Source organism: Balearica regulorum, chromosome 2, assembly GCF_011004875.1.
Source record: "Balearica regulorum gibbericeps isolate bBalReg1 chromosome 2, bBalReg1.pri, whole genome shotgun sequence".
Taxonomy (NCBI): Eukaryota; Metazoa; Chordata; class Aves; order Gruiformes; family Gruidae; genus Balearica; species Balearica regulorum.
This window is the reverse complement of record NC_046185.1, coordinates 60,157,615-60,301,793: the sequence shown is the minus strand read 5'-3', so window position 1 is coordinate 60,301,793 and position 144,179 is coordinate 60,157,615. Positions and strand designations below refer to the sequence as shown.

The 144,179-nt window shown below is 36.8% G+C and overlaps 1 protein-coding gene across 3 annotated transcripts; it reads left to right on the top strand.

Moving 5' to 3' along the window:
- Nucleotides 1-62,539: 62,539 nt before the first annotated feature.
- CDH19 (cadherin 19) lies at nucleotides 62,540-132,536 on the top strand. Of its 3 annotated transcripts, XM_075744524.1 has the most exons (13): nucleotides 62,540-62,711; nucleotides 73,443-73,534; nucleotides 89,836-90,062; nucleotides 93,361-93,655; nucleotides 100,466-100,585; nucleotides 101,232-101,396; nucleotides 102,153-102,337; nucleotides 103,539-103,792; nucleotides 106,856-106,992; nucleotides 115,477-115,598; nucleotides 123,183-123,300; nucleotides 125,410-125,661; nucleotides 129,774-132,536. In XM_075744524.1, the coding sequence occupies exons 3-13, from the start codon at nucleotides 89,865-89,867 to the stop codon at nucleotides 130,262-130,264; spliced, it is 2,337 nt and encodes a 778-aa protein (XP_075600639.1). In that variant the 5' UTR covers nucleotides 62,540-62,711; nucleotides 73,443-73,534; nucleotides 89,836-89,864; the 3' UTR covers nucleotides 130,265-132,536. The 3 variants fall into 3 exon arrangements, with proteins under 3 accessions (XP_075600639.1, XP_075600640.1, XP_075600641.1); XM_075744525.1 differs by lacking the exons at nucleotides 123,183-123,300; nucleotides 125,410-125,661; nucleotides 129,774-132,536 and adding an exon at nucleotides 122,635-123,126 and having other exon boundaries at nucleotides 62,578-62,711; XM_075744526.1 differs by lacking the exons at nucleotides 62,540-62,711; nucleotides 73,443-73,534; nucleotides 89,836-90,062; ... (6 more) ...; nucleotides 115,477-115,598; nucleotides 123,183-123,300 and adding an exon at nucleotides 123,366-124,347.
- Nucleotides 132,537-144,179: the final 11,643 nt, after the last annotated feature.

Here is a 144,179-nt window from a genome sequence, read left to right as displayed (position 1 = left end):
ACATTAACTCTATAAAATTACCACAGCATGCTATACTACACTTTTGTTTTATGACCATCTTTTTAAGCACATTTAGACAGTGGTTCTGTGGAACCCACATACCTGACTGGGGTGCCTAGGCAGTCTGACAGTATTATTTGTAAACAACAGCAACAGCTGAGGACCAAGCTATCTTGCTTTATATGTCTACATCTTCTACTGCTCTGAACTGTGAGTAATAACCAGGCTTACTGATGTTGTGAATGTATTACCATTAAGCAAGGGAAATGAGAAAGGGAAAGGCATACAAAAAACCAAACCAAACCAAACCAAAATGTGTTCTGTATATTGGAAAACCAGAGCATAGCACAATACGCTATGGCTATTTTCTCTGAACTCTCTGAGTACTGCATTTTCCATCCGAAATATTTATAACTTCAGAACCATGCTCCTTTCACCTTCATTAGGGGATTCTGCAAAGGTTTAGTATACATTGGGGACCATTTAATTTTTTTTTCAGAAAAATCCGTCTGGGATTTTCATCAAAGCAAGTTTGTGTCATTTCTCAACAGGATGTGTCTGTGGTCAAATTTGTGTTGCAAAATAAGGAAGCCTAAACATAAGAAGCAATGAAATTCCAAACCAGTATCAAAAATATTGCTTAGAGTTGTCAGTGGTTTGTCACTAGTTTCCTCCATTTGAATTTACAAGGAACAGGATAATCTAAAATAAAATAATCTTCCATCAGATAAACATCCCCTAAACTATAAATAAATAAATAAACCCCACTGTAAGAAAAACTTTAGGTAGTAAGGCGTATTTTACAGTGTCATATCTTTAGTGCTTGCAGAAACTTATCAAATGACTAAGATATTATTTTATGAAGAACACATTAATACATGTAGTCTAGTGGAACAGGAAAGGTCAGAGATTTTTTTCAATTATTTATTATTAGTCTCAAGGATTAACATGAGCAGACCTAGCAAAGTCATAGGAAAAACTCAGAATTGCAGGGTGACTGACAGGTGTTTGAATCACTATGAAGTTTGAATCTTAATATCTGTTTTTTCTAGCAGCTTTACCATGGTTCATATGCAGACAAGAAATCTGATGCCCTTTGAATGTGACATCAAGTATCACAGGAAGCAAGTTGTCGTTTCATCAGTTCTCTTCATATCTCTGTTGGATGTTTGGTAATGGACTGAGATCCCCACAACGACAGCAGTAGGGGAAGATGGCAATCTCCAGATCTCAATCCAGAGAATTTTTCAACTTATTTGAGCAGAGTTTGAAACACTTACTGTGCACAGTCTTCTGGAGACACTGGGGAAAGCAGATGTCTTCTGACAACTTCAGGCATTGAAGAACTTCACTAACAACAGTGATCCGCATGCTGAAGAAAAGCTTAAAAAAGTAGCAAGATAGAAAAATGAAGTAGAAGTTGATTGAAACCATGTTAAAAGCAAGTAAAGCACTTTTTAAGAAAAAAAAAAGTATAACTGTTAACTAGAAGCATGGCATTTTCTAGAATGGAGGCAGGAAGATTTTCTCAATTCTGTTAGAAATCTAACACTTATGCAGTGAAGTATCTTAGTCTAGATGTAGATTGCAAGGCAACTAGAAGTTATGTGCTCCATTCTCAAAGCTGAGATATTTAGTTGTTTTGGAAGACTAGTCTCGAAATACTTTTTGACTAAGATTCTTCCATCTATCTATATCAGAGTAATATATCCACCTTGACATATCCTGAGATGTTGGCTGAGAAGAGTAGTACTATTTCCTTTTTATAAATGATAAACAGGGTAGAGATTCATGTGATTTCTATCTATATATGTGTATATAGATATGTCTGTTGCTCAGTATATCTAGAAATTTAACTGAGTATTGAAGTGTCAGTTATTTAACACGGAAAAATCACATTTGAAAAATGGAATAATGGATTTTCAGAGACATCCATGAAATAAGTCACAGTCTTCACTGTCCTGACCATTAATTCTGTTACCATTACCACAAAATAAAATAAAATTCTCTGTCTTGAAAAATCAGTATTTTTCATCTTCTCTAATGTGTACAAAACAGATTTTTAAGCCCTCATATTGAAATTTCTATTATTTTTTTCTGAAGGAAAATTTTCAGTTTTAGTCTGAACATACTACTGTTTACAATAACTCTTCATAGTAAATGGATGCTCAAAAAGTCAAAGGTTAGGCATTTATTAAATCAGACTAAAATAAAAATGAACATTACTTGGTTTTGTTGGGGTTTTTTTGTTGTTTGTTTGTTTGTTTGCTTTTTCCCCCCCAATGTGTTGGCTGTGTTATATTTAAAGCTTAAAATGATTTTTTATACTTGGGATAAGCTAGGAAGAAGGAAAAATATGAAGAACCTGGTTAAAGTACTTACTGTGTAAGAAGCACTGCAGTAATACTAGCTTTGAATTTTAAGCATATGAGTAAACTTATCTACAGTGGCCAAATAGCATATCCCATTAATCACTACAAAAAGAGCAATAAACACCTTTAAAACGGTCTTTTCATATACATGTTTTGGATGGACAGATGCAGATGCTGCTGTGGTCTAGCTATTTTAACTTGTTTGCTACTTATTCATACACAATTACAGGTAATTTATAAAATTATTTGAGAGATTAAAAAGTAAATAATCAGAACTTTGTTAGGACTTGGCAATATTTCTGTAGATTTCCATGAATTTTAAGAGCCATCAGAGTGGCCACTTGGTGACAGAGTTGGAAAAGAGCTAGCCAGAATCAATGGGACATGAGGAGCTTAGGGTAGGAGTTTCCAAGAAGCCCTCACCTCGCGTTAGCATAGTGTGGCAGCAGCACCTGAGTACCCTGGGATCTCTGAAGGAGAGATCCAATAAAGGAGAACAATAATCTGTGAGCCATTAAATCCAGGCAAAATGCAGAAAGCTTAGAGCCAAACTACTCAGAATACAATCAGAATTACTCTCAAGACATCACGTGTATGTCCAAGGTAACATTAGCTACCATGACTATGAGATGTTGGCTGCTCCCTAGTTTGCCACCATATTTATACTGGCTGTAAGAGCATGTCTTACATACAATATGCTATATAAAATTGAAGACTGAGACAGTGTTTCATATAGGGACTAGTAAAGTAAATGGGATTGTGAAAAAATAAGGAGTGAGAAGTTTATAAACTGCACATGAAAATGAGTATTCAGTATTCACTCTGCCTTTAAATACAGCATACTCCCTGCTGAAACAGCTCCCATTTTGTGTTTCGGTTAGGAAGCAGCATGTTACAATTCTTCTTGTGCTCTTTTTTATGTTTGTTTTGTTTATTAGTTTCCCTCAATCTAGAATAAAAGTAGATCAGCGTAAAAAAAAAAAAAAAAAAATGAGGTTTGCTCTACAAGTATAGCAACAAAACCATGACAAAGAGATTGATGCTTCTATTAAAGAAATAAGTGAGGGAAATCATATCTTAGTTTTGCTAATGCTGTGCTTGCTGTTCTCATTCTAAATACTTCACAGTACAATTTTGGGTTTGAATCAAAAAAAGGAAAAAAACAATTAACCCCTTCATCTGGCAGTGGAAATTTAAAGCCACAAGCAGCCAAATAATCATGTAGATTTGAAGATCATAAAGAAAAGAGTAAAGTATTCATGTCAACACCCAGACTCCCAACAGACTATAGCTTCAAGGTTTAGACCCTTTCCATGCGATTACCTGACAGCCTCTTTGAGACACTGCAGAGGATAAAAATGGCTTGTGGGGTTTGTTTGGTTTTTTTTCAGTAAAGACAACCAACAAGCCATCTTCTTATACTGGTTGCCACACAGAGAACTGCAGCATCTGTCATAATGAACAAGTGGGAAGATTCTGGGTATCAAAAATTTTTAAAACTATTGATAAATACATAAGGAAAACATCAGTGGTACAGTTTAGATAGTTGGTTACAGATATTCCTCCTCTTCTTGCCACTGCTTCAGTTTTGCAACAGCCAGTCAAATGAAATCATTGAAACTAGCATTCACTTGCAGAAACACAGAGTAAAGCTCTCCAGTGAAAACCTTTTAACATTTACCTTTTGCTACTTAAACTCCTCTAAAACAATGTACTTTTAACAGATTCTGAATCTGAAATGAATGTGTCAAATGAGTCTGAAAAGTACAAGAAGAAAAAAACCAACCAAACAAAAAACCAAAACCCCACTCCTAACAAAAAGTAAACCTTGTTGCAATTTTACAAAATAAACCAGGGCTGAGGGTGAGTCATGAGAAGGGAAGCAAAACTAAATTAATGTGCAAGTAAGCATTCATTTGTTACTGTCAGTGTAGTCCCTCTACCCCTTAGAGTGTAGGAACCTGAGACTGAAGGTCAATGTAAGTGAACAAAGCTGCACCGTGCCCATGGTTTACAATTTGAGGATCAGTAAAACTGTTGGTCTGATCAGACTGCCTAACTGAGTAGTTTTCCAAGTTTATATATAGTCATGGTGCTCTTTTGAACTGATTCAGTGCTTAAGCACCAATACTGGTAAGGTCAGGCAAGCAGACAATGTTCAAACATATTTCTTGCTCTGCTGTGTCCCCTGTCAGTCTAAGAATGAGGAATTACAGGGCATGTGAATTAATTGCCTTATATCTGTAGAAAGCTTACATGAGTGCTGTGTGTTCATACAAGTGTCTCTCAATCATTTTGCTTTGCTCACGCGTCAAAGCCAGGTTTCCACTCTAGGCTCATGGACTCCAATCAAAATTACTTTCAGATAGGGTAGCACCTTATGGCTCAGGAATGTTATTTCCAAACCAAATTTAAAATACTGCAGCCTGGAGTTTTTTTACTTTTGGGATGTTCCTATGAATATTTATTCTAGGTTTTTGGAAAAATCTAAACTATATAAGATAAGGTGCAGGGCACTAGATGAGCATTTAAGGGACCTGTATCTGTTTCTGTCTTCATGGCTTGGCATCTGTAGAAAGTCTTCCCCCCCTCCTCCCACCCTCCGTCTTTTCTATTTTTTCTGCAAACTTCCAAAGGCTACAATGTGACTTCCTGTGTGTATGAGCATTCTTCATTATAATAGGAGTGCTGTTATGTTGTTTTAATTACTATTATATAAGCATGTTTTGGAGTACTGGTAAATAATACCAATAGAAAAAATGCTTAATAAATGATGACTGCTGAATAATATAAATATGAAGTATGTATACATCAGTCATACAAACATACAAGTTGATGTTTAGAAGAAACAAAACTCACGGGTTGGAACCAATAAAGGACGACAGTCATTTCTATCAGTCTTCAGAAAAAAAAGTATAGCCTCTAAAGCACTCTTCCAGGAAAAGTATCCAAGAGAATTTTCTCAGGGAGTGAATCCAGGTTCCTGATTCTTTATGAGCCATGGCCAAAGGCAGTAATTTTTAAAAGCAAACTGAACTGTGAATCTGCAATAAACCAGAGTAATCTGTAAACCATTTTATCATCAAAAAAGATAAATGGGGATAAACAAGTATTGCAATTATCATGTCTCAAAAGACTTGTCCCTTGTTGTTATTAACACTAATGTCTAAAGATTGGTATTAGATGGTAAATGACCAAGCTGAACCTGATCTGAACCATTTCACGTTTTTTTGTATTTTCCACATGCGGGTTATAGAAAGCACCTCCACCAGATGTTCTCAATTTCTGCTGCATTGTAATGATTTTAAAAGCCCATAAACCCATGAAAGAATTGCTGGAATTAAATTATTGTTCTTCACTGACAATAAAATCAGAATTTTCAACTTAATTAAACCTTTTTTTTTTCATTCTTTCTTCCCCCCCCCAGATTAGTCTTGTGGAATATCAAACACACGCATAAACTAAAACCCAGTAAACATTCAATACATATTTCATTTGGAAATAATGAATTGTAAAAATTTCTGGTCACAATATTTGCTAGATGTTGAAACATTGAATAGCATTTTTGTAAGAAAACACACCCACCCCCCAAAACTGTGTTTCTATCTGTCATGAATTATAGTAATGTCACTGGAAACACACTGGAAACTTGATGCTTGTCTATTCTCTCCATTACTATCAATATCCATCAAGTCAGAGAAGTTATTTTATTATGCAAAAATCAGTGTCTTATGAAGCAGCGTTAGGTCCACACAGGATTAAATGAGGTTGATGAACACCAATAAAACTTAGAAATAATACAGACAGGGGAAAGGGTATAGCCATTTTCACAACTGATTTAAGTTCTACGTCTTAATTGTACTTCTGGTCACCAAAATCCACTTCTGTGTAGTGGGTTTGGAACGTTCTAGATGGGAATCACTCCTTAATGCCTATGCTGACAGTGTGATTATAAGCATCTTATTTTAGGAATAGTTCCTCCTAGCCCTGCATAAATCCCTATCTGTTCGTCTGTCTTACTATCTATCTCATTTTATCACATAAGTGATAATCACAAGGCTTCCCACTGCACTTAGTATTAATAAACCCACTCGACAGTGTCTGAAATAAATGAGATGATAAATAGACCTGAAACCTTAACTAACCTGCCAGGACTTTAGAGTAAACATGTAGCTCAAAGGTGGGGGGCATGGAAACTGCACTGGATTGCAGAACTTGGTATCACTTCTCAGCTGTGCCCTGGCAACACCTCAGGGCAAGACTAAAGCATCTACTGCCATGGCCTTTCATCTGCATGCCTTGGAAAGAGAATAAAGGGGGGGCAATCCAGATCTAACAGCAAACTGGCACATGCCAGATGACTGATGGACCTATGTCTCAGCAAACATACAGAGATACAATGCAAGGATGAGAAATAGCCTGTACTTAAGCAGAAGATCAGTTCTCTTTGGCAACCTCTCTTTTGGTGATTGCAGAACAACTATTGAAATCCAAGGCAACAACAAAATCAACTATGGTGGGTTGACCCTGGCTGGATGTCAGGCGCCCACCAAAGCTGCTCTATCACTCCCCTCCTCAGCTGGACAAGGGAGAGAAAATGTTATGAAAAACTTGTGGGTCAGCATAAGGACAAGGAGAGATCACTCACTAATCACCTTCACAGGCAAAACAGACTCAACTTGAGAAAATTAATTTAATTTATTACCAATAAAATCAAAGCAGGATAATAAGAAATAAAACTAAATCTTAAAAACACCTTTCGGCCACCCCTCCCTTCTTCCTGGGCTCAACTTCACACCTGATTTCTCTGCCTCCTACCCCTGAGCGGTACAGGGAGACGGGCAATGACGGTTGTGGTCAGTTCATCACACCTTGTTGCTGCCACTCCTTCCTCCTCAGGGGGACGACTCCTCACATTCTTCCCCTGCTCCAGTGTGGGGTCCTCCATGGGTAACAGGTGGATGGATATCTGCTTCACCATCAACCTCCATGGGCTGCAGGGCGACAACCTGCTTCACCATGGTCTTCTCCACGGGCTGCAGGGGAAACTCTGCTCTGATCCTGGAGCACCTCCTGCCCCTCCTTCTGCACTGACCTTGGTGTCTGCAGAGTTGTTTCTCTCACATTTTTCTCACTCCTCTCTCTTGCTGCAATTGCTCCTGGTGTTTGTTTTTTTTTTCCTCTTCTTGACTATGTTATCTCAGAGGATCTACCACTGTTGCTGATTGGCTTGGCCTTGACCAGTGGCAGGTCCATCTTGGAGCCGGCTGGCATTGGCTCTGTCAGACACAGGGGAAGCTTCTAGCAGCTTCTCACAGAAGCCACCCCTGTTGCCCCCCCCCCCCCCCCCAAACTGTGCCATGCAAACCTGATATATCAGCTCTTAAGAACAAAATTGTAGCAAGTATTTTGTTGACATAATGAAAATGGAAACAAAGGAAAAAGGACTAACTTTCTTGGACCTGCAACAGTTAGCATTAAGTGTCTTCTCATCAATTTTTAAACTTTAAAACTAGCAGAAAGACTCAAGACCCATTTTTTGATAGATTCTTCTGCAGTGGAAGTGTCTTTGAGCAACTGTAAACCCAACCACTATGTCAGGTCCTAGTCATCTCATTTATGAAGATAATAATAAGCTCCACAAGTCAATGAGAAAAGGCAAGCTTCTTGAAAGAACAAGTCAGAGTGTAAAACTTTAAATTGGGTGCTTCAGCACCTATAATTTCTCTTATACCATCCTAGCTTGATTTAAATTCTAAGATTTTAGTCTTATTATCCAAATCATTCAAGTAAGCATGCATATTTGAGGAGTCATGGTATCCCACTAGCGAGTGCTGGTGTCTGTCCTTCACCACTGTCACTGAAAAGGTAAAGGTGAACACAACCCCTCTCTGACCTCGTCTACCGAAATATATGTTTGTAGTTTCCCATCTAGAAAGCCTCCAGAAACTCCCAATATCAAGGACAGAACAGAAATTGAGGCATTCCTCTGCCACCTTAGCTTTGGATGCATGTGACTCCCAAAGAGGGAACACAGAGATCCTTAGACAGTCTCCTTCTTACAGATCTGATCCATTTTTCTTGCTGTCACAGCAGCCACAGACAGCTTGCTTGGACAGCATGGTGAGAGATGAGTCAGACCCCTCTATGCATCGGGAAGTTTCCTCACGTCCAACACTTCTGAAGATTGAATGATGACGACAAAATAGCTTGTACCAGAGGACTTACCATTTTGTGACACAAAACTATGTAGGTAGCTTTTGAAGGAAAAAATTTTTTCTACCATAGTGCAGTGTGGATGGAATTGCTGTCAGCAATGTATCTACAATGTCAGACCCTCCTGCGTCTGAGATCTCAAGCCTGAATTCAAACTTGACCACTTAGTGAAGAAATATCTTGAATCAGAAATGCCTGAATCTTTTTCTTGACTGGAAAGTTCAGGACAATAATGGACTTTCCTTAGACACCTTCTGACAATTACTAAAGTAGTGTCCTAATTTAGACAATCATAAAGAATGTTAAAATTTTCCATATTATTCATAGTATAAAATACAAATTCATGTAAAGCTTATATATAGTATGTTTGCTGTCTGCCTAATATTTATTCAAACCCCTTTTTCACTGCAGCTGGGAATGCTGTTTCTAACTGCCAAAGACGAGTGCAGAACACTGGGGATTTAGAACAATTGGCATTGTTATAGGTAACAGGGAGAGCTTTCATCCAAAACATACTACGTATCCCACAGATGCTGGTGTAGCTCCCAGTGCTGGTAGTGATAAATGATGTACAAAAAGAGTGAAGGCTGAGACACAGCCACACATAGAAAAGGGAATCTATGAGGAATTCCTTGACAGCAAGAGACAACTGATTTTATGAAGAGAGCAGGTATGGCGTTTAATTTTCCCTTGCACATCTGTCTTCCTACTCTCTAAACTTTGGGACTTGTTTTTGATTCCCTTAGGGTGCTCTGTTCCAAGACGGAGTCTTGGTCACGACAGCAGCAAACCCCTAATTTCCTCATGTCTAGGGTGGGGTTATATAGGTATAGATGGTAATCAAGAGCATGTAACAGTACTCTTGTAAAGGTGTCCTGCACTTTCAAGACAGTGCTGTCCACATTCAGAAGGTAGGCATGATAATCAGAAGGGATCTGCGGTTCACTATGCCTTACTGTTACTCCATCATAATAGCTAGCATATTCCTTGTTTTCCTCCTTTCACTTTCATCTCTTCATGTATTTTCCCCAGTTTCAAATTGTCTAAGTTGTCCTAAAGAGCATCTCTGTTGTTTGAAAGGGTGTGCGGGTTTCCCAAACTAACCTGTTTCATATATTGAACTGTGTAAAGAACATTTGCAAGTAATTGAAAACATGCATACACTTCACAGACGAATGCCTCACTCATTATCTTTCAATTACAAATCTTGTCTCCCTCTGTTCTTCAATACCTGGTTTTGAAACCACCTTGAAACCCTGTCTGAGAAGCTCAATAGTTTGTGTAAGATCTGGAAGATGAAGAACACTTTGAATTTTGGCTCTGAATTATGTCAGATCTTAATTATGGGGAAAAATAAATATTATAGTCTACATTGACTAAAGTATGGCAAATATTTAATGAGAATAAACATAATCGCTTCAGAAGCACCAGGGTGTAAATGCAGGAATCAAAAAGTTTGTAATACCTTGTACCAGGCTCTGATCTAGCCGCAGCAAAAATAGGAAAGTTTCTAAGGGAAATCATAAACCTTTATCAACCCTATTCTTAGGTTCTGAACGACACAGTGCTGAGTATTAAAGTGACACTCACTGACATTGATCCAGGAGTCACTGAGGACATTTTAAACTCTTTTCAATACAGATTATAGTCGATCCACTATAAGTCAGAAGTGGTAGCCTTCAGCAAGCATGAGAATATACAGGTTACAAAACCTTCAAAAATTGCTTGTTTTAAAACTCTTACTATCAGTGTTAAAGTGTTTTTCTTTAAAAAAGTGCTTCTGTTTATATGATTGCTAAGAACTATCTGGGAATTTTCTAATGAAAACTTTTTTTTGGGTAAGGGGGAAGTTTTGTTGAAAGCAATACAAATCGTTGGAGAAATGTAAGTAAATTTGTTTGACTTAGAAAGAAAAAAAAAGACTTTTATATTATTAAAGTATTATGCTTTGACATTTTCAGATTTTAGTTACTTGTTCAAGTTTTAGTTATTTGATTAAATTGATCTTCCATTTGGGAATTTATTTAATTTTAGGGGAAAAAAAAGATACAAATTTTAGAATTAATTATGAATTGACTAGATAAAAAACATTTGAGATATTACCAACTCATGAATTCTTTTTATGTTTACTTTTTATTTTTGTAGAATTCAGGATTCTTCTGGACCAGGGAAACTCTCTCTCTCTCTCTCTCTATATATATATATATAAATGTTTTACAGCTAAGAATAGAAAAGTGAATAAATTAATCAGGACTTTTCCTATTTATTTTCATAGACTTTCTTTATTTCTCAGTTCAACTTTACAATAGAAACACATAAAATGTTACAAGTCATGTTATGCCTCCCATGATCATTATCATTATGTTTGGTTTAAAAGAAGATTAGGTAGGTACAAACTGGTCAAAAAGTAATTTGGCTGGTCACTGGAAGAACAATACCAATCCTCAGAAGATATAGGTTGTTCTTTTACCCCTATTCATTCTCCCAGAATTAGTACTAGAGCTTAGCATTATTCTATGGCCAAGACAGTCCTGCTTTGAGCAACAAAATCAATTAACCCAATTTATCATTGACCCATTTGATCAATGAAAGGTGTGATATAACAGCAGACTATGGTACTCAATGATTCATGTATTTTTTGCTCAGTCCTGGGAAACTGGAGATAGGAGTATGATACTTCTGTTCAATTTCTACCTATCATTATAGTCTTCTGTGCAAAATGTCACACTACTTTTATCATAATTGACACTTTTTGCTCTTCTAATGCTTGTTGAGAGGAAGAAGAGGCTTAGGTATTTACCCCTTCACTCCTTTCCCTTCAGAAGTAGTAAGGGTGACTACCCAAGTCCGCATGGTAGACATCCTAGTCCAATTATCTCTCCTATCCTGGCCTGCTGCAAGAAGGGAAATGTAAGGAGTAAAAAATCCTCTTAGTTCTTTTCCCCTGGAAAGGATCATGAAGACAACTGGGAAGACTAATCAGTATCTGTGTCTGCTCTTTCGCTTCCCTACTGTGGAATCACATTTATATCCTTGCATCATACAAAGCTTACAGGTTTGCAGAATTTTGTAAGTCTAGGTTGCATTTAACTCTTTCTTTCCACAATGGTGGTACAAAGTCCATCTCACCACAGTAATTGTTTATGATGTCCTAAAGAGAGTTAAGCAACAAAAATGGTTGAAATCTTTATGGCATCTGTGAATCATGAACTATTTCTATGCAGACAGCTGTGGGGTGGGGAGGGCTGTTTGCATGTTTTCCTAGGGACTATGTTATGAAATTGCAAATCACACAGAATAAGCAACAAAAAATTGTGATTCCCAGTCTAATCATTGGTTTTCCATAGCCTGAATCCAGTCTTATTCCTCTCATTGCAGCAAACTGAGTTGCATTTTCCTTTACAAAAGTGGTTTTCTTCACACTACCTGCCTAGCTGTCCTTAGTCTTCAGCTGGATTACTCCATTTATTTGCTTATGAGATATATACTAGCCACAACTATTCTTTCTTTGCTCCCTTTCAGGGATGTGAAGAAAGATCCACACTCCACTTTTTACCAATTTTTTAAAGTACAGGATGGCTCAGTTGCACTTCTGTAAAGTTTATCTATCTAGAAGCTTTAGTACATTACTGTACACAAAAATTGTACAATTGGTCCTACAAGGTGTTGTGGTTTAAACCCAGAAGAAAATTGACTCTATCCCAGCCAAAACCAGGACAAAGGACATTTATGAATAACGTATTCAACAACAGTGCACATAGTGGATATGATATAATTCCACTCTTCCTACAGAAGCAAAATATAGCCATCAGCAGAGTTCAATCTAATGCCTGTGTATACAAATCTGAACCCTTCGTCTATTTTCCTAGCAACAGATTGATGTGAGACACCAAAAGAAATGGAAGTCATTGCCTTTCCAGTCTGTCAGGCCAACGATCCACAAATAAAGAAGCATTCATGCCAAGAATTAGAATAGATTGGAGATCTGTTTCTTTTGTCACCAGCGTACTTGAAAAATGGAGCCCATTATGGAAATCTGTGTATGGATTGGGCTTCTCATTTTGTTTTGTTTTGGTTTGCTTTTTTCCTAGTAATAAATTCTTTTTTTTTTAAATGTTCATAAATGCAAACACAAAATTAATATACCAGTGCAGAATTAATATACCAGTGCAGGATAACCAAATGAGATTAAACAAGAGGAAAACTCTCAAGTAAGATAAAACCATCTGTCATAAAGTTCAACTGTGGTTGTCATTCTGCTATGCAGTAACAGATCCAGACCCCGAAGGTCAATTCCTAATAGGAGAAGTCAGTAAAATGAAGCCTGATATTTTCTTAGTGTAATTTGCTACATTTAAAAAACGTAGATGAGTACATCCGTGTCAGTGGTAGATAACAAGGAATACAGATAATTTCTTGTTGGGGATTTTGACTGAAGTATTAACGATAACTCCTTCAGAACTGAATTATATAAAAAATTACTCAAACAGAAAAAAACTTTTCAGACCTTTGTTACAAGTCCACCAAAACATTTTCAATGCAATATTGTCCTCCTTCTATTCTTGCACAACTATAATGCTGCTTGTGTGCTGCAAAAGAGAAATGACAAAAATGTTTATACAAACACAGTCTGTAGGCCTTTTGTGATGATATCTTTTCACATTTAAACAAATAACACCTGATCATTGACCTTTTATACAATAACAACAAATTTTAACTGATAATATTTACTATATTTAACTCTGTTAACTTCTAGGAGTCAATTTAAGCTTACCATAAAATCTCATTGCTGTATGTGACTTTCTTTGTGAGAAGAAAGTTTGCATGTTCCCCTCCCTCATCTGTATCTTATTCAGACCTTGCTGCTTCATTCTTAACTCACATAGACTGTGGAAGTAATGTCACAGATCCAACACAAAGCACAGAAGACCCAAATGAATTTGATGTAACAGAAATAAGTACCTTTTCCAAGGAAGCTAGCAGGCCTAGCAAAATACCAAATTTCTTAAAGGATCTCCTTTATTGACTTGGAATACATATTGCTTAGTCAATGAACAGTACTTTCATTGTGTTATATGAAGTAATATTTAGGGAATATTGGTTTTGTTTTATTTTTCTAAACAATGAATATAAATATATGTGAGTGTGTGTGCATACGTGTCTTACTTCTAGAAATATTTTACTCATACTCACACAGAGCAGTACTGTTTGGACTTGTGATGTTGCAGGGGAAAGAAAGGGCCTGTGGGGCCTCTCCCAGCTTGTTTGATTCTTTTAAGTTTTCATATTTGAGTCAACAATTTTGTCTAAGCATCTGTCTTATTAGGCTATAAGCAAAATAAATATAATCAACATGGGATTTGCTTTTTCATAAAATTAATGACGTTTCTGTCAGAAAATACAAAATCAAAATCACGATTAAAAAGTGAGATGTCAAGTCTTTGAATATCCAGTACAGGTATAGACAAAATGATAATGAATAAAGCAATTTGCAGTGAGAACTATTCCTTTTGAGCTTATCCAGATTCATCAGAGTGCTCACTGGAACCCTTCTAGATTCCAGGTTTCGAAGGTGCTCTTGGTTTGTGTTGTCTCTGCTACATTGGCTGGACAAATTGTCTCATCATGATGTAGTCACATGCCACTTACTTACCAAACCAGGGAATAGAATAGTCTTGAGGATACTTATATTTAACTATTTCAATAATGAAAAGAGGTTCTTTATACTCCCAATGTCCTCTCCTTTTAAGTCTCACATATAAAATGAATAACCAAAAGTGGTGACAGATGGAGTCCAAACATTCATGATGTTATTAAAGCTGTTAAAATCCAACTACAATTTCTTGTGAGTAGCCAAAAGCTAACCAACTTGTTCTTTCTGTGTTTAAGTCTTTGAAAAATTTAATATTCCTTTTAAAAACTTAACACCAATGAACCACAGAATATCTGATTGAATGCAAGGAGTATTACAGAAAGAGGAAAAAGTGGAGGAAAAAAGCTGGAGCGTGTAGGATAAATTGTCAATACTGTTTTATATTTGTGAAACACAGCGATCTTTATGGCAAAACCAGCATCAAGCTGCAGTAAAATAATGTTGATGACATGGCTTGGCTGTTGTAGGACATTTATTATCTGATTCCAAAGTCTGTTGTGGTAGACTCACTGGGATCTTAAAATTAATTACTCCTATTTCAGATAAAATTGAGAGAAAAAAAGGGTTAGGAAATAATAAAAATAATGCACAGAAGCAATAAGCAATTATGAGGCTGATGTTCAGTTTTAAATTGTAAAATGCATTTTAAGTGAATTGTATTCAATAGATTTTATCATGCTTTGAATGTTTCCGAATGTTTCTGGGTAGCTTTTTATACTAAAGATAACCAATATTATTTCATGTGTGTGTGTGTGTACCTAAACATATATATACATAAGAATAAAATATGCTTTATGAACTTGAGCTGCTTACCATAACTAGAAGTTAATAAACTGGACTGCCAACTGTAACTGGAAGATATGGTCAGATAAAAGGTATAAATGCAGTGCTTAAGTTAGTATACAACTTATAAAATTGTGGAATAATTCCACAGTATAAAAATTATATTTCATATACTTTTTGGGAAAAGATTTTATAGCAAAATAATGCATCAGTCTTTTAACCTTTTAATATTTAATATTTGATTTTTATAACTGTATGAAAAATAAAGTTTTGACATCACTGCTGTGATGTCAAAAGCCCAAATTTTATTTGGGTTCCCTATTGTCACTATTTATTCCACTTTAATTGCTGTTACCTTCATTCCTGAAGATCCCAAACTTTTGTGAATTTAGAAATCAGACTTTCACACCTGTCCCTAACCAGTTCATTGACTGAAGAAAGGATATGAAGTAAAATTTGAAACTTCTGTCTCCATGTTAGATTCACATGCTTGGGTATCGTAGATAACACATCTCCATTTTGGCAGGCTTTGCTTACAGAAAAATAACTTCAGATTTACTGACATGAAGTAAGAGAGCACTGAAACACCAAGCCCTAACAGTGAATGTTTTCAACAAGAATCTATAATGTTTCTTACAGACATTGATATCTGTAGGTTTAGCATCCAAAAGAGAAGAAAAATATCTATCACACCAATGCTATAAATGTAATGGACTAAGAACTCTTGATTTCCCTCAAGGAATCTCAAGTTTGACTTCTGTTGCAGATCATCAGACTTCAGTCTTGATCTTCAGCTTAAAAAAAGATATATAATATGTCAGGAACATAATCTTATTATGGAAAGAGCATTATGTCCTCTGGCACTTGTGAATCTGCCTAAAATCAAAAGTACAGACAAACTGGAAGGTGGAATCACTTGTGATGAACCACTACTAACATTGATAGCTACTTTCCCTTTTCACTCTTGCAGAAATACCTTAATTAGCAGTGCCTCAGCATAAGAACTCCCTCAAAAAATCTGATTTCATTTGCAGTTAACTAAGAACAATATTGAGAAAAAAGTAAAATAGTTGGAAAGTCTAACTGGCAGCATTTCACCACTGCTTATCAAGTCTTTTTGCCACGATGCCACAAAGTCAGTGCGCAGGCAAGGACTGGGTTGGAATTTCAAACACTTGCTTTTGGAAAAGCACCTCTGTGTCTCTGGGACAATCTAGAAGACTATGCCCATCTTTTTAGGTGATAATTTTGTGGAAGCCTGTATTGTAATGAAGATATGAAAGCAGGATGTGTAATTATTATTTGTCTACTTTTCACTATATAGCTTGAACATCAGATAAATTACCTAAACCAGCAAGCTCAGTGATAGCTATATAGGCCTCATAAGCAGAAACAGGTAGCTGTTTCCCAGGAATCTCAACGCTGTCAAAACTAAACTGCTACCAAGCCATACAGTTTAAAATTAATTTTGATATATCTGCGTGACCCATATCACAGTATATGATACAAATAATCATGAGCTACTGTGGTTATTTCTACGAATAGTATACTGATGCTAATTCATAGCTTGCTTGACTCAGGCTTTTTTATAAAGGTAGAAAAAGAAATAGAGGAAACAGAACAACTATGATTAGAACTTGAATAAGCAGAAGAGAAATATTTGCTTCATTGAAAACTTTGCCCAAATTTTGAATGAAGGCCTAGTTTATTATAGAAATCAAAACAAACTGTGTTGAGGTTTTAATTTAGTGTCATTTTACTTATTTGTTATGCATTTTTTCTTTTTTCTTTGTTTAGAATACAAAAACCTGAAGTGCTAGTATATAAAATGAGTATGGACGTATATATCTGTGTTTTGTAAGTGAAAGAAACAAAACATTTTCCATAGCTAATATTCCTAAGCTTCCCATTGCATAATTTCAGTTTCATAAAAGGGAGATTTTGTTTACTAAGTTTGCTTTGACATTTGAGTTCAGTTATTGCCATGGCAGAAGACAAGCCGATTAGGTCATTTGCATCATCTAAATGGAATTCTGAGTAATGTCATCATTCAGTGGGTCATTGAGAACAGAAAAGTGATTGTATCCCATCAAACCAGGCTTTATAATAGGGTAAATAATACTTAGAATGTATCATTAGTCTGTACAGATAAAAAGTCTGATTGGGTGATATTCAGATAAGGAATATGGACTTTAAATTTGAACAGGATACTTAAGAGGGAAAAAAAAAGGACGACATAAAGAAGGAGGAGGAGAAAACCACCTCTCAAGTGAATCCACGTTTACAGCCGAACTTATTCACACTAGACTGATTTGAGATCACCTTTAAATATTCTGTGATACAGCCAATAGGCATTATAGTTGGTTTAATCTGATGGAGACAGTGCATTTCGTACCTTTGACATATGTTTGAAAATTTAAAAAAAACCACACAAACACAAAAAAAACCCAATCCAACCCAAACCCAGATCCCTCAAGCACCCGGCTTTTGCACAAACTCTGAGCAGTTTTCTCCTTATCTAACTGAATTAATTTCATAACTCCTACAGCTATAGAATATTCCACATACTAAGTGTCTCACCAAGTAAATAACACACCTCAGCAAATGTTGACTATTATTTCTATATGTATTTTCTGATGTAGGAATGTTCAAGACATCCATATTTCAAGAGGAGCAACAGGCTTCACTATCCAAACCAGCTTTAAACAAAAGAGTACAGAAATATTTAACTTTGTCTGCCTGAAACACTTAACATTCAATCAGCCCCAAATGGCTCAAGTTAGTCCAAACTGTAAAACGCACTTTCATTTAAAATGTATAGCAGCACTGGAGATGTGTTGAATCACTTGCGTATTAAGTTAGCCTTTGTCAGCAGAACATTGCAGGGATTTAAACGTGTGTTAACAAATTACCTTCATTCAGAACACCAACTTGACCTGAATCTCCTGAGTTATAAAATTCAGCATGATCAAAAAAACAAAGGAGAGTGACAGTCTAGGTTAGACTCTTTTGGAATTGTAATGTCCTCGCTTTCAGTACAACTGGCAAGAGTTTTAAGAAACTGGAGAATTTCTTTTATTGAATAGAATATGAAGTAATCCTGAGAATAATACTGTATTTAACCTCTATACTCTTAAGAACATATATTCACACATCTCTGTATATCTTGCCTTAGGCCAGTGTCAAAGAAGAAAGGGAGTTCAATCCTGTAAGGTACTGAGTACTCTGGCTGTGATCCAGCAAAGCACTCAGCTACGAGTTTAAATTTAAGTACATGGATCATGCCAGTAGCTTCAATGGGATTATACTTAAAGATAAACTAACCTTAAACGCTTTGCTGGATCACAGCCACAGTGCTCAGCACTGGGTGAATGCAAATCCAACCTGAGAGGAACATTTTCCTCTCTATGTTTCCAGGGAGAGCTCACAAAATACATACAAAGTTCCTTTCAGGAAAGAGACTTCACGTGATAGCCAGATTGAATAGGCTTAGAAGGGTGGGATAATTTATAAATCTTGGGATGCTTGTGTTCAGCAAGCAAACAAATAAACAAACAAACAGGCAATGCTCTTTGACTTTCCCAGGTTCAGATATTCATTTATTCATTTAACATAATGACCGAGTCAGGACAGGCGTATAGATAAAGCAGAAGAAACCAAGTGAAAGAGTAGAGACACAGGCAAACAGTGTTCCCTATTTTTCTTTGCCAAATTTCTCTCTTGATTTTAGCTGTGGCCTTTGTTACTTCTGTAATTGAAAAGAACAAGAAGTCTCTAAGTTTAAGAGTGTATGAATACTCTCACAGAATACATGTCAATTGAAAACAGACAATACGGTCTATATAATTAGACATAAGTGACATTCTTACGGGCCTGCTGCTGTTCCAGCTGAAAACAACAGGAAAGTGAGCTTAGGAAACAAAATATATTTCAAAAAGCAAAAGCAAGGTTGCGCTTTTCAGCATTCTATATTAAGATTACTAACTTTGTTGCTTGGTATGCAAATTTTGAACTTTCCTTGGCTCCCACCAGTGTAGAGATGACCTGATTAGAGCACTGAGCTTGCTGAAGGAAGACAGAGGAACCATACTTGCCTTTAAAAAAGTGAAGGAAACAAGAAGAGAAAGAACAAATCATGTGTACACTTCCATCACTCTCCTATTCTTGATGGACAGCAAATAAGGTTTTGCACCAATTTTTCTTCTTAATTATTTTTAGGCCAGGTGGCCAACTCATTGGGCAAACCTGCAAGCTTTTCTTCAAACAGTAGCTGTCACAAAAACTACACACAGATGGTGAAAATGGGCTGTGCAACACTGTTTTACCAGGGTGACAATATGACTCGAACAAACAGGTAATAGTTGATACATCCTGGACATCTTGACTGCCAAAATGAAAAAGAAGTCACATTAAGCTTCCTGTAAAAAGAAAAAGAGAAAATGTCCCCTAAATAGCATACAAAAACCTAGGACTGCCTCAGCAAAACTTGGCCACATGGGGCTTTCTCGAAGGCTTGAATCTTATTTAAAAATAATACTCAATACACACAATAGGGCTCCATATTTCAAGGGAAATAATTAAAGAAAGTATCGCACTTTCTAGCTAACAGCTCTCATTGAAGCAATGGGCAGCTCTGGCAAAAGTCTGCCACAGTGCACCCTGCAGTACGATCAAATCAAACTGATAAAGAATTCTATCAGAGGTTAGTGAACATGAGACACTTTTGAAATACAAAGTGCCAAGCAGCTCAGCATGTGTACTTTTTTTTTTTTTCCCCCCTAGGTTTATCTTATTCCCACAATTCAACTTCTCACCTTTTCATCATATCCATCAATCTCTTCCTTGTTGAGAAACAATTGTATCCTAGGAATCTCTTGAACTCATTTATACTTCCCTTTATTCTTATTTCCTTGAACCTTGTTCTATTGCTTTATTACCTTTTGTATGAGCCATGCTCCAATTTTCTATTTACTCCTAGATCCTTAATGCTATAAAATGTTCTTCGGATTCAAAATCTGTCACCAACATGTATCAGTTCCTTTAATAAACTGGAAAGCTTGATTTTGATTCACCTCTTGAAATTTGAAGAACGTTCTGTAGTCATGCAGGTACATTTTATATTTTCATCAAATATTCATAACAATATTTTAAAGCAGGAATGTGTTTTCTCAACTATAACCCCATAGATCTACCTTTCGAACTGCATAATCAAGTCAGTTAAAACCATAAACAGGCAACTGCCTGATATCCAGTTCCCATTGTACACAGATTTTTATATTTCAACTTATGAAGCAAATAGAAAAGAGGCTACTAGTTGTATGTAACATAGGAACTCATTACCTAGTGTTTTGAAATGCATTTGCAGAATAAACCATGCTCTAAATATACTACCAATTTCAAACAAACAAACAAACAAACAAAAACCCCCAAAACTCAATATTGTTTGATTGAAAATTCCACTTGGCTCCAATACGTGCAGTATTTTATCTGCAGTTCTTTGATCCCTGTGTAACTCAGACCAAGAGATACTTACACTTTTCAAAGTGCTGTATCTCTTCCATAACTCGTGTAAGATTACTGCAGTAATTGTAACAGCTCATTTCCTGGGAGGCAGGTTTCCATCAGGAAATCCATTGCCAGAAAATTTTTTGGGAACTTCATCAAAGAGAGCGAGAACTAAATGCATTTGGAAAGACAGTTCTCTTCTGGGGTTAGACTTCGGTCTGGATTAAGGCATTTTGGTGAAGTTCTCCACTGATTTTTGACTATTGCGATGCCCTGCTGAGGCCCACTGCAGCTGGTACAGTTTAGGGTGATCTCAAGGTTAGTCCTTCATCCAAGCTCTTGATTTGTCTTCACAATGATATTAACTCAAGTTTTCAACACTGATGCAAACTCCTTTGCAAGTCACTGCAGAGTGTTCCCACTAGCAGCACACAACAACTGAGTTCTTGATTTCGAACTCAGAATATCACATGGGCCAGCTACCTCAAACTGAAGGCATTCACTAACTTTAGTGAGAAGTCTCCGGCTGTGAATAGGCATGAAGTTAAGATAAAAATGGATGTTAAAGCCTGAGTTCACACTTCAGTAGAAAAAGAGGCACTCAAATTTTTGTTTCAGTTTATCTTTTAGAGTCACGAGGGAAATGAACAAAACAAATCTCACACAGAGAATGGATGCATGTTTAGGCAGAGAAAAGTAGATTTTTTTCTATTTTATTGGTATATTAATACGTTTGCTACATATCTAGATAGATGCTTCTATCTGTGTCAGTCTTGGGTTAGATATCTGTTACTGTGAAAGCAAGGGGTCAGCAAACCTGTTCAACTTCCCATAACAACACAAAATTACTTGCTTCTCTCTTTTTTTTTTTTTTTTTTTCCCCTGCAGATATAGTTTCTTGAATTAATTTACTGCACAGACAATGACTGAGATGTCTCAAGGTTGGGCAGGTTTGTACAGAGAGAAATGTGGAAGCAGCATGGAAGCAACAGAGTTAGGAGAGTAGGATGTTGCTATATCCCTTTTGAAGGTAGCAAGCTATAAAGTCATCTCTGTTTCCTGTATCACTGCACCACTAGGATATGATAGTCTGGAAAGGATAACAGGGAAATTTGATGTGGCAGTGCCACATACTGACCTAACTTAAATTCTAACTTTATACATCTACCTTAAGTGCCTGAAAATGGAGCTTTGCCTCTAAATATGGTAATAGATTTCTGAGAGGTCGATTTAAGTTTCAGCAAAGAACCTTAGAGTTTGCTAACCTCTAAATCAGATACCCAAAGTCAAATGGGGTTAATACATGAATATTCATTCTAGCACAGCCCTGAAGGCCCAGTGCAGAAACAGGGATCTTGAAGTTTCTCACAGGGCCCATGTTTTGTAGTCTATGAGGAAGCTGAAGGGATTATTTTTGACCTTGCAGAACAGACAGCTGCAGAGGTAGGAGTCTCTTACAGAGAATACTACGCCAACAACTAAAATGGTTTTGCTGAGAGATGAACTCTTTTGCTGCAAACAAAATGTAATGCAGCCGGCTGGCTATCTGTACTCTGTGATAGTATAGGATTTTAATGGAGCTTTGCTGACACAAAACTGGAATAATGCAGTACAAATCAGTCCTGCACTGAAAATAAGGGTCAACTTATACTAACACACTTTCTTATATTATTCTCTACCCTCTTGTAATGGAATAAGAAAAAGATTAGCTTTTCTGACCACTTCTTTGCATTGAGAAACCAAATTCAACATGCTGTCTGTGTTGATAGGTCTTTTTCCTGCTAGGTTAAAACTATTTCTAAATCTATTAATTTATATGGATTTGTTTTCTTCCTTGTTAGGTGCATCACATTGTTCTAGACTACAATGACCTGGCGTGTATCTTCATTTTTGTTTTCACATAGTCCCCCTGCCTTTCATTAACATGCATATCTGCTAAGCTCATGACACTTTCTTTGACCTCAACTTACTCTTCTCAAATGTCCTAACTTTTTTTTCTTCTCTGCTTCATTTGTGAAGTACCTCAAAAACACTTCTGTCTTCTTTCCCCTATAGCAAAAAGAGAACCTCTCCATTCCCTTCAGCTTCGTCGGTGCAGTTGCTGGGTAGAGCTACTTGAGTTGCCTCTCAGCAAGGCCTTTTAAATTTTGTTTTGTGCACTCTTACATTTCCTTTTCTACAGGTTTCCCACTGTGCATTATGTGTCAGAGCTTAGTCTTTACACTCTTCTTTTTTTTTTTTTAACAGTCTTTACACTCTTACCACTTCTTACACTTGCTGTCTAAGGCCCAGTATAGATTTATAACTATCATAAATGTTGTATCTTGCAATTTCATCTACGAAGACAAGTCATTCTGGTATATATTTTGATACTGCATAATCTGAGGGTATGGCTGCATTAGTTCCAATTTGGAAATAGACTGGTGTTCACACCACCTTTTAAGAAGTAAATTGCTGTATTTCTTTGTAAGTAAAAGCTCAGATATTTATGGTTTGAGGGTACACAGCAGTTGATCTCTAGCTTGATCTAAAGCCTCCTGAATCAATGAAAAGACTTCCACTGGCAGCAGCTAGCTTTGTATCAGGTCCCTTGTGCAGTATCTGTCCTCCACTGATGACAGATGCCTTGTCCTGTGACTCTCTCAGCAAAGAAAAGGAAAGAGCATCTTACTTAACAGCTGATATACGATGCATCTCTGCACTTCAGCAGATGTAAATGTATTTATAAAAGCAAGAGTAAAATTACAGACCTTTACAATTAATTTATCACTGTTTGCAGTTTCCAGTCCATAGCAAAAGAAATAACAATAAATATTTAGCAAAAGAAAGTGAATCTGCATTTAGAGCATTTTAATAAATGTTTAAAAGAAAATCAGCATAGATCACTTGGCTCTGACTAACACTTTTTTTATCTTCCATCTGTCTGTCTTTGATGGATGTTGTTCATGCTCTTTAGTTTACAGTAACAAGCAGGTTTTTAATTTCTCTATCTTCCTTCTCTCTAGTGCCAGGCTGTGATGGATGATGTGACAAAAAGATTCATCAGTAAATTCTAAATCCTGAATACAAAATAAATTAGTAATATAAGAAGCAGATTTGCATTCTCCTTTGACAGCTTTGCAACTGCATCTGCTGCTCTCTCATTTTTCCCTTTTACTTGTTTAATCTTGATAATAATAATAACTCAGCATAGGGATATCTTGCATTTTTTAAAGTACATGAGTGTACAGTATTGTCCTAATACACTTTGTTTCATTATTTGAGCTGCAGTGTTTGGAGTCTGTATTAAAGCAGCAGGAGCTGAATGATAGGCAACAATCTCAGAATCAAGAATTGGATTTCAAACCAACAACGTTCTGCTCTCTGAACAGCATTTCTCAAACATTGTGATACCGATTTGCCAAGAACCATGTTGTTCCTAAAGACTAACCATTTGTAACATATGGATCATGTATATCCAATCATTTTTCTTTGACTCTCCTGAAGGGCAACATTCACCTTAACAATTACTTTTCTAAAGTTTAGGGATGTCTGAGGTCCTAAGTGTTCTGCTGCAGTTAAATGATTGGTTGGAATCCTTCTGGGGCCCTTCATGTGGAGAAAAGCCAAGGTTCCCTCGCTGCCAAAGTGAAGAGCAAAAGAGGTGATAGGGGAGCTGAGTAAAATTTTGATCTCTTCTTCCATTGTAGAGGTATTTTCTCTTACATACAATTTCACCTTTAGAAAGGAATTTCATAGTTACTCTTCCATGAGAACTCTGCTAGAACACACACACACGCATACACACACAGAGACTGTGATGCCTTCCTGAAGGAAGAAATAACTATTCAGGAACTTAAAAATTGATACTTATGGAAGTCAGGCAGGACTAAAATAAATTTATACAACCAAAAAAAGTAACTAGCTAAAAAATCAATAGTAAGAAGAAAGCTAGATGAATTTAAAATGTTCCTTCTTACATATACCATATTTTCAGTAATGATATCTCAGCATTGCAGTTATTCACTCTTGCTGAAAAGCTACTTTAAGGTCAATCTCGGTAGCAGCTCAGATTCTTTCCAAATAAAGGCTTATTTTTATGATGTGGAGGGCCTCTTCTGCAGTCTCTTTTACAGCTCTTTTCAAAGGTAAGACTGACCAGGTTAAAAAGAGATGACAAGGCATCCTTATTCTGTAATCAATTTCCAGCCGCTGGATTAGACTTTGGTCACTTAATCTAACCTTTTGAATTGCAAAGGTGACAGATTTTCTTCCATAATTCTTATATCTATCTTAAGGCTTTACGTTGTTACTTAGTATTGTAGTATGTAAGCATAGATAAGATCTGGTGGAGTTATAACATTTCCTTTAGAAAGGTTCTTAGTTTTAATTTAAAGACTTGCAGAGACAGAATTCAACAGCACACTGATTATAGGATTTCAGTGTTTAATTACTGTCAACATAAAAAATTAGACTCTAATTTCAAGCATACGTTTTCTTGTTCTGGCTAGTGGATTTTGTGATAAGCAGGAAAATATTGAAACTCCCTTAAACAAAACAAATCTAGCTGCATAATTTTTACTTTGAATGTCCAGAGATGAGAAGTGCCAGGAGGGCATATTTTGAAACATTGAATTCCGTGCAACCCAAACATCTAAGAGGATGAAGTACCCAGTGATCAAAACTTCAGCTCACCCCCTGTTCCCCCAGCAAACCAAACAAAACCAATACGCCAGCACGGTTTATGAGGTCAGATACAGGCTCTGAAGTCCCATACATTTTTTTTTTACATGTTGTATTACTGAATATTTCAGCAAATGTGGAAGCTCTTGTTGGCAAAGAGAAGCTGATACAAATCTCTCATGGGCCAGGAACAGAGAGATCACCATGCCTGTATTCTTATCAGGCAATGGTGATGCCCTTGGGAGTCAGTGTGCTCTCAAAGGGATTATTACAATATCTGTCTCAGCAGGAATATAACTTTTGTGGGGCTAGAACCTGAGCAGTGTAAAATTGTAAGAGACAGAATGGCAAAAACACATTACAGAGGAAATAAGACAAAATGGGTAAAATATGCAAACACACAAAGAAAGCTTTGTAAAGGAAAGGAAAATGATGGATTTCATGCATTTGGGAAATCATGGTCTTGCAGTAGAGAGGAAGTAGAATGCTACTCTGGCTTAATTATAGGACCAGGCATGACAAGAGAAAGGGTACAAGTACAGAAGATATTTGATTTTACAGAACCCTTGAAATGCGGAAGATACATAAGAGTATGCTCCCAGAACACTTCAGAGCAATGAGACCACTAAGGCAGCGAAGGGTGTTTTGTTGTTTATTGTTTTTGTCTGATACTTCTCATGTAGCCTGACAGCAATTTCCTTTCAAGTATGAGCAAAGTGCCCATATGTGTAATATTCACACCTACCACAAATTCTTGAAATCTTTTAATGTAAAGCTAAAAGAATTTCATCTTCAGCCAGAGCTGCTGGAGATGCCTGGGGAAGGCGAACCTAATTTCCAACACCTAGTCAGTCTGGGCATTTTGGTGCCAAAGGATTATCAGAGTTGCTGGGGGAAGGTCATATCTTATGTACCTCAGGTAACGACAGAGAATATCCATTTACAGCACCAGAAATACCACGACTTATGGGAGGCAAAGTCTATAAAAGCTCTTATAGCCGTCCTGCAGTGTTCAAGCAAGGATGCTCAATTAAATCTATGGCATATTTTGTTTTCCTTCCTGTGGCAAGTTTATCACATTCACAACTCAGAATTTAGCCTAATTTGAGGAAAACTTTCAGATAAAATGCATTCAAATCAAATTTATGTTCTGCTTGTAAATATAATTAAAACATATACATTCTTTATTTTTTCACTGTATGTATCATACAGGCGTAAAAAGGCACACCTACATGTATCTCTTCTTTTTCACTTTCCTTGGAATCTAATCTTTTTCCCTCTGAGATACACCACAGGCATGATTCCACAACTTTAAGGAGTGTTTCTCAGTCCATAAAGCGAATTAGCAAAGTTTTTGCCTTCCACTCTATATGTTCATCCCTGATGATAGTGTTTAATATGAATGAGGAAACTGGGACATCATATCTGAATATACTTAGATGTTCCATTTCAGTGGAAAATAGCCATTGTTCCAAGTAATATTTGAAAAACCCCCACAACCTTTTTGTTTCATAGTAATTCCAGAGGCTTAGCATGAACTATCACTATAAATAGCAGAAGTCATTGAAAATGCTGTGGATTATATTATAAATGTGTTTGAATTACTGTACCAGTGCTATGTAAAAGGCAATATGAATATGCAAAAACCATGCTGGATAATTCAAAGCAGAGGGAAACTTGTGGGATGCAAAACAAGTTATAATCACCAGTTCACCCATCCATTTCTGCCCCTTGAAGTTCAGATCTTCTCATTGGGGTGAAGCTAAACAAATACTAGAAATGGAGAACACAGAAAAAACAAGCAGCATGCTAAAAGGAAAACTTACAAAGGAAAACATAATGTGCTATGGAATTTTACTTTTTCCTTTCTCTAACTGAAAGATAAGGAAAAAGGGAAGGGAGAGTACACAAAACTCTCGAACTAAGCCTTACAGGTTACTTCTAAAAATCTGGGAAGGTAAAACATACCTGCTTATTAAGACTAATCTCAAATCTGTGTTAGGAATACATTTAAGATATCTAGTCATGGTTTCAGTTTTTCTTTGTCACCAAACCAGGCAGGAAACAATTTAGCTGTCACATGCTGGGACACAGTCCATTGCTAACTGTTCCTTTTTTTTTACAGATTTAGCCAATGAAATTGCATTGGGAAGAAAATAATTTCTATGAAATATTATTATAAGTATGATACCCTTATCTGCTAAAAACAGAACTATTTTGGGAGGCTGAAGTTGTCCCTTAAAGAGAAAGCTGTCACACTTCAGGATTTTCTAGGTTCATTGGAATAGGCAGATTAAAAAAACACAAATAAACTAAAGCAACCCAAAGCAAGCAAACAACCTCACAAGACCACAAAGTTTTGAAGAAAAGCTTTATTAGGTTCCTCTTGGATCTGATACCCAATCTTGAAAAAGTTTGCATTGCCCTCTTTTTCATCATTTGAAATTTTCACTTTACCATTAGCTGTGTAAAACATACATTGTGCACTACTTCTCCACTCCTGACACAGGAAATTCACACAGGTAAATGGATTTGCAAAGGATCATGATGGAAAAGGATTCTCCTTTTCCTTGAGAAGTCTTAACACACTACACATAGCGAGTAGCCGGCTGCATCCCAGCGATATCCATCAGAAGTTTGCCCTGGAGCCGTGACTCCAGCCAGGCAGTGCACAGCTCCTGGAGTTAGGGAGCGGTGAAAGAAGGGCTGTGTGACACAGGAAAGAGGCAGTTTCTATCAGGTAACACATTTTAATACCAAGTACCTTAACAGCTGGGAAATCTCACTTTTCATGTTACTTTTCTTGGAGTGAGGAAAGTAAGTTTCTTTCAGTTACACCCCCTGCTCAGGTCTGAGAAATGTGAGCTGTGTGACTCAGCACAGCATCGATGTTTGTGTGTTGTCAGGTGAGGACTAAAATTTTAGGGGGGTTCTTCATGGCTCCCAAGACCTTCACTACATTCACCTGAAATCCAGAGGCTAAACCTTGTTTAAAAGTAGTATGCCCTTGAACACAGAAAATTAATTTGTCCATCTTGAAGAAGCTACCATATTTTTATCCCATTTGGCAATGCACGGTATGTTGATTATGTCAGGTCTCAGAATTCCAATCTTTCATACTGAGGTTTAGCTATGTACTTAAAGACACTGGTAATCTGTTGGTTGCAAGCAAGAGAGAGCTTCATATAAATATCAAACTTAGTCAAGAAGGTTTGTGTTCTGGATGTCAATGAAGGGCACAAGGGGGAAAGGACGGAGTGGAACAGTGAGCTCGCGTGAATGACTTCAAGCCTCTGGGTGAGCTCAGGGCAGACCCTGTGCCTATGAAATCATTTTCTATTGTTAGCCTGCACAAAATGTTTGGCTGTAAGCCCATAGCGAAACTAGGCTGTTTTTGTGCCAGACTACTGTTGTGAGGACAGTGTATGACTGCTACTCTGCACACACAGAACAAAGAATTACAGATTTTTTTTTCTTTCTCTGTGAAATTCAGTTTAATAACCATTATTGTAATTTCCTACAACAAATCAGTAGAAAAACCTCATGTTCAGGCAGATGTGTTTCTCATGCACTACAGAAGGGAAACCTTGACTGTCTGTGTCCTGAGGGTGAGAGGAGAGTTATTCCTACCCTTGCATAGGTGACCTGCCCCTGAACATCTGAGCTGAGGTTTTCTGCCTTGGCTTTCTAGAAGCCTTTACCTTTACCTTTACCTGCACAATAATCCTGGCTATCCACCCTAGTGAATAAGAAAAATGTTTCTGCATGTGAAGGCAGCTTTGATTTTCCCTAAGAGAACCAATGTACTCTGAGTTTATAATGGAAAGGGAAAAAAAGGAGAAACACTGTATGAACATATCTAGTAATAAGCAATGAGAGTAATTATATACCTGTAAATGTCCTATGATCCCATGTCTCAGTAAACTTTGCAGTACAGTGTTCTAGCCGTAATGAGGGAATGAGTAAGAGATTAAAGTAAAAGTTCATTTAAAATAATTTTATTTTAATAAATTAAATTATTTCCATCAAACCCTGCATTTTATCATTAACATCTGAATGATTCATCTGTTGAACTGTATTCCTGCTTTACTGGTTGTAATAACCACACAGGTTGGTAATCTTAGTTTTGGATATTTTATTTATTTGGATATTTTGGCCATTTTGGTTTAGGTCCAGGTTACACTTTCTGCTCACTGTCTTTGGATCTGAAGGTGCAAGGCTATAAAAATAAAGAGTAGAAAGTACTTTTCACAGGTCACTTGATTCAGCTTTTAAAAAAAAAATTATTGTGATATCAATCATGTCAGGATCTCTTCCTCTGCTCTAACCAGACCAGTTTAACATTAATTACAGAACCTTTAAAAGGCAGCCCTTTAAAGAGGAACAGCTGGGAGGAAGGTTAGATGAAAAAACTTAATAAAGTACTATCTTGGTTGACACAAATTTTGAACAGTAAAGTGTGTTATTAGCCTTGAGTATGATTCACATTCTGTCAGCAGATTCAGGAAGTGGTAGGTTTCTTTGTAGCAAAAGTAAAATGAATGTCATTTTGAATATGAAGTAAATACGCAAAACAAATATCCTAAACCATCATTTCTCTAAGAAGGAAGTTGTCACTGTCAAAAGTCATGAAATGATTTATTGCAAAGGAGACCCTAGATAGTTTTGCTCTTCTCCTCAGGGCTCTCTGTCATTAATTATTTGCAGGAATCTGTATATTCCAATGAAACAATAAAGATGAGGAATATTGACTCTGAAATAAATAGTTCCATTGAGTAAATGCCTCTAGGTAAAAATACGTTCTGTGACATGTAGATCTCTTAAAGTCCTCTATACACTTGTGCTGCCACTGATCCTAAACTGAGGTTACATGAGTGCTGCCAAAGACGTAAGATATATGTTAATAAATTAGCATAGTATATCCACTATGTTAAGATGTTTTTTCGTAGAACGAGCTGACCATTAGAGGACGTAGCACTGACTTATAGATGTCATTTGAAATTAAGACTTTTGGTTATTATAAACAAGTTATGATACAACTTGTACTAAATAACATGTGAACTCAACTTGGTAACTGTTTTACCTAGCTGAAGCAATAGTGCCCTTTTAAAATCCATTAATCTATTGGTGCTTGACAAATTCTGAGTAAACAATATTCACAGACTTTTGTTGATAATTCAGATGGTTCACCATACTAATCCCACACGTGGCAAGGGCCAAATGCAGACATATATCAGCTTGTAAGTTATTCTTGGTAGCATGACCCTTTGCATCGGATGAATAGATAGATCATATTTGGGTAAACTCAGGTTTTTTCTCTGTATTTGCAAGTGTACGCTCAGCCTGACTTTTTCTGGCAAGTAAATATTAGATTATACTTAATGGTGGAAGTCTTAGTTTATCTTTACTGCTATTATTCTTGTGAGAAAAGAAGTGATGCAATCTCTGTTAACTAGGTTTCACATATCTGCTCTTGCAGTTTTATGGATTAAAACCAAAAATAGTGGTATAAAATGGCTGGATTTTCAGTCAAATTCCACCAGAATAGACTTGTATTCATCTTTCTAGAGATTATGCTCAGCTCCACAAAAAATAAACAAACAGATCAAACAAGTAGTTGTAGTGATTCAACTTGTAGGTTATACAAGCAATCTCTTCATAATGAGGTCTTAATCTTAAAGGGGTGTTTGAAGTTTTTTGGATAACCAATAATGAAAGATTGGGGTTTTTTTCCTAACAATCTAGATGATGGGGAAGCATTTACCAGTCTCCCAACAGCTTTTAAAAAATGCTGTTGATCTGTTTGATGACTGATGTCCTTCAGTATCAAGGGTTGTATTGAGAAAACAGCATCATGTCTGCTTGCAGATGATGTAATGAGAAAACACTGGCAGATAAGAGCTAATACATAGCAGGGTGAAAACTTTGCACCATGCCCCTATGAACTAAGTCAGTAATACATGTTATTTTCATGAGATCACTATTCTGGAAAATTAAAAATCACACTTGAGGATAATAAATAAAGAAAAAAAAGCCATCAAAAACAAAAACAAAAGGAGCTGCCATTATTGATAGAGTTAGGACAGTTACTCCATGATTAGTGATGGATTAATTTTACAGTGTCACTGAAACTCAAGTTTTAGGTCCTTCAATCCTACTCAATCTGCAGTAAGTGCAGTTCCTCCATAGCAAATCATGAACAAATGGCTCATCTCTGTTTAAAGGGTACCTGTGGTATTCTTAAAGATCTGTTTTCAAGCGCTTATTTTTTGTATTATAAATCTATCCAGGAGCCCTCTATAAGTGTATAGTAGTCAGTCAAACAATATATAGTTTTGGAGAAACAGTGAAATGGATTTGAAGACCATGTAACTCATCACTACAAGTGAAAGTCATCACGTGCCGGCCATCAGCCCCATAGCAAGGTGTCAGAGACGCGTCAGAATAGGCGCTCAGGATGAAGGTGAGTTTTATTCTTGAAGGGGATATTTTTACAAATGCTGAGTTAACAGAGAGCAGCATAATGTCTGTGATATTAAGATGATATTTCCTATTAATGGAGCAAGGACCTTGGTATTACGCATGCAATTCTGCTCAACCTCATCAAAACCCATTTTTCCTGCTTGAATGAAAGATCACAGCAAGGTATATTTTGTAAAGAAAGCTTATACAATGAAAATGAAAATTGAATTCTTATAGAGGAATGATTTTAACAATAAGAGCTATAAAAGTCCCCTGAAAGTGAGATTCAGCCCAATTTGACACAATAAATTGTTTTAGCGTTGAACAGAGTCCCACTAACAAGTATAAATTACATGTGTAAGACTGGGTTTGCCTGCAGCTAATGTACCTAGAAGATGTATTAACTGTGCAGCTCTCCTGTTTGCAGGCAGTAGAAAGAATTTGGTTCTATTTAAGTATAGGAGGAAATGGAGAAGAATCTGAAAACTAAAGCTTAAAAATGACCAAATATTCAAAAATGTTTAATATCGGTAACTAACTTAGTGTTCCAGATAGTCTAAGGAGGCTACACCCTTATCTATAAGTAAAATATGTGTTATTATTTACTGAAATACAGAATAAAAGGCAATTACATTAGCCACAGATATTAAAATGCCAGACGGGGGAAGGGGAGGCGTGCTATGTATTCTGCAGCGTGCCTCCTTGGAACCATTAGTGCTTCATGCTGTAACAGGCTGAAAATGAAGTGCAAACTCATCAGTGTAATTATTTCTTCTCTTCCTTTTGTGGAGGCTGTGCTGAAGGATGGACATCTTTAACTTAATCACTGATTACATTTGTTGCTGTATGAATCTGTAAAACAAGTGTAGCAAATCTATTGCTACGCTGAGTCGTCAGGAGCCCCAGTTCCTGTTCTCAAATTTGTAGCTCTGTTGTATGAAAAACAGAAAACCCACTTTCCCCTGCTGGTGGTTTGAATTGCTCTAATTTGTTCTGGTAATGGCGCCAGATGTCACAGTATAAAAGGAAGCCCGACCCGGCAAAAAAGATTGCCATTCTGACCTTCTATTGAATTCTAGAGCTCTTGCCCTTTTTTGTCTTCTGAACAAACCCAGCACTCACAAACATGCTGAATGGAGTGGAAAAAGCAGCTTGATCACTCTTGTGAAAGAAGTTACAAGCAGAGCTGAGATGGCCGCTTGCCACTTTCCCTGTCAGGGTGACATCTGCCATCGTTTGCTGAGCTGCTTTTTTTTTGGGGTGGGGGGGGATGAATCTTCACCCCAGCAGGGCTAGCCCTCTCCCCCCTGTCCGTGCACCTTTGTTGCTGCTTCTTTTTTTTCCAGAAACGTTTTTATTTTTCCTTCGGTCTTTGGAGTCTATCTTTAGGAGAAATGAAAGCTATATCTTATGGGGCTTCTACTTCTACAGCAAGATCCTGAAATAATTTCTTTTCTCATACAATGAGCATTTAGTTTATTATATTTACCACTCCATTTGTCTTGGTAAAATGGTTTTACATCTGTAAAAATGCCCAGCAGAGTAAATCAAAGTGAATGCAGCCAGATGCCTGCTTGCATTGATAACAGTCTACTTTCGTGATAAAGGCTGTCAACTTCCACAGGATTCATGCATCTTAGCCTGTAAACCATACTTTTGGTTAACTGAGCATTGCCATGTTCAAGATAATCTGTGTGAAATTCTGTTTTCCTGTTTGCAGGAAGGTGTAACAAAGCTCGACAGTGTTGATTTTGGATGCAAATAGGAGTGCATATGCATATGTACATGGGTGTGTATTTGTGTATGTCTATACATTTACAAGGTCTTGGTACTTATTTTATTTCCATAACTCTCATTTATGTAAGCCTAAACATGTCCCTGCCACAAACCTGAATGCAGAGCAGAATATAGTTGTAGCTCCCACAAGCAGAGAAAAGGTCATTAAAGAAAAATAAAAGATTCAAAACCTTCATCTGCTTGGTGAGTGTGTAAGTACTCTTGGCAACACAGCGAAAGCATAGATTTTGATCTGTTCTCCTAACTGGCTCAGATGCACTATTCAGCATCCTCCAGGGCAGAGACATGCTGCTTGGCAGAGGGCGTAATCCCCAGTGCTATATGAGGCTGCCTGTATCCAGTAAGTGCAGGAAAAGAAGGAATAACCACTAGAGAGAAGAGCAAGTGACAGTCAAAGATATAATGTGCATTCACCCATAAGAATATTTTAGAACCAGATTATAGCCCTTGCTCACACTAATTCGTATTTTCTCAATTAGAGAAACCCAACAAGCATGTACAGTGCTTTATGATTATATTCAGCAAGCAGAATTACATGGATAGGTATTTTGTTCAATATAAAGTGTTCAAGCGGGAAGCTTTTCTTTATGCTGAAATAAAATATTCTTTTTGTGCATCATGTTCAAAAGAGTAAAAAGCAAGACACACATTGGAGACTAAAGTTAAAGTGGACTGAAAATATAAAAGATTTTAGAATCTTAACATCAGAACCTGTCTTGGACATTAAAATATGGTTTAGCAGTGACTTGAGTTCTTCTGATCTGCCCCATGGGATTTCCTGTAGGTAAACATGGGAGGTAAAATTCTCTACTATAGAAGAAACGTGGAGTTTATTTTATATATTTGTATAATCATTATATCATTTTTATATCTTTATCTTTATATTTTATATCTATATTTATATCTTTATATCTATCTTCATATCTTTAATCTTTATGTCTATATCACTGCATCATTTTAACACATTTTATCATCATTTTATCATCTTCATTAAGCTAGATCGCTCATTTTGGGGTTGCTTTCAATTTACACAGAAGCAGCAATTAAATATTCACATCTTGAGTTGTTCTTTGGTTGCTGTTCTGGTTTTAAAATGGAATGCAGATAAAAATTATGTCAATTACATGGTTTCTAGTTTGGATCAAAATCACAACTGATAGATTAGACAATGAAGAAATCTGGGACAAAACTAGTTATTCACTCATCTCCCTGACAATATCGGAGTTCAAAAAAACCCGCAGTCTACTGAAAACCAGAATAAAACAGTTTGGCTATTTCATCTTGTATCTGATATGATCTTTAGTCAATTAGCAAAGCAAGTTTCCTTTTCTTTGCGGAGGATTGCTGTGCATTGCTAAGCTATTTCTCTGTTTGACTTCTGCATTAGAGACATTTAAGTGCTGAATTCATTATTCGTTCATCAGAATCATTCTTATTTTTACAATTCAGAAAGCATGGTAGGCTGTACTTAAATGTGAAATAGAGTTTTTAGCATGAGAACAAAGCTTCATGAAATTGCACATACTCACACACAACACCCCCACCCCTCCCACCCCACCACCCCACCCCCCCCCCAAAACTCAGCAAATATGACACTTGCTGGACCAACAGTTCTTCTCCAAGGATTCATACTGTATGGAGATTTCTATCCAATTGTCTTCCCTTTTTTCTCCCCTCCATTCTCTTCTGTTTATCATCAATCCACCTCCGCTTTTTATTCTTTACAGCAGTAACTGACACCCACCAGCAACAGCAAGTTGAGGTCACTAAGGCAAGTGCCTGTGTCCTGCTAGAATTGATCATTGATCTGCGAGTATGACACATATGACAGAGCAAGGTCACTCAACTTCTTTCCCTCCATTTTTCATTTCTGTGCAGGTAGTTACCACTTCAAGGTCCTTCCTCCCAGCCTGTCATGTTGTTTCTTATTATACTACTGCATGAAAAATAGAGCATACTCCAACCTTTCTAAGATATTATCTCCTAAGCATTGCTCTGCTAACAGTTCAGAAACACACTCTCTAGTACAAAATGTCACTGAGGTACACTATTTTAAAAATATGATTTTAACTAGTAACAAGTGCTACTATGGGAAAAAACTGCAAAGAAAGAAAGAAGCCAACTCATTAGGAATAAACTATTAAATCTTAATGAAAATATGTGGTAGAGGAGTCATATATCTGCAGGGATGACATAAATAATAATCCAATGTGAAGTAAAAATTCACTCAAATTCCTATGATAGTAACTTTTGTTGATGTAAAGCACTTTAGGATATTCCATAAGTGCCACTAGGCTATTTATCTTTGAGCAAAAAAACAGCATTTGGGAGTTGTGCAAGGTCTTTTATTTAAAATGGATAAACCTGCATATTAAAAATAAGCCTCATGCTCTGGCATCAGTACTCCAGTCTCAAAGATTTAATGTAAAAATACAGGTATTTATGTGAATATGTGAAACAAACTTCCTGGCTTATACTTTTGTTTGGTTGACTTGACATAGTTATTTAAAATTGTAGACTCATAGAATGGTTTGGGATGGAAGGAAACTCAAAGATCATCTAGTTCCAACCCCCCTGCTGTGCGCAGGGACACCGTCCACTAGACCAGGTTGCTCAAAGTCTCATCCAGCCTGGCCTTGAACACTTCCAGGGATGGGGCCTCTGCAATTGCTCTGGGCAACCTGTTCCAGTGCCTCGCTACCCTCACAGTAAAGAATTGCTTTCTAACATCTAATCTAAATCGACCCTCCTTCAGCTTAAAATCATTACCCCTTGTCCCATCACTACACTCCCTGATAAACAGTCCCTCACCAGCTTTCCTGTAGGCCCCTTCAGGTACTGGAAGGCTGCTAGAAGGTGTCCCCCAGAGCCTTCTTTTCTCCAGGCTGAACAACCCCAACTCTCTCAGCCTGTCCTCATAGGAGAGGTGCTCCAGCCCTCTAACCAGCTTTGTGACCCTCCTCTGGACTCGTTCCAACAGCTCCATATCCTACTTATACTGGGGCCTCCAGAGCTGGACGCAGTACTCCAGGTGGGGTCTCACAAGAGAGGAGTAGTGGGGCGGGATCACCTCCCTCGACCTGCTGGTCACACCTCTTTTGATGCAGCCCAGGACACGGTTGGCTTTCTGGGCTGCAAGCGCACACTGCTGGCTCATGTTGAGCTTCTCATCAACCAAAACTCCGGAGTCCTTCCCCTCAGGGCTGCTCTCAATCCATTCTCTGCCCAGCCTATAGTTGTGCTTGGGATTGCACCGACCCACGTGCAGGACCTTGCACTTGGCCTTGTTGAACTTCATGTGGTTCGCAGGGGCACACCTGTCCAACCTGTCAAGGTCCCTCTGGATGGCATCCCTTCCCTCCAGCATGTCGACCACACCACAGAGCTTGGTGTTGTCGACAAACTTGCTGAGGGTGCGCTCGATCCCACTGTCCATGTCACCGACAAAGATGCTGAACAGTGCGGGTCCCAGTACCGACCCCTGAAGAATGCCACTCGTCACCGTTCTCCACTTGGACATTGAGCCATTGACCACAGCTCTTTGAGTGCAACCATCCAGCCAATTCCTTATCCACCGAGTGGTCCATCTGTCAAATCCATGCCTCTCCAATTTAGAGACAAGGATGTCGTGAGGGACAGTGTCAAATGCCTTGCACAAGTCCAGGTAGATGGCGTCAGTTGCTCTTCCCTTATCCACCGATGCTGTAACCCCATCATAGAAGACCACCAAGTTTGTCAGGTGGCCTTAGTGAAGCCATGTTGTCACCAATCACCTCCTTATTTTCCATGTGCCTGAGCATAGTGTGTTGGGTTTGCGTGGCAAGGTTTTGGTAGTGGGGGGGCTAGAGGGGTGGCTTCTGTGAGAAGCTGCTAGAAGCTTCCCCTGTGTCTGACAGAGCCAATGCCAGCCGGCTCCAAGATGGACCCACCGCTGGCCAAGGCCAAGCCAATCAGCGCCTCTGTGATAACATATTTAAGAATGGGAAAAAAAACGAGTTAGAGGGAGCTTTGGCAGCCAGAGAGAGGAGTGAGAAGATGTAAGAAACTCTGCAGACACCAAGGTCAGTGCAGAAGGAGGGGGAGGAGGTGGTCCAGGCACCGGAGCAGAGATCCACCTGCAGCGCCTGGTGAAGACCATGGTGAGGCAGGCTGTCCCCCTGCAGCCCATGGAGGAAGGATGAGGGGGTGTAGAGATTCCACCTGCAGCCCGTGGAGGACCCCACGCCGGAGCAGGTGGAGGCACCTGAAGGAGGCCGTGGCCCCATGGGAAGCCCACGCTGGAGCAAGCTCCTGGCAGGACCTGTGGCCCTGTGGAGAGAGGAGCCCACGCCAGAGCAGGTTTGCTGGCAGGACTTGTGACCCTGTGGGGGACCCACGCTGGAGCAGTTTGCTCCTGAAGGTCTGCACCCCGTGGGAGATACCCACGTTGGAGAAGTTCGTGAAGGACTGTCTCCCGTGAGAAAGACTCCCTGTTGGAGCAGGGGAACGATGAGAGGAGTCCTCCCCCTGAGGATGAAGGAGCAGCAGAAACACCGTGTGATGAACTGACTGTAACCCCCACTCCCCGTCCCCCTGTGCCACTGAGGGGGGGCGGAGGTTGAAGCCGGGAGTGAAGTTGAGCCCGGAAAGATGGGAGGGGTGGGGGGAGGTGTTTTAAGATTTGATTTTATTTCTCATTCCTCTACTCTGTTTTGCTTGGTAATAAATTAGATGAATTCCCTCTCTAAGTTCAGTCTGTTTTGCTCATAATGACAAGTAGTGAGTGATCTCTCCCTGTCCTTATCTCGACCCATAAGCTTTTCATTGTACTTTTTCTCCCCTGTCTAATGAAGGAGGGGAGTGATAGAGCAGCTCTGGTGGGCACCTGGCCCCCAGCCAGGGTCAACCCACCTCACATAGTCTCCAGGAGGATCTGCTCCATGATCTTGCCAGGCAAGGAGGTGAGACTGATCGGTCTATAGTTCTCTAGGTCTTTCTTTTTTCCCTTTTTAAAAAATGGGTGTTATATTTCCCCTTTTCCAGTTGGTGGGAACTTCACCGGACTGTCAGGACTTCTAAAATATGATAGAGAGTGGCCTGGCCACTTCATCCACCAGTTCCCTCACGACCCGCGGATGCATCTCATCAGGTCCCATGGACTTGTGCACCTTCAGGTTCCTTAGATATTCTCGAACCTGATCTTCTCCTACAGTGGGCGGTTCTGCATTCTCCCAGTCCCTGCCTTCTGTGAGCTGGGCAGTGTGGCTCAAGCAATTGCCAGTGAAGTCTGAGGCAAAAAATTTGTTGAGTACCTCAGACTTCTCCATATCCTGGGTAACCAGGTTGCCTGTTTCATTCCGGAGGGGACCCACATTTTCCCTGGTCTTCCTTTTATCACTGACATTCCTATAGAAGCTTTTCTTGTTGTCCTTGACATCCCTGGCCAGATTTAATTCTATCTGGGCTTTGGCTTTCCTAGCCTGATCCCTGGCTGCTCGGATAGTTTCTCTTTATTCCTCACAGGCTACTTCTCCTTGCTTCCACTCTCTGTAGGCTTCCTTTTTGTGATTGAGTTTGTCCGAGAGCTCCTTGTTCATCCATGCAGGCCTCCTGGTGGTTTTGCCTGACTTCCTCTTTGTCAGGATGTATTGCTGCTGAGCTTGGGGGAGGTGACCCTTGAATACTAGCCAGCTGTCCTGGGCCCCTCTTTCCTCCAGGGTTTTGTCCCATGGCACTCTACAAGGGAGATCCCTGAAGAGGCCAAAGTCTGCTCTTCTGAAGCCCAGGGCAGTGAGCTTGCTGTGCTCCCTCCTTGCTGCCCTGAGGATGTTGAACTCCACTGTTTCATGGTCATTTCAACTAAGTTTGCCCTTGAGCTTCATATCCCCTACCAGGCCCTCCTTGTTGGTGAGAACAAGGTCCAGCATGGCACCTCTCCTCGTTGGCTCCTCTGTCACTTGGAGAAGGAAGTTATCATAAATACATTCCAGGAACTTTCTGGATTGCTTATGCCCTGCTTGTTGCCCCTCCAACAGATATCAAGGTGATTGAAATCCCCCATAAGGACCAGGGCTTGTGAACGTGAACAGATTTAATTCTGTGTAGGAGTGAATGGCACATTCATTGACAGGTTCCTAAAACTGTAATTTCTATCTGACCAGAGTCTGAAGCCTCAGAAACTTTTTTAAATTAATCCTATTCCAGAAGTGAAATAACTTCTCTGAAGGAAGAAAAAATATTGATTGTTCTATTTCACTGATTTTCAAAATAAAGTTTGGATGTAAACATAAAAGTTGAGGTCAGCCCTTGCTAGACTGTATTCATGATCTAGAAAGGACAGAAAGCATTATGTTTTTACAGATCTTTAATCAACTCAGAATGGGGCCAGAGTTTCAAATTAGGTCCAGCTGCTGTAGTCACTAATGCAAATCAAAATCACTGTCCTTACTAGTTTTGATACCAGGCTATCTGATGTTGATGAAAGCTTACGAAGGCATGAGAACCGGAATGGAAAAAAAAACATATTCTGAGGAGAATGAAATAGGAAGATTTAAAAGATTTCAGAGAAGTCTAGAGAGATAAAGTTTAACAAAAAAAGGGTGCTTCCTTCCACATTTCATTCAATGGGTTTAAAAACTACTGAAGACTGAAAATGTCTTCATCCATGCAGTATAAATCAATCTCTAAATGATGGATAATAGGTAGAAGGAGTGGCTAAGGACAATTATTACATTGTTGAAAACTCACTTTTGGAAGAAATTGTTCTGGCAACCTTCTGATATTAAAAGACATGATCTTAAGATGACCTCATTTCCCAGAACCCTAGAATGATAGGAAATAAAACTGGGATGGACCTTAAGACATCATTAGATTTTTTCCTTTACCCAAAGGCAGAATCAGCTGAACTTAAGACATCGCTGACAGATGTTTGAATAGTCTGATCTAAAAGCCAAATGTTATTACACACCTTCCCTCCTGCATCTGGACCTCCATCACCCTCAAACTTTTTCTTACTACATCACGTTGTAAACTCCTGTATGAATCACCCCATCTCAATGTCTATTATTTTTTATAATGAAGAAATAACACTTACCTATTCTCAATGTTAGCTTTTTCCCCCAATATCTATCCTCATGCTCTCTTGCTTAGAATAGTGTTCATTATTTTTTTGTCCTACCTATGATGATCACAGTGAATACATTACCCTATTACTTCATGTTTTTCTTTTCCTTTCTCCTATGTTCTTGACAGATTTCAGCATATAAAATGAAGTCATACACAGTAATATACTGCCCTATCATGACTAAGCTGTTTTTTATTAAACACCACAATAACTGGGTAGGTCTTTCAAAATATTCTGCCTGATGAGCTTTTCCTCAGTTCTGTGGAAAAGTTTTCCTATCTGTGACATGATCTTATTGCCTCAGTGGTTCATCAACTTTCAGATGTAATGTTCTTTATCTATTTCTGTCCATTTGCTTGAAACGTTACTCTCATCATGATATTTTACTTTCCTTTAAAACAGCTTGCTTTTCCTCTACATTCAAGAGTCTGACTCCAATATTTGCTCTCAATCACATTTCGCCACACTGCCAACTTATATCTAAATCATTGCACTGTTTATCCCCCGGATTGTGTGAATGACCAACTTAATATTGATATTATTTAGTTGCGTGAAGCTCCCAGAACAGAGAGAGAAATGCATCTTTGGTTTTTATTTAAAATTATTAAACTTTAACCAAAGTAAAATAACACAGTTAAACTGGTTATGATAAACTACAGATAGAAAGGTTCAGGCCTGTGAACATGTGCAATTATAAGAAAGTAGATATATTTAAGTGACCAGGTTTCTCAGTCTTTCCTCTGGAGAAAAAAAGGGGGGGGGGGGGGGTAGAAAACATGGATATCTATAGCGCATAGAAACAGTATGTACATATAAAGACCACCATATGTCCATGTTTCTCTAGGCTTATCATTAATTTCCAATCTGTCTCCAGATGATGATATATCCAAGAATGTTAGAACAGACTTATAATTTGCCATGTTTGTCTCTAAAAAACCAAGAGCATTCTAGCAACCTCAGAGACAGTGTTATAGTAAATGATATATAAAATGATAATCAGAAAGTAACAGGCACATGATAAGCATCAAGAAGGAAAAAAAAACCCCACCCTAGAAATGTAGCTATGGCAGAAATTGGATAAAATAAATAATAATACAAAAAGGTTCACTGAAGTCTAGGGCTCTGCTAAGAGTGGTAGAGCATTAGATGTATACTTGGCTAGATTGCCTTATAAGTAAATAAAAATACTGCAACAAGAAAAAATCTTCATACAAGTAGATTAAAGAACAGAGAGAAATAATATTAATATTTTGCATTATACATACCTGCATTAAAAAAAAAAAAAAAACACAGGAAAAAAAAGAAATCTGCTGTTCTTTGAGGAGCTAAATGGTAGTTCACTAATAAAAGATGAGATGGTAACTATCACATGTAGCTTTTGCACCATGTAAAGCAGAACTATACTTGGTTTGGGATGTTTAGCACTAAGTCACCATTCATAGCAGTAATATAAATAATCACACACCTCATCAGTTTTTCCTCTGTAAGCATGAAATAAAATTGATGAAGCCCGAAGTGAATTATTTATCTCACAAGATGGTAATAGCGGGAGCATCAACAGTTATAGGAAAGGAAATAAAACTTTCTGTTGTCTTAATCATCTTGCGGCTAAACACACAGCGACGTGTCCTGCTGCCTCGTGCCCCCCCTCCCTATCCATGGGGAAGACAAACTGTCACACCCGTGCAATTGTGGCAAAGACCTGCCCCTTCCCGCCTGTCCCTGCGCTTTTCCCCTTCCCGCGGGGCTGCCTGCTCTGGAATTGCTCTGCCATCCCTCTGCAGATCAGAGGAGCAACCTGGGAGGCAGGCAGGGCCTCCCTCGAGCAGGAGGAGGGACCAGAAGCCATCCCCTCACCTTGAGGGATCAAGAGCTTGCTGATAGATGCCTCTCTGTTACTTCAGAAGCAGGGAGCCATGCATGAACACATGGGACTGGAAGGATTAAGGGGTTTTTTTTTTATTCAAAGTCTCGCTTTACTTCTGTGTTGGCAATTTAAGAGACTTTCAATTATCCTCATCAGAGTGTTCACCCATGCAGCTTCAATAAGTAAAATAACTGGGTGTAAGCGTGTTTTTTTCTGATGGATGTTGTGGTTAAGAGGACATGACAGTGAGCTGCAAGAGTCATTATCTATTAATTTTGCTGGTTTATTTTAGTAAGCAATTGATAGCTTTTCCAGAATGTCTTTTACATTTTCCGCTCATTAATTGAGTCTCATTTATACTCTTTCTTTTGCATTAAAAGATGTATTGCACTATTTAAAGTCTTAATTTAGCCCATATGTCAAAACTAGATCTAAATGAGCCACTTACAGCACTTTTGTATGAATTACATTATGTAAGTCTTTCCCTTCCTGTCTTTTTTATCCTTGCAGATTAAATTTCTTTATTAGAAGGTAGGAAAGGAACAAATAAAATATAGGTATAATAAGCAGCACTATTAAAACACAAACTTGGGACTACCAAGTCAAGATCAAGCTGTAGAAGATATTTTTAGTGCCTGAAAAAAATGGTCCAAAACCTTGCACAAATGTGCAAGTAAGTGAGGTTCTCTCATGTAAACTGGGAAAACTCCAATGCCTTTATTCCAATTTACATGGATATGTTTGGGTTTTTTTCCAAACAGTAGCCTATAGTTTTAAAACTGGTAATCCCAGGCCTTTTATTTATCTGTCTTCCTAATCTGTGTACTTAATTTATTGCTGCTATCATCAAAAAGAAGGTTCATACCTTCTCAAAATATTGTCTTTGTAAACCGGGGAGGGGAGCAGAAGAGGGAGGATCAAGGTAGACCATTATCAGAACTTCTTTCTCAAAGCTCATCTAGTCTTTCATCTTCTGACAGTCCTTAACTCTAGGAAAAAAAGTAAAAAAAAACCCCAAAGCAAAACACCACCCCCCACCACCCCCCCCACCCCCCTTGGATCTACCCCAGACTTACTGAGGCTAGGAGACATTCCATCTTTAAATAGCTGGGGTTTTTTTCAGAAACTCTTCTGCAGGTTTTGTTTGTGTGTTTGTTTTCTGGCAAGTAATTTCTTGCTGTTTCATATATTAGCTGCCTACAATGTGAGCTAGATAGATACTTTATTGGTTTAAATTTTCATATCTTTCCTTTAATGTCTCCATTGAATGGCCCATTGATTCCAAAATAGTACATTCACAACAGGGCACAGGAACCATCCTTCTTTTCCTTGGTCGGCTAGCAGCAGGCAGTGACATCTCCCATTGGGAGTAGTACCTTTGCACTGTTCAAATGTGCGTATAACTTAGATGCTGATATTGATGTTCACAATAATGATGTTTGTCATCTGCTCCACTGCAGATGCGAGAAGCTCTTTCCCACTTAGCACTACATAATAAGGTGTCACTCTCATGGTTCTTTACGCTTCTTTCTTTATTCAGAGAGTTTAGTGAACTTTATATCTACTTTCTCTTTTTATGACCAAAGCATGACTTTGTTATATTATTTAAGGTATGTACTATATTTTTAAGATCTCAATTAACATTAATCAAGACAGTTTTTTGCCCAAAAACCTATGAATATTTTCAACATAGTTTTCCTTTTGCTTCTGCACTATTTTGTGCTAATATATTGCTTATTATAAGACACAATATTGCCAGCGGTTGTAATAATGATCTTTAACATCTGTTCTTTGCAAATACCAACTGTTCTTTAATTTGGTGCCATATTTAAAAATAATTACCCACTTTCAGTCTTCCAATTTAATATCAAGTTATATTTCATATCATTGTATTTTACTAGGCAGCTGATTTTGTTTCTTTTATTATATAGCTGATTCTTAGCTTATAACATTACTATTTATCTCACTCTGGATAAATTTGGTGGAATGAATAGTACTTATTATCTGCTTCCATCAACAACTTTCTTTCAAACCTGGCAAAAAAAAGAAACAAACAATCATGACATATTACCACGTTATCCTGAGCAAGAATTTGGATGTACTGGAATTTGGAGATATCTGTACTCCATATCTAGTGGTGTTGCTGTTTCCCAGTAACTACTTTTCCATGCAGACTATTTTTTTCTTTTTTTTTTTCTTTTTTCTTTTTTCTTTTTTTTTTGTTTTTTCTTTTTTGTTTTTTTTTCTTTTTTTTTTGTTTTTTTTTTTTTTTTTTTTTTTTTTGTAACTCCATTCACTACAGCTCTCTGGGCTCAGCCATCCACCCAGTTTTTTACCCAGCAAAGAGTGCACCTGTCTAAGCCATGAGCCGCCAGTTTCTCTAGGAGAATGCTGTGGGAGACAGTATCGAAGGCTTTACTGAAGTCCAGGTAGATAACATCCACAGCCTTTGCCTCATCCACTAGGCAGGTGACCAGGTCATAAAAGGAGACCAGGTTGGTCAAGCAGGACCTGTCTTTCATGAGCCTGTGCTAGCTGGGCCTGATCCCCTGGTTGTCCTGTACCTGCCTGGTGAGCGCACTCAAGATGAACCACTCCATAATCTTCCCTGGTACCGAGGTCAGGCTGACAGGCCTGTAGTTCCCCGGATCCTCCTTCCAGCCCTTCTTGTAGATGAGCGTCATGATGAAGAGTGGCTTGGAAAGCTCCTCCGCCAGCTCCCTCAGCACTCTTGGGTGGATCCCATCTGGCCCCATAGACTTGTGAGTGTCCAGGTGGTGTAGCAAGTGATTAACTGCTTCCTCCTGGATTATGGGGGGTTTATTCTGCTCTCTGTCCCTGTGTTCCAGCTCAGGGGGCTGAATGCCCTGGCGACAACTGGTCCAGCACCTCAATGTCCTTCTCGTAGTGAGGGGCCCAAAACTGAACACAGTGCTTGAGGTGCAACCTCACCCGTGCCGAGTACAGGGGAACAATCACTTCACTAGTCCTGCTGAATAATTCTGAACCTAAATCTTGAATGTTAATGGTCAGATAGTAAATTTTGAGTTATCATTTCTTTACATATTAGAACTTTGCTAGGATTTATTTGCTCAGATCCTAACTTACTCTCCATTTCTTCAAGAAATGCACCCTAACCAGTCCTTGTGCCCAAACAGAGTCTCTCACCCCCCCCCCCCCCACCCCACAGTAACTTTCATGACACATACTTTCAACTTACTCATTTTGTGGAAAGGCTTCAGCTATTGGAAAGGCACAGGCCAATGTGCAGCATTACCAAAATTTCAAAAATCTGAGCTCTCTTCCAGATCTACCCTACTCTGTAGGAATAATTTTTTACCTTTCTTTGTCTTCAAGATAAGGTCGGAGAAACCTGAAACCACCTAAGGATTTGATCAGGCTCTTGATATGTTTAGTTTACAAAAGTGAGAATCATGTTATCCCACAATCACTTACTACAGCATTTTTATAACTTCCTGGACCAGGTTAACATTGAATGGTTCTAGCTAGACCTTGGCCTCAGCCAGTATGGCTATTCCAATGTTTCTGCAATGACTTCTGTAATGATACTGGATCTATTCCAATTTTCTGCTGAACATAATTTAAGTAACCTTCAAAGTCATGAACACAAACATTCTTAGAGGAAGCCATGGTCATGCACAAATATCTTTAAAAATGGTTGTAAGTGGTTATCTCTGTCAAGTTTATTACAGTTTAGATAAAGAAGGCTGGAAATTACATTAAGTTATGAATAACATAGCTTGTAAGCCTGTATAAGTGACCAATATAGTAGAAATGCAGTCAAATACAGTCAAAATGCATGCTATGTGTATAAAAGACTTAGATAACTTTTAGTTTTTCTTACAAACAAGGAAAGTAATTTGAATTAGTCAAGAGCTGAATACAAAGTAAATAGATACACAATTTTTGACTTTTAAAAATATCTGTGAAAATCTAAATGTCTAGTTTTCATTTGTACTTATAGCTATACTTCGTTAATGGTAACACACAGAAGCTGAGATTTCAGAACTTTTTTTTTGCCTTTTTCTGATCTGCTGGAGTCACTGAGCAGAATATTCAAAATCTTATACAAATGTATGCTCTTGGAAAATCTCCAGCTTTTCAGACTCACAGATACTGGACAATTCAAAGAAGACAAGTTCATTGCACTGGAAGTGCTCTGATCTGAACATACAAACTTTTGCAAGCTTTATTTTTACTGTTGATAGAAAAATCCATTTTCTGATATTTACCTGATTATGCTTAAAATGAACAGATCATATACAGATGATGAATTATTCCTTTAATTTATGAATATCAGATTTAACCTTTAAAAAGAGCAGCAGAAACTCTCATTTTTCATTGAAATATTTAGATTACATGTGTTTTTGGATGAAGGAACTTACTCTTTTCTCTGTATGTACAGTACCTAACACAATGAAAATGCTATTTGTTAGATTCTCCTAGATGTTATTGTACATAATATGAAAAACTAATAATACTATTAACCTAGTGGGTTAGCACTTCGGAATAAATTTATTTCTTGAGCTGTGCTGTTAATTTTTACAGAATTACATTTCTAGTAGTTTGAAGGATTTATGAAACAAAATGAAGTGGTAAAGATGTAATATGAAAGGGTGAGTTGGTTTGTGACAATGTATTGGCCTTAGAAGCAAAAAGGGCAGAAAGTCAAATACAACGAAAAATGAAATGTCTTATTGTTGACCTCTAGAGAACGAATATTATTCCTTGTAATAGGAAATGTTAATTTTGTTACTTACAAATTATGTTTTGAAAAACTCTACATTCCCTTTCTATATTCCTTAAAAATGATTATAAAAATTTAGGTTGAAAAAAGTACTAAGCTATAATATGTAAATTCTGTGTTATGTATCATTAAAAACAGAAGATGAGAAAGCCTTACTATTTTGTTTGATGAATCTTAGGATATTATTCTGAATACTTTGTTTCTGCTTTTGTTGAAGATGATAGTCTTTTTGAACTAGTCCTACTGGCATATAATACTTTACATACCCACTGTAGCTTGTCAGTCAAATAAATTAATTGAGAAAAATTAATCTGTGAAGTTTGTATCAGATATTCTTTGGGCATTTAGGGATAAATATCATCTAACTTTCACTGGAAATATCATTACTAGACTACAAGCTGTGTTAAAGAAGAAATATTTGAATGTTAATGTTCCTACCGTATAGGTTCCAGAAAGTTTTAAGAACCAGGAGAAAATAACAAATTTTACTTCAATCAATTGACAGGATACATTATTTGCATACCATTTTTTGGAGAACTTAGTTTATTACTTATAATAATCAGATTAAAAGTTACTAAATTAATGAAGCTTACTTTTTATCTTCTAATAATTGAACATGCAGAGTATATGCTCTGACCTGCAAAACTAAGACTATTAATATCTTCTTAAATTTTCCACTTTAATCTCTTAACTGAAATGAGCAGGCAACATTCTGTTTTTCATTTAATATCTTGATTGTGTAAGCCTGTGTGTATACTAAATAATTTTTTGCTTTGTTCAGAATGCTGAGTAAAGTCATATAACTACTCCTAAGCATTTACTTTTTTGCTTGAAAATCTCAAAAACTTCATGCTATAGGCAAACACTAACTCATCTGATGAACAAAGAATCTCAAATTCCGAAACATTGTGGTACATGCATACTTGTGCTACCAGTTTGGTGCATCCAAGTTGTAGAGTAGGTTGCTTGGATTCCTCTGAATTAATTACTCCCAAATCTTGTTATGAACAAGGGGCAACAAATAGACGTTATCTTCAAAATCAAGAATTTATTACTTAAAGTCTTAAGAGTCTGATGAAATAGTTATTATTAGCCTAATTACCATCTTAATAAGTTGCAGTTCAAAATATATACAATTAAACTTAATACGCTCAAATTTCCTAGTATGGTCCTTTTTTCTTTAGTGAAGTACTGGTGAAGCACTTTGGTGCAGTATTGCTGGGCTCTGAGGTCAATAGCTTCAGTGTGGATTAAGGGTAATTGTACACTGAAACTTCAGCATCCCTAGCCCTTCACTGGAAGGTGCTAAATGTTGATATGGTTAGCATAAAATCATAGAATCATGGAATCTTTAAGACTGGAAAAGACCTGTAAGATCATCAAGTCCAACCGCCAACCCAACACCACCATGTCTACTAAACCATGTCCCGGAGTGCCATGTCTACACCTTTTTTTTGAACACCTCCAGGGATGGTGGCTCCACCACCTCTCTGGGGAGCCTGTTCCAATGTCTGACCACCCTTTCAGTGAAGAAATTTTTCCTAATATCTAACCTAAACCTCCCCTGGAGCAATTTGAGAGGGTTTCCTCTTGTCCTATCACTTGTTGCTCAGGAGAAGAGACCAACACCCACCTCACCACAACCTCCTTTCAGGCAGTTGTAGAGAGCGATAAGGTCTCCCCCCAGCCTCCTCTTCTCCAGGCTAAACAACCCCAGTTCCCTCAGCTGCTTCTCATAAGATTCATGCTCCAGACCCTTCACCAGCTTTGTTGCCCTTCTCTGTACATGCTCCAGCACCTCAATGTCCTTCTTGTAGTGAGGGCCCCAAAACTGAACACAGTATTCAAGGTGCGGCCTCACCAGTGCTGAGTACAGGGGGACACAATCACTTTCCTAGTCCTGCTGGCCACACTATTCCTGATACAAGCCAGGATGCTGTCGGCCTTCTTGGCCACCTGGACACACTGCTGGCTCATGTTCAGCCGGCTGTCAACCAATACCCCCAGGTCCTTTTCCACCGGGCAGCTTTCCAGCCACTCATCCCCAAGCCTGTAGCGTTGCATGGGGTTGTTGTAACCCAAGTGCAGGACCCGGCACTTAGCCTTGTTAAACTTCATACAGTTGGCCTAGGCCAACTTCCCCCTCACTGCCTGAGGAGATATTTTTACATTTGTAATACCTTGCTCTTTCTTCACTGGTCTGCAGAACCACGTCACATCCAAATGTATTATATATGGTGTGTTTTACATGTTTATATAGGTTATCAGGTTGCATTATTTTAATAAACAGTTGTGTTGGGTTTGTGTGGCAAGGTTTTGGTAGCGGAGGGGTCTACAGAGGTGGCTTCTGTGAGAAGCTGCTAGAAGCTTCCCCTGTGTCTGACAGAGCCAGTGCCAGCCGGCTCCAAGACGGACCCGCCACTGGCCAAGGCGAAGCCAATCAGCGCCTCTGTGATAACGTATTTAAGAAGGAAAAAAAACAGCTAGAGAGCGCTTTTGCAGCCGGAGAGCGGAGTGAGAAGATGCAAGAAACTCTGCAGACACCAAGGTCAGTGCAGAAGGAGGGGGAGGAGGTGCTCCAGGCACCGGAGCAGAGATCCACCTGCAGCCCCTGGTGAAGACCATGGTGAAGCAGGCTGTCCCCCTGCAGCCCATGGAGGGAGGATGAGGGGGTGTAGAGATTCCACCTGCAGCCCGTGGAGGACCCCACACCGGAGCAGGTGGAGGCGCCTGAAGGAGGCCGTGATCCCATGGGAAGCCCACGCTGGAGCAAGCTCCTGGCAGGACCTGTGGCCCCGTGGAGAGAGGAGCCCACGCCAGAGCAGGTTTGCTGGCAGGACTTGTGACCTTGTGGGGGACCCACGCTGGAGCAGTTTGCTCCTGAAGGTCTGCACCCCGTGGGAGATACCCATGTTGGAGAAGTTCGTGAAGGACTGTCTCCCGTGAGAAAGACTCCCTGTTGGAGCAGGGGAACGATGAGAGGAGTCCTCCCCCTGAGGATGAAGGAGCAGCAGAAACACCGTGTGATGAACTGACTGTAACCCCCACTCCCTGTCCCCCTGTGCCACTGAGGGGGGGTGGAGGTTGAAGCCGGGAGTGAAGTTGAGCCCGGGAAGATGGCAGGGGTTGGGGGAGGTGTTTTAAGATTTGATTTTATTTCTCATTCCTCTACTCTGTTTTGCTTGGTAATAAATTAGATGAATTCCCTCTCTAAGTTCAGTCTGTTTTGCTCATAATGACAATTAGTGAGTGATCTCTCCCTGTCCTTATCTCGACCCATAAGCTTTTTGTTGTACTTTTTCTCCCCTGTCTAATGAAGGAGGGGAGTGCTCTGGTGGGCACCTGGCCCCTAGCCAGGGTCAACCCACCACAACAGTCATGTCTCATCTCTGGTACCATCCCATGCCCACAACTTAAAGGCCTCTGCTTTTATCCTATGCCTTCTCTCCTCTGTGCTGCATTTCACTCCAGGGTCATAGGTAGTTCAATCTACATCAGAAAGATTCTGACTATGAATACCAAGCAGCTACCAAAATGTATATAGCTATACACACAAATACATATGCATGTGTATACATAATTACACAATTTTACAAAGCTAAAAAAAGATAAAATAAAATCAGATAATTATTAATCTGATCATTGGATAGTTATTTTTATGGTTAAACAACCTACAAAAGATCTTCAGAGATGAGTCCAGACAAAGTCTGATAAGTTTAAGAGTATGTGTTGTTTTCTCAACAAAAAGCCTGTAGCTCATTACAAGCAATGATGTCATTCTACTGAACTAGAAGGCTGTGCTTGCTTTCTTGAAGGAGATGGTCCTAAAAACATGCTTGAGGTCGATTTTTAGGATCACAGACTGACTGATTAATTTTTCCAAAGTCAGCCAATAGGTCATTGACAATAGAACTCTGATTAACTGATTGTATTTGTAGACTCCTGCATAACAGATATTTTTCAATTAATACAGAACTATGTGGGGGACTATGCAGAAATTATTGTCTCCAAGTAAAGCCTGGAGCATACTTGTAAGACAGATTTTACAATGTCATATGCCAGTTGATTTTGTTTTCTGTAACATAGTTTAAACTGACAAATTGTAAATCTTGAAATTGCTTCTTTCTTCATAACAAGTATAGTGCAGACTAATGGTAGAAAAGATCTGAAGCAATATTTGGATTTAGGGATTTACTTCACTGGGAAACTATGATTCTACAGAAATGGTAAACCAGACACAAATGCTGGAAGAAACCAAGCTGGCAAGTCCATATAATGTAGCGCGGAACTATATAGATATGAGTACACTGTTTATTAAGTTAATCTCTGATGTTCCTTTTCATACTAGTTTCAGTGATCTTCCATACTCCAACCAGGTAACCTCCATCACTATAGCATCCTCCATAGCATACCGGGGCCCAGCATACCAGAACGTGTTTAGCTTGGTGGCACATACAGCGCTCACCACTGAGATTAAGATGAGGGATAAGATAAAGAGCTATACTTATCACTACTCCAAAGTCTGCCATTTTATTGCAAAATTTTATGACATACAATCACATAAGCTCAGAATTGTAACCAGGCAGATAAACACCTTTTGGTACCTTTGGTACCTTGATACCTGTGAAAGAAACTACATATATATCTACTCTGGATCTTAGTTTCTAGACTTGCTAACTCAGATTTCCACTATATCATGCATCTTTGGACAGTTTTATGATGTAAACATTCAGATTTCAAATCTGCATTTGAATATAGACATGGCATTTCTGTTGAAGAGAAAGGAGGATTTGACCTTTACACCTATCCTGGTTTTGGCTGTGGTAGTTAATTTTCTTCCTAGCAGCAGGTGTAGAGGTGTGTTTTGGATTTAGTACGAGAATAGTGTTGATAACACACTGACGTTTCAGTTGTTGCTAAGTAGTGCTTACACTAAGTCAAGGACTTTTCAGCTTCTCATGCCCTGCCAGTGAGGAGACTGGGAGCACGCAAGAAGCTGGGAGGGGGCACAGCCGGGACAGGTGACCCAAACTGTCCAAAGGGATATTCCCTACCATATGATGTCATGCTCAGTATATAACTGGAGGCGGGGAATTGGCCAAACAGGGGATTGTTGCTCAGGAACAGGCTGGGCAGCAGTCAGTGGGTGGTGAGGAATTGCATTGTGCATCACCTGTTTGTATATTTTTATATTATTATTATTATTTCTCCTTTACTGTCCTATTAAATTGTCTTTATCTCGGTTCACAAGTTTTGCTTTTTTTCCTCAATTCTCTCCCCCATCCCACTAGGGGGTGGGAGTGAGTGAATGGCTGTGTGGTGTTTAGCTGCCTGCTGGGTTAAACCACAACAGCTTATAAAATATTCACATATAAAAAAAACCCCAAAACAAACAAGACATGGAGAAAAGTTTTGCTTAATGGTCATATGTACTATTTTGAGGCTGCAATTTAAGCATTATTTCAATTTGTCATATTGGAATTAAAACAACAGTAACACCAATAAATTAGAGTACCATACTAATGAAAGTTATGCCAGACTTTTTATTTTAAATGAACACTGAAAAATGTTGCATTTTTTTCCCTGTGAAATAAAGATCAAACATTTTAATTAATTTAATAGCAATAATAATATGAATGCTACTTTTATGTTCTCTAAGGAGCAGTCAAGTTTGAGACTGGGTCTATAATAAATGTTACCAGTGATCTTGAAAACATTGGGCAATTTGAGTAAATAACATTATATTTCTTTTGCACTTCAGGAGGCAACATATTTGGCCAAGGTCAAAAACAGACAGCAGAGCTTCAGTGTTTTGTACCAAACATCAGAATTCAGTGCCTCTGTCGCATCCTTTCTATATTTAGCTTCCTGAATCCCTAAACCCTTTCCACAGAGTACAGTCATCCAGTGGCAATGATAGTTCCTTCTCCTATGAGCCTCCATCCCTGTGTGAAGCCCCGCAGCCTGGATGTTTGCACAGGAGGTGGGATGGCTCCTGAAAGCAGTAGCCTGACCACTGCACGAGCCGTTCTCCATCTGGCTGTGGGTGAGCTGGCCAGCACTCAAGGCAAAGCTGACCTTGCTCCTGGGCTACCCACATCTTCATCTGTCTGGGATCTTGCTGTGCTTCTCGTAGGTTGCTCTCCCCTTTCTCTTGACTGCCAGAAAAAACTGGTCCTCCGTCTGGCTCTTGTCCAAGCTGATCCAGTCACAGTTTCTCCATCTGGTTTATTCTTGGAAAGATGAACTGGATGTTCTTAATTTAGAATAGTCAGTCTCTCCCTACCCTTTCTCCCCAGCCTACTTACTGCATCTACATATTTAATTTTGCCTAGATTTCTTCATAATCATGAGGAGGAGATCTGACTATTTCCTCTCTTTCTCTCTCTGAATCTCTCTCTCTTCTTTTTTTTTTTTTTTTTTTAGCTGGCAGAAAGTTTCCTAAATTCCTGTGAAATTGTCACTCACAAGATCGTTTCTCCATCTTTACACAGCTTTTCTGTTTATTCTCTGCTGTTTTGTAAAAACAATTTCCCCCCCCCCAAAAAAAAAGAACAGCTTAAAATCTTTATTTTATATTTTTACTGTACTTTCATTGTCCTTTTGATACACCACTATCAACTACACACATATATCCCTTTCTCTCTCTCTGGTGTGTAAATTCTTTAACGATACACATTCACAAAAATTAATTCCACATGAACATCTTACATCCTTGGTACCACATGGTAAAATGCATCAACAGATGATGGTTTTAAAAGAAAGAGTCTCTGTGAATATTTTTAGTTTACTATAAAATATCTCAGTGTAACTAGGCTGATTTTTCTCCTCAGATTTTATCACACAAGGTCTTGTTTGTTGGTTGACTGTGCCTCTGACTCTTAGAGGTCAATGCATTTCCATGCTGTTACTCATGTAGCATTCATGTCGGGGTCTTCAGCTGGTCTAACTGGCGTAGACTACACAGCAGTCAATGAAGCTAGATAAGTTTACATCTGCTCATCCTGCTCACAGATCAAACAGGAGCATTTTACAAGCAGCAGTTACTCAGTACTATCTCTCTGACCTGTCTTTGACATTTAAAGATAGGACAGACATAAGTTATACCAGCTATAAATCTGTATTAGGCAATGATATGTTAACCCTTTAATAACAACTATGGTAATATTTTAAGGGGAAAAAAACCCAAACCAACACAACCCACAAAAACCCCAAAACATAAAATTTGATATTGTTTATGAACAATTCAGGATTCTGATGTTTAGCTCACATAAACTAACCTGCTGGTTGCTTTAGAGTTTCCATTGGTTTTAGTGCAACTTCAAACAGTTTTTTAAACTGAACATGCTGTTACTATTTACAATTGTACACAGATATCAAATAGGAGAATCTGACTGGATATTATAGTGAGAAATGCAGAAAAATAAATCACACTTTAAACTTGATTTCAGATATTTTACAGAAGGTAGAGTGAATTATTTCATCTGAAGTTATTAATTTGGCCCTCTTTTGAGGAGGGTAAAATCCTTTAAACTCAGATTTTTTAATTTTCTTTTCAAAAATAATTATGTTATTTAATTAAACCAGCAATCCTTTCAGTCTGTGGTAGGTATTAATACGATGCAAGCAATTACATACTATCTAGGTAAAAACTAAAGGAAACAAGTTAGGATTAGTCTCATTATAATGACAACTTAGGTTGAATTGTGCCCTGAATGCAACTGTAAACTCTATATTAAATTATCTTGTGTCAAGTCTACCTCTGAACCTCAATACAAAATACATTTTGAAAAAACAAAACAAAAGGAAACAAAATCTTTTTTTCTCAACTTTTTTCCTTCTGAATTAGAACAACAAATGAAAAGAGAGGAATTCCTTAAAAAAAAAAAAAAAAAAAAAAAGAGAATGGGAGGGGAATTGGTGTCAAACAATGCAAGGTTCTTCTAATTTCATTTTTGCTGGCTGAAAGACTTAGGTTGTAACTGAAAAGCCTAAATTTTTCATTCTAGAAAAACAGAGAGCTAAAAAAAAAATTGCCTTACTGCTTTCCCCTATCCTGTATCTAGAAATCAAAAAAAATGTAGAGATGAAGGGTTGTCCATGGAGCATAGAGTGAGGGCACCTTGTCCTATGTCATCTCCCTCTTGGCAGGAGACATGAGATTTGGATCTTTTTCTTACCCAGCAGGTCATCTCAAAGGCTTTTCACTTTTCACAGTGGTCTTCCAAGCTATCATTTAGACTTTGCTGGTGGGACATGGGCTGAAATATTGACATTAAGAATTTCTTCAGACAGTAATCCTTCACTTTATTTTATTTTGCTCTATTTAATTTCATTTTTGGAAAGGAAATATCATGGGGATTAATTAAAAGAAAAGAAAAAGTTGACATTTCTGATATTGGAATATTTCATTTAGTTTTGTTGAACTAATCCAACAGGGTTATTTTTCTGCCACTGAAATTTGTGTGTAAATGTCTTTTCCCAGTTAGGCTGATCTGGCCATGTAATCTCTATACCAGTTCTCGTACTAAGCTCTACACTAGTTTTTATACTGGGAGGTTATAATGCAGCATTAAACTGGGCTGATCAGTCACAGCTATAGATTCAATCTTCATGAACTTGCATTTAATATTTCTAATATTTCTTCTACCTCCATGCTTCTTTTTTTTTTCTACATGTAAATGAGTATACTAATACTTACTTCGTTACCTACCAGAGAGGTAGAATAAACTTCTAACATTTGTAGCAGACTGATCATGTATGTGAAAAAGTATACACGGATTACATAGCTAACCAAATAGAAATAAATATTTGTCTTGTTATTCTTCAACATATTTTGTAATAATTCACAACTGAATTCTAACTTATGCTATATATGACCTGTATCTAATAGCAGCTGCTATCCCCTCTGAGGGAGACAGGTGGGAGAATATACGCTAGCTACTTACAGAAAACAGCTGAATTCAGGCTCTTAGGATGTGATCATTAGTGTGACACCTTGGGCTAAAGACAGAGATGAGATGACATCCCCAATTTTGTTCAATCTATATCTAAACAGTGTGTAACAGCAAAAGAATATGGGAGCTCCATTCCTTCAGGGGATCAGCTTGAAGATTTTCCTGCTCTAAATTTGCTCTTATTGGTTGTATATTGTGATGGGAACATAAACAAGAAAAGATAATAAGGTGTCTGTGTATTATTTTCCAAACACAATGTATTCTATCGTAATACTATTCACTGAGAAAAGGAAAGTGGAAAGTAAAGAAGGAAGGAATTATCTTTGGAAAGGTCTGATTACGGTGTGATACTCAGATTATTTCAATTAAGAAGGTTATGCATGATTTCCACAGACTTTTCAGAACATACTATTAAGTCCACACTTATTTTAAGGAATTATACTTTGTTGCAATTCATTAAACTTCTTTCCCCTAAAATAAAAAAAGAGAGAGAAAAAAAAAGAAAACCAAAGAAGGATTTCATAACACAGAAAGCACAGAATCATGTGGGGAAAAAGAGCAAAAACACAGAAGTTTATCATTAAATATTGAAACAAATAAGACACAAAGAGATTTTGAAACTGATTCCAAATAATTCCAGGAAAAGAGTCTCACTAGTATTGTAGATTAATCCATGCATTTTTGTATTTACATTGCCTTATGTGTAGCTTCTAACTTCTGTTCCAGCAGCTGTGATTTATAATATATTTTAATGGGAAATTAATTTTAGTTGCAGTGGAATTATTAAAGAAGAGGGGGAAAAAAAGAAATACATTTATTCAACAAAATGCTTTCATTGAGCGTAGTATATTTATTCTGTATAGTGACAAGATATTGCTCAGTAATGCAAAAAAAATATTCCAAGTAACTAGCAAAAGGACGAGAGGAAATGGTCTCAAGTTGCACCACGGGAGATTTAGATTATATATTAAGAAAAATTTCTTCACTGAAAGAGTGGTCAACCATTGGATCAGGCTGCCCAGAGTGGTGGTGGAGTCACCATCCCTGCAAGTGTTCAAAAAACGGGCAGACGTGACACTTCAGGACATGGTTTAGTAGCCATGGTGGTATTGGGTCAATGGTTGGACTTGATCATCTTAGAGGTCTTTTCCAACCTTGATTCTATGATTCTATGATTTCAGTCTCTGCAGCCCTCCAAGCCCCAATTCTCCTTCCTGTCTTGCTTCCAATTGGCTCCAATCAGAGTTGTGCCTCCTTAAGTGGTAGAAGGTAAGACTCATTTTGGGAAAAGCTGCATATCTGAATCTGCATAAAAAGTCCACCTAGAAATGCCAAAGATCCCAATAATAAATAATGATAAAAAAAACCCAACACAAATCCCCGAAATTCAGTATTGAGTCCCCAGAAGATATTATGAATGCTCTCACTGATCTTAACAGGCACTGCTGTTATTTTCACAGTGCCTTCTCCACCTTTTAGCAGTGTTGTGCTGGCTTCTTACCTAGCCTGGAATAATTCTGCTTAGCTTGATGCAAATTCCAAATGCCTATTCCAAGCACAAGAGCCATGATTTGGGTATAGGTGATTTGGGAGAATCATCCCCCTCGAAACTTTGAGTTCTGTCCCTCTCCCTCATTGTTCCTCATTGTGTAAATTCAACTTTGATATCAGATCAATGTTTGAATAACCTACCTTATTTTCTCCATGATATTTTTGCAAAGGTTATGAGCTATTACTTGGAAGTTGGAAATACCATATATTAAATAAAAATAATCAAAGAATAAAACTTCACTCTTCTCATATTTCATGCCAATGATATTCAGAGACCAAATACAGAGATGAATACTTCCTCTTCCCCTCAGTTTTAGTTCACAGGAGCAATGCATTCCCATGCAAAACAGGACAGGATTTATCTAGTAAGTTTTTATATATGTTGCTTTTATGTAGCAGCTTGCCATAAGAGTCGACAGACGTTTGACTAACTTCATTTAACTTTTTCCAAAATATGAAGCTTTTTAAACTGTTTTCTTTTTAAAATAATCACCTTTATTTGCAGATAAAACCATGGCTTCTTATTCTCTGCAAACTAATATATATACAATTTATTAATTCATTTTTCACCCTCTAGAGACAAATATCTTCAAAGGAAAAAAATCTAGTTCTGTTTTGGGCATAAAGTCTTTTTTGTCTTCCTTGTGTTTTATGACAGAAATCCCCTCTCAGGTGGGTAGAACTGAAATCCTATTACTGAATTTCCTCTAAACCCCTGCCTTGGGTAAATGAAGCCCACAAACACAGTAGAATAATTAAACAACAAATAAATGAAATAAGAAGAAACAAAATATGTCCTCTTTTTTGATCTTTTTTTACCTTGCTCGGTTTTTTTTTAATTTGTTTTGTTTGCTTCCCCTTTTGGTTTTCCAAGGTTTTTCAAGAAAAAATTTTGCCCTTGCCAAAGGAACTGTCTGTATTTTGAATTCTCATCATACTGGAAAATGACCTAAGAGAGTGAAATCTTCTGAGATCAGTCCAATTAGGCAAGTGTCAAAGATAAGGATACAATCTCATTCATCTCCTTGAATGAGAACTGACCCCTTTTTAATCTTTTTTTTTTTTTTTTCTTTTTTTTAAACAGTGTTCTTTATTCTTCTAAAAAATAAACAGTGCTCCTAGGGTTTCCCATCTTTATTTTTTCTTTAGTTTCTGGAAAATTGAATAGATTTTCCTTCAAAAAAAAGCTAATTAACTCTACTGACTTCTTAGGACTCTCTTTCTTCAAGTCATTATATCATATACATATATATCCACAAAATATGATTGGTCATTATATTTGAACAGAAATTTAACTTCAGAAAAAATTAACAGATATCATATTACAATCGACTAATCAATAACCAAGTTTTAAATTGTACAGACATTTTAATTCCAATTTTATTATCATGTTCTTGCCCCCAAGCAAACAATTTAAGCTATAGCTTTTGGATGGATAAAATTCCTATTTTTAATCATAGAAGATATAATGAAAAAGGAAAAGTTTTACCTGGAATTCTGAAGTTTCTTCCTCACTCTCCAGTGTCTGTATGACAACTCATTTATTTATTTAGATTAAATAAAGTTCACTCAAGTCTTCCAAACATCCAGTAAGCTTTTGCTTATGCAAAGAGTAGAGCTCATCACGTGTTCCCTCAGAACTGGGTTTCCCATTCATGTTGATTGTGCTACTAATTCTGCTGCCAGCAAGAAACGGGTCTCCCTGTGGAGCGAGATGATATTAAGCTTTTAGCACAACTTTCAGGGAAGCTGTGACAACAGTCAAGGTGACGGTTGCTGCTGAAAGCTACCATATCACTGAGATCCCTCTCTGCAGGAAATAGCATGGACTGTGAGATCAAGAAAGAGCTAACAGAGTAACTGCTTTCCTTCATATGTGACAGTCCAAATTATTTCCTTTCGATGTTACTATATAAAAGCCTACCTGTCATTAACAGGTGCCTAGGCAAAGGGAAGTGGAGACTGTTTATCACACGCGGAGAACACAGTACTGGGGATAAGTATGCGCTTTCTTTTCAGTTGAGAAATGTTTTCTCATAATTTTGTGAATTAACCTTCTTATTTGGCTTCTTTTTTTAAGGTGCAGACTACACAACTAATTTCTTTTTTTTTTTCCTTATTGCTGCATACTATCTGTACCTTGTGAAAAGTGTCTCCTATTCTGCCGAGTTCACCTCTTCAGTTCATCAACAAACATTTCCAAGAAACTTCCATTATTTGCTTCCAGCTGCTCATTTCTCTTCCCTTCACATGGCACAACTTACTAGATTAAATCCTGTGACAAGAATCAGCATTCTCAGTAAATGATCATATCTTGTTTGCCAACTGTCAACAATGTTTTTGCCCTTTTCTTACATCTATGTCTAGTTATTTCTGACTTGGCAAATGAAACATCACCTCTTCTGTATTGCTACAAGGCCAGTGAGAAACAGTGTTGGTAAAAAAGTTGTTTTTCCGGGTGGTAAATGGTATCATATCACTGAATTCCAGTTACACTTCTTCAGTCTCCATATATCTTAGGACAACATCATTCTCCTCTTGCCAATTTTCTATTTTGCATCCGCTGTACTTCACCCTGTGCAGAGCTGATGTCAGACCATGAACCAAAAGCAGGATGCAGCCATTCTTACTAAACAGCAATTCTCCCCAAACATTCCTATTATTTAATACAAACAAACAAACAAGTATGATAAAAAGTGCAGAAGATAAGAAAATATAACCTCAGTTTATGTCGATACCCTCACTCAAATCTAACATCAAGTTTTAGACAAAGAAATGAGGTTTTGCCTAGCACAGGTAAAAATGCTTGGGGTAAGAGCACCAGAAAGAAATCTTTGTCAGCATGTGTTTGATATCTAATTTCATAAATAATTCAATAACCATTAGCAAGAACACAGTGTTATCAAAGAATCTTAAGATGTAGAATGTTATCATGTTTGCTCTGATTTGAGAAAAAAAATATTAGGCATCTACTTCTTAAAGCTGAAAGTGTATATAATTTGATAAATTGTGTGTTCACTTCCAGTCTGATACAGAAACTACATTATACCTTCATTAAAATAGTTAGGAGGAGATAATCCTCAAGAAGGTATTCTCAAAAGACTGAGAAGTAATTCTGAATAATCTCACAAAAATCCAGCTGCTCAGATAGTATACACAATACTTTTCTATAGAGTATAAGGCTTTCTGACTGTGTCAAGATGGACATAATGAACGGACAGTTTTCCTGTGTTACTTCAAGCCCATTCATTTCAAGTTTTAAGGTGTGTGGTATTAGGGAGTTCTGTGTTTATTTGGAACCAGCCGATTTGCCCCTGACGTCTAGACATAAATACAGTAAACAGTGATTCAGTGTTAGCCAAGGTACCAGAGACCCCATATGCATCAGTCAGAACTGTTCCTTTTGCAGACCATGTTCTGCTCTGCTGTTGTTCTCTGACCTGGCAACACCATCTAGTTGTGTTTTCTTATAGTATTACGTATATTGATGAATCACATTTCCTCATTTGTCATCTTTTGTGTTCTGGCCAAGAGATTCCTGAGTGTCTGAGTAAGATCTGCAGGGCTGCTGAGAATTTATTTTCCTTCTTTTCCAGAAAAAAATATACATGACAAAAGTACAGACGAGAGTTTTTCAATTTCCACATAGGAACAGTTGCTAAATTTTCTTAGACTGGATGAGGAAAAAGAAAAGGAACGAGGTAACTTTTCTTGAAATGTCAAAATTTTCTGTTTAAAGGAGGCAATTTCAGGAAAAAAAAAAAAATCTGTCCACTGAAGGCATATTTATTCCTTAAGCTAGTAATTTCATAGTGGTAAATCTAAAATTGCTTTAGAAGTTTTGGGAGGTTTTTTTCTTGTTGTTGGTGGTGGGTTTTTTAGTTTTATCACTAACAGGATACATTAAGTCTGACAAAATGTCATATTTGTTGTTTTACCATTTAGGACTTCTCAGAAATCTTCTTGGCCTGCAGCTAATACTGATGCAGCACTGAGATCTAAATTATCTCAACATAAATATGTCTTCCATAATAATTACAGAAGTGTTACTGTAATACACAGTTCTTGTTTATTCACAGAATATCCTTATTTCTTTTGGAGAGCACAAGGAATGCACAATGAATATTAGAATTATTGTTTAAAATTTCGTAAATTGACAAGGTAAAAATTTCTACAAATATATATATATATATATATATATAAAAATATAATCTGTTGCATAATTATTCCACAAGATTTTGAGGGTCTTTTTCTTTTTTTTTTTCATATTGAGGATTATAATATTTTTATTATATTTTTCAGCTGACTATAAAAACCCAACACTAGCTAGTTGACAAAAATTAATATTTTGTAGACAGTTGCAAAAAAAAAGTAAAAGTTTTCATGTCTCAAAATATGTAAGGACATAAACCAATACCTTGGATATGTGTGAAGGTTTTATGATTCTTGAAACTAAATTATTTGGGAGAAAAAAAAAAGGCTGAGGGCAAAAACCAGACTGTAGAAACTCTTCTTTGACTAACTTTTGTGACTACTCTAAATTGATCTCTTGTTTCCCTGACTAATCTCTAAACAGAGGACATATCCTTTTCACTTGCAAAATACTCTCACACAAAATGAATTACCTTCCCACTACCTTGGTTACTTGCCAGGGAGTACTTTATTTTTCCACTTGGAAAAAGAAAATCAGCTTGTATTTTGCTTGCTAGAGCCTTCTGCATTTTAATTCTGAACTCTGAATGAACATCAGAGAGGCCTTATGATGTTTTGCACAAAAGTGCCTGTGTTCATAGTTTTACTCAGGGCACCCAAAATAGCATGCAGTAAGCAGTGTCATACTGTGAGTTTTCAAAACTAAAAGCAGAAGTGACTTATACTGGCAGGAAGCTGTAACTCCTAAAGCTTTCCGAGGATCTGTGAAGTAAAAGAGAACTGCTTACTTCTCTGCATCAGATGTCTAATTCAACTTTTGCAATATCCATTTCTTTAAACCTAGAAGGCCCCGAGGTTACACAGGTAAGATCTCTATCTTTTTTTCTTTATTATCTTCAAAATTCAAATTTAAAACATGGAGCTGGGTGTCTCCAGTGCAAAAATTGCAACAGGCAAAGACAAACCCAGAAGTCACTCAAAACCTCTAGAAGGAGAATTCTCCTTTTGTTGTTTCCTCAAAGTCCGCCAACTAGCTTCTATAGCTGTGGAAATCTAACTTTCTAAGTTGGATTTCCCAGAGAAAATACTTACTATGTCTGTTTTGTGTTCAGCTTGCACACTAAAATTTTCATGCTCTCAATCTGGTTTTGCAAGAACCCTTCCTCTGACAGACTGCTTGCAATTGCTTCATCTACACTCATGCAAATGATTGTCACTAAAATGTGCTTACAATTTCTGATGGTGACATCAAGAAGAGCGAAAAGTCTCTCGTTTTACAGGAACTCTCAGAAATACTCCCTGGCTTGCTACTCTCCATTCTACTGTAGAATAATTTTTTTCTTTTTTTTTTTCTTTTTTTTTTTCCCAAATTTTGTCTTAACTTCACATTCCCATTTCTCTTTATAAACCCACACCTAAAAACTGGAAAGTCTTTCAGACAACAAAAAAGCCTCTACCTTTGTTGGATCTCAAGTGTAAAATGGCAAACTCTTAATAAATAAGATGTTCAACGAGCAGTGCAGTATGTATACTGACAAAATATTTGCATTGCATGTTTCTTTTGTAAGCCTTCTATTAGGAAGTATAGCTACAATCTATTTTTTATGTTCATACTCTCTGATTTGACTGTAGTCAAGAAGCAGCCAGTAGAATATAGCCCAGAGATACTTAATAACTGTTGATTAGTTATTAAAATACTGAATGTCTGTCAGCTCGTTCTTTTCTACAAATTATTTTCACGTGAAACAGGTAGGAATTACATGGGGGTTTGATTATATAATTATTTTTTAGTAGATTGTAATTTATAATCAGTTGTGGTTGCAAAAGCACTCCAGATATAAACTATTTTTAATTTATACCAGGATAAATTTGCACTAAGGTGCAAAAATTGATCTGTGGACTCAGATTAACTATTAGGAGTTATAATGATACATTTCAATATGTTCGGCATTTTTCTGTTAGAAGTGTTAAACCAAGCCTTTACATAAAATGAATGTAGGGCTGTGTCTGGAGTTCAGACTTCCTGCATTTTTACAAACTAAAAAATGCATTTGTGTAAGAGCTAGCAGACAATGAAAGTCCATTCTTGGAAATATTTTTAGGTAAAGGAGGGAGGAAGAAAGAGGGACTTGCCCACAAAATACTCTAAGAAAAGTAGCTTAAAATTGAAGAACAAAATTACAAATCTACTATGGAAAGCCGTGCATTTTTAGAACCAAAATGTAACTATTTTAACCTAATGTTAGGTAATTTATGAAATTATAATGCAAATTTTACATTCAGAACTGCTATAAATGTAGAATATTTTTAAAATTAGCTCAATACATTACCTCACTCTTTCAGAATGCTTTATAATTATCAACCTGAAGTAAATATCAGACAGTATTAGCACCTTTTGATAATGAAATAAGAAAGCAATATGTGATATGCTATACAGGCAAATTTTAATGATGCCATGGTTTAAGCTACCTTTTGCTTTTCATCATTACCTTTTGTGTTATTTGTTTTGATACTTTATAACTCTTTGGGGTGAAGTTTCCATTGTGTAGTCTTTGCATCCCATTCACTATAAATATACTTGGAAACTCCTTGTTTGTCTTAATCAGAAAGATTTGGCTGTTTCTTAAATCAGTTTAATTTTAAACAGGTAATTTTGCCAGCAGATCTAAAAATATAATAGATAATACTGAATTAAAGTATTAGTTCTTTTGTAGATGAAAACCATTATTCTCATTTTACTTTGCAAGTCACAGAAAATCTTGAGTTCTACCACAGGCAGTAGAAATTATTCCACCGCAGTCCCTTATTTTTTTCTCTACTTCACGATGTTCCCATGCCCTTCTCAGTCTACATGATGCTAAAGAAAGAAAGGTTTAACAGAATGTCTTCTTTATCCATCCTTTCAATCTTTGCAACCCAGCAAAATACTTATTTCTGAAGATGAGTGAATCAAGAGGCCAGAGGGTGTAGCCCTCCCGGCTATTCTGAGTATTGTGGATGGTTTCATTCTGGACCCTGCTAAGTAGACAAGGTACATATCCATGACGGAGGAAGCTGATGAGGATGGAGCAATGTCAACCAGAGCACATGGGACAGACCCGGGAACATAATTGTGTTTTGGATACACAGATCCAAGTCTCCTCTCCTCAGTTGTATTGCCTGTAGCATAAAAGGAATTGCAATTGCTGCCGCTAACAAGCCGCAACTGTTAACAATGTTTGCAAAAGGACATTACTCCCAGGCTTTCTATCAGGGGCACAAACATAGCAAAGACCTTGTAAATGGAAGGTGATATTAAATTAGAATCCCTCATTCTCATGCCACTGACCTAACTGTTAAATCAAACTCCCTTTGAGACAACAACATTAGAAATATTCAAATAAACAACATAAAGGATATTCAGTTGGGAAAAAAGAAAAAAAAAGAGAAGTAAAACCTCAGTAAAATACTTGGTGTCTGCAAATATAGTACTGGAACTAAAAATACGATAACACCTGAAATAAGATTACTAAGACTATCTTAAGGGAGAACTTTAAAGTTTATATATTTTCATGCAATGTTAAATTTGTGGAGGACAAACTCTTTTTGTGTTGGCATTATTTTTTTTTTTTCCAACTTACGAGTGACAGTTGTTGCAACCTTAAAATTGCTATCTAAACATTAGAGGAAGTGTAACCTGTCAACATTTTTCTGTTTTACTTTTTGTATGGAATTATGACACATTGGAAGCCAAAACACATCCTAGTAGAGTAAATTATAAAATATAAATAACAAAACAATAACTGAATTCAGTGTGACTGAGCACTGTATGTACTTATTCTGATTCAAATCTAGCCAAGATAAAATCTCTCTGCAGAATAAACTCTTTTTCAGTATTTTCCAGATCTTTAAGATGGTCAGTGGTAAATAACATGGGTAAAATAAAATAGCAATTTAAAGTTCTTGAAGTTCTATTTTGCTTGACAATTTTCTGTTTAAAACTGTTTTTACAACTATATTAAGCAATATTATATATTTTTATTACATTAACAAATATTTTAAATGCCCTATGCTCATTCTCATGCAGCATAAAGAAGGTTTGTGGATTTTCATTTTCAGCAGTCTGATGATGTAGCCAAAGTGATGAGTTCTCCTTAAATACAAAGATTACAAAAATTAAAAGGGATTTAAAGTGACAATGCTTAGCAAAAGGTAAAGAGACTATGGTTACACACTCCTTTCCCTGTAGAGAACCTTTTCAGAATGGTGAACAGGATAGGTAGAATATGTGGGCAACAATTTACATGGCAACATGGTAAATTTTTCCCTCCTGAGGTTCATAAGTTGAAGTAGGGTAACGCCATCTGTCAAAACTGGTTGGAAAAAAACAGGATCAAAAGACTTTGCAAAGAAAACTGTTTTTATTTAGTGTCTCTTTAACAATTTGAAATTGTTAAATGCGATCTAGATATCCAAAATAGAATTTGTCACGAGATAGAACAAGGAGCTATGTCTTGTATTGCTTTTAAAGAGATTGTGGTTTGTTGGATGTGGTCACAAGTGAACAGACCTCATTTCCTAGGAGTTTTACCCACAGTGACAAAACACGGGAGCCAAAAACCAAAAAGATATGAATCTTTCTAAAATCATTAATCTATGATTTCTGGATGATTGGAAGCACTCTGAAAATTTCAAGAAAACTGCCAACAAACTTCATAAATAAAGCTGAGAGAATCATAACACAGCAGCATGCCAAAATTCTCTACATGTTCTCTACATATTTTTTGAAAATTACTGAAAACACTCATACAAGCATACATGGCCATACACAAACCCATGCTCTGTGTTGGCATGAGGAGCATGAATGTGCAAACTGCTACAGAAGCTCCCTAGTGCCCCGACGCATCTGCACATATTTTTGGGAAGATGGACAGAGACTAGGGATAGTCCTAACTTTGGTTGCCTTTTGACTTATGCATGACATTTGAGGTGATAATGAAACTGGATTTTTTCTCTCTAAATGGTACAAATTCTTTCTCTCTTTCATCCCTCAGACAAAGAACACACAAAAAAAAGATCATTGTCCAAGGTTCCATGAGCTGTGACAAGGGGTCCTACTCATGACGTCCTTCCCAGGCTCCTCAGCTTCCCATGGAGCCCACAGAAAACTTGAGGGAAAGAATGGAGAGGAGGACATGTGCCAATGCAGCGCAAACTATAACACCCCCATCTTTGCTAACAAATTGGAAGATAGTGCTAGTTTCAATTACTGCCCTGTTCATTTTCAAACAGCTGATCTCTCACTCTGTCTTTCTCCATGAGATGCAGATAGCTGTCAGAGAAGATTAAGGTCATAGCTGGTGCTCTTTTTATGTATCACTGTGATATATATTGGCTGGACAAAAATTTACCCTTAACAGTAATTCCCAATGGTAGATGAGCTAGAATGATTTACGCTGCTTTATATCCCATGAGGTACCCCTGGAAAATAAAAAGACGTTTCCAGACAAATTAAGATGACAACTAGACTTACAGAACGAAAATGTGGTAAGTGTATTGGTTTTCCCCTAACATCAAATTTAACATATAAATTGAATTGGTTTCAAATGCCAGATCATTAGATAGCTGGCATACACGGCTATTTTCATAAAAGACTGACCCATGAAATGTATAAATAGCATTTGGAAATGTCACATAGAGATAAACTGTGCTGATTGCTCAGCTTTTCATATGCGCGCTTTCAGGAGTGTGCAAATGTTATAAAATTAGACCCATTTTCTGGTGCCTTACATGTAATATTATTCTACTCAATTCTTTATTTCAGCTATTTTTCTAAATGATCATCTTAAAAGATTTTTTTCCCACTGAAAGATTATGGGAAAACAGAGCCTAGACTCAAAGACTGTCACAGTTTAAGACCAATTTGACAGTGCAGAGACTAAATGGCCTCAGTTACCTGAACATTTTAATCACAGCTTTACGAAAATTTAACAAGTGAAGTGACTCCCCTGACCTGCAGGGGAGGAGGTGGGAGATGGTCCCCTCCAGGAGGAAGATAAGGCAGGTCAGCAGAGCAGTCCCCACCAGGTGGTGCACACTGGGATGGGGCTGTGGAGGTCCCTGGGGTCTCTCTGGTTCCCTCTTAGAGTTCTCCCACGTGTACCCAAATACTTTCTCCTCTCACATACCCCTGAGGTCCCTGTCCCATGTACCTCCAGGGTCTGTCCCTGAGAAACCCCTACCCCATCAACTACTGGTTCCACAGGCAATATCTGACTGGGATCCCCCTTTTGAATCCCCTCAGCACCCCACACCAGCCTGTGGCTGTGGCTGTGGCCGTGGCCGTGGCCGTGGCCAGACCCCTCTGGGCTTTTCTCCTCTGCTGGCGGCTCCTGCAGCCACGGGGAAGCTGATGGTGCCCAAGATGCTTCGTTGTTCTGGTGACAGGCACAGTGGGGCTCACATCCTAGCACCGCCAGCCCCCACCATGCACATACCGAAAGGTAGCAAATTTCTCAAGAGATACATCAGCAGGAGCAGCTAACAGAGAGCAGCACTGCAAGCTGTGTGTAAGAAGGGGAGCCTGAGCCCCCCTCAGGTGCTAACCCAAGGCCAGATCCTGAAGCGTCCTCTGTTCATGGGCAGAGCTAGTAAGTTCCAACAACAACATCCGAACAAGCCCTGCTCTTAGCAAACCAGCATTCACAAAGCAAAAATTTCCTATTACCCTGGGTCCTTATAACCAAACCTAAGAATCAAGTTACATTAAAAAAAAAAAAAAGAAAAAAGTTTTTCTCAGTAGGTAATATTGTTTGTTTCCCACAAATGAAACTATTTTCTCAGAAGAAAAGAAAATTTAAATCAAGAACTTACCTCCAAATATAGTGTCTACAGGCATGGGTTTGTTGCATATATGAAGCATTCAAAGAAACTCTGAAATATAAATTTATAATCACATTTTCCAGATATATTGTAGAAACTGGAAATGTAAATAATTCAAAGATGTGAATAACTGGTTAGTTGTCACAAATCATAGATTTCTGTTTTTCTGTCCATTGGGTTTTTTGTTGTATGGTTTGTCTTTTGTTTTCTTTCTTTCTTTTTTTTTTTTTTTGATAGATAGCCTCTCCAGAATAATAGCTGATTTCCAACTGGAGAAATACTGCTTAAGTCTAAGCTACTATAACCTGATTCAGTCCATTTTCTTTCAAATGAAAACAAGGCAGCACAGCAAAAAGTGTTGCATCATAAAAATGATAGACTGTATTCCTGAGTATTACTAATCATAAATGTCAGAGAGACTAAAAAGTATACTATCTCAGTAGGATATCTGAAGATAAACTCTGCAGGAACAATTTCATTGGTCTTCTACACACAACAACTTTAGATTTCTAGGAATTTGTAATTGTTGTGTGTAGGCTTTCTTATTTCAAGTCTGAGTGCGTTGGAGCAATGCTCACTATACCTAAACCAGGGAAGTGAGATAGGCCTACACGCTCACATAGCAGAACCTGTTGGAGAATGAATTGATGTCAGAAAAAGGCTGAAATTATATCCAGCTGTAATGCATGAAAAATGTGAGAGTTTTAATATATATGTGACAAAATCACAGAAAACTACAAAGTGAGGAAATAAAGAAAACTCAGTTTTGCTTTGATGTTTTTTCACATCCAAAAGAAGCATGTTTCTTTTCTTCCTACATCCTGACATAGTCTTTATGATTTACATTTGATAGTATGATACCATAGTAGTGCGACATTATGATCGTAATTGTATTGGTCATAAAGCATGGTAATCATATTGAGGAAAAGCATTCTGGTAATCAGATAGGTTAAGTAGGGATTCAAAATATGTGAGAAAAAGTTTCCTGAAGGTTTGGTTGTTGTTTTTTTTTTTTTTAAATGTACTGGAAAACATGAAGAAATATCAACTCCTTTGGATAATATTATTGCTCTTGTCCAATCTACAGACAAATGTTTTCTAAAAAGTGCTTATATTATGATCCCAAGTAACTTGTATCAAGAAGATAAATAGTGTGTTTTATAAGAATTTCAAACATTATTTTAAGCTGTTTAATCTATGAAACATCTTTTTTCTGGTCTAATTTCCTTTACTGGAATCAGCTATCTCTATCCAAAATGCAAAACATATCTAAAAGAGGAACTGTGAGATATATTCCTAAATGTAAATTATGACTAATGTATTTAACAAGATGTACCTTGATCTTCACTAATATTAATATGAACTCAGAAGTGAAAGAACATACTCAAAAATAGAATATTTCTGTGGGGATGGCAATAAGATTAAGAATGCTGTTCCTCTGACCTGTTTGTATATGTCTTTGAGGTAATTTATTAGCTTAGTTTAATTGTCAAGATCCTCTCTAGATAGAAAGAGGGTGATTTAGACTTCATCTTAGCTACCTTTCTTGCAATGCAGTAAAACACAGACACCTTTCTCTTTCCATTGACTATTGAGGGAGCCTGCATAGCCACATTACACTAGGTCTTTAACTTTCACGTGCTTAAATTAATAAATGCAGTCTTAAAAAAACATGGGAGCCTCAGGCTTTGTATTATTAAAACCAGAAATGCTATCTATGCCATAAAGAATAATCATTCACAAGCATGGAGAAAAATTAGATAAACTCTTAGGTTATTAGCAGGACTATAATATCTATGAGTCCACAATAAACTTTGTAATATTTCATCTTGTAGTCACAATTTTTTCAGTAAAGAGGAACTTTATTCCATATTATGTTCTGTTCTTCTTGTAATAAAATTATTTTTTCTACCTCATTTAGCAGTTGTATTTAGCAGGCAATGATTCTAGGAGTAGAATTAATTCACACAAATAGTACTAATAAAGGTAATGTAATAAAATAGTAAAAAAGTAGGAAATTAAGGGGTTTTTTTTTAAAAAAAAAAGGAAAATTAAACATTTTGGACATTGTAATTTTGGCCAAGTCTCTGATATATCTTGTCAAAGTGACAGTGGGTACCTGTGGAGAAGCACTGGATGTTTTTTACTCAGCAGAAACTGTGAATAAGTTTGATTTAACTGAGGCAGAGAGGCTGCAAATTGATTTCTTGATTCATTTAGGACACAGTCAGAGGTAGCATATAGAAAACCCCAGAGAGAAGAGGACAGCATTATTGTTTCCTTCCTCAATAGGTGTAAAAGGTTGGAACTCTGTCAAGCGGCGGCAAGTTCATCGGTGTAAAAGGCGATGTAAGGTATTTGCCCACCAGACGCATCGATTGCTTGATGCAAGGGAGAACCTTAGGTGACAGCCTCAGCAGCTGCTGATGGCTCGCAGCTGGGGGAAGGAGATAACGGGGGGGATGCTGAGCCAGCCCAGCCCTGCTGCCAGTCACACCATCACGCTCAGTCACGCAGGCTTGCAGCTGCACTGCTGACAAATCACGGGAGGTTTGTTAGTCACAGCTTGCTCGGTCTTGCCCCATATTGCTTCGTGAAGTTAACGGTTAGTTAAAAATTGGTTCAAATTAGTTCACAATTAGTTAAAAGTCAGTGAAAAAAAGTCAAATTTAAAGTTATATATTCTCACATCCCTCTCTCAAGAGACGAAATGAATTTAGAGAAAACAAACAAACCTATCCAAGTTTTGAAAAACTAAAATGCTAAACTGTATGGTTTTCACATGCAAAAAACACATTTTAATTTTTAAACACCAATATTATTATAAGCAATGGCCCTAAAATATCATGGAAACAAGTTTTGTTGTTGTTGTTTTTTAAAACAAGTTTCATTCAAGCATCTTGCACTGAAGTCATAATGACTTAAAGATTTTTAGAGAGCATACCTCAACAGTAATTGCTTTAGATCTTCAGGACTTCTCCATTAGGTAGCTAGCTATAACAATAGATGTTGGTAAGTTTGCATACAGATCTGTGTATTTACCAGTATTTACCATATATTTTAAAAATAAACTACATATATAAAAAAGAAATCAATTTGATAGCATGTTCATTAAATCACATATAAGATCCTCGATTTGCAAATATAAGTTGGGGTTGGATTTTGATCATTTACAAGGCCACAACCTGGCTGTACAGCAACAGTCCACCAGTGATCCTAATGGTGCGTTAAGAAACCATCCTTTTTAGTGTTGGAAATTATTTTACGTTTTGAACTTCTGAAATACTTCTAAAAATGAAGTAACTATATATATATATATTTTTAGCTTATGTTTAGTTTTCCAATATTCATAATGCCCTCTAACTCTCCCATTTCTAAATCTGTAATAAAGAAAACAAAACCAATCATAATGTCTTTCTCTTCTAGCCTTCTTGTAGATTGCAATTATAGCAGGGGAATCTTTTACCACATTTTGAGATTAATTTGCCGTATAGAAAAACCTATAGAGTTCAATTTACTCCATTAAACTCAACCCAGTCAAAGACCTCTTTCTGTAAAGAATGAGAAAGCCGGGAAGAATCTTGGTTATCAGATGAGTAAAGTGATCAAGCTCCAAGTACTTTCTATTTTGCACTGGTTCTTGTATAGAGCCAATCTTTGTGATAGTTATGTATCAATTAGGAAATTGTGCTAAAATCTTATCAAAAGGAATTATCTTCAAATATTAATTTTTTTTCAGTTCTTTTCATTGCTCCACTTCCTACACAGAAAAAAGCCCCATTGTTTGGGGGATACTGTCTAAAGAGGAATGAGCATTTGAATTTAGATGTAGTGAGGTTGGAAGTAGTTCTTTGATACTGTATTAAGAAGCTCAACAAACTGAACACTATAAAACAAAGCCCTCTGATATAAAGAGATTAACATTAGCCTTGAAAAGGAACAGTACCATCTTTGCTAAGGAGCTGTAGCCATAAACATGCTGTAAGCATCCCAGTCACTCTCCTACTTTATCAGGCATTTTCTCTCTTCAAACCTTTTCCTCTATTGTTCTAGTAGAAAATAACCTGACCAAAAAAAAATAAAATCTTTTTTTCATTTGTTGAATTCATAACACATGATTTCTCCATTCAAGCAACAAACAACAAGAGGGGCTGACCAGGAGCAGCAAAAGTGGCTGGTGTTAGAAGAGGGGGAAAAGGCAGCCTAAAGTCATGATGCTACTGAAAAAGCTTATGTTAAACTATAATCTATAAAGTATCCTTTAAGAAGATTGCTTAAGAGCAAGGTAGTCCTCTGAGGAGGTAAAAAGGGGACTTCTCACAATTCATTTACCATTTAGCACAAAAAGAACTGAAATTTTATTACAGAACAATGTTCTGCTGAGAGCTGCTGGAGGAAGTGCTCTTCAAGGTGAAGTGCTTTCACTGCAGAAGAATTGTGACCCGTATACTGAATCAGTTGTTTCCACAAAGATAATGTTGTAAATCCAAATAGATTTAATTGCAAGAATCCTGATAATAGATCATATTTTGCTTTAAGACTGCCTTTTCACAAAGCCTGCTTGTTCTCTATTTGATCCTAGCTGCAAATAATTCAGCATCCAGTTTGATATCAGTACTTGAAAAAAATTCAAGTGGTATGATCCATGGATAAATATGCCCTCTTTTCCTGTTTATATGAACCAACTGGCTTTGTATGAGATAATTTTTTTTTCCTTCTGATTCTCTTTAACAGAGAAAGATATTCCCTTGATGCATTTCAGAGAATTTGATCAGCTTGGAATTTTTCAACATTGAAACAGCTCAGAGTTCAACCATTTCCTCAAGGTAAAATATTTTTTCCAAGCAAATTGCAATTCTAAGCAGTAGTACTGTTCTTTTTTTATTATTATTTTAAATATTGCTCTGTGCATTCTGTGACTCTCACATGATATCAAGTAGAGAAAATGGCAAGACATCCCAAAGGGAAAATTCAGAACATCTAAAATCCCTTATCTACTCCCTGTTTTAGCTGGCATGTTACCTCTTTACTGTTGAGGTTGTGTGTGAATGTTTCATACATTTGTTTCCTCTAGCTTTACCTAATCCTTCCTGACACTTGCAGCAATGAGTAGAGTCAAGACATTAGATTTATTGGTTACTCTACAGAGTAAAGCTTATTTTCATGTTCTACTAAGAAAGCTTGAAACCCTTGTATTTATTTGTTAGGAAAATTATACTTTCTATCCAGTGGGGATTTTTTGTTTTGTTTTCACATTGCTGTGCTAGAGCTTTTAGCATGGATAATAGCTCTGGCCCCTTCCCAGAGAGGGGGATTTCTGTGCCATGCTTAAGATTTCATAGGACCATGCCAATACCCTGTCCCTGTTTCTACTCCTTTGTTACTACACAGCTGCGAGGGTGAAATAGTACAATAACATAATCAGCATTAGCGACGTACATTTCAAGTCATATTTCAGTTAAGGGCAAAGAGATCACAAAAGTAATTTGAAGGAAAATGAGTGGGAAAATGTACAGAATTTACTTTCCTGGCTGACAGTTGTTGGTAATAACAACAAGAACTCGAACTAAAATATTTTTAGTGTTCTTTTGTACATCCTTCTCTATAGCAAAACCATGAGACCAGGGAGTAATCCCAGTTTATCTCTATACAAATTTTCAGCCAGTTGTCTAAATACTTTAATCTTAGTTTTTTTAAACAAAGCAGTAGTGAAATTATGATGCACTACTGAATTAAGTTTCAACCCAAGGTAATTGAGAACATCTCTGTATTTCATAAATACCCTGCAAAGGAAAATACCCTTTCATTCATTACACTGGCATATGATATCCTTTGTGAAAGCAGTTAAATTATTTCTGGGATTTAGGCACTGATTTTCAGAGTGGCCTTTTAAGTCTGAGTGTCCAGAGGACTGGTATTTTCTTTAAAATTAATGCTTATTTTTGAAGTCTAAATGGGTTGTAGCACGCACAATACAAAGTTCATATGCTCTGCAACAGCCTTTGAGGGGAAAAAAACCTAACCAAAAACACCCCATAAAAACTAGTTTTATGTCAGAAGTCCTGATTCATAGGACATCTTCTAATAAAAAACATTTTCTGTAAGATACCTCTAAAAAGTCAAAATGTGCTGAACAGTAGTGAAGATTGGAGAAGGGAGATGAGAGGAAACCTACCATTAAGGCAGCTGCCTATGTTATCTCACAGCTCATGAGAGCTTCCTTGACAAAGTAAAACTTACCTAAAGTCACAAAAACCCTCCAAACCTTCTATTATTATATGGGACAACAAAAGAAATTTAAGATAGTGGCGTATCTAACTGTTCCATTTTCTTTCACTTTTGTTAACAATCTTTTTATTTCTCTGAATAGTTTTCCACATCCTGTTGCTTCTCATGCCATTTATACACTATTTACAATTCCTGGCCAAGAATCTATAAAAGGACCCAAATCACCTGGAATGATAGAAAATAGTGACATGACACCAAATGTAAATCTGGTGATAAAGTCTGATAGCATGATGAGCAGTGGAATTCTACCCAGGGAGAAATATAGGTGTCAGTTGGCTCTTTGAATTAAAATGCAGGGGAAACTCAGGTTCAAAATCCTGTTGAAAGCTGGCACTAGAATTAAAATGCAAGAAAAGAAGGAAATAAAGCAACGTAAAATACAATAAAGCTGTAGTGGCAATTCCCATCTGAGCTGTTCCTTTCACACTTGTAGGATTAAAATGAATAACTGATGTACTCAGGAATTTCATGAAAACGAGCTACAATATTCATTAATCTAGGGAATTAAATTATATAGAATTGGTTCTCTAAGATATTGAAGTTATAGGTAGATTTGATGATTAAAATGTCCCAAGTTACAGGTAGATTCAATGATTAAAATGTCCCCTATCCATTTACTAGTGCAAAGCTCCCAAAGAATGTTTATATTTATATTTACCAATGCTATTTAGGAAAGTTGCAGTGCGGCAGGCCTGGTTTATGATTTTAATCTGCCCAATTGCTAAATGTTCCATAAAGCGGATGGTGTGAGGAAGAGGGCAAAATTAAGCAGACAGAAAAAGAAATCTCTTATTGTTCTCAGAGTTAGAAGGTGATCTCAAATCAATTCAAAATAAAAGATTTTCAGTTCGTGAACAAGAAGCTGAGAAGCAGGGAATTGTCTGAACTAAGAAAATATGTAATTATTTTTTATTACTTAATTTTGCCACATCCATCTTGACACCACCCAGCATAACTGTTGACTATGTTGCACTCTTATTTTAATCCAACAAAATGCAGTGCCCTTAAATAAATCACGCTGCCCATGACCAAATGATGTGATTCATAACATATTCTTCTAGAGACTTTCTTGTTACCTGAGCAGTGTCACTGCAAATTATATCTGTGGACTTGGAACTGACTCCAGTCCCATTGTTTTCACTAGATTGCAAAATTCAAAGTGTGCTGTCCTCTGTTACGTTAAATCCACATGGCTTTTATGGAGTTTAACAGCTCAGTTTGGAGAAATAAACTCTTAATAAATTAATAACATCACTCATAGACTCTCTTAATATGGAAAGCACTACTGTTACCATACCCTGGTTTCTCGTTCCTTTTCATTCCCCTTGACTTTTTGATTGGCTTACTATCCAACATACAACTACTTCTGAGATGACATGGGGCAATCAAAGCCTATTTTTCACTAACTAAGGAACCAACACCTATTTATTAAATATATATAAAATCTATTAACAGTGGACTTTATAGACCTAAATTATTTAAGACCGTTACTGTCTGCAGGATATGAGTTCTGGCTTATATAAACTAGTGAATTAAGTCTTTGTCCATTCAGTTACTATGGCAACTTTATGGACTTCCCAGTTTCAGCTGGCTTGCAGTGAATTAAACAGTCAGAAGCTCTAACAGACTCCTGAAAGAAGGAGAATTATGTGGATGAAACTAGCTTTAACGAAGTGAGATATCTTCAGCAATTTCTTTTGTAATAACTTATTTTGGGGGCAAATTTAACCAATCTGATCTAGGGAATCATGGCATCTTTGAGAACTCGTGCATATTCATATGTTTATATGCATCTAGTTATCCACTCTGCTGCATAGGAAGCAGAGAATGCTCTCAAGCCTGATGAAGGAAAGGAAATGTCTACAAAGCAGGCTTGCTGATGGCCAGGTCCAAGACCAAAAAGTGTCTTGAAAAGGATCCACTCATTTCAATGGACTTTGAAGTGCTATTTCTTCACTACAAATTTTCATGAGCTACTGTGAAGGGATCAATTTTGAAAGAAGTACCCGAAGTCTTACACATCAATTTCAAAAATATGCCTATCTACACAAAGAGGTCTCCTATCTCCTATCCTGGGATTTTCTTAAAATATGACTTCCTAGAGGAAACTCCCCCACTCCTCTCATGAACATTTTGGCAGTGAGGGATGGGAAGTACAATCCATGCTTTTTTTTTTCCTGCTCTTCTCCATGAGTTGCTAGCTGAATTTACAGAGACATATAAAAGTTAGCAATATAAATAGTAATAAAATTTACTGAAATGGTTATGACAGAAATAGTTCTGGTCATATTTTGCCAAATAACTACCGTAAGTCTCTAAGTTTTATAGGTGAGTTTCCGGAGTCAAACATTGGTTTATAACTATAACTATTGGTTATAGTTGCTTCTACTTAAGAAAATTAAGACAGATAGTGGTACAAAATTAGCTGTAGAAAGTCAATTTTATCCTTAACATGCTTTTAAGTTTCATTTAGTTTGGTGTTGGTTGATTTTGGGCTTTTTTTTAAACTTTACCTAGTTACTTTGTTTCTTTATTCAGAAAATTTATTCAGGAAATTAATATTTCACCTTTACACATCCTTCTTTAAAAGAAACACTGAAATCCTGGAGCTGTTAGCTCTTTGAACGTGTGTCATCTGTGGATAAGTTTGCTGTTTGCAAAGGCCTTATATTTCCTCCTTAGTTCAACTCCTTAGCCTTCTGTCTCCTGCTTTTCAATACAGTTCTTCACAGATCTTTGAAATCTTCTCAGACTACTTCTGCCTTCCATAAACTCTGCTCCTTTTCTTGACTGCAGAACGTCTTTTGGTAGTACATGCTGTGCCACTTCATCATCAAGGTCTGATAACAATAACTTTTATAATTTTCTTAATCCATTCTCTTACCTCCTTTGTTCTGGAGAAACTACTTTGACCCTGCAACGCACCACACTAATGTCACAGCACCAACACCAGCCTTTGGTGGTTTTAATATTCTTTTGAAACAACTGGGAGAGTACTTAACAGAGCGCTCTGCTGCTTTCTTCCAGACATGGGGCTCTTGTATTGAATTTCTGCAACTCCTACAGATTTCCGTTGAAAGGACACAAAACCATTCCAGAAGTAATATTTCTGAAAACTTCAATTGAGCTAAACTGGATATATCTATAGATTTTAGCTAAGTCTGACTTTTAAAGCTGAGGAGAAAATTGAAACATGCGAAGGACCTGCCTGCTGTTTCCACAGCCCTGCTCTACGGGAGTGCGCGCAGACCAGGAGGCAATTAATCCGGTGAATGTCTCCCGTGGACTGAAAGGCCCCTGGCCCAACACTCTTGGTGCTGCTTTCCAATGCAGGTCTGAGTCCATGCCTAGCTTCTTTCTTTCCTAATCACTGTGTGAAAATCAAGCCTTGCATTTTAAACACCAGACTCTTCTAGTCCCTTGCTTCTTGTCACTTACCACTCACGATGATTCCTACTGCATTAAAGTCATCCTAGCCGGGATTTACTTTTAGTGTGAATTCCTACTATTTCTGCTTCTCTCCTCCACTTGCTTCTTCACTTAAGAAGCTTCTTCGAGTGAAAGAAAAAGTAGGTGATGAAGTTTAAAAATGTTGAGTTTGATTGTGCATTTTAACACTCTAGTAATACATAAAGTACTGAGGATACCTGCTCAGTTGGAGATAGAAAAGCTAAGGCTACAAAGTACTATGCGCTCTTGAAATAGGCAAAATTACCCTCTGAATGACTCACAGGGACTCTGGCTCAACAATATAATACAGCACAATTTATTTTTTACAATAGGTTTCTATGAAATAGAATATCAAAAGAAATCTGTACAGAGAGGTCTGACTGAGCGATAACATTGAACACAGAAGAAACAGAGGTTCACACAGGTAACAAGGGGATAATGACACACAAAGATTAGAGACAGGTAAAAAATTTGGATAAAGATGCAATAAATTGTTATTGCAGATGAGTTACAGTGGTGGGGACAGAACTGACAGGTGAGTAGGTAGTTCATCAATCTTAGGTGCAAACAGATAAATAGTTTTTAAATGAAGAATGAGAAAAAAATGGGGAGGGACCCTCAGTGCCTCAGCTTCTCAGTGAGAAAAGAGAATTCAATGCAGGCGGGGAAGAGGAAGAATCATGCTGTAGTAAGACAAAAACTGGTTGGAAAAGGAAAGACATGAATGAAAATATTTTAAAAATAACCCAAAACCAAACAGAAAATGTGGAGAAATAAAATATTTTACCATCTTCAAAGAGAACTGGGTATCTGGCTTTCTTCTATCAAGAGTATTAGTCCAGAAGATAAGTACTCTTATCAGCTAACAACAATTAGCTGAAACAATATCAGTTGAATTTTGGGGGTTACTTTGAAGCATTTAGCCATATTGAATTTTTAATCAAATTTCCACTGCTTTCACAACTTCCCCCCTCACCCCAAATAATGTAATAGGCTTGAAGAATGACCAGAATTTAAGGACCTGAGATAAAAGTGTGTTCAAGAGGCAGCATTTTACCAGAAGTATGTGTGGTGTGAAGGCACCAAATAATAGCTAGGAACTTTTCAAAGGCTATTTCATACATAGATATAATACATTACAAAAACCACTCAACAACACAGTATGACCTGAACAGTCACTTTTAGAAAAGCAAGTTTCAACACAAATTCTCATGGTGTTCCTGACTTTCTGATTAACGGATTTTTAGTCAAAAGTGAAATTATAATTAATAAGAATGTCCCAAGATATCTTACTTCAATTTGTGGTAAGGACTGTGTTGAATGATAATGGCAGTCTAAACAGTATTTTTCCCTCTCATTTTGTAGGAAGAGACATGTTGCATGCACCAAGTAGCAAGATAATAGGAGAAAGTAGAATTTTATTTTGTGGATAAACATGAAAGTAATGGACAAAATTTATACTCTGAAATATTATAGGAAGAAAAGCCAACTTGACTATGAAGAGTGTTAAGACCTAGGTCCCAGATACTGTGCAACTTAGAATTTTTTTATTTTTTTATTTTTTTACCTGAAACTGTTCTCTGATGTTATGCTAGAATATAGGAATATTAGAGGGGTCTAAAGTAACTCATGTACTGTAAAAATAGCTTTAAAGTCAAGAATTTTTGGAGGATGCAATATCAATAGCTAGAAATAGCCATTTCAATAGCTATTTCAATAGCTAGAAATGGGTTTAAGCTGAAGGAGAGTCGATTTAGATTAGACGTAAGAAATAAATTCTTTACTGTGAGAGTGGTGAGGCACTGGAACAGGTTGCCCAGAGAGGTTGTGGATGCCCCCTCCCTGGAAGTGTTCAAGGCCAGGTTGGATGGGGCTTTGGGCAACCTGGTCTAGTGGAGGGTGTCCCTGCCCCTAGCAGGGGGGTTGGAACTAGATGATCTTTGAGGTCCCTTCCAACCCAAACCATTCTATGATTCTATGATTCTATGAAAAGGCCTTCTATTTTTAGGATTTTTTTTAATGGCTCTCATAAAATGTGATCGATTTTAAAAAAATTTAAAAATATCCACAATTTGCAAATCTGATGGGATTTGTTGGACTATAACTGGAATATTTTATTCCATGTCTTGAAACGGAAAAGAAAATACATTCTTTTTTGAAAATCTTTGACATGAAATTGATTATATATATAATATATATATTTGACTTGGGCTATGTAATGCTCTGTTCCTAACCTGTTCTGAATACCTCAGTGCTTGGAAGGTGCTTACAAAGTTTAATGGAATCAAATAAGAGCCATGTTGGGTTAATATATCTTTGATATATGAAACAGATTAAAAAAGGATACTAGCCATTAATGTAATTGATATAATGAGCGAAGAAAGAGGATAAGATAAGTTCCTGGTAGTGGAGCAGAACAGTGAAATATTAAAAAAAAAAGGAATAAGGGAGAGACAAGCTTCTGCTCATTCAGACCTAAGTAGAACTGGAATGGAGGTTACCACATTGCAAGAGATAATGGAAGCTTCATCAGCTTCATCAGACTAAGAGAATAAAAAGGCACGAAAAAATATTATATTTTTAAGTAAGTTTGTCAATTAAGTCTTTTCAATCTCTACTTCTCACTATTCTGAAAACTACAAATACTCTTCAGTTTGTTGTGCCTATTAAAAAGTAGGCAAATCTACCCTTTCCTGTCTGATATTATTTTTAGCCTTTCTGAGGGAGGTGCGTTCTTTCAGCATTTTTCCAACTGACTTCCACTGTAGTGGCGCACAGAGTGCACGTATGTATGTATGCAAGAGACATTGTCTGTTCATGAATTCAAATTGTATCTTTAAACTATATTATGTATCAGAGCAAATTTTCTAGCTCATAATGAAAACTCTTAATAATGTTAAAAGTAATTGTTCCCTGCTTTATTTATCACAACGTGTTTTATCAATAAACAGAGCACAAAGTGAGTTAATGAAAATAAAAAAAAAAAAATTACCTTTTTTCTTTCCTGACTTTTTTATATGAAGGTATGGTTTCTTTAACTGCTTGTAAGGGACTTTTTTAATGATTATTTATTTCCTTTGCAAATGAGTCCTAGTAAGTTTCCTCAAATATAAGCATTTGAATCTTATTCCAGTCCAGTTTCTGATTGACATAGACTGGATGATTTCATTTAAGGATGTTTCTGATTTATCTCATTTTATGTGGAAAATTGACTCTGAACCCAAAACCACCAGTTTAACAATAAATCAAATTATAGTAAAAAGCGTCTTTTTAACTGAAATGTTGAAGTTTCTTTTTATCCTTGGACATTTCATGTTGGGAGGAATAAGTCTCCTCAAAAACCATGGGAAAGGTGATTTGATTGTGCTATTAATTTTAATGTATGCAAAGAATAATTATGAATGAAAGCAAAAAAAAAGAACCTAAATCCTAAAGAGAGTTTTGGAGCATTTCATGAAGTGCCTTCCTGAAAATCATTTGGCAAACAGATTCAAGTGTGAATCACAGAATGTGGTCCTTTACGTCGTTATGCTGACAAGTGGTTCTTCAGTACTGAGTGGTATCCTGCAGAGCCGAAAATGTTCCAGTAGGATTTGCCCAGTGAATCAAACATCTTGTAATTGGATTTTCTACTTCTCTACAATAAAAATCAAATGCCAGAAGGCAAGAATTTCTGGTTTTACTGTGTACATGTGTTAGTCTTTTTAATCAGCAAAATATTTATGTTAAAAGACATGGGTTTAGTCATAATTTTATATACTGCAAACTATCCTAAAAATAAATAATAGTCATAGTTAAGGAAAGCTACAATTAAAACTAAACGTTTACATATTTTTAGCGTAGAGTGCAGTGTACCACAACTACTGGCGTAACTGAATCTTTTAGCATCTCAGCATCTGTTTACTAAATTGATTTTTTCATCAGAATAAAACTGCTGAAGCTATTGAATGACTGCAGAAAATGAACATAATTTTTCATAAAGTTAAGTCCTAAGGTAAGCATTTCAATTTTTCTTTAGCTAGGAAGCATCTGGACTGAAGTAGGATGTAGCTGTATGGCAGAATATTCTGTGAAAAGGAACTAAATATAATCATTAATTTACCAATGTTTAGACAAGAGACACAGAAATTCCTACTTATTTTTTCCTTTCTTTTTCTTCCTTACAAGAAAGTGAAATAGGAGTATCTGTGTCTCTTGTCTGTGAAATTATTCACCAAATAACTTCTTCAGTTAACAACAACAAATAAAGCTATACTTCCAAAATAAGAGAAGATGCCATACAAACCTGGGAGAAATCCTAAAGGTTTAATTACCTCCAGGAAATCTGCTGGAGGTCTGTGTGTGCGTCAGTGTGACAATCTTGGTGATACCTCCTGGTTCTTTTGGGATTTCAGTAGACTCCAAAAGAAACCTTTATTTTTTTTCTTTGTTATTTTCTGATATTCCAGATTTAATTTTAATATTGTCTTGGTTGCAGCTGAAAAACAGTAACACAAGCACTCACAGGGAAAGTTTACAGTAATATTGGATGGCCTTTGGCTCCACCCATACGCAGTGTTTGCCTTAACCAGCATCCCAAAGGTCACCATTGCAGAATGAAAGCAGTTTGCCAAAGTCCTGCCCACCAGAAGTTTATCCTTCCCCATACACTCTCTTCTGTTGATGGCAATGGTGTGGGTGACTTTTTCTTTGTGGGCCGGGTCATCTTTACCAAACTGTTTCTAAAGGAGCTCAAAGGATTGCTTGAGAAGGCTTGGATGTCCTTCAGCCTCAGGCATGACTGAAGTGTTTGAGACTGCACTTCCACCTCTGTGTAATATGATTGATAACAGTGAGTGGAGTAATGATTTCATGTCTCAAAATCATGCGAATCTTTGTCTATAGAGTCACAGCAGTGGCAGCAGTCACCTAAGGGAAGTCAAGGATAGGAATGCTGAACCAGGTCCAGGAATATTGAGCTGATCCCAGCTACACAGATCTCCAGCAAACTGCAGATCAGCAGACAACTGCTCAGTTCTAAAAATACCAATGGAACAGGGTTGAAAAAGGCAAGAGACTGGCTATTTCATGTATGCTCACATCCATTAGGAAATAGGTATTATGCAGCCAGTTTTATATGACAAATTTCAAACAGAATAGAATAGCACCAATAATTACTGGCTTTACTTCAGAAAAAGGCTATTTCTCCTTGTTGGTTTACTCATGCCTTTTGGTGATTAATATAATTCCATTAAGGAAATGAAAATGACCAAAGATACTGTAGCATGAGGTTGTAAAACATAGAAAATGTAACCCCATCCTCTATACTATCATCTCCTTTGGCTGGGCTGAACTCTACCACTTGTGTTTTTTAGTCTCTGCAGGAAATCTCATCCTTCACCTTTGATCCCTTTCCCCTCATTTAAAACAAATGTCTTCTCTTTCCCTACAGATCCTAGAGGGTTTTAATGGAAGACAGGATTGGAATAAATAAATATCATAATTTGATACTGTAAAGATGTTTTTAATCTCTAGTATGGATAGTTCTGGCTAATGCTTGTCATACTTTGAAGACAGGGTTTTGTCATCTGAAATGGCATCTGGGCTTTTTCTACAGTGTCACAGATATTCTAGTAAAATACTGGTGTCAGATAATATATGTTAATATGCTACCTGGAAAGATAATCAGTAAACCATTATAAAACAATAGGAATGACTGGATTTCTAGTCAGTCAGCTTGATTAAAATCCACAGACTTAAAGGCACCAACCAACTAACAAATTCTGTCTAACTGACAGATAATTACTCTGGCAATTCTATATAATAGTTTGAAGGCCTTCCCTAGTGGTACAATAGCATATGTACAAAATGAAGAAAATAATAATGTACCAATTAGAATGAAGTGAAATTTATATCACATTCATAACATCTAAGTAATTGATGTCCATGTAAGTGAAGTGCTGGCTGACTAGGGGAGACACATGCAGCCGTACTGTGTTAATATGCACTACCAGTCAATAGAATTTGGTCAAATGTCACATCAAGATGTGTATTAGAGAAGACACTTCTCAAGGTTAAGTAGTAGCTTTTAAAATAGCTAGTCGTGCAACAAACTAGAAAGACTATTGTTGATATAGCTCTAATTAACTGTCTGAAGACATTTTTACATTTTAGATGTTAGCCCCGTTATAATTAAATTCAGCATACTTGTTAGATGTAGCAGTCCAAATTTATTAAAAGAAAAAAAAAAAAAGTGTGTGAAAGACCAGAAACTCAAAAAAGACTAAATTAAAATATTTAGATTCAATACAAACAATAGCTAAAACTAAAAACAATATTAAATGTTAAACTAATCATAAAGAAAAGAAATCAGGCAGATAAACATAATCTGAGAGGCATTTTAGAAAGGGTGACCTCAGCTCCAGCAGGATTGGTATCAATTTTAACAAGTCACAAAAATCAATCAATCACAGAATAGGTATGTGTGGCATACAAAAACTGTGATATTGAGTAAAAAATGAAGTTCAAATAGCAAAATAGATTATTGTTAATTTTAGTCCTTTCTTCCCACTCTTGTTTTTTTATCAACTCAGTTGAACATTACTGTTACAATAGTGACTTCTCCTGTGCCACTCTACAATGGTAGTTATCAATGGAACCAGAGGGCAGATCCAGCATAGTTGGATCTAAATATGCCATATTTATTCCTTAGGGGTTTAATATGCCTTTTTCTAGTGTCTCCAAATAAAATACTTAAAATACCTGAAGAATGGAAAACTTACATAAAAAAAAAATCTTGGCATTGATTGCAAAAGATCAAATCACAGCTAAAAATCAATGAAAATGGTAATGAAGAGTTTCTAAAACATGAAACCTGTAAAAAATATTATCTACCTCTATGTGAAATTCAGCAACGGTAAGAAGCAGCAAGGATAAGATTAAGCCCACTACTTTGCACATTCTGGAAGATTTTATCATTGTTCTATACAGATATATATATTAAAAACAAAACAAAACAAAACACAAAATATATGCATTAATTAAACTAGTGGATATATATATATATATATATGATTAATTCTTTGGGAATTATAGTGGTAACATGGCCTAGGTGTCTACCATATTCTGTGAAATCTAAACTGGTCAATGAAAATTAGTCCATATACTGCCTGTTCTGGAAGGAAAATAGAGCAACAGCACTATAACACACTAGGATTACCAGTAATCAGACATATAAAATGCAACTACAACAAATAGCCAGTAGACATAGTACAAATGAACAAATGTATAGTTGAAAATATGAAGGTTTTTTTCTAACACAGTAATCTGTAGGTGTTAGTTACAAATACCCTTTCTTCTTTATCCTATTAAGTGAAAATTAAAGATAGTAACATACAAGGGAGACAAATTTCACTATAATCATAATAACACTGATGCACAAAACAGAATTTGCAACTGAAAAAACATCATGTTAGGCCTCTGCTTGAGATAAGAAATGTGTTTCAGTAGCTGCATATTAATGAATTAGATTAGCTTACATGAATTTTTCCAATTTGTTGTTGTTGTTGCTTGCTTGATGTTGTTAAAACAAGCAAAGACAACACCAAATTCCACAAAAGGAATGTCTTTCACACTGGCGTTTTTTGGTTCTGCTCAGTACTTTCAAGGACAGAGATTTATTTTTCTCAGGAGTCACTGCTTCAAAATCCTGCTGTAAAGTAGGATCAAGTACATATACGAGATGGTCCTAATGGTCTGTATTTAAGGAGTATCTACCACGTCCCTTGTTACCATGTTCCAGTGTTTTGTTACCTCCTAATTAAAAGGCCTTACTTATATCAAATTATGGGGAGGTTGTTAAAAAATTAAGCTGTTTTTTCCTTATTCTTCAGCTAACAGAACTGGAAGAGAATTTATCTTCACCTTCACTGTAATCTTTTGTTTGGGTGTTTTTAATGCTTTAGAAGATTGGATTTTTGTCTGCCCTGAGTCTTTTAATTTTTCTGTCAACAAATATATAACTTCACTATATCCCACAGGCTGTATTTTTTAAAACTCTTATTCTTCCTATTATTCTTGCAAACCTAGGCAGTAACAGGTATTATTTTGTAACGTAATGACATGGTCATAATTTAAAATAAATTACTATTATTAAAAAAAAAAAAAAAAGAAAGAAATTCAGAACCAGCACACCTAAAACTAATATCCAATTTCAAATGGTGACAGGATGTCATTTGGTGATGGTTCTAGAACAAACCTAAAAAAGGACTCTGCAACTTTGTGCCAAGCAGTTAAATCTGTTCCTAGTCTACAGGAAATTCATGATTTTCATTGGATATAAAAAGAAGATACTGCTTTAAAAGCTGTAGCCTGCTTATTACAACTGCAATTGATATTCTCATTACTCTGTTCTAAGTATCAGTCTTTATTGTTGCAATCCAATGCAAGTGAGAGAGAGTGGAGATGTACTTCCTGAAGAATAGGACAGGAGCAGAACAATGGTCCTTATTTCTTTTGTTCCCTTGGGAAATTATTAGTGATAGCTCATTTGCTCATCTCTGAAAATATATTTGTCTTTCTTTTTCAATGAGAGATTATTCTATTAAAACGTTATCTATTTGTGCATATTACTATAGCACCTAAAAGGTCTCTGCTTTTACTAATCCTCCCTTCTGCCACATATTATAATTGTAACACAGAGTACAAGGTCATTTCATTTACAAAGACCTTACAAATTGAGTGTAAAACAAGTGACAGCTGATGGAAAGGCAAAGATAGAGGAGTACAAGGGAATAACAGGACAATACTAGTCACTGTGGTAGGCAGCAGTGTCAGCACAGAATCGCCTTAAACACTACAAACACTTTTTTTCCTTTAAGTAAGTAACCATGAAATTTAGAATGATTTTTTTTTTATTATTATTATTTATTTATTTATTTATAAGGAAAGACTAGAAATAGAGGAGGGAATAAGAAATTAGTTTCTGGAAATTTTACAAGAGCTACTTCTGAGAGTGAGTTACAGTCTGTGGAACAGAAAGAAGGTGATTGTTTCACAAGGGAACAATTGGATTTATAAAGAATGGCAACATGTTCTCGCCAGAGGCTGGAGGCAGTGTCTCAATGCCAAATGAGTAGGAAGAGGTTGGAAGCAAATATGCTTTGAAAGGTCCTAAAAGTAAAGGCAAATTGAGTACGTCTGATATAGCAGAGAAAACCAGAAATACATGTAACTTTCAATTCCATTACATAGCTTTATGGTTTTTTTACAATAATTTGCCTACCATCTCTATATTCAAGTTAACATCTTTTTATAAACATGACAGTATGAAACACATCAAAATCTAAAAATGTTTACTCCCCCTTAATTTGTCCGAGACTTGATGCTTGAATCCATGTATCATAGGCTATTAACATAAATTAGTAAAGAGGAGACACTGAAACGGACAAAAATATTAATTATGCTCTTTAAGCTGTTCATTGCTGATGTCTAACTGCCAAGTGCCTTGCTAAAGGTGGCCAACAGTGGACCAGCCCAGCTGCATTCTGTACCCTCACTATGTTGATGTGTATACACGTTGTCTGTCAGATGAGTTATTATAAAACTCTTCCCCACAAGCCTAAAATACTTCTTTGAATAAGATGGGCAGTGTCAGAACAAGCGGCCAAAACAGCAGCTAACGGGTAGTCAGAAGCCTTTGCTATGACCCATACTGAACACCTGTCTCCTCATTTGAATTGTGATTGAAATAATTTTCTTTACGATTCCTCAGAAAGGTCTCTTTGACTATTCAGCTTTCATTTTTTTAGTTGTCTGTCTTTTGCTATGTACTGCAATAAAATGAATGTTCATTTTCAAGATTAGTTTCTGTGCAAATTGCTGCTTAGCATTAAATACACCTGTTGTACAGAGAGAATCTCCAAGGCCTTTAGGCCTTTTAAGTCTCACTCAAGCTTTACTTGAGAGCCAAGTTGAGTTTTGTTGGCCTTGTCTTCCATGCCACAAATTATTCTTGCAGCTTTAGGAAAACAAGCAATTTTCCACAGAAAAGTAAAACCAGAGAGTACCCAAGTCACATTCCTTCCATTCATGTCTCATCTTGCACTGTTACAGCTTTACCGCTGAAAACCAGAAAATGTTAAGAAATTGGAACCTGCACTTTGACACCTACAATCCTATATACTGTACTATTAGAACTCCTTTATTGTTTTCTCAGTAAATATACATACGCAGATTACATTTTAACAGAATAATGTTTAACAGCATGTAAAGTTGCTGGAAGGAAATAAATAGTTGTCTACATGACCTGTCTCTTTTTAAGCAATTATGGCATTTCCCTTTGTCTAAGGATGGGTATTTATAACATTATTGTTTAAACCATGATCTTAAAATACATAAATTCATATTTTACCCTGGACAGGTAAAAGGCTTATGGATTTTTCAGGCCTAAAGTAAATGCAGCCACACATTTTTTCCATTGTGTTGTACAAACTGACTGGCATATGATAAATTCATAAACCAGACTGCTCCTGCATAGGAAATGTTATTCTTCAAGGCTAAAGTCTTGAAAAGGATTTTCAAAATTTTGCTTTTTGCCTCATAGAAGATGGCCATTCTTAACTGAGCATTGCACTTTATTTAAAATTCATTTATTGTACCAAAAATCACTGAAAAGTCAATAATGGCATATAGTTTGTGCAAAGCCTTCATTTTCTGAAAGAATACTTTGTGTCAATGAAACTAGATGCAGAAATCTACAGCTTTCAAGAAGCATTTGCCCTTTGTTTAATTGAAGGCAAGAATATCAGAGGTGGTAAAATCCGTTAAGACAATGTCTATTGATCAGGAAGCAGAAAGGTTCACATTTTAGCTGCTTCTTCATGACACCCTCCAAACTTTGGCATTTTTGCAGACATTTTGCTGAGTTGGGAAAGAGGGAAAGAAGCGGTTAAAAAAAATATCTGCACGGCTCTGCTTCAGCTATCAGTCATCAGGGGCACCAAGGCTAGATGTTCACCCTTCAGGCAGTTCAGTGACTGCAGCTCAAAATGAGCCCTGTCTAAGCAGAAACATACAATTATTCCAATCAAATTATTCCTAGGCTACACAATACAATTACCCAGCTTAATTTGGAAGATGAATTAATTGAAGGATGATTTTCCTATTTTGCATAGAAAGTCCCTGTGTAGGATATTCATAAAGGAAAGTTGAACACTTTAATAACAGAGTCTCTAAGAGAATCTCTATTTTAATCAGAAACAGACTTTGTTTCAGCTCTTTCCTTTTAGGGAGAGGAGGAGGCTTTAACGCTGTAAATCAGCTCTTATATTAGCACAGAATCAGTATATAAAAGTGGAAAGACAGAAGTGATGCTTTGTCAAAATTTTTTCTCTTTCCTCCTTCTCCACAGATGAAAATTGATTGAAAGAAGAGTTCAGCATGAATTGCTCTGCATTGCTGTCTCTCATGCTGATGCTGGTACAACTTTGGCCTTGCTCTCCAAGCACGCAGAACCACAGCGCTCACAACACAGATCAGTCTTCCACAGCTGTTCGAAGAGTGAAGCGTGGCTGGGTATGGGAGCCACTTTTTGCAATCGAGGAGCAGACTTCAATGGTTCCTGTGTATGTTGGACAGGTATGATAAGTAATGATTCAAGGACACCACAAGGTCAGATTGAACGTGCTGATTAGCAGCTTCCTACCTTGACTTGGAAGACCAAGCATCTCCAGTGAACTGGAAATACCAAGAAAGGTAGAAAGAGGAGCACAAGGAGCTGTAATTAGGCAGCACAACATCTCTCCTTTCCTGTGACCTGACTTAGGGTCAGAGAACTCCAAGAGCTGGAGATCAGCATCAAGGACCTTCTTTCACCTAGGTCTGCTGTCAAGGAAACTCCACATTCCCTCCGTTACTAAAACTAGTTCCATACACAGAAGACGAAGGAATCAAGCTGAAAAGTTCCTTTCTGTCTTCTGAATGAAAGTTAAGGACTCATTTATCAACATCTGGCAATTTGCTTGTGCTATTTTTGGCACTGCATCAAAGCAGCCATACTGAGTGCAGTGTAGTTTACAAACAGTATTTAGCATGATTTTCTATTACACTAAGTAGCAGCTGATTTACCCCTCATTAATTTTTAATGAAGAGATTAATACTAAATCCTTTTACCACTGAGAAACTACAGGAATCTGCGTGGTTCATTAGATTAACGTAGGTTTAGCACAACGAGCAATTATTTTTCACCCTCCTTTAAAAATGTGCTTTAACATAATTGTCTTAATGAGACTTTATCTGCCCCTTTCTTCTTTCTCTGATTATTATTATTATTTATTTATTTATTTATTTATTTTTCCATGCTAGAAGTAATTGTAATCTTGAGGTCTAGTTTTCTTTTCTTTAAGGCACTTTCTAGATGAATGAACCAAAATAAGTTTAACTGCTAATTAACTAGCACTAAAATTTAATTGGGCCCAAAGGGTGAAGTGCTCAAAATTCATTAATTACTTTTTCACAGCCCCTTCAGAGTAACTACTATGGAAGTGTGATATCTCACTTCTGAAAGAACAAGTGTAGACATACTCATTTTTTAATTATTATTACTTTTCCCATAGCTGGAAAACAGTTTCCTTTAAAAGAAACTTCATAAATATAATGTATTTTCATATAGCTTTAGAAAAATTTCATAATCTTGCCTTTCTATTTCTCACAGGTAAACTATGGGAAATTTTTATTGAAGAATATGGTTAATTTATTGCAGTTTAACTGTTTTCTGATCAGACATATTTACTGTGTCTTTTTACTGAGTAGAATACGCTCTGCTTTCAGTAAATGAAGTGACAGTCTATGATCAACACATGAATTTTTAGTAAATAGGGCCCTGAAGGAAACTGCATCAATGAAAATACAAAGGTAGACAGGCTTTGTTTTTAAATCACTATTCCATATCAACTTATTTTCTCAGGCAGATTCAGAGCTCAATCTTCAAATTTCATACAACATCATAGACTCACGAATCCTTTTCCATTATCATGTTTAAGAAAAAGAAATGTGTCCATTAGCACTACAATGGCAGATATATGTTGACAAGTACATAAATTCTTGGTCCCAGTTCTCATTTACCGCAGTAAGACTGTTTATTCTTTTGTGTATAGCTTAATAAAACATGTAAACTGAGAACCTTCAGTATGCTTTCTCAGCAAATGTTATCTGTAAGAGACTTCTCATTTAACATGGTCAAGGTCATGAAAATCTTTTGGGGATAAAGATTCTGAGTGAAGTGGTTCAACACAGGTTATGTGTTAGCAGCCAGTCCAAGGCATGCTTCCAGTCTCCAAGGGTTTGATGCACTCTGTGATCAATTCTGAACCCCATCTTAGGTTAAAGATCTAGATATTCATCACCTTTCCCGTGCCCTGGGGTTCATGACAAGGAAACCAAGATTTATGGATGAAAAAGAATCTGCGGTGCCCCTTAGCCAGATGCCAAATTTGGATGGTGTTAAAATGAGTTCGACCAGACCACTCATAAAGGGGTGAACCTGCCCCATGTTTTGCACCCAATTACTTATGTTGAAAACATTTGATTTTAAGTTGTTTGTATTTTAAATGGCTCTAAACTCCCTAGCCTTGAAAATTCTCTCTCTTGTACTGGCAAGAGGGATTAACTCTGTATAATTTAGGGTTTAAATACCTACTGACAGAACTCAGAACAGGAACTCAAAAATGTTTCTCATATCTCAGAGCAGTGTCCCAGTCACATTCTGAATAAACTATCCATTTGATGCATACAGACAATTATGCATTATGAAAATCTTCAAAAGGCATCGGCATTGTTCCAAAGAAAAGAGAAAGTGATTTTTGGAACTTCAGAAGCCATTAGAAAATATGTGCCCTTTGCACCCCACAGTTACTTCTTTCCCACTCTGTGGCCTCATATGGTCAATAAGAATGAAGCAAAACAATGAGCTTATTGAAGTCAACAGGTAGACATATTATTTGCATTTAAAACCTGCTGCTTTCTATTGAAACAGGTTCAATAAAACTTTTTTTTTTTTTTTTTACATTGGATTTTTCAATGATTATCCAGGCTCTTAGAGATTTTGACATCTTTTGTTCTAAACCCAAAATAAAGAAAGAAAAAATTAGAGAATTAATGATACAAGAGAAATTGCTGTTCCCATAAAATTCAACTGTGGATCCTTGACATGTTAAGAAATTAAGTTATTGCTGTTAAAAATGTACTGTTACATATCGTTAACATTAACGGAACTACTTTGTTGACATGAACAAATGCATCTGGACCGCAATGGTCTCCAGGGCTCAGCTTCATCAGAGGAATCATCATCATAAAGTTCATCTTAGCAATACAACAGAGGATGCAGATCATCTTGGAAGGAAATGGAAAATGTCTATCAATTTATTTCAGAATAAATAATACAAGCTTATACCACAGAATGGCTTTTCATCTTTTTAATATTTCAACAGAAGTAGAACACCACTGTCTCTCCTATTTACACTTAGTATTGCTGAGTACAGAAAAATATATAAAACTTACAAAGTACACTTGTCATTCATAATAATAAAAAATTTAGATAATGTCTAATGACCTTTGCATTTTTTTCAGCAGAAGTTTATGGGAGCTGATAAAGCAATGATCTAAAGTAGGTACTCACATACATTCCTTTTACTTCAAAGTGGCTGAAGCATCTTTTTTCAGGTTTACCATGCAGTTATATATCTGTTATATCAATACTTTAAAACTGAACCATGACTGACTGAAAATGTGACAGTACCCTCTTTTAAACATTAGTATCCAAGAAGGCTCACTAGTGACAGGGTTCACTGTAGAATGAAAACAAACAATGCCTAAAATGAATATTCCCAAACTTTATTCCTCCCAAAATGTGACTTATTTTTCTGTTTTGTACTTGCAGCTGAAATCAGATTTAGACAAGCAGGATGGCAACCTAAAATATATTTTGACTGGGGAGGGAGCTGGAAGCATTTTTATCATTGATGAAAATAATGGCAAAATTTATGTGACACAAAAGCTGGATCGAGAAAAGAAACCCTTCTACACTCTAAGAGCACAAGCAATTAACAGGAGCACTCAGCTTCCTGTTGAACCTGAATCAGAATTTATTATCAAGGTTCGAGATGTCAATGATCATGAACCGCAATTCTTGGATGGACCTTATGTGGCCACTGTTCCAGAGATGTCCCCTGAAGGTACAACATGTTGTGAACCAAACTCTTTATTTCCTGATTTTTTTCTGGATAGCTATGTGGATATAAAATCTTAACAGCATATTTTATAGACTGTCTTTCAGTGAGAAGGAAGCAAACTATTTTACAAGCTTGGAAATTTGCAAAGGTATATGCTTAAACTGAAGGTTGTGCATACTTCTACTTAATATCCTTGCCTTTAAATATTTAGGTACCTATATGTATCCAAGTCCTTTTATAGAATCTGGATGCATGCTTGGATTGACTATAAAGTGTTGTCTTTTCCATCAGTGATTCAGCCTGGAAATTGGTACTTGTTTAAAAATATAACATTACCATTTGAAATAGGTAAAGTACTATAGCCAGTTGACACTGTAAAGGAGATTTGGGGGTGACAGATTTCACTATTTTTTCAATCAGTATAGCACCCTAGTCTCTAGAAAATTGTTCAGTGTATAATTATTGTTACAACCTGTCAGCTCTCCAGGCTTCTACCAATCTGAAAGAAAAGCAGCATGCATGTAAACTTTAAAGTCCTCTGACCTCAGTTAACTCTTTTATGGACATAAATATAACCTTGGTTGAATGGAAAAGTACTCAACAGCATCCTTTGGTTTACTCTGATTCTGCTTAATAATTAAACAGTATGTCTTTACTATACCCTATGTAGTATAAATTATATTGTACTGTAACTGGAAAAGAATCGCCTTCACATCAAAGGCACTGACAATTTCCCCCTCCCTAAAGACAGGGATAGTTTCCTTCCTGTAAGTAATCGGTGAAGAGGAGGAACGGTATGAAGCTGATGTGGGGCTGATGTGATGACCATCCTCACACCGTGTAGGATGCCTTCCTATTTACACTGCCGAGCCTCTTTCCCATCAGTCAGCTTCTCTTTGTTTGGATTAGATGGTGTGTAGCGAAGGACTATCTTCTGATTTCCTAAGCACGTGAATTGTAATTTTCCTGTCAAGAGAACAACTTAACCCCTACACGTCTTCTATCCCACCTACACAAGATCTAACAGTCTTGCAATAGGATCTGTCACGTATCTGGAAGCTTAATACAACAAATATGAAGCACAGTTAACATCTGACAAATATAGGTATATGTATACCTACATGTGTACATACACAGATACATACATAATGTGTATACATATACATTTAAATTCTTAAAAACCCCGAAGTATGAATGCAGCTGACATAAACAAGAATATTATAAATACTGCTGTTTCCAAATAACTATCTTCAAAATGAAAGGAAGACTGCATTCTTTAAATCTTACAGAAAGAATCCAAGTAATCTTTTAAATCCCTAACCCTAGCTCTTTTGGCTATTTCTATTGCAAATAATACTGAAAAGAAATTCAAATATTGTGCTATTTAAAACTGTATGAATTAATGAGGTCATTAACTCAATAGCATTAGTGATCATAAAAGGTACTAAAAACTATGTTTCATTCAGCATTACCCATTCAACTTTTAGGGCAGATTCAGTGAATCTTTCACAGGGAGCTGTAAACTTTATCATCTTCTGCCAGCCTGGATAGCAGTTGCAAGAAAAGGATATTCATGCCTGAGGTTTAATCAAAAGTGGTGTTAGTATCCTAGTTTCTGACAGGAAGGAGTAGCTCACCACCACTACCAGCAATAGCTACAGAAGACATCCATTTGATCAACTTATTTCATAGTCACCCTGCTTATACCACCTTCTACGAGGGAAATAATTTTTGGGTTGTTTTTTTTGCTGCGACTTTCTTCCATACAGACTTATTTGTCTTAAGACTTCTGCACTTCAGCTCTTAGTCAAATCACTTTTTCTAACATAACTTATTGCTTGTTCAGAGGGTACTTCTAGCCTTTGCATCTTGCTCATCCACTCAAGTTTGGAGAAGACAGGTGCCTTGTCAAGGACCTTTGCATTTCTTTTTATGTGCTCACCGTAATAATGGTCATAGATCATTCTCTAGAATTATCTGGGTATTTTTATCTGATATTACACAGATTTAGGACTTTGACAATGGCCTTTTTTCTTTTTTTTTCTTTCTTTCCCCCCCCCCCCCTCTGGTAAAGTACTGTTTATGAGGCAGTTGGTCTCATATAAAAATGGCTTTAATATAGCTGATAATTTAATGTAGCACACATATCTGTAACCATTCACAGAAGCATATCAAGAATTGACTTCTATTTTATCCCCTTGTCTTACTGAAGAGCTCCTGTATTAATGATGGCTATACAAAAAAAAAAAAAAAAAAAAAAGGAAAAAAATTAGGTAGGGTGGTACTTACGGCAAAATCAACAATAGTCATTTTTTCCCGTATACCTCTGTTTCTCACCTGAAACTATCAACAAGCAGTTCACAGAAGTTTCAAACTATATTGACTTGTGTTGGCTATACACTGACATCCTAAAAGTGAAAAGCTCAGCAGTCTTTATCCAATCTCTTGTGCCATCTATTTAATATTTAAATTCCTAAAGTACCATATCACTTCAACATAAGAGTGCAAAAAACTTAATTTACTTTGTGATATACCTGTAAGATTATTTAAAAAAAAAAAAATCCAGTAAAATGTAGAAATATATAAAATGGAAAAAAAACCCCAAACAACAAAAAACAATAAAACAATCAGAACACAACCTCCCATTTGTCAGAATGGATGAAAAATAAAACAAGATCCCTGTGTGCCTCCTCTCTTAGACACAGACTACCTGAAATAATAAACTCACAGATTTGCAATCATCCAGTGTATGATATGTAAATCTAAGTCAGTCCTATGGATCTGGAAATATTTTCTACACTGCTTCTTCTTTGTTTGACCTCTCTAGCACTAATACCATAGCTATTTCAGAGATCATTCTTTCACCTACTTCTTCCATGTAGGCCCTACTACACTACTGGCTTACTAATGTGTATGTCTGGCATACAGAATGTAAAAGTGGAGTGGTGTATAAGAGTATATACCTTAGCAATGGTCAGATCCAACACATGAAACAGCTGAGCCACACACCATGAGGACTCCTCCAGGCTCACTTACCCTGCTTCTCAAAGAGTAGGGATTGCCCTTCTGAGATGAAACCTATTTCCGTGTTTGTACATCCTAAAGCGTTAATCCTTACAAGGAAATTTCTAACCTGCAAGTAGAGAGAAATAGTAACGAACTAAAATTTGCAGCATTTATACCATCATGGTTCATTATATCAGTGCTTTTCTCCCAGTAAAATAGAACATCCTATTGCATAATAAGGGATGTAGACCAGAATTAGTTTAAATGATACAGTGCAATAGAGAGACTTGGCCTTTGCTCTATTTCAGTGCTCTCTGGCAGCAGTTCAGCTCACTGATGTTAGACCTGGGATCTCCTAGTAATTTCCTCACAGAAAACACGCTCAGGAAGTGTGGTCAGTACTTGGGAAAGCAGTTCACTGTTAGTGAACATTTTGGAACTAAGAAAGCAAGGAGAGAATAGTTCACAGATAGCCACTTGCCTCAGAGAACCACAGGAAAAAAAAAAAAAGGAACACATAATTTTACCTAAAGTTAGGTACAAATATCTATATATATACACTAATGTGCCAACAAATTAGAATACATTTTACTTCTTTCTTAGCTCTCTTTTATCTTCAGTACTAAATTTTATTAGGATTTTATATGCAAGTGTCACAGTAAATGAAAAGCATGTCAGCAAATGGACTCTCTTCTGAGAACACAGGACTGTGGTTTTCCCTCAGGCATTTGGTACAATTTTACATTAAATGTCTTCCATATTGTCGTTAATCTTGTACAAATGCAGTATATCTGATAGAATGGTTCAGAGTCAGACGCAATAATATATCAGTACTTAATGTTTCTGTAGATTTCAAGCTCTAGTTAGAAAAATGAATAACTATTTGCCATACGAGGGCCCTATAGTTTACCTAATGGGCTGCAATATATAAATGGCACTACTATGTTTTGCCCAAGAAGGGTAAAACCAAGGCTGCAGAAATTCGAAGAAAAATTTTATACAGCAATCAGCAAAATGTAGTTTGCCTTAAATAAAGCTAATAAAAAGAAAAAAGAAAAAAGTGTAAGTATGTTTACTATCCAGCTTAAGACATTACTGTGTAAATAAATCATATATTTGGAGTTAAACTTTATCTCAACATCACACAGTTTCCCATATTCAAAATGCATGTTTTAAAGTCCACAGACATATTCATTTAATTTGTCTCTGCTATGATAACCATTTCACTCCATAAATGTTGTGAAACTATATCATAGTTCAATTGTCAATTATGTTATGGCTCCAACATCAAGAGGGTTTTTGTGGGTTTTTGTGGTTTTGGGGTTTTTTTTGTGGGTTTTTTGTTTGTTTGGTTGGTTTGGGTTTTTTTTGTTTGTGTGGGGGTGGTTTTGTGCCAACTGATTGTTTTAAAAGATATTATTTGTATCTGATCAATTTTTCTTCTCCCAACCATGGAGTAACAAAAAAATGGCTTTTTGGAGTTTTCAAGTATATAATGTTAACATTGTAATTTCTATCACTCAAATACAACTGTCTAGGTAAACATGATTCCATTCAGCAAATGGCTTGCTTTTTTTGCTGCTGGTTGAATGTATAAAGAAATACAGGCTTCGTAGCAGTGAACAATTAAAAACTGAAAAAGTATTCTAAACCCGGGATAACATTTTTTCTTCTGCTTACTACATAGTCTATATTTAATGTAGAGGTTCATATAATGATCATGAAATCTTAGTCCTAAAAAAATGTGAGAAACCAGTCTCCTCTTTACATGGTCACCTGCCACCCCAGTTTAGAAATAGTCTTCCTCCTGAGGCTGCAGGAGATCTGTTAGGTCAGGTCCCTCTTTACCAGATGACCCTTGCCTGATCGCCTTTCCACTACATCTACCACCGGCATCTCAATGAGCCCAACTGGGCAAATTCCATGCTTCTGCCTTCTGCTATACTCTGGAAAAGTCAACAGGCAAGCAAGCAGAAAAGTTGGCTAGGGCTTGGAGAAGCAGCAAATGCTGGCTTAGATTCAACATTTCTTTCTAATTGTTAGAAATTGTGCAGAAAATAAATCTATCTTTAAATGAGTGAGATGCACAAAAGCTGTAATGATAACTGTGTATTCCTATATATTTTGGATTTTATTCCTAATTCATTAAATATGGTGCTGTAAACAAGTCCATTTCTAAACGTAGTTGTGGGCACGTGGATTTATTTAGTAGAAAATGGCTTTTATAACAGACTGTACCTGTTGGATTATCCATAGTTCTTGATCCTTTCCAAACTAGCACTCCATGCTTTTTTCAGAGCAGCTGCATTCTAGTTATGTTAAATTGTCTTAGAGGATGAATGTCCTGCATTAGTTAGAACAGTTTCCATAGGCCACAGAACATATGAAATTAGCAGTTTTGTAGCTGAAGATTTCCTTTACCCTTCAGTCTTGAATACTGTTATTTCTGAAGCATATATCTGCCCTGTTTAAATAATAAGCTGTCATTTTATCTTTAATGTTTTTCCAGAGCAACAGAGAGCAATATATGTATGTATACAGCTATACATACACTTAATACACACCTAAATGTCATAAGTTTGGTATTGTAGGTATATTTTGAAGGACATATAACTCTAAAAGTTGGTGGCAATTAATATCATTTTAGTGTACCTCCACTCTTAGAGAAGATGATAACATGTATTATGGAATCACTTGGAGTGCTGCTGAATAAATTGAACGAAAATGCAAAAAATATTTTTTTAAATAATAAAAATATTTTATTCAGCATATCCTTATGAGAGAAAGCCTTCTTCATTTCTATTTAAAAATAAAACTATTGAATTGGTAGAAAACTCAGAAATTAATGTTTTTGTTTTATTGGGGATAAATATTGGCTTTGAGTTTGACATACAAAAGGTATTTCTGGTCTAACTTCTTGCACTCCATCGTTTCTTCTTCTTTTATCCTCCAGCATAACTATACAGCTATATTGGTAAGCAAGTGCAACCATGTGAACATATGCCAGAAAGTTCTAGAAAGTAGCTTGATTTCCTGCTGTTCCTCATGAGAAGTGATATTTGTATTCTTATGCAGAACTTAGATGAGGAAAAAAGACAAAAATAATGATTACCTTACATAATGATGCTACTGTGAATATTTTCCTTTAAAAGGACAGTCATCACTGATGGTGTCATGAGATTGCTCTAAATCTCGTATCTAGGATATAACCAGCTTCCAGTCAGAGATGAAGTCAAGCTCTGCAGATTGATTCTGCTGTGGTTTTGCACTGGGGATTCTGCTGTCACTCTTGCACTGGGACAGGCTCATTAAAGACTCAAGGATAAAAAATGTTATCAGAGCCTTGTTATACTTCTTGGCTGCTTTGCTTGCTAACAATTAATTTCTTTATCACCAGTGGGCCTACTGCTGATAAAGTGGCTGTGTTTTCTTATTCTCATGGGAAACTTCCATAAAATTCTTTGAAGAATATACAAGGAAAGAAGAAAAAAATTTTCTGTACTCCATTCCCACATCAGAAATTAGGGAAAAAGACATAAGTGTAGTATTTTAAGCACCATAAATATAGTCCTGAAAAGCTATACACTTTTTTTTTTAATTGAAAATTTGAATGCAACAAGCACAATTACTGAGGAAATATTTTCCCTTTTTAAATTTTAGAATGTGCCTTTGCTCCTGTAAATTTTCAGCGCTGTTTGCTAATATAACTGCTATGTTAAAAGGTTTTAAAATAGTTTATGTTTTGTAATTATGAGATAATTTATACAAGAAGAAAATAAACATAATCTATTTTATTTTTTCCTTGAGGTACGTCGGTTACACAGGTAACAGCTACAGATGGTGATGATCCTTCTTATGGGAATAGTGCCCGTCTGCTTTACAGCCTCATTCAGGGACAGCCTTATTTCTCTGTGGAGCCGAAGACAGGTACTACAAATGATCCTGTAAACTTGAAGACATTCATAAACTAACATAAAATGGATGCAAGCAAAAATGTCTGTCTCCATTTCAACACAAAGATCAACTGATAACCCCCCTACACTTGTACATCTTTGCGTAGTTCCTAGTTCTAAAAAAAAAAAATCAATTCTTTCTTTCCCATAGGAAGCTGAAATTCTTTCTCCCTAGAGAATCAACAATATATTTAGCACATTATCTCTCTTAAAGAAAAGATTTGGATTCTGAGTACGTCATCCAACAAACGGACCTAGGAACACTTCTGGGTTAACAGTTCTACAACTCATCATGTGACATTCCTGTCTCTATGTTGGAGAAACCACAAATGTGTGACATCCCTCCAAAATCCTGATTTCCGGGGAAGAAAGATAGTTACACATGGTCAGGGAGATGTATGGTGTGTTCTGCTCCTCAGAACTATAAGTATGCAGAATGGATCTGTCATACAACATAGATGTTGCCATGAGTACAGTATTAGAAAAGTTGTGCTGTGCACAGTCTAGAATGTAAATTCATAACTGTGTCCAATGATGCATTTTATAGCCATATTATATGGTCAGATGTTGGGAAAAAATGGGACTATTATATGTTATTACACTCTACTTTTCATTTTTAGGGGTCATCAGAATGGCTGCCCAAATGGATAGAGAAACAAAAGATCAGTATCTGGTCATCATCCAAGCCAAAGATATGGTTGGGCAACCAGGGGCATTTTCAGCAACAGCTACTGTTACCATCAACCTCTCCGACATCAATGACAATCCACCTAAATTTCAACAGCGTGAGTATAGGCTACTTAGTAAGTGTTGAAGTCTTGAGCAAATTTAGATCTACTGTAGCTCTGTTAAGTTCATTGGTAGGTCTTTTCAGAACAGGTCTGTGCTTTGACTTCAGCATACAAATTTAAATAAAAATAAAATTTTAAAAAATCCCCCACAAAAGCTCAAAAACAAAGAGGAAAAGAAAACCTACCATTACAAAATACTTCAGGCCTGCTGTTTTTATTGCTAGCCTTTGGAGACAAATGACTTACTAAACTGCTTTCCATATAGTTTGCTCCTCCTAAGCCTAAAATCTGGGCAACGGGATATTTTCAGTCACCTTCTTTCTTTTTCTCCTTTCTTCATTCTTTACAGACAGATACTGTAAACGTTTTGGCAAATGATGTGACCTTCTCTGTCCAGGGAGTTGCTAGCAGACATGGGAGCTGCTAGCTGAGCTGGCAGGAAGAACTAGTGAAATGCAATTGGGGAAGTGCTGCTCTGCACTTCCCCCCCCCCCCCCCCCCCCCCCCTCCCCCCTTTTGGTTCTTCTTATCTCTTTACTTACTGCTAAAGTAAGGGGCTGAGAGAGGAGGACTCATGAGTGGAAAGGTTGTCATCCCTGCCCCTGAGATCTATTCATTACTGGATGAGAACCATTGCTCTAATAAAAGCTGGGGGCTTTCCCAAACTTTCTGGGAGCCTCATGCCATCATAGCTACAGCAGCTGTTAACCATGGCAGATCACTAAATTGTGCCAGTATTTCTTTCTCTAGGACTCTACTATATGAGTGTGTCTGAAGAGGCTCCTGTGGGCACTACTGTAGGCAAAGTCTTTGCAGAAGACAGCGACATAGGGGAGAACGCAGCCATGAACTATTTCATTGAAGGAGATAGCTCAGATGTTTTTGACATCATTACTAACAATGAGACTCAAGAAGGAATTATCATCTTAAAAAAGGTGAGATCTCTGAAATCTTCTAAAAATCACTAAATACTGGAAAGAACCTCCTAAAACAAACTGGATGTTTAAAAAAGGCCTATTGCTTTGTTTTCTATATTTTTTTTCTTTATTTACACTTTGTGATTTGATTGGGATATTAGGAGGATAAAAAGAAACATGCCTTTCTTTCTGTTTACTTTTTTTGACTCATTCATATTACTGCTGAATACAGTAGTGGCAGTCAAAGTATCTTAATGCTATTCCTAGCTGTGCAACAGAGTGTATCCCATTGTGAGAAAATGTTCCATCTCTTCTGTGAATCATCTGTAAAATCTTTATCAATAAATTGTACACAACATTTCTTCACTTCCAACACCTCCTGTTAAACTTAACTGAACCCAGAATGTATTACAGTATTAGATAAGCAGTGGAGTTGTTATGACTTAGCTTTCAAAAGACACTAAATACACTCAAAAAATACCAGTTTATTAATTAAGATATTTAAGAGGCTTTGATAGTGTGTGATTTATTTTGGAATCACCAGAATTTATTTGGGTCATCATCAGAAATGATGACAGAGTTTGATGGTCTAGTGAAATCCAGCAGCCTGAAGAATTGAAACCTATTTATTATTGTTATTATTATTATTATTATTATTATTATTATTATTATTATTATTATTTCTATTTGGATTTATTGCAGTTCAGGAAGGTATTTAATTAGTTGGTTTTTTTTTTTAATTACAGAAGATAATGACTTTCTAAAATAGTAATGTAACTATGCATTTATTAAACACTCATTGTTACCTTCTGGAACTTAACATGCTCAGCTTAACCCCTGCAGATTAACTGATTTGCATTGTTTATGTAAGAGTAAAGAACAGAGTTCACTAAAGTTACAACTATATGTTGGACACACAAGTACTAACAGAAGAAGTTGTTTTTCTCAGAGCTGACGTTCTACAGGAAGACTTCTTTTACAGTGTTGTTTAACTGTAACATTAAAGCCAGCTTGCATGAGAAAGCAAACAATGGCATAGCACAGTTTAATTTTAAAGTGTTTTTACATAAAAAAAGAAATCTTAGAAGTAACTGCTTTTGAAGCATCCTCAAAAGAAAGGTAGCATTATTTTGTCTTTAATCTCACACCACCTATTGAACTGTATTTCATTCACATGTGAAGAAAGAAGTATTCCACATCTCATTTTCTTTCTTAACAGAGAGTGGATTATGAGAGCAAGAGGAGATACAGTATTCGAGCAAAAGTTGTAAACAGGTACATTGATGACCGTTTTTTGAAAGAAGAACCATTTGAAGACAAAACCATTGTCAAAATCAATGTGGAAGATGCTGATGAACCTCCAGTTTTCACCTTGGAGAATTATGAGATGGAGATTCCTGAAGGGGCTGAGAGTGGCTCACTGGTCGGTGTTGTAACTGCTAGAGATCCAGACGATGATGACTGTCCAGTCAGGTACCTAACTTAAAATGTGAATGGGCCTCAAATATAAATGTAGTTGGGGTTTCCAAAGGGTATTTCTATTCCTTACCTTGCCTCATAATTACAGTTAATCATGCTTTCATTGTGATAACCTAGGTTATTTTAGGTGTCATAATTTAACCCCAGTAGGCAGCTGAGGACCAGACAAGCTCACTCCCCCACCCATTGGGGTGTGAAAACTTATGAGTTGAAATAAATACAGTCAAATAATAAAAAAGAAGAAACAAAGAAAGCAACAAAGGGGAAAAAAACCACAAACAAACAAATAAATAAACAAAAAAAAACCAAACACAAAAATCCACAACAAAACCCCAGGAAAAACAAGTGATACAAAAAACCCCCAAACAAACCCCCAAACAATTGCTCAACACCAGCCAGCTGATACCCAGCCAGTTCCCAAGCAACAGCAGCCCGTCTAAATTTTATCGATGAGCATGACGTCATATGGTATGGGATATCCCTTTGGTCAGTTGGGGTCAGCTGTCCCAGCTGTGTCCCCTCCCAGCTCCTTGTGCACCCCCAGCCTCCACGCTGGTGGGGTGGGATGAAAAGCCACAATGGCGTTGATGGTGTGTAAGCACTGCTCAGCAATTAGTAAAGCATCCCTGTGTTATCAGCACTGTTTCCATCACAAATCGAAGACACAGCCTCATCCAGGCTGTGAAGAAAATTAATTCTATCCCAGCCCAAACCAGTACAGTAGGTTAAATCCTGACCCCTAGCCCAAAGTCTAAATAAATGAGGGGGTTTTGTGCATCTTTGCATCACTTTGAGATGGGGTAATATTTTAAACAGTGGCCTGGAAGGGGCTGTGCATAGCAGCAGAGCGAGGGTACCACAGCCAAACCTGTAAGCGCCTGGAGGGGTTCCAGTCTGTTCCAAATAACTTCTGAGGATATGGAGAGATGGACTCATTGCTGGGAGGGAGACACAGAATAGCTCCATTGGCATCTGCTCAGCTCAGCATGACCAAAAATGTACCAATTTCCTACTTCTCCCCCAAATGCCCCACAGAGATATTATCTAAAAAGAGTCCCCCAGGCTTTTAATTTTGCAAAATAATTTTGCTGTCTCTTAAGGGAGAAAACAGGTAATTAATCTTTAACACGGCATTTATAATTATAATAGCTTCTTGAGTTACTTGATGTCACTATGTACTGTGCAATTTAGTCAAGCTAAGACACAGGGACAAATGGATGAGACACAAAATAATTTATGGTGTGCAGATTCCTCATACGTATATATATTTCTATCTGTAGTAACAGCTTCAGAAGTTTAGTAAATGCAAGGCCATTTGTCATAATTTTACATTCATTTCTTCTTATTTAGTAAGATAGTCATAGGTTAAAATAAATAAGGATAAATAAAAATTTACATGTACTTTCCCTTCCCTCCCCTAAAAAAGACTTGTTTGGTGGCTATTTATTATGACTGTAACATCTCCTGCAAAACGTTTAAACATAGTGCATATCTATGACTTCTTAGTTTGAAATATTTTGATGGAACTTGCTACAAAGTGAATATGTCTGAATAGTCCCAAAACAGTGATGCATATATTCCACCACTGAGTTTCTTTAAAATAGAGTATGTCACTTCTAATGTAAAGTTATGTTTATTGGGCTGTGCCATGCATATGAATATAATTTTGAAACTATTGCTATCATAAATGACAGCAGTTGCTTATAATATAGAAAACCAGCTGTATTGCCTTGGGGACCCCAGTTTTCAGACAAAGTAAAAGAAAGACATGTAAAAAAAGCCACACTACAGGAATAATAAAAAATAACTAAAAATATCCAACATAGATTCTGTGAAAATTATTTATCTAGATTCAGATTACCAAAAAAAAAACCCCAAACCCAAAACCTAAAACCAAACAACACACCAATGTCAGAAAACCCTAAAAAAACTTTGGATACAGAGGATGAGGAATACTCACATTAAAAAAAAAAAAAAAAAGAAGAAATTGAATTGTAAATCCCTGAAACAGCAGTTTATAAATGTCAAATCTTTGGCTCAAATGATAAGAACTTTCACTGACTGCGTTGTGCTGGTTCCTTGATTTATCCTCTTACTGATTTCTGAAACAGACGAAACGTAACTAGAAATAACAAGTTTGAGAGTTATCCAACCACTGGCACATAATCTGTGCTGGAGTCCTAAGTGCCAACAGGAGATAGAAAGACTTTGTCAAGCACAGTTAAAGGTACAATAAAAGAGGGGATAGTTGCCTGTGGGAATTCCATACTGCAGTGGTAAGAACCTTTCACTTCTTCAAACAGGTTTTATTTCCATGATATAGAATCCACTAGGAACTGTGACATATGGTCTTTTTTTTTTACATGTCATGAAAAATATTAGTAAATATCCTTTCCATTTGAACCAATATCTTTGGTGTCTTTTTCAGTCCATCTCTGGCCTGTGACCAGTGGTTAGACTAACAATTTGAATGGTATGTATGTATGTATGTGCGCATGTGGACATAGCGTCCGGAGCCTTTTCAGTGAAGACACAGGAACATTGGACTCATTTGTAATCATCTCCTGCATTAGGATTTTGTATCCTGCTTAGGTGTCACCTCATTACAGATAGTTGCCTGTCTTTCTTTATAATGTCCGTTCCCTTAACATCAGAGCATGTCAGCAATGATAAAATAGATTTGCCAATATACCTCCACTTAGCTGTTAGTGTTATTCATTTCACAAGTGGCACTTTTGCTGTTTCTTTTCAACGAAGTCATTCACCTGCTGTGAGCCTGACTTAGAACTAAGAATGAATAATGCATTTCAGATTCAGTTCACATTAATATAGATCTGAGACATATTTAGTTTTATAAAAAGAAGAGCTTTGATCTTGGCAGCAGTGAATTTTAAATGTTTATAAGTGTACATTTTTCATGATTTCTGAGTTGTTGCAGCACGCATTTATATGTATATATGCATAGCTCTGTTTTCTCAACTTACAATAGCTTTCTATGTCCTTGCTTCTGATGGAACATTTCAGTATTAGGGAATCTCTTTACTTTTTTTGGTGCAGGTACTCTATTGTCCATGGCATGCATTTAAAGAGATTGTTCAGCATCAATGAACACAATGGAACAATCATTACAACTAAACCTCTGGACCGAGAGATAGCTTCTTGGCACAACATAACTGTTACAGCCACAGAAACAAGTGAGTAAGAAATTTAAGGAACGCTGTGTTTTATATACTGTGAACTGTAATTATCCTCTGAATATGCCTTCTTTTAAGTGGAGAATACGTGCTTCTTTCTCATTATATTACGGTTGCTTGCTACATTAAGGAGCATTATTAAAATGATTAGTTAAATAGAAGCAGAATGTATTTGAGCTCCAAGGTCTTGTGCTCTTTCATAAAAGATGACCTTATAAAAAAAGAAAGGAAATTGTAATAGGATCGAGACTGTAACGCTTTCAAGTTACACTGAAGCATATGAATTGCTCCTGCAGTGCAAGATCTTATGTTAAATTAGACCCTGGTTAATTTCACACCAGATTTTTGAATACTGTGAAATTAGCCGGGGTCTAATTTAACACCAGTCAGAAACCTGTGGCTCAAATTAATTGTGAATGTAAGGCCTAAATCAGCTAGACTTCTCTTCAGTGACAATTAAATCTGTGAAGCATCCCTTATATAGATTTCACCTGTCAGTTTTGTTTGAAAGTCAAATGCAAATTGCCTCTGTTCGTGCTTTTGGTGATCTGGTTGCCCTAACTCTGGAACAACACTCTAGAAAATTAACAGCTACTGATTTATAAGACAGTTTAACAAGACTATTAGGATATTATTTAAAAAATAATCACAACCATCCTCGGGAAGGAGAAAAAACATATGAAACTACAGTCTAATCGATAAATCAGACAGGCTTTGCCAAATACTTTTAGCATGATTTTTCAGTCCTGAATCTCAGTTAAAAGCTATTTATTGCTAAGACTACTTTAAACACGTATTCATAAATTGCATTGTTCCCAAAAGGGAACATTTCCTGTATATATGTAGAATATTACTGCTAGAAGTTTAACACAAGATAGTCAGTAGCCATTTTCATTGAAGTCTTTATTTTGTGTTTGGGAATTGATAGTATTACCTTCCTTTTCAGCTTCTCTGTGAGATTTTAAGCATGAATGTATTCTGCTTCTCATGTTGTTGGGCAGCTGGCAGGTGTTGGTAAAATTGATCTCTGGCATATTTTTGTCATGACTTGAATAGCACTATGGAAACACAGCAGGATGACTTTGGTCTGGACTTTTCTGTTTAGTTAAACAATAAAATAGCAACGAACCGAATGTTACAAATGAATAAGTGTCTCCTGCAGCAAAAGAAAGCGAGTCTTTCACAGTAATGAAAGTTACTGTAGAGAAACCGAGCCCTCATTATCTTCATATTCTTATTCTTTATTTCTTTAATGATGATAAGGTCACTGTCTATAAGATTACATTCAAAAGCATTGAAGTTAGGTCACCTTGGTCTAGGCATACCTGAAATGATTTATATTATGAACTAGTAGCATTTTATTCCCTGAAATATAGTCATAGCATACACTGTGTGTATGAGACATTTGGTGGATGACATTGTGGCTCCACTGAAGCCAAATCAAAATGCCGTTAGAGTTCATCCACACAAGATGTTCATTGCAGCTGAGACATATATTGAAACTGCACTACAACAGCAACCTCCCTAAGGGCTTATTGATGTCCTGGCATTCATACAGGACACAAGTCTTTTGCCTCCATTGAGATGACAGGGATCAGAGGTTAGTAAGAGGAACTTGCCTCTGTTATTACAGACCTGTGGTGTGGATCATCTTATCCTCATGCCATTGAGACAGCATATTTTAAAGGTACCCAGAAGTAGATCTAATTCATTGGACCTTAAACGCAAACAGTCGGAACCTGCAATCTATTGAGTCTTATTACACTTTATGCCTAAGATGGTTCTAACTCAAGAGAAATGAGGTTCCTTTGATCAGTTTTCACTTGGTTGCAATCACCTTTCACCTAGTACAAGGCTGAAGCATAAATAGCAGCATTCTAACCATGCAAGAAAGTAAGAAATCCTTAAGTTATCAGCTTTACTTAACACTGATTTACTGTCAGATGATAATTGACTGACAATTAATTAATTTAGAAGAGGAATATCTGCTTCAGATTTCTCTATTGAACTATAGATGACAGAAAAGATTCCTAAAGGTAGCAATTGGCTTGAGCTTACTTTGATCCTCACTTCTCTATATGCACATTGGAAAAGTGCACTACCAGCAAACTTACCCACAAGACCCAACAGTATTTTTTTCACTGGATCTTGCAGATGTCCTTTCATAATGGGTTCCAGACCTACTACATTACTACAGAACTTACAGCTCTTTAAGGGTTTCAGTCATGACCCATATCATTAATTCAGTATTTAATTGTCACCCCATGTCCCGTCCCACTCAGGGGGTGAGGGTGAGCTTAACTTTTTAATTCTCTGTGCAGTAATCAGAAGTAACGACAATTACTTCAGAGGTTCAAACCAACTATAAATTTACTTAAAATTCAGTGGAACTACAAAAGATAGAGGCTTGGCAAAGGTCATAACAATTCTCAAAACTTAGCAGAACTATGAAAGGTAAGCGTTTAGCAAAACATGTAATGATATTACCCTAATGTGCCGAATATTAAGTTAGAGACAAAGAGAGTGATAGAGAGGGAAAGAAAGAGAGAAAGAAGAGAGAGAGAGAAAAGATATCACCACCCTTGGATCCAGCGATGTTCTCTGCTTGTAGTTGTAGTCTTCAGGTGGTGGGCGCGTGCCGAAAACTTATGTTTCCCCTTTTTATAACCTCATGTGCCCACCCCATAGGCGGGGGTCTGTCATCACTGAGCAGGTGCAGTATGTGCTCAGGAATGTTCAGAAACGTTCTAGAAATGAGTCGGTGGGTTGTGGGGGTCCGGGGGACCCACTGCCCACACCTCCCCCCCTTTTCAGGGCTGACCAAGTGAGTGGTGATCTGTCACAGGCACATGGTGCACAGGGCACAGATGGTCATTGTTTACGTGTTTCAGGAATAGAGGAGTGGTCTCACAAGACGTTATCCTGCCTCCGCAGGCTCCGTCCTTGTTCAACACTGCCTGGTCATCATCAGCCCATCCCTGTCCATGTCAAGACGGGTGTTTGCAACATTCACTTGTTATCAGAGCCTCACACCCCACTTTGGTCATATATACACTTGTTGACAGACTTCTAAGTTTTTATTTTAGTCCTTTAAAAAAAAAATCCATATCTATTTCCTTTAGAAAGTAAAGAAATTTGCTTTAACTTAAATTATAATTATAAACACCCTCCATTATTACTGTTATTATTATTATTACTACAAGTTTCCTTTTACCAGCTGATGACAATGTCAAGCTTTCATTAATCCCCTGCAAGTATTGAGTTCTACTTTGTCTCTAGAGATGGCCACTGCTTTTCTTTTCACACAGCTCCAAAATAAGCAAGTTATTAATTTTGGTCCCTAGTAATTAAAGCATCAACTTAATTCTTCACACTGATCCAACATATTGCACTTGATATCCCATTCTCCCAGACCTTGTTTTTCAAGTTCTGATCTCTCTCATGGAGATTATGACAAAGAAATTTTCTGCTCATTGAAAGGTCTTTAGTCTAATGTGGGATATGAGACAATAGCTGTATTTAAATTCTGACAACTATTTTTCCATGTAAGGGATAAAAGACAAAATAAGTGTTGCCTACCATCTTCCTCAATTGCAACCAAAGGAGTCACCCTGCTTCACCCAAAATCTTCATTAAATATTTATCAGACACTGATTCCAAGAGTGGCTTTGTAATGTGTTGCTCCCTCCCAAAACAAAACACCTGTGATTTCAGAAAAGCTAAAAACTACCATACTGTTATCTTCCAACAGCAATGTGAGATATACTCTTCCTTGTCATTTAATCATATGCTGAGGGGAAAAAAACAAAACAAAAACAAAAACCAAACAATAAAAGAACCACAACAACCCAAACGTTATAATGAAGTAGAAACAAGATTATTACCAAAAATAAACACAAAAAGAACTGTTATATGATGAAAGAAAACAGATGTGAATGGCAGCTCTAAGCTGGAAGGTCCTATCTAAGTGTTTGTGGAAGCAAAGAGTAGGCTTTAAAGCCAAAATAGTATCCATGAATCTTATGAACAAGCAAGTTAGGAATAGGTCAAGGTAGCTGAGTCCTTCCCATGCCACTTTTTATATGACTGAAGCCGCCAAATGTATTCCTTGCCTCCTAATAAGTGTTACAAAATTTTCCTTTCAACGCCAATCCAGCCAAATCTCTGTCCTACACATCCAATTCTGACTTAAGTAAAAGTGATTAAGTCCTACATTCTCGGTATTATTTCTAAAAGGGATGTGTGCTACTTTATATGCTTATTTAAAAAATAAGCTGAGTACTGTCTCATTGCCTGTTGTATTATTATGGATGTTGGAATTCAACAAGAGAAATGTCATCCCACAAAGAAGTATTTTTGAGATAAGTCTGACAGATCATAAGCTTTGGTAAATTAGCACAGCTCTAATGATTTCACAGGAGGAATAGCAATGTGAAACTGCTGAGTATCTAGCCCTTTATCTCTGTGGTAGTTGCTTTTGCTGCCATTTCCTTTGGCAAAAAACTCAAAGCTATCAGCACAGATTCCATAAGAACCAAGAAAACAAATGTTTGCTTCAAGCAACTAGTGAATTATGCATTAAAACACCAAACCCGTACAGTTTGAAGTGAGGAAGAAAGGAATATGTTTTGTTTTCCTCTTAAAGGTCCATTTGACTAATTTAAGAAAATGGCTTAAGGAATTCTGAACAGGTCAAAAGCAGTGACACTAGCACCTGTCATGAGGCATATTTTAACTATAATGAATATTCTTCTGAGTGACATACTTCTGGTTTAGACAGAGCAGATTGAGATATTGATAGATATTTAGGTTGATAGATATTTAGTATTCCTAGAATGTCTTAGACTATTTTATTCACTGGAAAAATGTCTTCATTATGGTCCTTACCCAACAACGTGTCCAAGTCAATGTGAATGTTACTGTTGCAGTGATACTTCTTGTCTGCTAGAGTAATAAATTAAATTAGGGGAAGGCAAAGCTTTGACAGGTAAGTGAGGATTTGATGTGCTGATAGGTGAAGGACTTCTGGGAGGTATTGAGTATAGAATCATAGAATCATTTATGTTAGAAAACCTTTAAGATCATCAAGTCTGATCATTAACCTAACACTGTCAAGACCACCACTAAACCATGTCCCTAACCACCACATCCACATATCTTTTAAATACCGCCAGGGATGGTGACTCAACTACTTCCCTGGGCAGCCTGTTCCAATGATTGAGAACCCTTTCCATGAAGAAATTTGTCGTAATATCCAATCTAAACCTTCCCTGGCACAACTTGAGGCCATTTCCTCTTGTCGTATCGCTTGTTACTTGGGAGAAGAGACTGACACCCACCTGGCTACAACCTCCTCTCAGGTAGTTGTAGAGAGCGATAAGGTCTCCCCTCAGCCTCCTTTTCTCCAGGCTAAACCCCAGTTCCCTCAGCCGCTCCTCATAAGACTTGTGCTCTAGACCCATCACCAGCTTCGTTGCCCTTCTCTGGACATGCTCCAGCACCTCAGCGTCCTTCTTGTAGTGAAGGGCCCTAAAACTTAACACAGTACTCGAGGTGCAGCCTCAGCAGTGCCAAGTACAAGAGGACAATCACTTCCCTACTCCTGCTAGCCGCACTGTTTCTGATACAAGCCAGGATGCTGTTGTCTTTGTTGTCTACCTGGGCACATTGTTGGCTCATATTCACCCGGCTATTGTCCTTTTCCGACAAGCAGCTTTCCAGCCACTCTTCCCCCAGCCTGTAGAGTTGCTTGGGGATGTTGTCACCCAAGGACCTGGCACTGAGCCTTGTTGAACCTCATACAATTGGCCTCAGCCCATCGATCCAGCCTGTCCAGACCCCTCTGTAGAGCCTTCCTACCCTCAAGCAAACCATCACTCCTGCCCAACTTGGTGTCATCTGTAAACTTAAGAGGGTGCACTCGATCCCCTCACCCACATGATTGATAAAGATATTAAAGAGAACCTGCCCCAATACTGAGTCCTGGGGAACACCACTTGTGACCAGTCACCAGCTGGATTTAACTCCATTCACCACAACTCTTTGGGCCCGGTCATCCAACCAGTTTTTTACTGGCTAAAGAGTATGGCTCCCCAAAACCATGAGCAGCCAGTTTCTCGAGGAGAATCCTGTACCTGCAGATCTTCCTTTCCCTTGGTTTCAGGTGCCATATTTATAAACATTTATTACATAAACAAATAGTTTTTTTCAGCCTAGTCTAAACACAACTTTTGCACGATGAAACTAGTGTAGTTAGGTCTGGCTTTTCCTTGTCTGAGGTAGTTAAAGCAATATAATCTTGCGTAAATGCAGCAAAAAGTGCCTTATATTAGCAGAGTTTATTTTTCTTTTCACATGGGAATAAGCCATACTGACGCAGATTTTCTATCTAAAGCTACAGTAATAAAGTATACTTGTATAACAGAAGCAGTACAGCTGCTATGAGTACTAAATGTCTAAGAAATAAACCTGTTGTGCAAATAATACTTGGAACAAAACTATAAGCTCAGTCTAGGAAATCAGTCAGCAGTAATGCCTTAGGCGTGCCTGGGCAAAATCAGACTTTTTTTGCAAATGTGTTTGGAGACCAGTGGATAGAACAGCACTGTTGTTCTGAATTCAGAGTCTCAGCTTTCTGTCTTGGCTAGGCTTGGGTATCAGTGTCCACTGCAATTTCTTCATGTCTAGCAATGGCATAAATATTCTTAAAGTATGTGAATTTTGGTGACTTTTTCTCCCAAAGCTTCAAAATTTCAAAACACTAATGAAGAGGAAGAGTTACAGAATTTCCTAAATGATTGTGACCAATCGTTGTGGTATGCATGATGTTAAGTGATGTAAGAAAGCGCAGCTGCATCCTCCAGCCACTCCAGCCCAGGACCCTCCTGCACTGCTGCTGGAAGCCGAGGCCTCTGCCCAGGCTCAGGGATGCGGCTGATGCTTTCCTGTTTGCAGGCTCAACCAGTATCAAAACCGAGCGTGTGTCCCAGGGACACACACACAGACACAGAGGACACTAACACGGCCAGTCACACAGACTGGCACAGACGGTGGACTCACATGAACTGCAAGAACAGACAGCCAAGTCCTCCTCTCCTCTTCTGCTGAGAGGCAGAAGGTTACTGGTGCGGGCGCACACGCACACACCCCCCACACCACACACACACAGTCTCCAGGTTCACAAGCACACACGTACTCACGAATCCCTTTCGTACCTGCACAGACCCTCTGTCCACCCAGCACCCCTGCCTGGATCCCAGGTCTTCTTATTCACTTCATGAGTCCCCAAATCACCAGCTGGCCCAGCTCAGTGCTCGCTGGCAAACATGCAGCACTCACACACTTGTCCCTCGTGCACCCCGCTTTCGCAAGTCTTCCCTGAGCGTACCAGCATGGAACCCCCTGAGCACCTGGCCTGGACCCAAGGACCCACACACACACCCCCAATTTGGGTAAGATACAGACACTCATCTCCTGTGTCCCCCACTCGCTCCAGTAGCTGGCACCATGGGCCGGGGGCACCCACACCCCCATCTGACTCCAGTAGCCAGCACCAATTTTCCCTCACACATATGGGCACCGATTTTCCCTCACACATATGCAGTCTCACCAGTAGCTGGGGCTTAGTCCCGGCAGCACACGTACACATGCAGTGATTGAGAGTGAGATTATTCAGAGTGCTAGCTAAGAAAAGATTTAATAAGATATAAAATGATAGGATTGACTGGTGATCAGGCACAGGGCTCAGCCAAACAAGTGTTTTACATGTGACTGGCCTCTTTTATACCTCTTTCTGTCTGACCCCACTTTGCTCCTCCCTGCACCTCCACCATGGGTCTGTTCAGCTTCACTGATTCCCACACCCTTCTGGGTCTGGGCTCCCTCTCGTTTACAGTCTTATCACTCACAAAGTCCAGGTTGATCTACCTGGAATTGTTGCCCTGTGGTTTCTGCATAGCCCATCAATTATCATCAAGTTTCTTTTGTGCCATTGTCTCGATGGTTGCTTTATCAGGCCTGTGTCTTGGTTTATATTGTTTCTGCTTTCCCCTTTTTCTCCCTCAGTTCCCCAACTGACAAGGTCCCCGATCTGATAACCTCACAGGAATAAACATTCTCACACTCTCAAGTGCTCCCATCAATTAATGCGTCTTACCAGGTTTGGTTCTCATCACCCCCTCCCCTATCATTTGTCTCTCAGGTTTGTGTCCTGTATGTTCTTGTTTATGGCTTCCTCCTTTTCTTATTAACTCTTGTTGCATTGAATAAGGTTCTTGACCAGATACCCTTAGAGGAGCAGACACTCTCTTTTTTATATGTATAGAATATATTTGAACTCATTAAAAAGATTTAGTATAAAATGTGTCTGTAGGTTTCAGTGACTATTTTCTTGTCTGCAGACAATTTTTTAATGTCTACATTACTTTAAAATATGTAGTATATTATTTATAACTTCTGATTTTTTGGTTTTTTTTCAACCATTAGGAAATCCTGAAAAAATTACAGAAGCAAATGTGTATATCCAAGTTCTCGATGTTAATGATCATGCACCAGAATTCCCTAAATATTATGAAACATTTGTTTGTGAAAATGCAGTTTCTGACCAGGTAAGTGTGAAAGTTCTGTTGATATATTTATAGTTTGAAAGTTAGATTTCAGAAGACTGATATGAATTTTTCACCCTGTAAAATAAAACTGATGCATCTTCTTGTCTGTGAACCAGAACAGATAATAGAGAAGTACAGACAGAAACTTGTGAAAAAACCAAACTGCATAAACGACAGATTTGATTCATGTTATGTCAAAGAAGTTAAACTAGGCCTAGTATTTACAGCAACAGCATAACATAGTCCCGACGAACCAGACTTAGCCCAGGTTCAAACCAGATTCATTGTGTTCTTTGGTTAGAAATCATTTACTGTGAACTGAATTGAAACCCGGTCTTGTTCAGTGGAAATCTGAAGATCTTTAAGTCACAGCCCTTGCAACACCTTCCCTAGCTGGCAGCTTGCGGGACTGTGGTATCAAGCATCCTTCCCTGGAGGATTTTTCATTTCTTACTCACTTCCTGGGCAACTGGAATCACATCAGTCAGCTGCCCTAAGCCCCCCAGGTACACTGAGGACTCTCCATTTTCCTCTACAGCTTTACAGGGTTTTTTTTAAGTGATCCAGTTCTACAGCCTAAGCCCTAAACTGTAATAAACGTGCAGCAAGGCTACATGCAGGAGTCTAAAAGAAAACTGCAAAATGAAGACCAGGATATTCAAAGTTAAAAAAAAAAAAAAAAGGTACAAAATGAGCAAAAAAAAAAAGCAACAGCAAAAAGCTATAGACAGAAAAATCTATATGTTTTTTCACCACTTTAAAGCATTCTTTGGACATAGAAAAGAGACCTTTGTGATATCTGTGATGGTTCCATTCAAACATTTTGCTATGTTTTGATTTCTGAATCACAGAGCCTTTCTTTTTTACACCAGCTTGGTTTACTTTGACCTTGATTAGTCTGCAGTTAAATAAAGCTTTCTTTTCAGCAAATGCAATTTCTTTATAGTTTCTTGCATCCATTTACATATTTCTCTGTCAGCTATTGGTTTGTTTGTTCTGCATTTGGTAATTTTCCACTCTGCAAAGGCTATCTCTGGTTCAGAGGTAGTTGGAGCATGCCATTTCTTTTGGTCTTCAGGTAACTCATTGACACATCAAAGTACAGTCATTACAGCAAATGCCATGTCATATTCCTTGTCTTCAAGACACCATGAATTAAATATGGAAGCTTATAAAATAGGTATTTATAATCCATGTTTTGGACTTCTCTATAGTATAAAGATCCAAGTGATTTATTTCCCAAAGTTTTTCTTATTCCATAGTTCCTTACTGATAAATAACATCTGTATTCTAGCTCATTAATGGCTACTTTTCAATAACAAATTAAATATATATTTTAAGTATTTTGAGAATTACTGAAGAAAATGGCACTGTAAAGAATAGTAGTAGTAACAATAGTAATAAACTCTTTGAGCATAGGATACAGATTTATTCCTTTCTAATGTATTAATACCTGAATGAGGGATGAGCAGGATATTTTTCCCATTTTAGAGACAGGCAAAATGTTAATCTAGGTTTGGGTTTTTTTTTAATTTACTTTTTGTTTTCTTTCATTGTTATAGGTATTTGAGAGTCAAGGGCATCTTTAACTTAGCCTTTGGAGACCATGACTGTGATGTTAAATAATCTTCTCATTAACAAATGATCTTAGGAAGAACCACAGGAAATTGCTACTGAAGTGCATAATTATCACAGTCAGAGTTTATGATATTTTATTCAATGTTTGTGATTTAAAACAGAATTAATAGCTGATGTATCTCCTTCAGTGCTTTTTTTTTTTTTTTTTTTTTTAATTCACAGAAAAAAGGTTATTTTCATCAGTAGGAAGCCAACAGGTTCAAAAATGCTTCTGTAGATGGTCTGGTTGTCCACTGAATAACACAATTTGCATTTCAGAAGAATCAGTTAAAACAGCCGAAGGGCTTAATCAAGACATTACATAGCTTTTTATCATAGCCATATTTCTGCAATCAATTCCAAACAGCTCAGGAATCTGCTTATATGTTATGAGTTGAGATCAAAGCTTGTTAGGATATTCTATCACATTTCAATGTCTAAAGTAGCTATCTCTATCCATCTAGCTGGAAACAATATGCTGAGAAATATTCTCCAAGATGTTCTGCATCTCTGGAATTCACTTGCTTCCCTCATCTCAGCTGAGTTGTGTCTGCTTTCATGGGATACTCCAAAATATATTTGCATCCCTCAGCATATAGCGTTTGGGGGAAAGGAAGGAAAAGCACTGCAAAGGGAAAGATAGTGTCAAAAAATACATATTCTTATTCAGATTACTTTTTCTTGCTGTCTGCCTGGTTTACAATAAAAGCAATGTAGAGTCATGTGGCAAATAAGTTATTTTTACATAGCCTTAGCATATACTAAGCTATAATAAAGAATATGAAACACCTAATGAATAAAATTGATTGTTGTCCTAATTATCCAAACTCAGAGGCAGTTAATGGTAGCTTCAATCTAGAGAAGAATGCTTGTTTTGAAGTTTTGGATTTTCTGAAAGATTATAAAAAAATTCTTTGTCTGCTTTATCTAGTATCAGATCAAATAGAACAATATTAATAAGACATCCAAACCCAGGACTCCCTTTTAATTGGCATCTTTTGACTTTATAACTGTATGTAGCATGGTAAATGATGACCACAATGTGGTATTAATTCTTTATAGTTACCCTTTATGTATGTGTTTACAGTAACTACAACTGTTGAATTCTAGATGCAATATTCTATAAAAATAATCAGGACACAAAGTGGACGAAATCTGTCCCAAAGGTAACACTAGATCCATCCCAGCAAGAGTGGATTTGACCCAGAAAGCTTAATTCCCAAAGTCTTGATTAACTCAGACTGAAACTGAAGCTTGAAAGTTTGAAGCTATATCAAATGTCTTACATCATAGGTGAGCAAGTGACTATCCAGAATGTGCCTGTTTGTATGCATAGTAATTTCAGTACTTTTTGTGGATATTTGTCTTTCTTCATATCATGCAGGAAACAGATTTCAGCTGAAGACAAGCTGCACTGGATACACCTACGTTCTGAATTCATGCTGTCTTCTCAATGCATATTTATTCTGGAAATTCTGTGTTCCTGTAATTTGGGGATCACATATGAAGTGACTTTGATGTTGCAGCTTGCTTAGTAATTTTTACTAGATCCAAAGAAGTGACTATGTATGCAGAGCACTTTGAGTTAATGATAAGAAAAAAACCCAAATTTATTTACTCAGTACTTAGTATATAATAAAATAATCATCAGTTTTGGTGAAAGTGAAGAGTATTCATTTGATATTACTTCTCTACATAATGAAATGTTAATGGTAGAAAAGAGGAGAAATCTTTAACCACATTCTAGGGGTATATGATTAATGTTAAAAATGAGCAGTTTGCTAAAACAGATCCTTTCTAACAAATCAAAGCAGAGAAGTGAAAGTGGTGGGATAGTAAGGCAGTGTTTATTATTTCACCTTGCTGTGTTCATTTACAAAAAGCATCTGAGCAGTAGTGATAAGAAAATAAAAAGTTAAAAAGAAAAAAGCAATGAGGACATCTCTTAAAGTATAAAAACATCGTGAAACTGTGAAAGCACCATATATTCTAGCAGACTCTTACTCTAAGCTACACCTGCAGATGCACTGAGTGTAACTTGTGACATTTTGAAACAGTGGGCACAGTGGCCCGTGGAAAATTCCTTTTTCTGTTTTATACAGACCGTAATTCAACAACATTGTCTCATAGAAGAATGGAACAGGTAGGAAGAGTCTATCAGCATATACAAACAAACATGAAAAAGCACCTAAGTGTCATAGCATGAGCTTTATAATCGTTACTCTTTTTCTGACATGTACACCATTTTATTTATAACTGAGCTGAAACATCTTACAGTAGACCCAGACAAATCAGATCAATATTGTGCCAATTTGCTTTTTAAAAACCAAATAGAAGCAGTCAAAAGAAGAACCTTGGTCTTGAGGTAGAAGATCTACCTGGAAAATGCAGGTGGTGACTATAGTAATGAACTTTTTAATCTTTTACCTGCACTAAACTCAGATGGTCATCAAACAATATTAAGCAATGATAAAAATCCTACTACATATAAGACCTCTGTCAATTTGAGCAAAATCTGTACTCCCAAAACAGGTGGGTGATCAGATCTCTTACATCCTATAAAACACAGCAGGGGTCCAATTGAAGGATGTTGAATTGAAAACAAAACAAAAAATAAAGCAGAAAGAGGTGGCAAATCTGTTCCTACTTCCTTCCATTGGTCTAATTGGAATGCTATATTGGAAGACTATAACTGAGCATGGGAGAACACCCAAAGGATTCCAAATTATAAGTACTCTAGCATCGAAATTAATGGTACTGATGGTTGTTCAGATGGACACTCAATGCCTTAAGCTGAACTTGGTAGAGAGAAAGCTCTTAGACGCAGAAAGGACTGTAATAGAGCAGCTCTCTTCTTCCTTCTGAACATCTCCATAATTCCAATTCAGTGAGACTACTTGGGGTTGAAGAAATAACTTTGTAATGAATTTTCATCACGGCTACCAGGTAGTCAACTACTCCATACTCCATAACTTGCTATTTGCAAGATGAACAACAGTCAGCTAGACATTCAGTCCAGAATAGTTTACAGAAATTCCCTTCTATACAAGATAATTTGTCAATGAGAGATCAGAGCTGTTACCGATATCTTAGACTCCCCAACTGATTATATTTCTTAGTTGAAAGTGCCCACTAATCAGATGGATGGGGAAGTTGAGTATAGCAGGCTACATATTTTGGTGACCTTTTATCAAAGGAACCCCACAGATGCTGTTCCCATCTGTGATCTCAGACTGTTTGGAAAGAAAGAGTAAATGAGGTCCACCCACCGTGAACTTAAATCAGTTTTTCAAGAAAAACTAAGTGAATTAATCTCAGTTTTAAATAAATGCACATTTTCAAATGGACTGCTGGATTAGTAAAGCTTCTAGATTAATGAGACTTGAAATAAGAAATTTTACAGTAATTAAATTTCAGCCTTCTCAGTACAACTGTTATAACCTTGCAGAAGCAACGCATCATTTGCTCTGTTTTCTTTGTTTACACAGTAAAATGCTGGGTTTTTTTAAACCTTGACTTACAAGCAATAAGTGCAGTTTTTCAGTCTGTGATGCCTGTTTCCCTCGTGAAAGGCTAGAATCTCCTAGGTTAGATGTACAAAAGCCTAGGAAACCAGAAAAATAGAAACAGTTTCTGTCTCACTGAGTGATTATTCCTTTAGAGTCAGCAAAATCAGAGCTGCCTATTGCTCTCTGAATATTTTATAGACTCATCTGGGGTTTGCTGAATCTTAGTGGAAGCGATATGGTAAGAAATAAACAATAAGCGTTTACCCTGTTCTTATGTTCCATATATTTCCCAGCTTCTAGAGTGAATCCTTAAAGGCATGTGAATATGCTTAGCATAACCATAGGAGTCTTAGGTTTGTGTAGAAGAGCACAGTACAGATCAAACCAAGGGAAGGTGGGGATTTTTTCAGCTAGACACATAATCCTCAGAATTATGTTGATGGGATCAGATATAGATAAAATTTATATGGGCAAATACATCCTGTATGTAAACTAATGGCGGTTAATAGTGAAATAACAAAACAGTATCTAATTTGAAACTGCAGTAATTTTATGATTTTTGAACATGATAAACTCCTACAAATAGACTTTCCAAAGACATTGCTAATACCTAGTTAAATAACTATTAATCAATATGAAAACTGGAAGTATAAAAATTACATGTATAATTAATGGAGGGTTTTTTGTTAGGTAGATAATTCTTCTCTGCCAAGTAACTAAACTAAAAAAAAAAAAAAAAAAAAAAAAAATATTAGATATGGCTAAGATATCTTTATAGATTCCTATACTACTTTGCATATTCAGTCCAGCTTGATAAACCCTAACTTGTGTGGAGAGACGTACATCCATACAAAGCTTTTTCTCAGCTGCGATCATGGAGATTTTACTAGCAAACCATCAGCAAAGGCCAGCAGAATCTTTTTTTCATTTTTTTCAGGTGTGTGGTGGAATATTGTCATGAAAATATGCCATAGTTCATGTTTTAGACTGTATATATAGTTTTGTTCTCTATTGCTGTTCACATTGAACATATTCTGAGAACTTTATTCCCTTATAAAAATGAAGTCTGTGATTTATTATCAGGTAATATTAGGCATCAGTTATTGTTCTTCACTGATTTCTTGACCTGCATGCCTATATCTGTGTTTGCATCACCTTAACTATTTTGTTTGCTCTGAGGAAAGGGAAAAATATTCCTCAAGAAGCTTCATCCTTTGTATGCTGTCACCAGGTATATCACTGAAAAATCACTCCTCATTAGTGGCAATAAAAAACCCTCAAGGGTCCTCATTTTTCCATAGAGTGAAAATATATAGATTTGAAATAAATTTCACATATAAAAAGGGCAGAGTGATAAGAATACAAAGCTTCTGTTGTATAAGTCACATTTTGCACTCTGCTGTGATGATTTCATCAAACTTAGCTTGCTTGAAAAGAAAAAGAATGTGTGCTGAAGTCTTAGATCTTTGACTGAAAAATAGTTTAATCAGGAAAGAGTTTTCAAAGGCACAGATGGAAAGGCTGTAGTCACTTCCATTGACTTACTGCTTTCCTTTTAAAGCACCGCTTGCAGCATTCAGATGCTTTCTGGTTTGGGGGAAGATGGGGCTTCAAGTGTCTTGGGTACAAATATCTACAAGGCATGAGATGACTGATAAAATAGAGACCAAGTTGAAATCGGATATTTTTCTGAAAGTTGGTGGGCTTGCATCAATTTAAATATTAATCATTAAATATTTACTGATAAAAGTAAAAAATATAAGTTCTTTTTAAGCAGAAATACTGTTAATTATGTTAACTGCAGTGTGGTGGTTTATTTACAGACATGAAAGATATTCTTTTGAATGATAACTGTTATTTTTTATTTTATCTTGCAACGACTATCTGGTTTGACATATTTGTAAATGAAGGCTATTCTGCTTTCTTGAGAAAAAGCAGCCAAGAAGTTCCATAATCAATCTGTTGTAATATCCAGAATCAACAATTCAGCACATGAACTTGTCACCATATCTCACTTACTGGAGCTACAATATATCAGTTGAGTGATATCAATGTTTGTGGGCTGGAAGGAAATGGGTTTTGTATAGAGGGATTTGTTCAAATGTAGAATGATATACTTTTCACCTTGAAAAAAAAAGACAAAACACTATATATGTGATGACTTTTTTCATTTATGAAAATTTCATTTACCCTTTGTCTTTTGATCTAGTAAATCTTTTACATTTTCTCAAGATTTCAATGCGTGCCTCTCTTAAACTGATGAAAACCAAAGTAGAGTATAGCAGATTATGAGTCTTGATGAGACTGTTTTGTGCATGGGAGGTGTACATTTGTGACTGCATAACATGCACTCAATACTTATCCACAGATCACTTCTCTAGCATCAACAGTTTAACATGTTTTAAAGGTCAAGTAAATACTTTTATTCTTAAATAATCCTGTTTATCTGTGTTTCCAGCTAATTCAAAGCATCAGTGCAGTGGATCAAGATGACTCAGCAGAAGGTCACCATTTTTACTTCTCATTGGCTCAGGAGGCCACAAACGACTCAAGCTTTACTGTCAAAGATAATCAAGGTGGTGTCATTCATGAAGCTCTCTAAGACCTTTCTAAGATGTATGCTTCTAGTGATTCTCACCTGACCAATTTTAGAAAAATTTCCACTTAAATAGAAATTGTTGTTATAAGATATGAACATGTCATGAGGTGTATTTCAAAACATTAATTCAGTAATACTGAACAGTTTATTTGACTTTTTCAGCCAAGTAACATAAATAGGAAAAGACAGTTTTATTTCAGGGAAACAAAAAATGCTGAGATGAAAAATACACTGGTATTACTTAAATTTTACTTTTCTTAATGTGAGATATGATGGGAAATACCAACTTTCTTGTTAAAATTGCCTATGTGTCTAAGAAACAAGATCACCAGAAAGAGATGATTGCTGTTAATACAAGTCTGTTACTTCATCATTTCAGCAAGACCAAAATTATAAACACTGATAAATATGAATATAATCTTATTTCCTAATATATTTTAAACTGCATACGCTGATTAATGATGACATCGTAAAATGTCTTCTATATGTATTTTAATGTTATTCAGAACTGATATGGAGTGAGACTCTTACAAAGAGTAGCATAGAGGGATATCAAGCAAAACCAGTCTGAGGTGAAAACATAAGTGCAATATCTGATGGAATTACAGGGAGGATGGCTGCTTAGAGGCAGTCTGCTGAGACTACAAAGAACTTCTTCAGAATCAGCTAAAGTACACATTACTCGTTGACTTTGCTAATTATCTGAATGTTCTGGCTAGGTGAATAAATCAAAGGAAATAAGTTTTGGAGAGTTCAGATTGTGTTGAATGGCAAACTACTTCTCTCAATATCTCCAAAGTTAATGTATTAATATGTGTTTCAATTCCCAGCTTCATTAACCTCTCACTCAGTTCCAGGAAGAGATAACTTGTTACAATAAGGTCAAACTTTGTACAAGCCACGAACTGTTCCTACCTTTGCTCATTCTGCACAAAGTCCGAGCAGAGCCACGCACAAGGCAATACATCCAGGTCCTTGTGGCAGCTATTGATGGGGAGAAAACCAACCCACCTTTTACCACATGGTAGGGTCAGCCCTTAGTCTCTCCCTTTCTGCTGCATTTCATAGAAATGGCCAGATGAATTGGGATAGTCCTAGGCAAAAGCAAAAGTGAGTCTACAGACCTGGAGCATTTTATCTCAGAGTTATCTTCTGAATTACAAACGAAACCTAGAAGAACTTAAATGTGAGGGAGTTAACTTCAGTAGACTGTTTGGATAGATGTATGATACAGATAATGGTAGAAACACTCCTTTTTTTTGTTTGTTTGTTTTCTTCTGCGTACATGTATGCACACATGCAGTACTTCACCCTGCCATGGTAAAAAATTCTGATGTAAACATTTATCGACGTTTCGTCTTTCCATTATACACAGATTTAGACATGGCTAATTTGTTTTGCAGCGGGCTAAATTTCAGATTTCAGGTAGTTGATATGAAGCAGGAGCTCAACTTACGCTGCTTACTGGGTTTTGTACAGAACTGCTTTCTAAACACTAATAGTTAAATGAAAAGCAAGGGGAGAGCCTCTAGCAACTTTTCCCCAATTTAGACAGTAGGAGCTCAGCGAGCTCTTGTGTTTGAGTCAGGGAAAGAAATAGAAGAACTACTTTAGTGGATTTTTTCCTTTCTTTCTCTTCTTTCCCTTGCCACTTGCTTTCTCTGTGTGCTGCCAGACACATTTTTGAAGCCTTTTGATTGGTAAACTGTCTATATTTCATCTGTGAACTGCTGGATTGGCAGCAGCTGGTTACATGGAACCATTTTAAGAACCAATTAGTCAGTCTCAGCAGGTGTCAGGTACTGAACACGGTGGGATTTTTTTTAGCTCTGAACATTAAAAACAGAGCTCCTAGGTCAAATGTTATTATTGCCCCTGGAATACATATGTCAAAAATAAATGCAGTTATTCACGATTGACACAAAACCCCCACCACATGTCAATGTCTGGTTTTACTTCTTTAACTTTGTTAATATGTAGCTTTGCACAGTACCATTGTTTTTGAATAGGTCAGATTCCACTGGAGTGTTATCATTGCTGTTAAAAAGTGATAAATGCATATCATGCATAATGATTTATCTTCCAGATAACACAGCTGGAATTTTCACAGCAAAAAGTGGCTTCCTGAGGCAAGAGCAGTTTTATCACTACTTGCCAATCTTAATTCTGGATAATGGAACCCCACCACTGACAAGCACAAATACTCTCACTGTCACTGTCTGCGACTGTGACACCGAAGTTAACATCCTCTACTGTCGATACGGAGCTTTCATGTATGCCATGGGACTTAGCACTGAAGCCTTAATTGCTGTTTTGGCTTGCATACTAATACTCCTAGGTAAGTATGAGTAAGGAGAAATTACTTTGTTTCCTTTTAGAGTAGGCTTGATTAAGTGACAAAGATGTTCCCTTGACTGGAAGCCTGGAAGTACTGTGCTATTGAGAAAAAAATGCATAAGACAAATGTTTCAATGTTTCATTTCTTTTCTGTTTTCTCAACTAGAATTCCTCATACACCACCCCCACCCCCACCACCCCACCACCCACACACACACCAGTTTTCAGTAAAATTTGAATTCTAACACAATGTCCTAATAGTTGGCTTCAGTTGACTCATGGTCCTACTTGTCTGTATTGGTCCAAAGTCTGTATTGAGCCCAGGTAAACCTGAAGACAGCACAACATGAGGAAATTGGCTACTATAAGAATATATTAGAAGGAGTAGTACCCTACTTATTCTGCCTTAGGTATGCCAAATGTAGAGCTAAGATCAATATAAAATAATAAAAGAAAAAGAGAATTCGATACTCTCAGAAAGCAACTCCAGAAACAAACAGGAAATTTCTCTGTCAATTAATAAGGTTACATCTTCGGACAGCCTTTTCTCCAAATGTTGGGCATCTCCTTTTCCCCCTCACGGGACACCAAATTAACCTCCATTATATTTGGGAGCTTGCGGATGAGAAAAGTCATTTTGAGAGTGGTTTAAATGCATAGGAGTTGTGCTTGTACCTCTGCACGGGGTCACGCACAGCTGGCACATGATGCCCAAAACCGGACCAGTCACCCATGGCTGGCTGTTCCTGCACTGCATGGGTCTGTGGCTGCTGCAAGACATATTGGGGTGACAGCACTCAGGGAAACAACTTTTCACTTGGTGAAGCATGCAGCTATCGCTGCTACAATGCGTTTCCTTTTTTTTTTTTTTTTTTCCAGCAAAAGGATACTCCTATAGTGTTTGATGAATGATTTGATGACACTGACATGTTAAAACAGCAGGCACACTGCACTAATCATTCCCCAAAGGCTAAATATCCATCGTGAAACTCCGTACCTGTCTGAGTTAGTGAGGTTAAGGTATGGTAGCTTCTGAGGCCAGGAAGGAAAGAGAAGTGATAGGTAGGTTTGTTTCCCAAGGCAAAGTGACTGACATTAGAGCTTGGTCACTGATGATGGTCATGGGCCTCAAGACCAAATTCAAGCTGTTGCCAACAAAGCAACAGGGAAAGAATTCAAAAACCCTGTTGTCAGTGTAATTATATGCCATATCCATTTTATGCCATATAGAGTATATTTCATAAAGCTCCATATCTAAAAATGCTACCAAAAATGATGGATTATGTTAGTAAAAATATTTTTCACTAATGAAACTACAAACACTTCCAAGGTAAGAAAATTAAGATAGAATCAGGATTTGACTAAACAGTGTGCAAACCTAGCATAAATTGGTTTTCAACAAAATTATAAAAGAAAAATAAGGACAAATATAACCAGAATCAAAACAAGAAAACTGCAGCATAATATCTAGCTACACAAATGCAATGTCCAGAAAGAAAGAGCTAATAATAACAGAAATTACATTGCCCTAAGAAACAAAAGCTTTTACTGAAAATTATTCTCTCAATGTATTTGTTAATGAGAGCAAACACAGTAGTAATATTTTTAAATGCCTATATCTCTGAGAGAAATACAGAACAATTTTAAATAAACCATTCCTTTTTTTTTTTTTTTTTTTTTTTGCCAGATGAAGGATTTCTAGGTAAAGAACATTCTTTTTTGTACCCTTATTATACAGTATGACCTCTACCAGTCTATAAATAACAGCCTACAAGACTGAGCATATCATCATTAACTACAAGAAAACTGAGGCTTGAAAATGAAGGCTTGCAGCTCTATTCCAATGCTGTATTTTAATCTGCCCTAGTAGCAACAGAAGAGAAGAAAGACAAGTCCAGTAAAGCTAAGGGAACTATTTTGACTTTACATCAGTGAAAAAAGAAATTTAACAAGTTAAAAATCACCCATATTCTGCATTCTGTCCACAAGGTTATGGCTTATTTTCCTTAGCATAAGGAATAGAAACTGGCTCTAATTATTTCCTGTTGTACCTCTGAGCTCCTGACTGAATCTCTTGGTGAGAACTTGTTGAAATTTCTCCTCAGATGGAACCCTATAGTTTAGTCCCACAGTTAAATGAGTTGTCCAGAAGCAGCATGTGTACCTGTTAATTATGAGTCAGCATCTTCATATGTCTTTGAGCTCTCAAAATTAGGTGACACGCAGGAAACTGCAGAAATGGAATGGCCTGTAAAAAAATGCACGTTTTTATTTATCCCTACAAAGACATTGAATAGATAGGGTAAGGATGAAAGCAATGGAAGGGTATCTCATAATTTTTATGTCCAGATGTTCGTACTCTTGGCCAGACACTAGCCATTTCTTGACTCCATAGCAAAGTCTAAGGATGCGCTAGTTCCCCTACTTTGATCTCCTGGTTTCCAGCAGAGAAAACAGGAATGTACAATTGTATTTGTGGTTTCTAGACATGCCTGCCCTCCCAGAGTCACCTTATGTAAATCTGAGCTTTCCTTGTCCCAGGCAATCTTCAGTAGTGGCGCTGGAAAGCAGCCCACCTGACTGAAGTCCCTGTCTTAGACCTGGCAGTCAGTGTGAGCTTACAGGAAGACCAGTCTGCATTTCAAATTTTCTTTGTCACAGGATATCTGAACCTGGTCACTTTGTGTTACCCACTTAAGGGACTGAGGATCAGGCAAACTATATCACTGCATTATCCAGGCCATCAGTGGAATTATTCATCAAGGTCCTCATCAAGGTTTATTCCATCCAAGGCAATAAACCTTTGGTGTCTACGTATATCACAAAAGTCAAAGCAGGGATATCGATAAATACATTAATCAGAAGGAAAAAGAAACTAATCTACCACACTCTTTACAGACACACATATTTTAAATGCATTAAATCCTTTTGTGATTATTTAAAATTAAATAATAAAAGGTTTGATACAGAATATGTTTGACACATATCTGAAACATAAAGTTTCATTTTTTTTTTCCATTTTCCTGTATCATCATGTGGACAAATAGAAGAGTTCACCATGCGAAGTGTTTGGAGAGTTGAAACTATCTGGGGTTTGTAAATATATAATAACATTGTAGAAATTCTTGTTTCCCATGCTTTCAAGTTTAGTGTTGGTATCTCCCAATCAAATGAGATAGCATACAGTAAATATGTAGAAATAAAGAACTACTTCATGTCTCTCATATCCCTAAGTGAGGTAAAATCCTGTCTTTGTTGGTAGTTGTATCATGTTATGTCCTGAGTAAAAAAACTACAGTCCACAAACTACTTATTAAATAGAACTGCAGTAAGATTTAGTTAAAAACTGAAATCATTAATCTCTGTGAAAGTCATAAAGTATTTCAAAGGGATCATTCAGCTAAAAAAAGAAATTAGGCAGGATTAAAAAATAATGCTTTAAAATAAAATTTAAAAAAGCTTTCACATATGAGAGAAACAAGCTGCTCTGATTTGTAGGCCTTGGTAGTAAGTACTGCTACAACATCACACAAAATTTAGTGATAGTCTTCAAATTTCCAAACCAGCATAACAGAAATAATTGAACCACACCCCGCATATAGTCTGTAGAACTCAATGATTTAACCAGCTGAGGAGGATATCTTGCTCATTGCCTCATTTTTCATTTGATCTTCCTGGGACTTTGATCTGAGAGAGAGTGAGAGATTATGAATTTAAATTCTGAATATGAAATTGATATATTATGTGATAAACCAAAGCAGTTTCAAAAAGCATAACCTGTGTTTCCATCAGTTTCAAACTCCCATCTACCAAAAGAAGTGCTCCTTTTCATTCACGTATTTTATAAGTCCCTTTGTAGCCATTTTCTCACTACATACTATGCTCATCTCAAAACCATAAAATCCATTAAAATTACAGCTCTATAAATTTGTTAAGATAGCTTCACTTTGCAATGGCATTGATATTAAGAAATGCTACCATTTTTTTCTTTCCAAGTACATTCAAAGTGTCTTGTTCTGTTTATTTTTTCCCTTGTGTTTGGTTTTGGGATTTTTTGGTTTTTTTGTGGTTTTTTTTTTTTTTTTTTTTTTTTTTTTTTTTTTTGTTGGTCAGTGTTCTTTCTGGCAATTGTAGCCATAAGGCAGCAGAGGAAGAAGTCTCCCTTTTCTGAGAAAATGGAAGAATTCAGAGAGAACATTGTCAGGTATGATGATGAAGGAGGTGGTGAGGAGGACACAGAAGCCTTTGATATTTCAGCACTGAGGACCCGCACTGTCATGCGAACGCACAAACCTCGGAAGAAGGTCACCACAGAAATCCACAGCCTCTACAGGCAGTCTCTGCAGGTTGGTCCTGACAGCGCAATCTTCAGGCAATTCATTTCAGAAAAGCTTGAAGAAGCAAATACAGATCCTAGTGCTCCTCCATATGACTCACTTCAGACCTATGCATTTGAGGGCACTGGCTCTTTGGCAGGATCTCTCAGCTCTTTAGGTTCAAACATGTCAGACATGGATCAGAGTTATGACTACCTTACAGACTGGGGACCTCACTTTAAACAGCTTGCAGGCATGTATGCTTCCCATAGAAGTGTGGGGGATTAGTTACTCTTTGGTTGTTTTGTTTTCCTAAATGTCGGCAACCAAAACCAACTGTGGATTTTTGAAAAGGAGATCATCCCACATTTAAGCATGAAAAATAAAAGCCCAAGGGTTTGTTTTTTGGGTTTTTGTTGTTGTGGTGGTGGTTTTGTGGTTTGTTTGTTTGGGTTTTTTTTCTGGAAAGTGGATGTAGAGATCTTTTGAAAACTCACATCAGGCATGTCATGAGGTGAGGGGATGGAGACTCCCGTTTGAAACTGCTGCTTTGAATGTCTAGGCCCTCTTCTGGATATTGAAAACCTGGGTCCTGCAAGTACAGAGTAGAAGCCATAAACGGATATTGTAAATATTCTGTCATCCATAAGCTTTAAACTGTTTCCAAAGTTAAGACAGACTTTTGTTGTTGCAGTTGAATATATTCATTAACCAAAGTTAAACATGCATATTTGTGTAATTCTTCATTATATAAATATACTTGTGTGAAAAAGTAGATCCTAGATATTCTAATACAAATTGTCAAAAGTGCTCACAGAATCATCTATTTATTGTTCTTAGGATGATAAAACTAAAACAAATGTCTTTTCCTATCAGTGTAAAAATAAAGACCTATTACATCATCAGCAAGTATTTGCTGCTATTTTAGATTTTAATGGAGTTATTGGAAAATGTATAAACCAATACTTAATTTAGCAAATAAGATGATAGAAGAAAAGAAATCAGTTCAAGTTAGAATCAATATTTAACGTAAATACTGCAATCGACCACGTTATATATTACTGTACTTAGAACAAAATGCTATCCAAATACAGGCATTTTTCCTTTTATTAAGAGTTTAAAGGATGACTGATTTACAAGCACAGATTTATTTTTTTATTATGGAATATAAAATTATCTGCAGTAGTCACTTTTATTATAACAATATTAAGAATCTTTAAAATGCTAAGCTGATGGTTATAAAACTTTATGTATAACATTAGATAATAAGATAATAAAATGCTTTAATGTTAATCCACTTCTGAAAATGATGCTGAATCATTCTGTGAGACTCTAGTCAGACTTCAAAATTAATTTCCCACTGTATTATTTCCAAACATTCCATAATGAATATAAAGCTGTCTCAGAATATTTTTTTACCCTTACTTATACTACTACCTAGCAGCAATTTTGGATCTGAGAGTCATCAAATGTGTTCAAAATGGTCCGTCTGGAAAGAGCAACCTGCCTGGTTTTTATTCACCTGTCTTCCATTAGGTACTTATTTTACAGAAATTACATCATATAATCAACTCATACATTTCCACAGCTAAAAGCTAGCATCAGGATAAAGAAAATTATATAACATGTTTCTTTCCCCCCACCCGCCACCCTTTTTTTTTTTAATAAGATTTGAGGTAAGCACTACTGAATTACAGAGAGCAAGGCAGAGCTCATGCAAGGAAAAAATAATAATAAAAAAACCCCCAACAAACAAAAAAGGTATGTAACATACAAGCTCTGCAATGTTTGCTACAATTGCTGTTCACTGAAGAAAATCAAGGCATGTAGGCTTAGTGGAAAGGTGCCAGTGCAGAGTTTAAATTCCTGTCAGCTAAAAATAAAACATGTGGAGGAGTTTGAAAACCAAGAGAGATTTCCAGTGTGAGGTCTGGTAAGGGCAGAAACATTATTCATGATATTCATAGCTGGAAAAATACAGGGGGGTCATCCGACCAGGTGCAGATGAAGCAGCATCTGCTTCATAAGGAAAAACTGGTTCTTGCCAGTCTCGTGCCAGGATGCCAGTATGAACGAGCAGCTACAAAACAGCTTTAAAAGATGCACAAGTAAAAACATTGTATTAATGACTCTAACATTTGTGTTCAATAGCTCTCAAACAGATGTGACAAAACAACTTTTATTTAAGATAATATTGTACATATTAGTAATTTACTGCATGGAGAGGAATAAAGAGAGAACAACTGTACGTGCCCTGGTTGTTGGCGATGGTGAAAAGTGCATTTTTAGGATTAGGTCAATAGATTTATGCGGGTTATATCCTAAACAAATCCTTGTTCCACAGATGGTCCCGGTAACATTAATAGAATTCCTCGTGCTTTCAGGTTGTATTTAGTACAAAAAGGATGACAGTGTCTGATCCTTTCTCAATCCAGAGATTTTGTCCATTTATGTCGGGAAATAGCCTTGAACACTCAACAGTATTTGCACTTATATTATAATTTCCTCTTTTTACTGTAAGGATCTTCTTTAACAATAAATAATTTTTGTACCAAGTGCATACCACTGTCATGTAATTTTTGCAACGAATGTATGCCATTGTCAGTAACTTCTACATGAAAGAAAACAACAGCCCACAATGGATCTTAAATGATCTTTACTCAAAAAGGCATAAGACCATGTTTGCACAGCGGAGAAAGGGAGTGGTTTGCTCTGAAGTAAGAAGTAAGTTATTCCTAGTTGTTACTGGGCCACATCTTATTATCCTGGTACTCAGTTTAAGTCAAACCTGTCAATTTATTTCCACGTGTGAGAAAAGAATGATGGAACTGACCTGGTAACTTCATACTTCTTTTAATATACTGTAATTCTGTAATTAATTTAGCTGAACAATGCCTGCAAAAAGTAGAAGTGTCTGCTTATTTGAAGGAAGTAAACATTCTGAGGAAGCCAAAATTAAACACATAAGAGATATCACAATAATTAATAGTATGAAATTAATAAAGGATAAGTTATAAGCCAAAGTTCCTGATCTGTTAAACTATGGAATGGTTTTCCCAAGAGAATCCTCCATTACCTTTATCTCTTAAAATTCATTAGTAGCTAGAATTAGCTATGCTATTGGCTGAAGAGTGCAAGTATAGTACCAGAAGGTAAATATATATTCAGCTGTTCAAGACATGCCTGAAAGAATATAAGGAAGATTTATTGACTGGACAAAGGAAGTATGATCATACACATTGCATTTCTGTATGAATGCTTTGAAGAGATGTTCCTGTATATTTCTCTTTCTGTAACATGGTAATGAGACAGGTTAAGAACTGGTGAAATAGCTGACGATAGGTTGGCTTCCTGTTTCAGTCCTCACTCATAGGGATTCACAGTGTGGTGGTTTTGATTTTATTATTTGAAAGCCAAGGAAATGAAGAACGCATATATTAATAAATGCTTAATATTTAGATGTTTGAAGTTAAAAACCAAAAGAACAAAAACATTTGATAGCACAATCAAGCTTCAGAATCATTGTTGTGACTGCAGAAGGGTATTTTGTTAATTGATTTACTGAAAATAAAATGTTTTCATTTGATTTTCATTTTGTATATCACGATGTATGGGTTTTATTATCATAACACTGTGAAGCAATCCTGCTTGCCACTGAGGATAATCTTAGCTTTTAATTCACATAATTTTCCTACTGCAATTTCTCACAGATACTGTCATTACACTTCTAGCTTTGCTTTCAAAATTTGCATTGGAAATGTGGTTGTTTTAACACTCATTCTTAACTGTATGGGGTAACCCTGTCAGATGAGAGTAAAATATTTTTTAAAAGACAGTGTGCATTTTATGCTTCAAAGTCAGATCTAATATATGCTCTCTGAGGAGTAGAAGTTGAAGGAGATTATGTGATTTTACATTCTGGCAAAGAATACATTTTACCCTTGATCCAGAATATGAACAAATAGAATAGAAGTTTTATTAAAAAAGCCCTCAGTAGCTATTAGTAAAGTCTGTAAGATTTCTCTACCAGAAAATTTGTAAACCTATATTTCATGAAGAAAAATAGAGTGGTTTACTGTTTATTAAAAAGTTGACACATTTTACAACAGTAATTTGGATGGTCTCAGAAAAAAAATTTGGATTTTTCAGAAAAAAAATTTTCTTCATATATGGGTCTATATAAGCCTTATGTTTCATACACAGAGTCCAAGGAACATTTAGTCCATTTAACTATAGTACAGAGAAGGATAAAACATACATACAGAGAGACTGCTTAGTTCAGTATGAAACACTTTAACTACAGCAGATAGATAATAGCAATAGTCAGAAATATGCATAAGACTCAAGAGGATATCTGCCAGCAAAGGCAGTTAGATATATGGCACTAAGAGCAAATATTAATAAATAGAATTAGAAACCAGCACTACTTCACAAAACTCTCCAACAGCAGAAATCAGAACAGGATATCAATGGCTTTTAGTTCCCCTAACATCTTAATTCTGATTTAGGTAATGTTTTAATAATACTAAAGTTTATAACTTAAACAATATTCCATATATGAAGGTACAAATATGAATAGTTTGTAGAGAAACAATAACATTTGCATGCATATATTTGACCAAAGGAAACAACAAAAGTTATTGGATTAGAGCTTAAAAGGATGCAAACCTACCCACAAATATATGATGCATCCCTTCTGACATTGTTATAAGTAAATTAATCTCTGTCATCATAAATTCCCCTGAAAAGAGACTTTATAAAGGGCATCTTGGACACCTGGAAGCTGGAGCTGGAAACAAGAATTTTTTTATATACTGATTCTGTATGTTGGACTTAAAATGTCAAAAATATCCCCCATGATTAATAGTGAGGATGCCTGAGATATAAGCAAGAACAGGATAGCCGTGAAGACTAGAGAATATAAAATGGATAAAATGTAACAGCAACAATAAAGATCATCTATTGTGGAAACAGTTCTTTAAAAAAAACCCTGCTATTATGCTGGGCACTTATTCAGTAGAGTAATTAAACAGGACAAGGATATTCTAGCTGCTAAAATAACTATGAACTGCCAACAAGATTCAGCCCAGAAAAGCCAAAAAAAACCCAAAACAAATATGAACTAAAGCTGCACTAGACAATACAGTAGACAAAAGAAAATGTTGACCATGAAATTAGATTGAGATTTGATTACCTAGCTATTTAATGACTTGTCAGCTCACTCTTTTTTGTCAGACTCTGACCAGCCATACTAATATTGTTTCTGAAAGTCACACACTCATTTAAATAATAATTTAAACAGTAATCCAGAGGTAGTTCCAATATTAATTATTATTAAAGCATTTTCATAAGACAAAATCTTGTTACTAATTTATTATTTATTCTATACATACAAACTCTTTTCAACTGTCTAATTCAATATGCACACATTTCATTGTATATGCAGTGAACCTCACTTCTTTGGTTGTAAATGCCAATTTAGTTACTTATAAATTCAAAATATCATTACAGTGACTTTACAAATATTTTATGAGAATTCTTAAAGATTACAAGTCTTTATCCAGGTTCTTGTTGTCAAAGCAGCTTATTCTCACAAAAATATTACCCTGCTTTTGCCATCATTGAATATAAAAACATCCCAGTTAGCTTCTAAAAGCATTTGCATCCACTGCAGTTCATCTCACCCAACCTTAACCACCGAAAAATTAGTATATGTTATTCAACTTCCTTCCCATTCCGTGTTGCCACTCCCTCGGACATCCCAGAAGTTTAGGGCAGGCTGGACACTCTTAGTACTGCAAAATGAGAGAGGCATCCTTCCTCATGGGACTGACTTAGATATGGTAGACCTTCCACAGCAAAGAACTCCTGCTAATACGTCTCCTTTGTGTCACTGAGAACTTTAACCCACACATGAATCACCCTCAAAGCTTCATGTGCTTTCCCCAACCTGATAGGGGTATAAGGATTTCACTTTTTCTTCTTTTCTTCACGTACAGTTGGGTTTTAAAAACCTAATAAATACTTTTCTTTGACAATAGTTCCTGTCAGTCTTGAATTATTATTGTTGCTTTATATTAATCTGCTAGCAGCTAAAGGTTTCCAAGTCACTTCCTTGTGGAGATAGCTATTCACAATCACAAATTTCAGTGAAAGTCATGAAATCAAGGTCAAGGGAGGTCCAACGATTCATGTTGCTGGTCAGCTCCTGAGCTGGAAACAGGTTGCAGATCCTGAAGTATTCAGTCCACTGCCCAGCTACTTGGATTACAATTAATTTTTTGCAGCTCTGCTTGTGCTTTCTTAGTGAATAATAAAGTCATTTAAAATAAAAATGCTATGTTCACCTGAGTTGGTCCATTCTAGTTTTGTAGGTCACTTTTTGAACAACTTTTTGCATGTGACCATTATCAAACCAGATGAAAGTAATGCAACTGCTAGTCTCTTGTTTATGACACTTTTTCCCAATACAAACTAGACCATAAGTGCATGAGTGGCTTTAAAAAAAAAAAAAAAAAAAAAAAAAAAAAAAAAAAAAGCAAATTAAGGATACAGCTCAAGGAAACAAAGGATTATCTTGCCTACTCCCTGATATATGACTTATCTAGATCTACCTTTGCCACCTTGTGCCTTAAAAGAAACAAACATAGGTCTCTCACAGTATTCCTTTTTCTATAGGAACTTCATAAATAACAGTCTATGTCCTGGTTTCAGCTGGGATAGAGTTAATTTTCTTTCTAGTAGCTGGTATAGTGCTGTGTTTTGGATTTAGGATGAGAATAACATTGATAACACACTGATATTTTTAGTTGTTGCCAAGCAGTCAAGGAAATTTCTTCTCGTACTGCCCTGCCAACAAGAAGGTGGGGGGCGCCGAAGAAGCTGGGAGGGGACACAGCCAAGACTGTTGGCTCAAATTGGCCAAAGTGATATTCCATACCATATGACATCATGCTCCATACATAGCTGCTGGGGCGAGCTGGGAGGCTGTTTGGCTCGAGAACTAGCTGAGTATCAGCTTCAGTGGGTGAGCAGTTGTGCTATGCATTACCTATTTTGTATATTCTATTATTATTATTATTGATATTTTTATTGTTATTATTACTGTCTTCCTTTTCTGTCCTCTTAAGCTGCCTTTATCTCAACCCACAAGTTTAACTTTTTTTTTTTTTTTTCTTTTTGATTCTCTCCCACATCTCACTGGGGAAGGAGGGGTCAGCAAACGGTGATTGTTTTGGCTGCCTGCTGGGTTAAACTATGACAGTCTATGACCAAGATTCACAGTTAATTGTGGAGAAGCAAAATGAAACAAGATAAAAGAGTTGAAATGTCTAAGGAAACCACCATTGACATGTTACAAATTAGTTGCAGCCAAGTTGCAGAGTAGGTTGCTTGAACACCCACCAACTTGTTAGACACAATGTCTTGTTATAGAGAAAGTTATATTCAACGGCAAGAAATTACTGTTGGTCTCATTAAAGTTATTATTAGTCCAGCTGTTAAAACTCATAGTTCAAATTATATACAGTTAAAGCGATATATGATCAAACTTTTTCCTCTCTACTCTTTTTTTTCCAGTTTTATGCTCATACTCCTAAGGCTTCAATCTGGAGGAGGAGGAATGCTACAACAAGTCATCAGTATCACTAGTCATTTGCCAGAAAGAATGCAACACTGATGTTGATCACGTCTTACTACTTACTGCAACATTTGCTTGGGGGCATTTTTATATGTTTACTAACATTCTTTACACCTTAATATTTCTTCACTGGTCTACAAGTCTGAATATACTTTATATGTTTTGTTTTACATAGGCTGAATACTTCTTTGTTCTAAAGCTCATTTTACCCAGCTACCAATATCGTATCCCTTTGGTGATCACAAGTTAAGCATTGTTCGTACACCATGGCATCCTATGTCAACAGTAGCACCCTGGGACAACAGTTTCAAGGTTTCTTATCGTTCTGTGCTTTTATTCTATGCTACATTTTATTGTAAGCTCATAGGTTCATTCTAGAGCAAATAACTCTTTCAAATAATTAAATACAAAAATACATAAATATATATATATATAGTTATACCACACAATTATACAAAGTTAAGCAAAGCTAAAACAAATTAGATAACAGTCACTTGATCATTAGGTAATTTATTTTATGGTTAAACAAACTAAAACATATCTCCAGTCACACCAAGAAAAGTTCAGAGAATAGCTGGCAGGTCCTGAGGCTTGTGTTATTCTGACCCTAAGCCTCTTACAAACAGTGGCATCTCCATACTTACTAAGTACAAGTCTACAATCCCTGGAAGGTTTTCAAAGGGAAATCACAACCAGAAACTAACAATTAACTGACTCCTACAGTTTCAAGTATTTCTGGAAGAGAAAGGATAGGATAACCCTGACCTTTCTGTCAGTCTGAGTTACCAAAGAAAAAACAACCGACAATAGAACTAATATAATTTGTAAGCATTTGCCAGAAATGTGTTTTCATCCTTGCTATTTCTTCAGGGTATATTTGCAGTATGACATTCCTGACTGTTCACCACATGTTTTGGTTTGCAGATCCTTGCCATCAGCTGAAAAGCTCCTCAGCCTTCTGTTGCATAACTGCTCCTATGTGCTAGATGGTTCAGACTGACTAAAAAAATCCAACCAACGAACAAACTACAAACAGTCTGCAATACTTATAATAGAACTTGTAATACTCATTTTCCATTGCTAATGCAGAGTGATAGAGACAATGAGGACCTGATGATTAAAGAGCAAATCTAAAAAAGATCCACAAAGTGAGTGCCTCAGCTATAAACATGCAATATTTTGGAATAGCAGAAATCCAAAGAAGAATCTACTTGGCTGACACTTTCTTGTTTGCTTTTTTTTTTCGCTGTCCAGAAAAAGAACTTCATAATGCAAGTCATTTTGGGAGTAATCAAAATGCACCAAACAGCTGTTGTAGTAGCCCACTCTGGAGGCCCACTTCATTCCTTGGGGATGAAGCAGATCTTTGCAGGCTGTTAGTAATGTTGATATCATGGATTAGGCCTGAGTAGCAGTGTAAATGGAAAGGAATAATACTTCCAGACATTCCGAAAATTGCATCCAGTTTGTACCACCTTTCTAATCTTCCTTTGCAATGTCCAGGACATAAATTAACTGTTCCTAACATTCCTTGTAAAATTCACACTTTTTTGGTTTACTCCAAAGATTATACAGAACAATTTTAACTTTCCAAGTTTCTCCTTATTGATTTACTGGTTTGTAGGATTCTGACAGGTGTGCACATTTTGCTCTGAGCATTTTCTGGATGTTCCTTTTTGTGTGCTTTAAAAAAAAAAAAAAAAAAAAAAAAAAGAGAGAGAGATTAAAAAAAAGAAACAGAACAGGAGGGAACCAAAAACTCTGCAAGCAGATAGAAACACCACTGTGGAATGCAGTTTGAAGTACAGTCAGAAATGGATCTTACCAGGAGTTTTACAACTTAATCTGCAATAAAAGAAGAACTTGGACCTTTATTTTTCCTTTGCAGGCCACAAAATACCCTTATAGATACCTAAGAACTTTCCTGCTATTTCAGAGACCTGAGACATCAGAGATACTTTCCATCATCTTGTTCTTTTAGTGTGGCATGTTATAGATATTTTACTGTAGCTCTTAAGCTCACGATAGTGTGCTGGGTAGCATTTTGTAACATGTACTAGGGAGCTGATAATGGGAAAGATGTTTCTAAGGTAGATATAATCAGGATGGTTACCTACAGATGATCTGATCTCATATTCCTGTTGTTTTTTTATCATTATTAGTTTTTTGTTTTAAATAATTTGACAGTTGAAGTCTGACAGTTTAAAAATGTTTAAGAATGGATATTCCTTATCTACAGGAATTGTTTAAGGAAAAGATAATAAAATCTTTATGCCAGTTTGTACAGAAAAAAAAATAACAAAGAAGACAGAAGTCCTATTGGTTCTCATAGTGGATTTCAAGCACCCCAACATCTGCTTGGAGAGCAACACAGTAGGGTGCTAGCAACCCAGAAGTTTCTGGCATGCCAGGTGACAGCTATTTGATGTACAAATCGGATGTGCTGATTACCGGAGGTACTCTAACTAAAGCAGAAAAACATCAATATGGTTGGATGGGTAGACTACAATATGGGTGAGAAACTGGCTAGAGCACTGGGCTCAATGAGTTGTGGCCTACACTTCACCAGTGTCCAGCCTAGTGGTGTTCCTTAGGGGTTGTTACTGAACTTAGTACTGCTTATTGTCTTCAACAGTTCCCTGGGCAGTGTTACAAGAGGTGTTCAAATACCACTAGTAAATTGGAAGATGTAGCAGCTGTTTGAGCATGGAGTTTCACATGCTAATGTGATGGTCACTATCATGTCTTTTGCTTGGCTAACTCAGAAAGGAAAGCAACGTGTCAGCCAATTTAACTTTAGGGATACTTTTCCTCAAACGTAGTAGTTACATCCAGAAATATTCTGGCTAGGAGAAAGGAAAGATACACAATAAGTAGTACAACCATCTGGTTATCTAGAAAGCTGTTAGTACACAGATAAGCTCAAAGTACAGGCTTTCCATTTGGTTTTTTTATGATTTAAGAGGTGCAAAGAACTTTTTGTCAACACTGTAATATGCATATATAGGTAGAAAAAGCATATAAACTCTGTTTTCTTAGATAAATAACATCATCCTAAAAACAATTCTTGCTTATTTCTTTGTTTGATCACAGTTAGAAGCAACAAAACATATGAGAGTTACCCCGCTTCCTGGGAATTTAGTATTCCCAGCCATTTTTCAGAAGCTGGCATACCCTAAAAAAATGTGAGATTGAACCCAGGTATATCTGAAGGGCTTTTTGTATTCCTACCTTCTTACTACTGTCACTCATAGATAGCTGCTGAAGGGGAACCCCTACAGCCTGTACCTTAGAGAAGAACGTGAGAGGACAAGAAAGCAAACAAAAAGCATGCAACTCAAACCCCAAATTAGAAATTAAGTCTCAAGTAATCTTTGATAACAAAAGTAAAAAAAACCCCAAACAAACAAAAACACCCCAACAAAGAAAAATATTTTACAGGTCTTGAAAAGCCATTAAAAGGTAAGCTTTACAGATGAATCTAAGATACAAACATCCATTTTCTTTCCTCTGTGATTGTTTTAAAATTACACTCTACCTCTGATCCATCCTCTGAGCTTTCAAAAGTACATATGTGACAACAGTGTAAATACAGGGAAACACCATTTTCAGATAGAACAACTATTTTCTTCAATACCATCTACACTTCAAGTTTTTAAGTTAATCTTTGAGCAGGGACACATTCCAGGCAACAGTCCAGATCAATCTGACATTATAGCTTTCAAAAACTTCCTTCTTCTGGTCTCAGATGCCTTTTTTTACTGTGCATGTTTCCTCATCAAAAAAAGCTAATTATCCAATTTGCAACACACATTCTAAATCCCTACCACCTGAAACTGATAGGCTGAAGCCCTAGTGCATGCTTAACCCTATCCTATGCAAAACAAGTAGCAATAAAAAAGTGCCTGCTGATTTTCTTGGAAGGTATTTTCCTTTTTACTGAGGTAGCATTCTCAGGTTGGGGCAATCAATCATCCATACAGTGAGAAACCATATTAGAAAAGTCCTTAAAATTATATCATTGTGGGAATGTTTACGGTGAGTTTTCTAATGTATGAAGCTATTTTCTGGTGGTAATGTTTCATGCAGGTTTGCTTAGACTAATGGCAGAGGGAAAAAAATCACTAAACGGTTGCACTGCCAGGAATTCTGAGTGTCTGTAGAAGCACGTGGGCTCATTAAGACTGTACTAATATGCTTTAACATGGAGCAGTTTTATAACCTCTTATACTATTGAAACAATTCTGAAAATGTTTGCCCAATACTTTTATATTAGTGTTATTCTGTATTGCTGGAGTAACCTAAAAACAACTTATCAGTTGTCTATTAAGTTCCTGTGCCTCATTGCAAAATATCAGAGTAAAGCCGTAGGACTACTGCAGTACGCTATTTGCAGTATTGATAGCTCTCATCTACTGAACTAGTTTTGCAAAGTTATTGAAACAATCCTAATGAACTATAGCTAGGTCTTCTGGCTTTATTTATTTATTTATTTTTCTGCTGATTGCAGAAAATAGTTTTTCATCTATTTAAGTAGCGATTTTTTTATTGCTTTACAAGAGACCTGAAGAGCCAGTGCTTACCAAGAATTACTGCACAAGCAGCTTCCACTAAGTAGGTGATTATATACATCCTTTCATGCTCCTATATTAACCTAAATGCTGATTATTGTGGTTCTCTTTCATTTTCTTTTTCCTTTTTTTTTTTTTTTAACTTAAGATGGTTCATATGGGTTCAAGTCTCAGCATGTAAAGCATAGATGTGCTACTGTAGGGTCTACTTCATATACGACAGAGCTTATTGGTGGGAAAATCCCGATATCCAGGATTAGTGATTAACTTTTCAGTGGCAGCAGGATGGGAATTTTAATTCTAGGTTTTAATAAGTTTATGTCAGTTATCAGTTGAACACTTTGGGTAGAAATACACTATTCTTATATGAAATGGCTTTATTCTATATCTTCTTTTTTTTTTTTTTCCCCAGCTTCTCATAAACCAATTCTGCAAATAATTCTTATTCTTTCTTAAAGGATTAATTTCAAAATAGACTTGCACAAGGATTTCAATCTTTAATATTTCACAGTTATTTTCCTTTCCAAGTGATTTTTCTGTTGAATCACACATAAATGTTAATGCAGCATCCACTGTTAAACAAATCAGCATTGTTCGTAGCTTACCTATACGGGTGCAGCTGGGGAGAGAGAGGAGAAAAATGGTAAATAACAGGGACCTAAATGTTACAAAGGTCTTGTCACAGTTTTGGGTAATGATTGGCTTAAAGCCTGTTATTGACTTGGAAATAAGAACAATCATGCTCAGAAAATATCCACCTATACAGTTCTAAAGGTCGGCTTTTGAATCCCAAGCTGACCAGCCATCACCCAACAGCAGCTTGGGGCATTGAGTCTCTAAAAGGTGACTGCTTTCTGGTTATGAGATAGTGATTTTATTCTTTATTTTTATTACCATTCTGTATGTGATAGGCTCAAGTATTTGATCCTTTACAGTGATATTTTTCTTGAAACAGATATGGATCCATTGCAGAGCTCTTAAAGCCTATATAAACCAAGGTACCTCCACATAGTTGTGTTATTTTGTCTTGGAAATGCCCATCAATTCAGTTTGATTACAGGATCTCACATCCTCTTTTTTTTTCCTCATCTATCCCATCGTAAGGACAACATCTATCTGCCTCATGAGCTGCTTTTACCTCCAATTACTAAAAGTATAGTAGTAGCAAAACCAGCTGTAAAACAAATTGTTTGGATATTGATCCACAACCTTCAACAGCTGAAAATTATTGTCTTTATTGCATACATAGACAATAAGGGCTTCTGTGTAAGGGACCAGGAAAGCTTGATGAGTTCACCAAAAATGACAAATGTAAAAATGATAATGCAAAACAATACCCAGTGCAGCACAAAGAGTTATGTAGTATGTTCTCCTGCAGGAGATGCTACTGGGAAGGTGGCAACAGAAGTGAGGTACAGGTATGAGCCTGCACAGGAGATGTTCCGCTCCTGTCACCCTGGTTCATGTATGTACAGATAAACAGATAGCTGCAGAGTTTCATGTGCTAGAAAGTATGCTAACCTTGTCTAAACCCAGCTCTGGTACGCAGCTCCAGAATCTTAACTGGCTTACATGCGGCTGCCTCAACATATTCACTACACCTGCCTGCCTGCACCTCTCTGTAGAGAGTTGCTCTAATATTAGCTTAGTCCTGACTTATTCTGTGAGGATTATTATACTATCAGAGGTTAAATTCAAAAGAGCAGCTTCTTAGGGGAACAGGTATTAGTATTTCGTGAGTTAGCTATTCTAACAGCATCCAATAACACTGCAAATTGCAGAAGTGGACCTTCCATTATAAATCACTTGTTTTTTCAAGTGGTGCTCTGTTTTCTAATTAATTGGTCATATAAGACTTAGGGTCGGAAATTGCTGAAAATTATGGGAGAGTAGTTGAGCACTTCAAACCAGCCATGAAAGAATAAAGGTTAAATTCTACCTTTGAGCAGTACTCATGTCAGGCAGACTATAGACTGAAAACATTCACTTTATG

Excerpts from the sequence above, each read along its gene's own strand:
- CDH19 (XM_075744524.1), top strand. The coding sequence starts at position 89,865 with ATGAATTGCTCTGCATTGCTGTCTCTCATGCTGATGCTGGTACAACTT. Across the intron at positions 100,586-101,231 it reads CTCTGTGGAGCCGAAGACAG|GGGTCATCAGAATGGCTGCC; the intron begins GTACTACAAATG and ends TTTCATTTTTAG. Across the intron at positions 101,397-102,152 it reads TCCACCTAAATTTCAACAGC|GACTCTACTATATGAGTGTG; the intron begins GTGAGTATAGGC and ends TTCTTTCTCTAG.